The sequence below is a fragment of the Lepisosteus oculatus genome, chromosome 16 (assembly GCF_040954835.1).
Source record: "Lepisosteus oculatus isolate fLepOcu1 chromosome 16, fLepOcu1.hap2, whole genome shotgun sequence".
NCBI lineage: Eukaryota > Metazoa > Chordata > Actinopteri > Semionotiformes > Lepisosteidae > Lepisosteus > Lepisosteus oculatus.
Window position 1 is genome coordinate 12,260,864 of NC_090711.1, and position 133,507 is coordinate 12,394,370.

The window sequence follows — 133,507 nt, forward strand, 5'->3', positions numbered from 1 at the left end:
AAATGAGAAGTGACTCAGAGGAGCCTGATTTATGGAAATCGGGTCGCCAGAATGCATTTTCTTATTGAACAAAGAGTCCACATGAAGGCATTACAGTAAAAAGAGCTTATGCAACATTGAATTGTGCAAAGACGTTATTTTCTCGGTATAGATTACAGTCCCTCGCTCAGTTCTCGTTCTCCCACTGCTCTGCTGACACTCTCGACCAGCTCTCTGCTGACTCAGAGAAAGAGCCGAGCAGATGAATGCATTTCCATGCAGCTGTCTTCCTGCAAGGTGTCGAAAGACAGATATAAAAGATTTTTTGTTGTTGTACAAAGAGAAAGAAAATCAACCCCCCTCCCCAGCACACACCACTTCTGTTTTTAAATGTTTTTAGAAAGGATCTGCAATCATTTTTAGGATGACTGAGCCAGTGAGATTGAGTGTTATTAGCATAAATTATCTCACCCCTTGACTCTGAAAAGAACACATTAGCTTCTTTCTGCTTTCACACTTAATTACCCCACTTATTCTGTGCTTGCCTGTAGACAAAAAAAACACACACAGACACACACACAGGACAACAGGCAGACCGAAGCCAAATAGGGCATAAGTAATATATACAGTCCTAACTTGTATGCAAGATGGCAGTAGTGTAGTTACAGCTGTGTTATACCTTTAAATTAGGCTTATTAAAATGAGAAGAGGTTACATTTTTCTGGAAGAAAACCAGAAATTAGTCCCCATGCATACGTCTGAGAGTTTTATTTGTCAAAAGCATGAATGATGATTTGTTTTATCAGAGAAAATTATTTGTGGGTCTCTTTCTCCACAGCCTTAACCTGGTTTTCATGTTAATCTCATAATGGATCGCAAGAGAAACTCTTGATGGTGATGTCGTCGGTCTGGGTTGAGCCATGAGCACTTTTCGTGATTTTAGAAGGCTTCTGAATGGCTCTGTAACATTCCCTCTGGGTAGAAAATGATTTCAGATCCACATGATCTGCATGATTTTAAAGTTTAAATCTCAAAATTACATTGCTGTTATCCCAACATTATTTTTCCCTTAAGCTGAGGGGTTATTTTCCCCGTAATATTCAGTTTTGACTTATTTTACAGGAGGAGGATTCCTTAAAATCGTTTATGGTCGATGTTTGCTGCAGAGCTCGCGGTAGCGTATCTGGTGCTCACTGTTGCTGATTCTAAGGAACCATTTGTTGAATTGCAAAATAGAATTCCTAGCCCTGTTGGGCATTGTGCTGAAAACAGCTGTAAGAGACATGGTTCTTATTGATTTCAGAAAGGAGGAAAAGCATAAAGAATGATAAAATTACACAGGAAGAGCACATTATTGAACGTTTCTGACTTCGCTGCATTCAAAAGCTATCTAGCTTTTAAAAAATGTAACAGCAAAGGGTCCCGGAGTGACTCATCGGGTAAAAGCCTGTCTGGAGTGGAGGATAAACTACGCAGGATGGAAGTCACAGAACACCCAGCTCTGCATTCTTTATTTGCTCTTTGTGATATGCCGATATTTATTTTACCTTAGAAAATGCGATGCTCTATAAAAGGACAGGTATCATTTAAGCAGAAAGTATGAAGTATTTATTGAGGAATGAGGTTTGAGCCTGTCGTGACATGGCTTCTTGTACATAGTACCACTGTTAAAAGAAGAATAATACTGTAGATAAAAAACAATAGTGAAAGCACTGGGAATCCTGTCTCCAGTTTGACACATTTTTTTTAAGTGATACCTGTTGGTTTTGAACTGGAGAGAGCAATTTATACAGGAAACCCAAAGAGCAGCGCTTCACGAAACACTTTGCCGAGCAGGTGGCAGAAACAGCCCTTCCATGCCTGTCTGGAATAGGGCCATCTGAGAGAAATCCTATCATGTTCCTGCCCCTGACAGGCCCACAACCTGCCCAGCAGATTTTGGTACTCTCAGTGGGAAATGGGTGCAAATAACCGCTTCCTTTCCAAAGACAAAATGTACAAAAAGTACTGTATATAGTTTACTGTATGTACAAAACAATATGCCATGCACCATATCTTAATGAGAGGCGTGAAGTGGTCTGGGAAGTTCATATTGGAAGTAGATACAAGTTGGTGAGTCTTGCCAATTGTTCCAGCTTTATACGTTTGATAAGGTTGAGCACTTATAGTTAAAAAACTATATTCATACCTTTTGTAGTTAGAAATATGTATTCAGCCTAATATACTGGTAATGGGCAGAAATGTATCTTATGAATAGATTGTTTGTAATTGTTGTCAGCCACTGAGGGTGTCAGCTTTTGTTTTGTTTGGCCTGGAAATACAATATATAGCTAAGAGGGAAACGCAAGTCACATTGATGATTAATTCCACAGAGGGAAATCTCTGGTACGATCAAAATCGTTATTGTAAAGCTAAAGATAACATGTAAAAGTTGTGTAAAAAAGGGGTTTGTTCTTCTTGCAGCTGAAACAGCTTCACAAATCAAGTCAAGTATGAGATCTGTCAAGCCAGTGCCCAATCTCAATTACTCTGTTAGGTGCCTCAGTCACACTTTGCTTTTGGCCTGTAAGAGCTAATCAGCTTGTAGCAGATTCTGAATACAGATGATGGTATGTAGTACCTGTGTTTCCCACTATAGGCTGGGGTGCTGGAGAGCACTTAATTATTAGCTGTTATCACATCTAAAAGCCTACTAGATAATGTGTAAGTTCAATTCAGACCCGCCCAAGGCTTCCAAAGTTCAACCCATTTCATTCTCTTGCCACAATTCCCTTAATTACACGTCTTTCACTTGCAGTGTGCAGATTCCAGAGAGATCCACCAGTGCTCAGCAGGGCAGCCTGAGACTGAATCAACGCAAAGAGCTCTTGAGTCTGCTGAGAAAGAGAAACGTGGGGACTAGCCACATGATCTTAATCCAATCACAGGACTTTACATTTTATTACAATGCCTTTGCATAGTCTGTAATTGGCTGCTCACATGCATCAAGTGCAACATAATTTGAGTAAGGACATGCTGAAAATTAATGTCCATATTCACTGTTATTTGTATTTTATTTGGTGCTTTAGATGAAGAGGGTTTTGAGCATGGTTCAGGGTTTCAAAGAACCGAGCACCAGCTATCATCCCCAGATGCTTCTTAAAAACAGCGTCTGGAAGCTAAAAGCTGGAAGGATTTTGAAAGACTGTGAAGGGAAGACATTCTCTCAAGGCAGAGAGAGAGAGGTGAATTATGAATGTCTATAATGGATTTGAGGAGATAAAATTGAAGCAGAGTTTCTCGTGCAGTTCTGCAGGCCACACGTCGCGGAAGCCTCTCATGCTGACAGACGCTTTTCTAAGGCGTCACCTGGGAACTGAATACCTGGAAGGGTCTAAAAAAAGAGAAGGAATATTCGGCTGCTGTTGACTTGCAACACATTCAGCCCCCTTTTTAAAAAAAAATCCCACCACATCCGAAACACTAAAACTTTGATCTGACTTAAACCGATTGCAGGGGTGGCTTTTCTGATTTAAAACCCTCAGATCGCATTACGGTCCCGTGAAATTTGGCTTTTCGAGATCTGACAGCCGTCATGGGAGGCCAGTCTTCAAGGGAAGTGTTTATTTGTGCTGGGCTAGGGCCACAGGTCTACTGTGCAGCTCAATTATAGAGAAATTGTTTATAGGCGATCAATCAGATTTGCGAGGAGTTCAGTGAATGGTGTCAGACTGTGGCGCTAATTCAGGAGGAGAGAGTGAAGGGAAGAGAGGAGGGGTAGTGGGGGGTGGGGGTAACAGACCAGCATTAGTGCTGATGAGATAGATCTGGGCGATGTTTTTCTATATTCATATTTCAGTGACTCTAAAGCTGCACAGCTGTCTGGGCTCATTGACCTTTCCTTCTCCGACGTGCCTGTTGGTGTTCATGATTGCTGCTCGGTCTTGGGTTTCGTGATGGGGACTGCGGTTTAAAACAGCCTCTGGTTGGGGGCACTGAGGTTTGAAGCATTGAAAATAGACTAGTTCACGTGGGCAAAATGTGATCTTTTTTAATAGATCATTTTTATTGCAGGAGGATATCTGTAAAAGCTATCCCTCTATAGAGGGATTTCCAATTTAAACTTACCACTGCACTAATTCATAGCAGTTAAATCTGTAACGAACTCTAAAATAATATGAGTGTATCTGCTTGTCAGTATGTCCATTGGCAGCCCTGTCAAAACAGATCCAATGTGTAAAAATGTTGATTTTACAGACTCTGGGAGACAGTATCTTTGTGTTTCTTGGGCTATATGGTCCCTTAAGACCCTCAGGTTCCTAGAAACTTGAGTGTAAACCCCTTAATTAGTTTTTTAAGTATCCTCCTACTTGATATATTTAGTATTGTAACAGTTCTATGAAATACATAAACATTAATGTAGTTAAATATTGTCAGCGGAGGAATTACTCTCAGAATTCCATGATAGAAAGGTTCTTCAGATTTCGTAGCAACAGGTAATTCAAATCTTTTTTATGGAGTTCATACCTTTGTATCCTGCCCTGTAGCACAGAACGTATTGCACTGGACCACCTTTAGCAAACTCAACATTTCTCTCTGTGCCTGTTTGTTTTGTCTTAAATTCACACCACCAATGTTCCTCCATATACTACCCTCAGTTTCAGGGCAAGACCATGGAAATCCTGATACTGTACGTACTTTCACAGGTCCTTTATAAATAAAAACTAAATCAAAGAAGTCATGAAGAAACCAAATACAACTAAATATTTTGATATTGTTTCACAAATGTCCAGTTAGTCAGCACAGCTTCGTTCGATTGCTCAGCCTGATAGCTGAAATAATCACAAATTCTCACCAAATTCCAATCAATTCGGTTTGACCAACAGTCACTGCTATAACCACTGACATAGAGCACAGTGCCTCATTCTTCTTCAAAGTGACTGGATATGGGAAACATATTGTTTTGGTTTTCAAAAGGACTATTTTTGTCAATGCATTTCTGCACAAAGCAAGTGTTTTTTTAAATTTCTGTCCTGAAAATATAGATGCCTCAGTTACCAAAATAATTTTGTTGACACTTATTTAGTTAGATAACAGATAGTGACCGGGCTACACGATTCTCATTTTTCAGTTTGGGGGTTGTTTATTGGGGCAGGAGAGCCTAACCTGTTTGAGTCGCTCCATGTCTGCCCTGTGAATTGGACTGGATAGATCCTGAGGTGTTACTTCTTGCTGATTATAATGTTTCCTATGTTGTGTCGAAAAGCTCGGTTACAAATCTCAAATATCCGTTTTTCAAGCAAGCTCACGAATGCGGAAGGAAATCTTTTTTTTTAATGAAAAATAAATGAGAAATGATTCAGGGAGCCAGGGAGAAGGACTGCTAAGAGGTGCACGTGCCATGCTGTTAATAAGGCCATCTGTAATTACAGAATGTAGTGTTTTCAAAGCCGAACAGGAGCCATTAGAGTGTCAAGGAAGAGCTGCTTTCTTCCCAGGGTTTGCCTACCACCGCTGGGCTGGGAAAGTAAGAAAAAACAACTCTCAGGAGCCATGGGTTTTTTGCTCAGACACTTAATTTATGCAATTTAACAAGTTTTGATAATTGCCTCGCTGTAATCTACATACCATTTTGAAGTGTAAATGAGCACAGACAATAAAGGGAAAAATCTGGTTGCTTTGGACCCTGCTACCCAATTATTTGAGAAGTTCTATTCTTCCTTTCCACATACTAAAGAGTGTGTAAGACTACTGAAGGAGTGTGTTTTCTTATGACAGCCTGTGCAAGGTTGGTCTATTTCTGGGGGTGTCCTGTACTTAATACTACAGAACCTGGGACCTCAGGAGCCCATAAACTCAAGATGCAGTGTTTTTGCAGTGTCAAAATTAGCTGTTTTTTTAATTTATGACAATAATAAATTCCTAACAGGAAGGAAATAGAAATAGTATACAAAATTGTGGTTTATAATACATTTATGAGGGACATACAAAAGCATTTGGCAGTTTTGTGCCCGATATTTTTTGCACGATATGTTCCAGTATCTGATTTTATACAGATAATGTTTTTTTACCTATAAAATTACATTTAAGGGCTTTGGGTGCAAGCAAACGTCTATGTTTATTATAGTGTTTTGTCAGGGAAACATTGTAATTAAGTCAAATTCAGAGATTATTGATCAGATCAGTGCCCTTCCAAAAAACGTCTGGTAAAACTCGGTCATTGGTAATATTTTTTTCCCTTCTTGTGCACAAGAGTCCCCTTAGTCTCCTTTCCTTTGTGTGACTGTTTTGCCCTGTGTGTGAAAGGCAGCACCTTTGAATATGAGCCTGTCTTTCTTGAAATGGAAATCAGAAATCTTATCAGGTTACTCCGCGACTCAAGCCCAGGAGCTGGGGGATTTGAACCTAGGATCAGGAGGCCTTATCTCTTCCTATCAGCCCAGACGGCCAGCCAGTAAGCACTGTAAATACACCAGATAGCGACTTGCAAGCCATCTGCAGCTGAGATACAGTGATACTATTAAAGCTGCCACAGTTTTGCCAAGCTGTGAATGACACCGATGCCCCCCTGACATGGAAGGTTAGACCATCACAGGCCTCATGGGACTGGGGGGAGAGTCTCCATGGCGACACCTTCTAGGTGGCTGTTGCGGTTACCAGATGCCTAAGCTGCAGAACATGGGGGACAAATTGGAAAAGAGTGGGATTGGTGAGGTGGAGAATTGTTGGAGGCAGAAAGGTTGAATTGGCAGATGCGGATGGAGAATGTGGTTTGAATTTGGATTTCATTTAAAAATGATAAAAAAAATAGATATAGTTTTTCTTGAGCATTTGCAGTTCTGCTGTTTATGATCTGGATTTAATGTGTCACAAAAAGCACTCCTGAGACAAAAACCAACCCCTTGTGATAACATTTCTTTAAAATGACCTTCTGGGCCTCCCATTTTAAGGGTGACATGAAGCAAAGCCCTTCAAGGAGTAGTTAAAGGAATGCAATAAAATTACTGTCATGAACGGATTAATTTCAGAGCTAACCACTAGTTGATCTTAACAAATGTTAAAGTCTACGAAGAAATAAAATATTTAACACGTGAAATTCCAAACATTCTTGCCAAACTCAATTTGTATTGAAAATGTGCTGCAATGATAACGAGAATGACAATTTATCAAAGCAGAAAGCAGAGGTCCATGTAGCCAGAACAAAATACTGTTAAGGACCCTTATACAAATGCTAGAAACTGGCAAAAGCGCAAAATCAATAGCAACAGTCTTATCTGAGAATCCCTGAAACGATATTAACTCAAGACAGTATTTATACTTCTCTTAGTGCGTCTTATATAAAACTTTTCTTTCTCTAAGGGAGATACTGTATGGTACCATTATAATATCTTCTATAGAGTCTCCGGTGTTTTGGATAGTGAGAACTGGACTAGAAGGTGTTAATGAAGCTGAAATATGTGCTGGGATCCCTTCCATAGTAAGCTGTTTTCGAGCGACTGTGCGGTCTGTCAGTGAACAACGCAGCCTTGCTTACAAGCGAGTCACTTACACGCCAAGTACTGTACATTTGTTGAAAATAGAAAACTCGGACTCTTCAGAGCACATTAGTGTTGCAGCTGTAACGGATCAGATTGTGGGGCGAGAGGTTCTTTTTCTCATTAAATATGTTCAAATCCGGCGATAAGTAAAATAACGTAGTCATTTTGTGTCGAGCAGGACCTACGTTTTTGGTTTATTCTTTTTTCTTTTTATTTCAAGTTTTATTGTTGCTTTCTACATTTGTCCTGTAGCGATATTAATAACAGTCACCACAGGTGTTTCTTTATTCTCACAGTCACAGCGTTCTTTACTCGATATATATATACACAGTATGATGTGCTGAATATAATTTGAGAATGATGGAGACGTTATTTTCTCTTTTGACTCACAATGCGGTCTTTATAGAAGAATCCGCATGCAACCAGTGTGTTTCGAAACTGGTACATTATTTCAGTTAGTCAGCTTTGGACACTGTCAAACAATTCATTTCAAAGGCTTGTTTTGCATATGAAAACAAAGAGACAGTGCTCTCACACTTAAAAGGAATTAGTTATCAGCCAGATGCTTAAATTATCCCATTAAATGAAGGCTCTATATTTGGAAAACAAGAAGAGAAAAAGGCTGTTGTGACCCTTTGAGGCAACAACCTGCAAATCACTGGCTCTCAACCAAAAAAATCTTCATTTCAGAATCTAAAATAAATCCTGATTTCTTGAGTGTGAATAGTTAGAATGTGTAGATGAAAGAAAGAACTCACAGGTGGGTCCTAAGTAAGATGAAATATAGTTTAAAATTCTGAAAAGCTTTTACATACTTCCATTAAATATTTAACTTATGAATATTTAAATATTCAAAATAAGGACTATTCAGTGTAATGACAAAACAACAGAAGTATAATATATTTTATATATGATTTAATAATATCAAGCAACAAAAGCATGCAGTGCTAAGTACTTTAAAAAGCTACATGTTTGCAGGCGGAGGTGGCAGGGATACTTAGTATTATTTGGTCAGTTTTTAGTCAGTTTATTTAGTCACCACATCTCCCAATTTAGGGTCAAAGGGGAGTCAGAGCCCATCCCGGTAAGCAACAGGTGCAAGCAGGTTACACCCTAAATGGGATGTCAGTCCATTCTAGGACAGACACAAAGACACCAACAGGTACACACTCAAACCTCAGTCCAATTTTTCAGAAAGCCAATTAGCCTACAGTACCAGAAACTAGAGCGCTCGGAGTAATCCCACACAAACACAAGGGGAACATACAAACTCGACACAGATAGCACCCCAGGTCCGGAATTGAACTGAATGCTGACCGCTGTACTGTACCTCCGCGCGTGAAAAACAAATTGTTTTGTTAACTTGTTTACGGTCAGAACATCCCTCTGAGATGCAGATGTTGTGGGCTCAGTGTGAAGCTCAGACACTTTACGATATTCTAAAGCATTAATAAGCATTGTAAGACTCGGGGGTGTTTAAGTGCCTCAGATATGTTAGTTGTGTTTTGTCCGAGGTGACTAATGTCTGCTTTCAGTATATATGGGTTATAATCTCTGGAAGTCCATAAACACTGTAATTCATTGGCTTGGAACAGAGTAGCCCTCTAGTTTGTGGTTCCTGAATATCCCAGTACAGTATACTGTATTTACAGTAATACATGGAAAAAACACTCATTTAAATTAATGGCTTCATTCTTTGGCAACTGATCAAAAGGCCACTTAATGGCTAGAAAATGAAGTATTTTGGGTAAATGAGTCTACTTTGATAATCACCTTTTGACTTTCTTTCCAAATGAAACTACTGAGCAGATTTCTTTTACTGTATATTATATACTGTATGTGTGTATCTAGGTGTACGCATACATTTTGCATCCTGTAACTCAACTAAGGTTATTAGTTATATATCGATAAACTAAGTTTAGTTGTCATTGTCACTGGCTCTAGGCTTATTGAAAACTGATTCTTCTCCCTCTTCCAAGTGATAGAATAGTTGACTGTTCTAGGGAATTAATTAGCAGAGGTTCCAATGCAGTCTGCTATTGTGTATAGCCATCCTCGTCAGCAGATGTGTCTGTCATTTTATTTTATTCTGTTATTTTACACATTTAAGGACAAAATTCTGCTCAGAATCATGCCTAGCCACTTTTTTGTTTGTCTAGCCACAGCTTTTGCATTCTGTATCCGGCATCTGAGACACCTAGGTCATGCTAATAGTATCTCTGCTGTCTCATTTTTTTCCCCAAATATTTTGTGCTGAAATGTAAAGTGTACTTCAGGAAAATCAGACTTGAACACACAGACTTTATAAAGGCTTTATAAAACAAATGTTGTTTGCTTTATAACGAAAAATGTTAAAACCAAAATCAGGCCACAATTGTGACCATGATGAAACAGGTGTGATATTCATTAGGGTGAGCTGTATTTGACATTTAATCTTACAATGCGGTGAGCAATCCCAAACCTTTTCCCTGTTTGGCAGCTTGACATCTTTCATCAATGCAGTTTCACTGTTTAGCATCTACACACCAATATCAAGCCAGTCAGCTGTGGGAGTGATTCTTAGCATTAAACACAAAAATGCACCCCTTTAAATCTGCAGGCAGAAGGGGTTGTCCCTGGCAGATTGAAACAGTGATGGAGATAGCAGAGAGAGGTTAAAAGGAATAGCTCAACTCAATTTCAGTGGCAGATGGGAACAAAGCATCAGAGAGCTGGGGTCAGATATATTAAAGGCTTTGCACTAAAATTTAATTCTAACCTTTCTTTTTTTGGGACCAGGGGGGTGGGGGGCTTGGATTAAACCTGTTGCTGTTAAAAACCAGCAACAAGCAGGATTTCCCTCGGCATACTCACACATACCACTGTTGTGCAGCACGCAGAAAAATGTTTCTTCCCAGAGAATTTCTAAAACCTTCTCCATTGCATTGCATTTCAAGGTAACCTATAATGCTCCTGCTGTATATATATATAATATATATATGAACAAGTAATAGGTTTATTCCATGCTGAAAAAAAAAGAAAGAGAACACAACGTTTTGGCCGTGGAGCCTTCTTCAGGTGTTCTCTTTCTTCTCTTTTCAGCATGGAATAAACCTTTACTTGTTCCTTTGCAGCCTACGCATGCTGACGCAGCTACCCACCTGAACTAATATATATATATATGCATGCAAACTTGCTTGCCAGTGTTGTTTAATATATTCACAAAACTGGCTTCACAAATCCTTAATTCTATTTCAAAATCTGTTTAGACTTGTCCCGACGTGGACTGACTGGAGCATTTTTTGGGGGGAAAATAGTGCATTTCTAAAAATGTCTTCCAGTTAAGGAATATATTTTCATAAAAATCCTTAGGTTGGACCTCCACATTTACCTAAAATGTTAGGAATTTGACCGATTTTACTGCTTTTCACAGATCTGGCACTTAAATAATGAGCAACAGTAATGACAAAATTGTGACCTAATGTTCCAATTTATGACAAAGCATATTCAACTCTTTTACATGTCGTTTTTCAGGTAATATCTTTTTTTTAAGATCTTGGCAGTTTTCCCCCGAATTCTAACAATAATGCAGTTGTTGAGTGAGAAATCCTATTTAGAGAAAAATAGCTCTGTCATTAATTTAACTAATCCTGCTAAGCACCAATGGAGATTAATTAACAGCGCAGGTATGATTGTTGTTGACGTAATGGTCAGGGCCTGTGGCTACAGGAGGCCTCTGCTGGAGATTCCCAGGGGCACTAGGACCAGAACTGGCTTTTCTTAGAGTGCAAGACCCCAGCTCAGAGTAATAGCTCTCACCTTTCTCTTCTCTCCCTTTGTCATCGATTTTGTTCTGGACTTCCGAGCTCTGCAGTTTATTGGGAGTACTGTAAAGAAAAGAATGCAACAAGCACAAAGGCACAGAGATGAGTCGGTCTTTAATGGGCATAAACCTGTAGATATACAAGCAATATATTGGTTTTGATTTACAGATTGCAGGACTAATAATTGGTTATTGCATCCAATGGGAGCCTGCCTATTATACATGAACAGGCATCACAATTTAATTTTCATTGGAGTCCCCACATACAGTATATATACAAGTTGTTAACAATGCTAGATTAAGCATTATTTGCGTTTGAAAATATGTAAGAAAATATTAGCTCTGTGACCAAAGACGTAGATTGTCAACCTGCCTTCAGCTAACCTGAAAAAAAATCACAATTGCCTGAATAACCGCAGTTTCTCCCACTGACACACAAGTGCTGCTTTAATATCAATTGAGTCTTAATCTAAATGGTTAATTTAATTACAACCATTGTGCATCTGACACACAACAGTCTGCACCGCATAGTAAGGCAGTGAAACGCTTTCTGTGTCTGTAGGAGGGGAAGAGGGGCTCTATCTGTGAAATACCACATCGGTGTAAATTGTGTGTTAGCGGTTTGGGGTTCAGAAGCGAGCGGGGAGAGATGGAGAGGCGCAGGAGTTTCCAAAGGCTGTCTGGATACAGGACAACATAAACTGCGCTACTTCATTGGGAGACAATGGAAGACAAGATCCCTTAATGTAGCTTCATCCACGTGCCTCCATTGTCTGCCTTCTGCCTTTTTTTTTCTTTCCCAGTGCTTTCAGTGAGGGGGGCTGGCTTGGCCGTATTCTCTCTCGCTCCCCCTCTGTGTCTGTGTTGTGTGGATGCACAGACGGTTCAGTAGTAATTTGATGTGTGTCCCAGGGGACATTTGATGGATTAAAGCTAAGCAGCTCCATTTCTAGGCACCACCTGATCTCAGTGCTTGTGCCCCATATAAAGGCAGCTTGATTGCTGATCTCAGCTAGTCTGACAGTCTCTCTCTCCTCTCTCTCTTTCTCTCTCTCCCTCTCTCTCTTTCTCCCCATCCCTCTTGCCTGCTGCATCACAGGAGCTGTCCAGTGCTGAACTAGATCTATATTTTTTTAACCGAGGGAGTCACAGGACAAAGAATTGGCATCAACTTTTCTTTTTTTGTCTCCCTTGAATTTTGGGGGGTGTTTTTTTTTTTAAGTTGCACGAGGATTACCACTGGCTGCTTGCTTTGTTTGTTTGTTTTTTTCTTTTCTTTCTTTTTTTTTGTTTTTCCTCCTGTGTTGTTGTTGCTGTTGGGGTTTTTTTTTTCCTGGGGGTTTGCCTGTCTCCTGTTGAAACATGCCACGGTCCTTCCTGGTGAAGAAAATAAAGCTCGATGATTTCTCTTCCTCGGCTGTCGCTGCTTCCCACCACCACCAACACCATCATCTAGACGACACTTACACTTTCGCACGCTCTATCACGGACTCCGTGGCCAGCTTGGGGGTCCGGATTAGTGAAAATGGTGAGTGTGGCTTGAAATCCTTTTAAAGAGACTCTCTCTCGAGGTCTGGTTGGAATCTGCATGCAGGCTTTGACCTCACTCTGCGTTGCTGTTGTCTCCCTTGATCGCTTGTGCATGTCCGTGCAGTTATTTGTTCTGGGCGACGAGTCCATGTGCAGATTACACAGCTGCTTTTATCACAAAAAACGGCATGTGTTAATTATGCAGTTAAAACTCGAAACCGCTTCTGAAGACATTTGTTTTTATACAGTGTGGGGGCTGGTGTCACAGCATCCTAGATGATTCCTGCCCTTGTTCCGAGACTTTTTTTTTGAATGTTGCATTTGGTGATGCTCCTACACAATTCAGGTCAGATAGAAACATTCGCCTTGCACAAATGCTACACGGCAGTGCTTGGATTCAGAAAGTCTTTTAGTTTGTTTTTTTTTTGCCTGTGCATCTTTGGCTTTTTGCTCGAGTCTTTCCATGGGAAATTCCAGCACTTGGAGGTTTTGGTGTGTGTGTGTGTGTTTAAGTGGGGGTATTGCATGATGGACTGGGATGTTAAATTTGTCCTTAGCTGTTACTGCCCTTGAGTACTGTAGCTATTCTCCCTCACACACATCCTCCCCCCCCATGCCCCCCGTTCTCTCTGTCCTTCCGGGTGTTTGAAATGCACTGGGGGTAGAATTTCATCAATACAAGCCCTTTGAGTCATACGAGACCTGGGCTTGCGTTGATACGCAGCACAACTGAGGATGAAGGAGAGGCAAAAAAAAAAAATCATAAAAAAATGCTTATGGCAGCACCACAGGGGTCATGTGACGCTGCACGTACCGTAAACACGAGGAAATGGCACATAGCTTCACACAGGATTACAGCGGGGGAAGAGAGCAACAATCCCAATGTGCCGCAGTTTTGTGACAATTTTAGAGAAACGGGACAAGACAGATTAAAAAAAAAATGCTTGTATCCCCATTTCATCCAGGCTGTTCGATTTAAGAAACAATTTTCAGAGGGACCGTGCTCTGTTGTGCAATTGTCCTTCAAACCTTAGAGACTCTCCCCTGTTCAACCATTTTGTCCACAGATTTGGGATGCCAGCTGTCTGTTTGCTCTTTGTTTTGTTTTTTTAGCATAAGCCAAAATCCAGACATTGCAATACAGCGCAGCCTTGAAAATCCTGAAGATAACCTGTTATACAACCTCACTAAAGCAGCATTCTCAACAAATGACTGCTGTAGATTGATAGAGCTAGCACAAATGTAGTTTTGTTACTTAATTTTTTGTGTGATGGGGGGGGCTGTTAGGGGATTTATTTGCATGCCGATTTAATCTCTGGTATGGCACTTAAAACAACTAGCAGCTGAAAGAACAAACAGCCAATCAAAAAAGTGCATCTCATCAGATTCAGTCTTTTGTGTTCTGTAAGAGACCAATGGTGGAAGATAACAGAAATCCCCAAAGCAAGCTGTTTTTACAAGGGCAGAACATCGCACTGAAGTTAAAGTGATGCTTGATGCATTTGCTGCCTAGGCAAAAACAGTCCAATATAGTAAAATATTTATGGAACTTGATGTCAAAAATGGACTGCAAAAAAGATATAAAGATCAGTTTGCATGCCACAGATAATTGTAGGATTTTTGGATGTTAGCCTTTCTCCTTTTCTATTGTTCTGTGTAAGCCACCTTAAGCATGTGAGGCTGTTTGCAGATAAAACATGACAGACCATTTTCTCAAATTTCTGTTTTTGTGTAATAAACGCTATCCAAAACATCTAGTATCTATTAAGGTCAAATTGGGGATATCCAGTATTAAAATGAGCTCAGTGGATCTTCTATGTTAATAAAATAATGCGCAGAAAGTGCTTTTGTTTTTTTACAAAACACGTGCAAGGAGGAGTAACCCGAGAGCTTGAAGAAGGACAGAAAATGTGACGGCAGTTTAGGATGTGTTCTTTGGAGAGATCAAGGCTGAGTTCCATCTATTGCTCTGGGAAGGAGAGCAGCACATCAGCGTTATTGCTGAATAAGTCAAAATTCTGAGCCGAGACTAAACCTTTATTGCCAGTGAAAAGTCTCAGCGATAATAAATGAGGAAGTTTAATCAAAATGAAGAGCTTTCTTATTTTACATAAAAAGAACAGCATTTAATATCGCAGCATGAGCTTAAGGGACAGCAACAATAGACAGCAACAATAGGTTCTTTTGTCTGACCTTGTAGGGTATTGATTGACACTTGTTACTCCAACACACATTAAGTGAACACTTGAAATGGAATAAGACTAAAGAAAGAAGCTGGAATTGTGTACAAGAGAAGAACAAACATTCTGAAATAAACTGTATACTGTATATAGTTAAATTCTTCAGTGCAGAAGATGAGATCTGTATTCTCTATAATGAATTTGGACATTTTCGGAATTCAGTTTCAGTTAAACTGTAGGTCTTATTCAATCTATTTACATGTCAGGTTCTTTGTTGCTTGTGGTATTTATACCATAATTAATGATAATTAATTATAATAATTATGTTTAATAATAACCTATGCACACAAAGTATTTTAATTCATCATGTTTTGTGGTGGAATACTTTGAATGGAAGTGCATTTTAAACAAAGAGTGGAGTAACAAATATCAGATATTTCTGAAATGTTAAAGCTATTATAAATTAGAAGCAGCATGTAACAATGTATTTAGAACTTGGTGGTCCCACATTTCTGTAAGAAATAAATCAAATGTACGCAGTATTTAATCGTGGTAATTACCTTGGACGTTTGTGATGGGTGACAATTGCTTAAATGTTTAGAAACTTAAAGCACAAAAAGGGAGGGCGATGCTTTGAAACACTAATATTTTCTTTTATTTTCATAAAACTGCTAAAGACAGCAGATGGCAAAAGACATTAAGGTGGAGAGAGAAGGCTATAGTGTGTCAAACTTGCATGTAGGCCTAGGATCACAATGAGAGCAGAAGAGAATAAATACTTCAGTCATCATGTGGCCGGAAGGCGCCTTTTAACTTTCAATCTCTCTGCATCAGAGTGTGAAATAAAGTGTAAAAGCTGGGTCTGTTAGACTGGCAAAACAATAGAGAAATTGGCATGTTGAGAATGTTCTTACTTACAAGTACTTCTAACAACACAATTAATTGTCTTTCTGCGACCTGCTGGTGATGCTGTCCTTCTCAGTCAACAATATTGCAATACTGGATTGGGTCTTTCTCTTTCTCTCTCCTTTTTCCAGCTTGTTTCTTTCTTAATGTCCTTATCATGCTTGTTGATATAGAGTGATGCCAAATTTACATTTATATTCCATTCCTTCCTGACTGGCTCTCTAGTTTGCTGCCTCCTTTTCTCTCCAGTGGGGAACAGTAACACTGTTTCACAGCCCATGAGCTATTGATCAGTACAAAACTTTGAATTTCATTAAAAATCAGTCAATATTTAATTTCCACTGCTTGCTGTGCCCAGCATTTTGCAATGCCTTCTTTTCCACAGCCCCTAAAGATTTCCCAATTAACTGCACTGTATGTCATGAAATGTAATCTGTGTTTTTTGTTGTTTTTCTTTACTTAAAAATGTAAAAACTGAAATTAATTGGGGGAAATACATTTTTCAAACACAGGGGGAATATCTCTCACTATAGATATTTATAGTGGTACAGTATAAACATTTGAGAAAATGGAAATAAAGAAACAATAAATCTCATTTAGTATTGTATACCAGTTATAAACTGGTCTTTTGGTCTTTATTAATTCTTTCCAAAAAAACTATATATATAATTCACTAAACTTTCTATTTAATATTTATTTTATATTTTATATTTAATAAAAATGAGTGAACAGTACAATCTGAACTGAGATTTTAGGTTACAGAAGTCTATATCCCACTATACTTTCAATTAATTTATTAAAATGCACTAGAGTACACTGAGTGCCATTTTGTCCACACATCAACACATACGTAATTCTTCTGAATTCTTGAGCACACTGACATATAGATTGTAACATCTGTAGCTTAAATGATTTTTCCCTATTTCTTAGTGTTTAGCTGGGAGCATTGCAAGACTTTAAATGTTACGTTTTTTCTTAATATGTCAAGCAAGATAACACTGGTGTTAAGGGCAATGTTTGGATTTGATTTCTGTGTAGAAAAAAAGCAGTTGCCACATTAACAAACGAATGAAAAGAGGTGTTTACTGCTATTTCAAAAAGTGAAGGTCACAGATTTCCAGCTTGATGAAATTTGCTGCGTTTAGGATAATCACACCTGTAAATCGCTGAACCGAAAGAGGAATATGGCATTAATTAATTATCTTATCTTATGCACAGCAAAAACAGAGAGCTTGATCAGTCTCGCACAGCCCTGAAGCACTTTTATGCAGTATGTTTTGCAGCCCTGGCAGTCCGCTTAGCCAAAATCAAAGAGTTTGAAAAAAGGTATAGATATAGTTCAATATGAGAAACCGGTAAGCTCCTGGCAGATGGAAAATGGATGACCTATTATCATTAAAGAAGAATTTAATGATTAATAATGAGAAGCTTTTCATGTACAACCCTTCCATCAAGTCCACTTGTATTATATTCTGGATTGTGGGTCTGAAAGCACTTTCATTTACAGCACAATCCATGCTTACAAATCCATGCCATACAAAGTTACTTAAAGGAAGCACGTTATTTGAAGCATTCTTTATTTCCAGTCATGAATTTAAAAATGTATTGCCATACTATGACAGCTTGACCTTCCTGTGGATGGCTAGTCAGTTCAACTGATTCTTTGAGACAGGCTTTATATCTGAGACACTTGCACTGGAGCAGAAGCAATGCCTCACTTACACAAAACTTTGACTTCAAGTGTAACAAACTTCAACTTCATCAGTTACGCATTGAATGACTTGGTCTGGCATCAGATCTCAATTTTCCATGAATGTTGATCTTAAGCCACCAGTGCACTCTGGCTGAAGTTACAGAATCCATACAATGACTTTTGCTAAGGACTGTATATTAACGTGTTTGGACACTTTGTCAGAAGCAAACTGTGCAAATGGTTTATTCTCTGAAGATCCCACACTATACATCTTTAGGTTCAATTGAGTTTATTTTAGAGAAGTGCTCAGTTAAGCAAAATAATATTGTCCTATCAGTCCCAAAAATTAGTTTGGTGCCCTCATTAGTGGTCCTTAATATTATTAAGGGCTTCCAGTGAAACAGTAAGCCATTAGAGGAATACTTACTCTACACTGATGTGCTTGTCCCATCTGAAAGCTATTTCTCTTCATATAATGAATTTGTTATACACATAGTCAATATTAAAATTAGAAAACTACAAACTTAAAAAAGACTCATTGAAGTTTTATTAAAAACTTGATTTGGAGAAATGCAATGCTGTATATGCAGTAGCTTTTACACCTCTTTGGACAGGGTGCTCATTGATCATTCTCACAATTCAATTCTTTAGAATATATTGCAATAAGAAGCATAGCAGGACCTAAGGTATTAACAGATATTGCATACCACTTCCATCACAGACCATCATTAGGAAGAAACAGTCTCAGTCTCAAATATGCTAATATAATAACTAAATCCAATCTTTGTAGCAATACAAAAACCAACCACATACAGTAAAAACAAGCAACAAGCATTCAATTCAACAAGCAGACACTCTATGATATATATTATTATACACCCCTTTTTGAGTAAAATGTTTTCGGGGTGCTTGACAATAAATAAATAAAGCAGGACTTGACAATAAATAAGAAACATATGATCATGACATAATAATAACAAAATTAGAGGGCAGAAGCATTTTTATAGAAGGCATACAATAGCAAAGCTTTGTCTGCTCTGAACATGCCTGATCTTATATAGCCAGATCCTGAAACCTTACAGCCTGATCTTTTCAAGCAAGCTGACAACTGGTCAATCCTGTAATGGAAGACCTTATAAGAAAACAAGGACACAAGTGGTATTGGTGGACCAGTAGGTGGCACTCTTTCCTCCAGACCAAGCTTGCCCAAAACAGTTCTTAGTGTAATTACTTTCTTGGTATGTGTCCATTAAAGATCCCATCCCTTTCAGTGAGGCATGTGGTCCCTACGATCCTAAATAAATTTCATCTGAGCTTGCACAAGGAGGGTTATCGAAAAATTCCCCCTTGGTTCAATTTGGTGAAGCAATTTCTCATTCCTCCACCTGGCTTCAGCACATCACCCGTTGGGTGGGATATTTCAGTAGCGGGTGAAATGGGCTCCTTTCTATATGTAAAACACTTTGGGATCCTTTGGGAGATGTAAATGCAGGGATTAATCGCGATAATATCTGAACGGGAATCTGCACCCTGCTACAGATAGTGCAAAGCAGATTATCACTCTGAGGATGATGCTCTCCACCTGTTTCAAATAATTTAACATGCAGAAAAGATGCTAGTTACAGAAGAATTGTGGCCTCATGCTGAGAAAATCTAATAAGCTATGGAGAAAGAAATCTATCTAATAGTACACTTAGGAGCTACCAGCGTGATCTGATAATTCGAGACATTTTGTTGTTCAGCACAGATGTAGTTTATCTAATAGAAGGAAAGTTGTTTTTTTTAAAATAAGAGATGGACTGTAATCCATGACTTTTGAAGTCAGAGATGCCTACATGATTGTGTTATTGGCAAGGAGAGTAACAGGTCATAAAAATGCTCAATGACGGATGCTCAACGCGATGTCAGTGAAGAGTTGGAAAAATGTATTCTGTTTCAATGTTAGCCCCTATCTGCCTTGCTATAGAGGTAATTCTTTCTTTGCGTCCAAACCTTTGTGCTGGTGAATATCTGTCTCTCCAGTCTGCCCCAGGTTCAAAGAGGAGAACCCGCCGCGATGCCGAATGAGCTGTTTTTCTCCGCCCATTAACGGGGGCTGTCCTGTTCTTGTTCCCAACCCCACAGGCTACATCCAGGACTACATCACGCCAGCGGTGTACAAGACGGAGAAGAAGATGGGGCTCAAGCTGGCCTCGGCCGTGTCGGAGCCCCTGTACACCCAGGTGAGCAGCGGAGGAGAAGAGTACTCGGACCACGACATGGAGCACCCGGACAGCCCCCAGTCCGGCATGACGGCCAGCGGCTTCTTCAGCGGGGAGGCGGAGGCCCTGACGGAGGGCTACACCATGGATGCCTTCTTCATCTCGGACGGGCGCTCCAAGAGGAAGGGCGACGGCGAGGGTCAGGGCGCGACAGGGCCGGGTCTCGGCGGCGGCGGCGGCGGTGGTGGCGGCGGCGGCGGCGGAGGGGGCGGCGGCGGAGGAGGGGGCCACCCCCCGCGCCACACCTGCAACGAGTGCGGCAAGACCTATGCCACCTCCTCCAACCTGAGCCGGCACAAGCAGACCCACCGCAGCCTGGACAGCAAGATGGCGCGCAAGTGCCCCACCTGCGAGAAGGTCTACGTCTCCATGCCCGCCCTGGCCATGCACATCCTCACCCACGACCTCAAGCACAAGTGCGACGTGTGCGGCAAGGCCTTCAGCCGGCCCTGGCTGCTCCAGGGCCACATGCGCTCCCACACGGGGGAGAAGCCCTTCGCCTGCGCCCACTGTGGCAAGGCCTTCGCCGACCGGTCCAACCTGCGGGCCCACATGCAAACCCACTCTGCCTTCAAGCACTACAAATGCAAGCGCTGCAATAAAACCTTTGCCCTCAAGTCCTACCTGAACAAGCACTACGAGTCGGCCTGCTTCAAAGGCTCCCAAGAGGATGACTCCGGCTCGGAGAACTGACGGGAGGGGTGGGACCGAACCCCCTACCCCCAATCCCTCCCCTCCCCCCTCCGTTTGTTTTTAGAAAGCAATATTTTCACTGAGATTATTTCAAGAACAACTAGTAATAACTACAAAGACAAAAATGTGTATGCTGGATTTTTCGGAAACAGTTGCTACACGCGCACACACACAGACTCTTGAACACTTACACACCTATTACTTACGAGGCCTGGCATGTGGATTTTTATTGATAATAATACGAATTATAGTAATACTTATAATAGTAATAATATTCCTATTCCTAATATTTTATAGCAAAGGCTGTGGGGAAGAAAAAAAAACAGAAAAAATGAACAAAAAAAGGTGACTGCAACTCTTTTTTTTCTTTTATAGGAACAAAAAAAATGACCTCTTGTATTTTTATGCTGCTTTTTTTTTTCTTTTTGCTAAGGATGCGATTCTTTTGCAACAGCCAACAAGAACTTTTTATGAACCGCGAAAAAGACTACGAATTGAACAATGACCGTATTTGCAAAAAAAAAGAAGAAAAACGAAGAAAAAAAATGCCATTTTAGGTTGAAAACTTTGTGTGTCACAGTTGAGTATTTAATTCAATGACGATTACTTTTTTTTTTCTTTATGCCAGTATCATCATTATTTCTCAGTATTATTTACTGTGCCAATCATTCCCAAAATTGTTTGTTGGATGCAGAACAGCTTTGTAACTGTGGGTACAGATTTGTCTGGGTTTCATTTCTCGGTCTTCCAACCCAAAACCAGGGATTGTTTAAGGAGGTGAATCAAAACATGCTCTTTTCCTCACATATTCCAAATTTTATTTGCAAAGCATATTTCTAAAGGAAGGGCATCACTGAGTTGCTGCCTACATTTTCTTCAATTCATGAATGAAATGTTGCTGTTGTCTGGCCTTTATATAATCAGAAAAACAAACAAAAGATAGCCTGCTATGTGCAAAGCACTTTCCTCAGATTTAGGGCTACAGTAGCCTCGTTCTCTTCTGCAGTTTGTAAATGTGCACATGGAGAATGAACCATACTCAGCATCTATAAGCTACCCCACCTGCTGAGACTTGATGTATTTGAAACACTCTTTGGGGATTTAATTCCTTTAAAAAAGGCATTGGTGATAGCAAATTATTAGACCCTTTGTGAATGCAGCCTGATAATAGGGGCAGAAATGTAATCGTTAGAATTCTGTCCCTTTATGGTTGCTTCAGATATTCACATTTCTGCTTGCTGCTGTTCCTCTGCAAGATGTCAAGCTATGGTTTTTCTTTCATTTATTCAAGCCCCTTTGTCTGGTTAAGTGTCCTCGCTAAATTATAAGACTCTGGGAAAAGGTCCTAGGGACCTCTTTGTCATAATACGTGAAAAGGGATGTTTTGTGACGAGACCATGAGTGTGAATACTGTAGATATTCCCACAAAGGAAGAAAAATAGCTTTCTGAAAAAACAGTAGGGAGCTAATTTAAAAATAAAGATTTACTCGAAGTCTATTTTAACCATAAATTTAGATATGATGCGAATCGGTACTTGAGAGGGTGTGAAGATCCAAGGGGCTGAATGATCTTAAATCTGTATAAAATACAGATAAAAAGAACATTCTTTAAGCAACTCGTGAGTTTACCTGAATAGGGCTTCGACTTTTCTGTAATAGTACGCCATAGTGAATTTGCACTGTTAGTTTGCAGTGACGTCCTGTTACTATGCATTGACTGAGCTTTGCAAGAGGCATTTTGCTACCTTTTCCAACTCGGCGTTGCGCAGGAAAACCGTATGTTGCGCTGTTGGTCGGCTGTTCCAATCAATCGAGCCCACCTGAGGGGCAATGCTAAAGTAATGCACACGTTTCGGCAGCAACCAGTTGGCTGCCTTTGTTCAGATGTTCGGTGAAATCTTCTACTGAAGAGAGCAGATTTAACTGCCTGAAGGCTTAAGAGACTGTCTCGATTTGTGATCCTTCCTGTTGCAACGCCTGCGACGGATTCGTTCATTTTCTTTGAAGCAGTCAACAGCTGTAGATTAATGAAGGAGGTGCTTGTATCGAAGTCTTGCAAGGCAGGAGGTTGACAGAATTGCATATCGAGGCTCCCTGCTGTTCAGAAAGACACAGCTTACAGAGTTTCCGTAAGTGACTAAATGAACGTATGGCTCTTAGCAGGATACGGCGAAGCAATAGCATTTGGGGCATAGCCAACTTCTATGACCCTTTTTAGCAAATAAACCAGGTGCATGATACACAGCTTCTACATAAATGAGACCCTCATTGCTCTTCCTTCGGCTGCGTTTGTTAATTCGAACCGGCTTTTCTCTGTGGTTCCGAGGGTGTCTGCCACAGCACACAATGAGCAATCCAAGTTCATAAAAACCGGAGCGATCCACTACAATTACCTCAAACAACAAAGGATTTGTAAACCCTCAGTTACAAAGGACTTGTGTTTTTATTTTATTTTTGTTGCCAAAAGCGCTTGTCACTTTGAATGAACGGCATCTTCTTTATGTAGCATTTTTGTGACTCTAGCTATTTATTGATGGGTTATTTATTTATTTAATTATTTATTAATGTGTTAATAACATGTATTGCCATTGAACAAAATGACCTTGTAAGATGCTGCTGACCTACAAAGAAATTGTTTATATGCATGAGAAACTGTAGACAGCCCTTAGGGCTGCTTTCTTAAAGAGGAACAATGTATAATATTTGAAGTATTTAAAACGAAAAAGCAATTGTTTTCATGGGCAATAATCTCTTTACAATTACGCAGATCTATTTTCACAAATGTCCTTAATGTTTTCAGGCATTTTCTCCATCTGGAAAATAATAAGAGAGTGAAAAAAAATAAAAACAAAATCCTCCATTTTGTTGAACAGCCTTGTCTTAATTCCCCCAGTAGGTATGTTAAACTTCAGTAACTGACCACACCAATCATTTCCTCGCGTTTCTTTACAGCTTTTACAGTAATGTTATGGGCAATAATGACCCCTGCTAGCCACTGAGATTAATCCCTTCGAGGACAACTCTGTAAGCTCAACACTATCACAGTATGTACGGCTATTTACTACCAGTGTAGTATCCCATTATGGCTGATTAATTGCATTCGTTGTAGTTCTTTTTATTGTTGTTTGGGTCTCGGAAAACTCGGCAACCGATTTCCATTTAAATAACTCTTGGAAAAAAAAAGCTCTGAAATGCTGAATTTCTGGAGTGAAAAATTGCCACTAAAGACTGCCCCTGTAATCATTTCCCTGCAGGTTTTCCTTCATAAACCGATCTGCAATGCAATATCCCTGGTGGTCACTTGTACATGCTGAGAGAGACTTTTTACTGACAGGCTATTAAGCCTCAGAAACAATAATCAAAGCGCTTTACAAGCAATGGTAGCGATTTATGAGGCCAGTCTCTCAGAGGATTAAGCAGCAAATAATGAGAATTATACAAAAATGTTAAAGCATGTAAAAAAAAAACAACCTCTGAAGCACCCAGTGGTGCATACCTGTGTAAAAAAAAACTTCTGGAGAATTAAAAATTCATACGAACCTGTAGCGTTGGAATTACCAAAGACCTGGGCGGCTGCAGCCACCATTTTACACCTTTAAACAAAACCCTTTATGCAAAATAGAGTATCGTTAAATTCTAGATGATAGGAGCATTTAAGTAGGAGTTTATTAGGTATATTTAAATTTCCAGTGTGAAGGAGAAAGGCGTTAGCGCTCGTTCGCACCGAGACAGAGTGCGGGCTGAGAGTTACTGACTCTCAGAGTGACCAGCACGTATCTGTAGAGTCAGTGTTTTAGATACTGTATGCATATAAATGACACAATGCGAATAATGGCTTTGTATTCGCATAATAGCTGACAGTTAGTAGGATCCTTCAATTTTCTTCCCATCTATATTTAACTCCAGCAATCATTAACGTGATCTCAGCGTGTTGATGAGATACTGGTGCCCGATTCTGCAGTCCAAAATCCTCCAGACTCGGATTAGCGGCTCCCAAATGCTTTTGTGAGTCTCTTTTATTAAAACACCTGTCTCATTTTAATATAGTTAATCAGTGCAGATTTGATCCCTCTGGGAGAAAATGCCAGTAATCTCAAAGAATGCAGTTTGTGTTTTTCAGAAGAAGATACTTATTCGAGCCTTTTGTTAAACGTCTTGCCTAAGACACAAAGCCATAATTTAATCAGCAAAGAAATCTGTATTTTTATAACTAGTTACTCCAGTGTGAGTAGTGTGTATGTATATTTCCCACAAGAAATGTAGTATTCACGTCACCTTTTCACAAAAACGCCCCTAAAAGAAACTGCAGAGTTTATCTGAAATGTTTTGCTCTAGTAATTCTTTTCTGTTTAATATTACCTGGGACTTTCAGGGGAATCTATTTTTAAAGTCCATGTTAAAAATGATACTAGATACACTTTCTTATTACTTTCCTTTGGCACAGTTTGGAACTTTAAATGATGTGATTCCTGTCTCAATGTACATGACAAGTCTCAAACTTGGATTGCACAAAAGGAGGATATGCAGAAAAGCAAAATCTAATTGTACTCCATAAATACAGGATTTATCCAGTTAAATGATAAAAAAAGAAAGCCAGATTGTTCCTCTTTAAATTTGTAAATATATATATATCACAGCAATAATTTGAAAATGCATGTACAACTTTGTTGAGTTTCGTTTTTCAGTACAGATAAATACAGGTACCAGTTGCAGTCTGGATGACAATAATAACAATCAGGGACAAGTCTTGTATTAATTATAGCATCTGTAGCTTTCGACAGTCCACATTAGCAGTATGTCTCTCAGTGTTTCCTGGGAGCTTCGTACATCTTTGTGGGTTTTTTTTTTCTATTTTGTTTTTGTGCCCAGCAAGACTGTGCAATGAAAGTGCCAAAAATAAGATTTCCATAACAAAAGCACTCAACATATGGTAGGCTGCTTAAGACCTTCCATATGGTTTTCAAGCTATAGATCGAGATTACACCCTCTCTCAGTCCTGTCTGTCATCCTCGCTCTGTTTTGGTGAAAGTGTGAAGAAACTTAAGCCATGATCGCAGACGGTGTTCTTTCTATTTTATTTTCTGTTCATCTACTCTTATTACTATTAACAATAATAATGATGAGAATAAAACCAATAGCACAAGCAAACTGTGGTTAAATGTGCTGTCTGTTCAGTGCTAGGAAGTGCTTTGTCGCTATGAATGAGATTTCTCTGTATTTTAGAATTGCATGTCTCTAATGTTTAAGATTTGATGACACTGAGTTTCATATTTCATAAAAATAAATTGGAACTAGGATTCGGATTATTCCAGGTACAATCAGTTCTTGCTCAAGGCTTTTTAAGTGCTTGTTACTGATATTGAGAGATATAGATCAAATTCTGTAAGTAAGCAATCTAAAATGTTTGTCATTTGGGCTGCAGTTTTATAATGTGTCATTGTACAGTATCACAACTGTGTGCCTGTAATCTGCGTTAGTAAACTGCATGCATTTGTAGAATGTGCGATTAGATAATGATGAATTGCACAAGTCAACACGTCTTCCTTTTCACAGGTTTGAGAAAGAAAGCCGATTATTATATTTTCTTAGCAAGCAGAATTTTAATTGCAGTCCGCTTGAATCAAAAAAGAGTCTGAAAGTACACTTTAAAAAAACAAATCACAAATAACCCACACATTTAGAATAAGCACAAGCAGTCGGGAGGATAATTTGTGTGTTTCGGTGTAGAAATTGGTGCTCTTTTGAATTCACACGGCCACACGTCCGTTTGAGCATTGCAGGAATCAGGGAGCTGGTATGTCTTCAGCGCAGAGAAAAGTTCCACTGAAGCTTAATTGGCTGTTAATTGATTTGTTTCAGGGGCACACGGATGTTCAAAGGAAGATGATCATAGCAGGAATAAATGTGGAGGGCTTGCAGCACTTGTTTCTATTGTACAGTGTGTTATTCTTTATTGCCACTGGTTAAAGAGAGTATTTCCTGCCACATCTTTGCTGGCATGAGGATAGAACTGTATCTGAGAACTAGAGGACAGGTGGTTTTGTTAAGAACACCAGAAAATTACAGCCAAGAGGAGACCATTTAATTTATATATACAGTATATAGCTCGTCTGGGTGCTAGAATTTAATTAGTCTGAAGCTGTGTCTTTAAAGAAGCCACACAACAGTGGCTGGGTAGGTTGTCCCAGACTCTAATAACGCTCTGTGTGAAGAAATGCCTCCTCTTCACAGTTTTACGTACTGTACACTTCCTCTCAGTTTTTGCCTGTTTCTCCTGGTTCACTTTTGATTCTGTGGATTTTAAATATTTGAATCAGATCCTTTTTTTGGACTTCTCTAGTCAGGACTATAAAGGTTCAATCCTTTTTAGCCTGCCAACATAAGAAACCTAATTTAACCTGGCACTATGCTGTATCTCATATGGACTGGACAAGGAGTCTTTGACCAGGACTATTTAAACAGAAGCTACTTTCAACAGATTCCAGGGTAGGAAATAAGTTTGTTTGTAATATGTTTACCAAACCTGCACACGATATTCTGAATCATGTTATCCCTACGAATACAAAGGGTATCATCACATTTTCTCTGTTCCAAATGTAGAAAAGTTCCCAATGTGTACATGCCAAATTAAAAGGGCCATACATTACATGGAGTAATGTAGACACAGTAGATAGAGCCATAGCATCTGCTAGCTGTGTTTAGTGTATCATGTAGAGCCTGATGTAGATGCTTCACCAGAAAGCTGATATGTTCACCTTGACTGCAGAACTGTGTTTGGGAGTGCTTATTTTAATACAGCAGGTGGAAAAGTTACATATTGGACCCATTGTTTGTGCACTATACACACTTAATTTAGAAGTCGGAGAAATATTTCCATTGTACCCAAGTACTGTAGTTCCACGGTTAAATGTCTTTAATCATAATATAGGATAGACTTTATAGTTTTGAGGTTCTGGGCACCAGCTCTTTGTGGGTTTCCTCCAGGTCAACGAATGGATGACATTATCAGTCCTAAACCGAGCCCCTTGAATTGCAAGCTTGCAGTGTGATCAGTAAGAGCTGCGTCAGTGCTCTCTCTAATGCTTAAGCAGCACTGTTGGCGTTGTAGGACTCACTGCTGAGGACACTTGTATGCTGTCTCTATCCTTCCTGTGCCAGAAGAAGTCATGTAGCAATGTGCAAAGGTGAAGAAGGGGCCATTCCTTATTGGCAAAAATCAAATGGTAAAAAAACAAGCAACAGTTTTTCTTTTCAACAGGAAGTCTTGTGGTTTTCCACGAAGTGCTTTTACAAATTACATCAGCAGTAGTTTTTCACCTTAGGTGAGGTGAAACTCTACAAGAGGTTTTAAGAGAAATTTACACTTGCTGGGAATTTTCTGCCTGGATTTCAAAGCACCAGATCTCATACTGACAGGGGCAGAGTCAGCAGATTATGATTGGAAGTGAAACTTCTGGTGTTAATTAGGCTTTCTTCAGTCACCAGCTGAGGCTGTAGGATCTACGCTGAGAAAGGCTACTTTTTCTCATTGCGGAACGAAAAAACTCTTTTTGCATTGCCTGCCATTCACTGAGCTACACTTTGGGGAAGATACTTGTTAATTATGATGGTTCTGCAATGCACTGGCCAGTTAAAGACATGAAAGGGTAGAAAACTGTATAACCCATTGGCAAATGTCCCCTGGAGATTTTATTTACTACTTGTGTTACAGCTCTAACAATCTCATTAAGGGTGACATGTAGCAGGCAGGACACGGCTGACTATAGCAGTGATCCCCGAATGGCGCTGTTTGCCAGAAAGATATATAAAACTTGGCTTGGGTCTTCCTGTCTGCATGTTGGCAGGACGACAGTGTGTCAGAAATGCTAAGATCTTTGTGAGGCAACCCACCACTACGGCAAGGAGTCAGGGCTGGGGGCAAGAGCTCTAAAAGACAAAGAGCAAAGGATTGTGAACCACAACCACAGAAGAAGCTGTGGGGGCCTGTGATGCTGTTTATGTCTGACATTTCATTGTGTGCCACAGGTGTGCTTGGTCTTGGACTTTAGATTTCCAAATGTGAACCAGTTTGTAGGTGCTCAAACATTCATACGTGGAGTCACGTGTGTGAAAGGCCTGTAGTCAAACTAGCAGGGAGGTCCTCGCTGTAAACACAAGCATTTTGTTAACTGGTATAGCCTACATAGGATTCACATTTAAATTGTCCTCCCAATGTGTTTAATGTGCATACTAATGCAATGTAATTAACAGAGTCCATTTGATAAATCCAATCAGGGCATGATGGTACAAGGGGACAACAGCTGTTATTATTATTTTTTAAATCATTGGGAATCGCAGCTATAATACCTTAAAACTACAAATAAACCAAAACTTAAAAGCAGCTCAGGAATGATTCTCTGAAAGAGCTGAATGAAATAATTCAGTGGGACTATAGAGCCTCTTGATTGTGTTTTCGAAAACAAATTCCATTCGTACCACAAGAAAAGAAAGGTGCAGCAGATGAAAAACGAACACTCCTATGATAGGGTATCACGATTTTGCTTAACAAACCCGAACCTCATTGCTGAGCTCGAAGTCCTAGAGCAATCCCCTCTTTGTCTGTGAAAATTAACTTTGCCCAAATAAAAGATAACGTCTCGAACATTAAAAGACCTGAAGCACATTTGAGCTAATGAGATGTGTGAGGCGTCTTTGAAGCTGTGCATTGTGATGTTTCGGAGTGCCTCGCTGATAACTGCACAATATCCTCCGAACAAAGACTTGTACCATGGTAATGGCTTTTTAATTAATAATCATCGTCAGAATTGTGCTAAAAAATAATACAACCAACACCAATAAAAAAGACAAAGCGTAGCATTATTTTCTTCTGGGAGAGACAGTGTAAGTAAGATGCACAGTATAGCAGCTGAAGCATCTGTTCAGATGCTATTAAGAGCATCCTGATCATTCAATTTTAATGGAACATTGATTTTGTGCTGGAGATTGACATAATTCAGCAGTTTTGATTTACCAAATAAAAAAAGAAGACAGAATGAGAAAGAAAAAGCAAGAAACACCATAAAAATGCAGAAAATAGCAGAACTAGATAGGATTATTATTCTCAGTGGTGCTTAAATTAGTTTCCAGGGAATATTTAAGACGGGGCTTAAATTCAATTGTCCTTTCGCGTCTTTCGAAATGAAATGAATGATTTGCAATAAACGGCACTGGTGATCTTGTGTTTTAGGTTTTGAAAATAATTGAATGTTAATGAGAAAGCAGTAATGCGTCACATGCATTCACTATGGATATCAATTATTGCAAAGAATTTGCTAGTTAAGCATGTAACACATATGGGGTTCAATAAAAGAAGTGTAATTACATATCTGCAACATATTGATTTTTCACATTTCATTATCAAATATTATATGGGTAAAAGTGGAATTTTTGTACAGCACAAACAAGGTATCATGATTAGAATACTGAAATAAAAAAAAACTCTTACTATGAGGCAGACCGTTCTTCTTATTAAAAACACAGTGTGTTCGATGCAGTAGGTAACTCACCTACAGTGGGACATCAGGCCCTAAGGCATAAATATTAAACAGCTGCCTTGTGAGAAACCCTGTACATGCACACTAGTTTCTGTTAGCTTTATTTATTTCTGTGCACAGAATGTGCTGTAAATCCCAGTTTTGCAAATTGAGGTTTTCTCAAAAGTTACAATTGAGCATTCTGGTGCTCGGAGTCACATGCTAAGACAGAAAGCAAGTAACACTATTTTTCTTTCCTGTTTGTCTTGTATTTGATTTCAAATCAATGAAGAATGTTGTGATCGAACTGCTGTTAGAACTTCTTTGCTCCAGATTTCTAGTGGTTTTCTGCTTTGGATTTTGGCATTTTTGGTCACATTGAATTAAGACAGAGAAGAGATGTTTTGGGGCAGCTCCGTGGTACAGTTGAAAATGCTATTTTTATTTTCTCCCTGTGTTCATACAGTACAGTATGTGTGTTCTCTGGGTGCACTGGTTTCCTCCCACAGTCCCAAGACAAGCTGGCAGGTTAATTGGCTTTCAGAACATTGGCCCTGATGTGAGTGTGGGCGTGCCTGTGTCTGTCTGCCCTGCAATGGACTGGTGTCCCATCCAGGGTGTACCCTGCCTTGCACCTATTGCTTTCTGGGATAGGCTCGGGCTCCCCTGAGACCCTGAATTGGATGAATCAGTTAAGAAATGGATGGATGGATGCACTGCAGCATTAAATTGAATGCTGAACATCCACAGAACCATTCGATCACAAGAGGACCTCCAGCAACAAAAGCCTGCTAGGAGGTAGTAACAAGCAGCCCTTCAGTGGTGGTAGAAAGGATTATGTCCCTGTGACTGAAATAGCCTGTGAAACCAGGGCTTGTTCTGTGGAATGGAGCTGTTCTGTGTCTTATTCATCTTGTAAAACTTGGTATAAAATTTTGATGTAAAAAACTGTATATCTTGAATGCCTCGGTCACAAGTCGCCGTGATAGTTGCAGCTCATTGTATTTTCACATTGATGTATGATTGAAAAGCCTGCAGGGGAAATTCTCACACGGCAGCCTAGTTATTCATCTGTTTCACTGGTCGGCTGTAAAACCCTCTATTGATTTTTTTTTTTCCTCTCTGCTAGCTCAAGTCTGTTAACAATCTTGGCTTCTGAGAGGTATCTGACTTGCTGTCTCCTTATGTACTTGGCCAAACGTAAATACAGGCTGGACTCTACATGCCCAGGAGGCTGAGCCTTCAAGAGGATTTACAGTGCAGTTTTATTATCGAGGCCCTAAGATTTAGAATGTCACACAGTTTAGAATTCCAGAAGCAAGTCTGTTAAATCCAGGATGATTTTGTGACATAGTTTTAGTATATTATGGGATTATTTTTAGGGCTGCATGGAGCACTAATTCAGCTTAATTGTACTACAAAGGAGCAAGTAATGGTTAATTCCATGCTGAAAAGAGAAGTAAAGAAACGCAGCATTTTGGCTGTGAGACCTTTTTCAGGTGATGTGTTTATTTTCTTCTCTTTTCAGCCTGGAATAAACCTGTACTTGTTCCTTTGCAGCCTACGCATGCTGACACAACTCCCTACTTGAACTACTTCATTTCACTACTACATTATTTCACATGATGCCACATAAACACATGATGTGCTAAATGACTACATTCTAGTTTTAGTTGCTGTACCTATTAAGAATTTTCATCTTCCTTGATTCCTTCCTTGATTTTCACCTTCCTTGCACCCGTTTTTACTTGACAGAAAAATATGAAAGAGAAGAATAAGAACAAACGAAAGCAGAACATTTGCCACAGTGTCCTCATTTGGTTGCAAGCTGTTTATCGGTACATCGTTGTGGGAGGAAACCGGAGTAACCAGGAGAAGCCTGCACCAATACGGAGAGAACATACAAAATTACAATAATAAAGTTTATTTTAGATTGCATATTTAAAGGAAACTTGCAGTGCCTTACTATAAACTAAAGCACATTCAATTAATTAAAATTGAAGAAAGGAACAAAACGAAGTGGGAATACACAATAAACCAGAATCAGCCAAGCCAAGATCACAAGATGTATATATAGTGATTGATACTAGGGAGCCAAGCCCAAAACAGCATAAGGATAAGGATCTCAAAATAAACTCAAAACCTGACAGGAAGCTAATGCAAGGGCTCCAGGACAGGAGTGATATGATCACTTGTGCATTACCTAGTTAGGACTTTAGCTGCCAAGTTATGAACATACTTTAACTTGATACACATAGAGAGACCAAGATCGAGAGATATAGGGCACCACATTAATTAATCATTTTTTTCAGCTATACAGACATACTGTAGGCAGTGTAAGACACAGAGGGGCAACATTTCTCATATTGAAAAAAAAATATTTTTTGCATGATTTAGAACATAATGTTCAAAGGTTAGGCTAGGATCAAAGGCCATCCCCAAAGTCTTCAGAATGGATCAAAACTCAAGCACACTGTCATGGGTTAGAAAGACTACAGCATTGGGTTTACATCAATTTACATTGATGTCACCCAGAGAGTGCAGCAACGCTTAAAGTGATCCTTGTGGTTCTCCAAGGAACACATCCATCCACTTATCAATTATTTCCCTTTAATAAAGACACTTCTGTATCTGGTTAATTTAGCTAAAGATGCCCCATTGAAAGCTCTGGTTGGGATCTCAAGCAGCTCAATTGAAAAGTGAGCACTGCAGAATGCAGGCTGGGCCTTACTGTTCAGTTATCACTAGACTGGGTCTGTAATTGAGATTTTCTACGCAGCACTGCAGAACTGCCCAAGCAGAACCAGGCTGGTAGATTAATTGTGGCTTGAGTATTGCTACCTGCCATGCACATACTGCCAGCATCCAGTCATCTAGTTGTCTCAGTAGAGCTGCGTGCTTATGATGTAGAGATAACCGCTGTGCCTTGCCTTCATCACTCATGTGCTAATTATAGAAGCAATTAGACGGTTATTGGAACTGAAGATGATCATAAATATCATCTCTAAATGTTGGAGGGGTTTAGGAGTGGGACAAAACATTTAAAACTGCAAATCAATAAATGTAAAGAGAAACAAATGGTAAAGATGAAAATCACTTTTCTCCACTTCATTCGGTTGCTGTCACATTTCCTCCAGCAAAGAGCTGGGATCATGTTTTTTTTTCTCTTTTTTTAAATCACATGCCTCATCACTATCCCAGGGAAAATAGGCAGGGGAAAAGCAGGGTGTGAATGGAAAAGCAACAAGACTCAAATAGCTGCCTTTAACACAACAGAGATCAAAACCAGGAAGACTCTGACAACGCTGTATAAAAGCTGGGGAAAACTCTGAGGCACAGACACACAAGTATCATCTAGGTCATGAGTCTGCAGTAAGCTCTGACTCTGTGATTGGAGTGCGTGTGAAACTAAGTAAGAATCTCCTTTCTTATTTGATTTTATACCTGTTTTTCTTCAAGGAGATTAGCTTTATAAATACAGTGGCTGACAGGTAAGATTAACTACTATACATGCACATACAAGATGAAAAAAAACCCTGAAAAAGATGACAAACACATTCAGGTATTTGAATAAGCTTTGCTTGCCTGTCTGTTGTAGTGACAAATCCACCGTGAGACAGTTCTTCAAAGTCAATACCTGTGAATATGTGTCAGTTCTTCCTTTTAGACACTGTTCCCTAACCTTTTTTCATATCTGACTCACAGAAGTGTACTCTCGAGCACCTTTTTGAAAGGCTTTAGTATTTTAATAACTTCACTGGTCTTTTGTACTCTTTGTGGAGTGAAGATTGTATCAATGATGCCTGTTTTATCTGTTTGCCTGACTCGTGAGTTGCTTTCTTCAGATTCTTAAAAGAGAAGAGTTTCCTCCTTTTTAAGGATGTATAAGACAGCTCAAGTGAAAGTGTTTCATTGTATTTATACAGCTCTTTTCGTCACAACAGATCCCAAAGCACCTTACACCGAGAAGAGAGCCCATTTCATCCATCACTGAGAGACAGCACCAGTATACAGTATATGAATTAAGGGAGAAGTTTAGGGAGGCTGAAGTTGTCTAGGCCCAGGGACAGTTTTAGTCAAGACACCAGGGATAAAACTCCTACTCATTTGAACAGTGCCTTTAGCTTTTTATGGACCAAGTAGTCAGGACAGCTTACTGCCTCATCTGAAGTGTCATTAGTCATCCTAGTGGGGCATCAGGAATGCTGGTGCTTGAAATGTGTTCTTTACTAAGTAAAGCAGTACAAACAAGCCTGACCCAGATCTGCTCAGACAACAGGATCTGATGTCATTCAACACTTGAGATGCAAATTGGTGCTTTCTAGAGTCCCTGGGGCTGTTTTACAAAGTTGATCTACTGTATGGTTTACTAATGACACCACAAATAACCAAGGAAAAACAGAACCTGCAAGCAAAAGTATATGTACGCATAATACTAACATAGGAACAAGTAATAAGTTTATTCCATGATGAAAAAAAGAAGAGAGAAAACACGTTTCGGCCGCGGAGCCTTCTTCAGGTGTCATAATAGTTCATAAGAACAAGTAATAGGTTTATTCCATGCTGAAAAAAAGAAGAAAGAGAACACAACGTTTCGGCCGTGGAGCCTTCTTCAGGTGTGAGAGAGATAGGGCAGTAGGCAAAGGTAAAGTAGCGGGAGAACAAAGGTTGAGAGGGAGGAGGAGTGAGAGGCGGGAGCAGGGGACAGAAAGAGAGGCCAATCACCTCCTCTCACTCCTCCTCCCTCTCAACCTTTGTTCTCCCGCTACTTTACCTTTGCCTACTGCCCTGTCTCTCTCACACCTGAAGAAGGCTCCACGGCCGAAACGTTGTGTTCTCTTTCTTCTTTTTTTCAGCATGGAATAAACCTATTACTTGTTCCTTTGCAGCCTACGCATGCTGACGCAGCTCCCCACCTGAACTACTACCATAATAGTTCATAATATTAACATGGTCTCTATGGGCGCTTATGCTTCTGTGTGTGATTGAAACAAGAAACCAAAAAGGTACTAGAAGCTACAGGAAAGTTGCTGTTGGAGTGAGGCAGAGGGTTATCATCCATCATGCAAACAACTAAAGAAAACAGTTTCTTTTGACAACAAATGGTATTCGATTGGAGTAATTCTTAAATAGAAGCCTGTAGAGTTCCTATGTTATCATTTTTGTTCTTGTTTTCAACAATTTAAGGTGGCACTGTAAAGTGTGAGGGGTGCGATTTCCTCTGCGGATTTCAGTTTCCTGTTTTGCCATTTAAATGAACTTAAAAATTGCCTAATCGTTTCTTACCATCAACGCTTTGTCTTAATTCTCAATCACCTTGTGTGCCTTAAAATTTAACCCTTACATATCTGAGCTCGCTTTTCAACTCATTGCTGTTAAGCTTCCCTTTAGTTCGAAAATTGAGTCTCGATAAACGAAATAATGAGGTATTTAAATTATCCATAGATTTATAGTATTTTTATAGTTCAGGGGCTTACAGAGAGGAAAGCGCAACTGAAGCTTGTGTATTACACTCTTGAGTGCACTGCCCTCTATCGGCCAAAATAAGTAATAAGGGTCGAAGCGATGGTGAGAACGTCGGACTAGCAAGTTTCTCAACACCTCACTCTGGTTTGTAATTAACGGCATTAAAAAAGATTTCTTATTTTTCACCAAGACCTTACCTCGTAAAACTCTAAGTGTGAAATTAATTGATTAGCTAGCAATGGGTATGCCTGGGGCAATTTAATCTACATTAACTAGAAATGTCAGAGTAAATTTCTGTAACACAATCCCGTTTGGGAAATCAGATTGAACTGAAGAACAAAAGCCCTGTTCTCTGAAAAGTATACATTTTCACTCGTGGTATTTGGCCCAGTTACGGTTTTAATGCCGAGTCTTAATCTAAACAGTTATAGTGGTCAGTTTGATCTACTTTCTCAAATCTGATGTTTAAGAAGCAAGTTTTTGTCTAATATCCTTATATAGCTAAATATTTCGTCTTAAAACTATTGTTAACCTCATGTAATACAAGACTATATTGTTTCAATTAAATCTAAGTGACTCTGTATACAGTGCTAATAATACCGACTATCTAAACAACTGGTCACCTTGCAACCTGAACTTTGACATAATAGGTAAGAAAACCCATTTGTATTTTTTACTGTATAGGTAGTGAGTGGGAAATTAGAAATAGACTTTAAAACTGTGACTGTAGTTTATTCCAACTTTATTTATTTTTTTATTTCTTGGGTTTTAATTAACTTAATTTATAAAATTTCAAAGACATGTCAGAATAATATTGCAACAGTTTCGGTCCCTGGGACTGAAATTTCATTTCAAGTTGTATTCTTATGTGAGTAGTAATCTGATGCTGAGGTATTTGTTGTCTTAATGCCCTGTTTTATTGCTCTGTTACTGTGTCTTCCGCAGTTGTAATTAAATTGCGCTGCATCGGGGGGCGATTGTGTCCAGATAGCGCAGCCTTCTTTACAGAGAAATAAGCTGTCGCCGTGTGCCATTTTCCTCTGCTCCTGTAGGGACACACGCAAGCCATTCTTGGGTGGTGTCAGTGAGGTGTGTACTGTAGGTTGTATGTTAGCCTCTGTTGCAGGAGTATGCTACCGCCGTCATTGATGTATTTGCCTTCCTTTGCCGGTTAATTAAAGTGGGATGCACTGGACTGCTTAAACCAAAACGAAGCGGAACCCACCCAAGCGATAAATTCGGTTACCATGCGGTTCCTTCTACAATTTCTCAAGGAAAAAAGTGTTTAGAATTCACTGCGTTTGTGAGGCTCTGACTGGGATATGGTTAATTGCAGGAGTGCTGCAATTTTGCGAGTGGAGAAAACTCAGCGGAATTGGAGACAGTTTGAAAATGCTTTCCATCCAGCAAGCGTGTTGAACACCTGCATCCGACACGTCTCTCGGCCTGTGCTTGAATTCAGCAGCCTCTAGATCCATATTTTCTTTCCTTGAATGAGTTTTTCATTCTCTGAGTGGTATTTAGATTGATGACAGAAATGGAACGCATTTTCTGCACAGTAACTGTGCCTCCAAGCCGAATCCGTCATTGGCGATCAGTTCATTTTAATGTGCATTGTTAGTGCACAAGTTAACCAAAACGTTAACCCCTATTAACTGCGGGTTTTCACTGCTTTGTCATGGCAAAATCCTGCCGATTGAGTGTGAAAGACATACAGTATGAAAGCAATTTCTGTAATAATCCCTGCCTCTTATCTCTAGATGGGATTCCAGGTTACTGTTTTTTTTCATTTCTTCAAGAAGAAGCCGAGGTAAAAAAATTACGCTGAACGAAAAATTAATCCTTTCTAGATCTAGCTTTGCCTCCTCAAAACACTGGAGCCCCGAGCCCAGTTCCTGGGGTTCCATCTGTGTGGAACCCGTTTATTCTCCACATGGTCATGTGGGCGTACTCCAGGTGCTCTCGTTTCCTCCCAGTCTGAAGATACAGTAGTAGGTTCATTGGCTTCTGGAAAAAGTGACCCTGGTGTGGGTGTGTTTGTGTCTGTGTGCACCCTGTAAGGGATTGATGTCCTTTCCAGCGTGTACTCTGCTCCTGTTGCTGGCTGGGTAGTCTCTGCGACCAGTATTGCATAAGGAGGTTAGAAAATGGATGGATTGATGACATTCTCTTCTGTGGGTTCTTCCAGGATGCTTTTATGACCTATCAATGGTGCAATGCACTGGGCAAATAGAGAAGAGACAAAAATCATAAATCTCTCTCCTACACTTTCCACCTAAAAAAACAAACTGAGCAGAACCTATTTTTTCCCCATTTCATTATCACCTTCTGGAGCTTGGTCTGGCTCTGCCTATGTACGTATGTGTCACTTTAAAAACTGAGATTTTTTTTTCTAGTGTGTAGAACTTTCACCATTCAAAAACAGTTTATTAAAAAAAAAATCTCATTAAAGCCCTTCAATTCTTCCCAGGTTTAATCAAGCGAGTCTGCCAAGCTCTTTAGCTCACTGTTCTTGATGTTTGTGTTGTTTATGCAGAACCCATCTGTTTTCCAACACAGACTTCTGGCAGAAGGTCTTTCTCGGCCTTCTGCTTCAGTCTTTGATGTTGCTGTCAGAAGCAGATACTTGCTCTTTTAAACACAATCTTGACTTTTTATTAACATTCAAATGAGCGCATCCAAAGTCCAGAAAATAGCATGAGGGCTGCTAAAAGTTACCCCCACCTTGGCTGCCAAACTTCTCCCAAGGTTAAGACAAGAAAGCAAGCACTCCAGTATGTGTCTTTGTCTTGAGCTCAGCAGCTATATGAAGTGTGTCATTTGATGAGATGACTGGTCATGAGCGAGGTTTTCCCAGAAAAGTTTACGGCGTTAATAACAGTTAAACTCATTTTAGTGCTGGTGGAAGTTGGAAACACATTATGGACAAGAATGGGTTGACAGTAGGTGTGATGGAAGGCCTTCTTCAGTTTAAGAGTTCATGCATAGTTGTGTTGAGGACGAAGAATGGGGAAAGGGTGTTTAATTTATCCTCACTGAAAAAAATACAATACCTTCAATACCTCAATAAATCACTTCATGCTTTATATATGTCGCAATAGTTATCATATATAGTATATTTAGTTTCGGCATTGCTCATTTTGTTTCCTTTCCAGAAATGGCTAATTCATCCATAAGCTGCAGAATCCAATGTTTTATTCTTAAATCAATTGTAGGCTAAAATATACGTTTTTAGTGATTTTCTTACTGGGTCTCAATCAGTAATACAAATGTGTGAAAGTACACCCCTGAGGTGTTGAAGCTAATGAGCCATTTTGGAACACAAAAATAAGAACAATCACCCTTTGCAGGGCTTGCAAATGATGAATAAGTGGGATGATATTAAGACAGGCACTGCAGTAATTTGTAAAATATGCCCTGCAAAGTTACTGTCTTGTTTTCCTTCATCCTTCCATTTTCTAGCTGCTTCATTCAACTCAGAGTTGTGGGAGAGCTGGTCACGGGTGCAAACCAGGGTACACCCTGGATGGGATGTCAGGATGTATGGAAATGTAAATCCAAAATATCTGGACACAGTTCAGGTATCCCTTAAGCAGGGAAATCAACAATAATAAGGGTGTAAATTGAATGTAAGTGTGTATATGAAGTGGATTTAATTGTATAACCCCTTAAATGTGTTGAAACATTGGTAATACTCGTCAAATGAATTAGGGGGAGTTTTTGAAAAGCAGTAGAAGTCCATCCATCCAACTGCTTCTTTCAGTTCTGAGCTGCTGAGGAGCCAGAGCCTATCCCAGCCAGCAACGGGCGCAAGGCAGGGTACACCCTGGGCAGGACGCCAGTCCAAGACAGGAAACATGCACTCTCTCCCTCCAGGGCCAATTTTCCCAGAAGCCACATAACCTACCAGTACATCTTTGAACTGTGGGAGAAAAGGCGAGGGAGTGCTGGAAGGGACTGTGGGCCCTGTACAGAGACTAAAGAAGAAATCCCTGTTCACTGAGCTCCTGTGAAGGACTGGAACGACCACTGTATCAGAGCCGGGATAATTAAAAGGCGTGAACAACAGCCAGTGGTAGGACTTGAAGGGGCTCTTTCATTGTGCAAATCTAGCCCCAACATCTACCTACTCTTATTGATTGATAAAGGACAATCACTTTTTCTTAGAACAATAGTAATAAGAGTAGAGACAGCATGACCGTGCTTGAGTGTGTACTTATTGTGAGATGTTTATTCTTAAAGTTTAGTGTGATAGAAAAAAAAACTGTGGGAGAAAAGCAGAATCTAGGGAGAACATATAAGCTCCACACAGATAGCACCCCAGGACTGGAATTGAACCTAGGGCCCTAGCACTGCAAGGCAGCAGTGCTAACCACTGTATGACCATGCAGCCTTGGCAGTGCATGTATTTCTCTTTTTTACTGATTGACCTCATCAATCATTTAACCCCTCTACAGTGCTCCTGGCTCTCTACCTTCAACAGCAAAGGTAAGACAACATCCTCTTGTTGAGAAACCAGAAAATGACTCAATTAATGCCCTTTTCAAAGCATACTAATTCTGAAAATTATAAAAACTTCTCCCAAATCTCTCCAAATGGCTTGAAGTTACCTGGTGAGCAATGACAACAGTAAAAAAAAAAGAAGCCTGACGTGTTTCAGTTTGAAATGAGTTTGTTATTTTGGGGGTTGAGGTGTGTGTAAGCAATATTAAAAATAATTGCCGCAATACGGTCAGAGGAGGCCAATGGTGATAAATTGCCTTCTGACGGCAAGATTTCAGAAATAGATTCAGCTGTATAATGAGCTCTAACAGCTTGTCCTGGTGTCATTAATAAAGATGCAAGGAATTTTAAATACCTTTATCTCAAACTGCAGTAAGGAGTGTAAGTTTCTCTGTCTAAAGAATTATCACTTGAAAAGCTTGCTGTTATGTCAAGCAGGGAAATAAAAATAGCCTATTCTGTTATTGGATGCAATGCATGTGATTATTTTAAACTCAGGATAATGCCAGAGCAACTAAATAATGCAGTCTGTTTTTCTCTGTTTTATTACATAACAATAGCTGGGAGCTTAATTAATGCCTCTTTGGTACAGTTAATATTTTAACATATACGTTAGGAGCGTTTTACCCTTAAATTGTTTAATAACTATACAGTGTTATTTTCATTTTAAACTGACTCCAAGGAAGTTACTGGTTGTTTTTAACTAATTGTAAGCAAGCATGCCAAAAGTAGAAATATTCTTATTAAAATCCTTCTGCTGTTCGTTTCCCTGTGTAATGCCCACAGGGGTTTCTCATCTGCAGTTTCTTATGTGATATATGACACGATCATCACAATCTAATTTCTGAAATTCATGCAGGTTTCAAAATATAATTTTATTGACTTAAGAAACACTTGTTAGTTTAGGTACTTTACAGACTAGAGATACCTGGGACTGGAGTGTGCCCATTTTCCTGTTGCAGTAAGTGTGTCATGAAAACAAGATACCGCTTTGAAGGGACACAAACCCACAGGAGGTTAAGACCTCAGGACTGCTTGTACCCTTTTCTACATTGATCATGTTTTTATATAGAAAAAATCAGAGTAAAATACCTCACCTAAAGATGAAACACCACAAACCTCTTGTGATGGATCAGAACCATAATACAGTGTTGAGAAACTCAAGTTTTTTCGCCACCACCAGTGTGCAGCCCCACATGGATGTTGCAACCGCAGCCATAGTGCACCAGTACACTCACCACATATTAGCTCTCAGTGGGGAGGAGAACAGAGTGATGAAACCAGTTCATAGATGGGGATTATTAGGAGGCCATTATTGGCAAAGGCCAGTGGGAATTTTGGCCAGGAAATTGGAATTAACACCCTTACTCTTTTCAAGAAACGCTCTGGGATTTTTAATGATCACAGAGAGTTGGGACCCCGGTGTTTTACTGTACGTCTCAATCAATGGACAACACTGTTTTTATGGTATAGTGTCCCCCTCACTATACTGGGGCATAAGGATCCACACAGACCACAGGGTGAGCGCCCCCTAGTGGTCCCACTAACACCTCTTCCAGCTGCAGCCTTAGTTTTCCCAGGAGGGTTTCCATCGAGATACTGGCCAGGCTCACACCTGCTGAGCTTCAATGGGCTGCCAGTTGTCAGTTGCAGTGTGATACAGCTGGGCAGATGACTGAAAAGTTGGACATTTTGGCTACAATGAGAAATGTTTTGTGTGGTGGAAATCAAACACTGCCTTTCCACAGAAAAGCCTCATCTCGACTCTCAGCCATGGTGATTCAGAGGTCGCTTTGCTGCCTTACCACCCAGACAGCTTATCGTCATTGACAATGCCATCCGTGAATGTGGAGTTGGATCAGTATATTTGGGCAGAAAATGCCAGGCTGAAGCTGATCCCAAAATGGGTCAAGCAGTAAGACAATAATATAAATAAGGAACAAGTAAAGGTTTATTCCAGGCTGGAAAAAGAAGAAAAGAAACACAACGTTTCGGCTAAACTTTGTGTTTTTTTTTCACTTGTTCCTTAGCAGCCTCTGATGCTGACATACCTGTAGCTCCCTACTTGAATGATAGAAATATACAAGCAGATTTTACAACAGAATGGGGGAAGCAAGAGAAGACATTTTAAATTTGATTGATTTGATGTCTGGACATAAACCCCACTGAAACATTCCGGAAGGACCTGAAGCAAGCTTTTCTTGCAAAGGAATGCCTCCATGAAGGAGTTCCGTTAGGATGAATGGGTTAAAATGAATAAAAGCCAAAGCGAGAGACTGATAAGCAGTTACAGAAAAGTCTAGCTGAAGTCATTGCTGCTTTAGGAGGTGCCACCAGTTACTGAATGACAGAAATCATACTCGTTCACACAATGATATTTCCTCTTATCATTAATATTTGGGTAACTAAACAGTTCAAATATATTCCACATCTTTGTGTTACTTGTTTTATGAAGACTTGCGTGATGGTTTAAGTCCATTTTAAGTAAAAAATAGATGAGAATATGAACCAACATATTCTCTCCTCAGACTCCTTTGTAGACAGCCCTGACGTTGTCAGAACATTGGGTGCTGTATTCCAAACACTTAGGTTCTATAGGTGTTTGGAATTTGGGGCCCATTGTCTTTAATTACTATATGAAAAGTAAGGCTCATCGGCAGATTAATTTTATTTAAATGTTTATTTAATGCCTGACATCTTTGTTAGACCTTTTCATTTGCTTTCTTTTGCTTCCTTTCAGGCATCTGACGTTCTCCAGGAGCTCAAAGTGCCATATGGAATTTATAGTACATTTTCTCCATCTGTTAGCAGAAAGTCACTCCTTTCTGTTGAGTGTTGTGGCATAATTGTAAATTAAACTTTGTATTTGAAGAGTCTGTGTAACAGAGGTCTAAGTAATAACCTCTTGCCCAACTCCTTCAGCTGTGACTAAGTTTTCTGTAAGGCTTGAAAACTGAATGATTGGGCTTGTCTGTGGAGCAGCTCAGCTGATCTTGATTCTTCCTCTACTGTACAGGACGAAGTTACAAAACCAAGTCATAAACAACTGGCAGTTCCTGAGTGTAAAATAGAAAACAATTGCCTAATGAATTTTTTAACAGAGCATCAGTATTTAATTCTGTATAGTAGTTATTCATTCAAGGGTTTGTAACAATTTCAAAATATAAATGTCCACACAATGCAGAAATTGTTTTGGGAAAGGTCAGCAGCTACTAACTTACCTATAGCTGAGAAAGCACCTGTTTGACCAATTTAAACTGAAAAAGCACCTGATTGGGCAACTTAAATTGATAAAGCACCTTATTGGCCAATGTAGACTGCAAAAGCATTTGATTGGCCAACATAAACTGAGAAAGCATGTCATTGGCCAGCTGTAGCTGGAAAAGAACCTGATTGGTCAAATCCATCTGAAGACCCGAGTAAGATGTGCTGTAGCAAAATGTATTAGTAACTTCAATTGAGGAGGACCTAATTCTGCTATTCTATTCCACCGAATATCTTCTCAAATTATCAAATGAGATTTTGCCAAGCATTCTTTCATCTCTGTTCCTAAAACCATCCTTTCACTAAAGCTACTGAAATTCTGGTCTGAATTTTTCCATAAATGTACACTGTACATGAGCTGGCTTGGGATGAAGCTGCAGTCTTTTGGTACTCATACTAGGTAAGTTATGGCCTGCTTGTTAAATAAAAGTGTGCTCCTCTCCTCTCTCACACACAGTAGACCATATCGACCGTTTGAAGGGATACAGCTGCTTGAATCAATAATGGACAGGAAGGTTAAGATGTATCATTTATCACATGGCTTCTTAGTCCTTAAGTAATGAGGCAAAAACTTCACCCAGGAGGTAGATATAAGCTCTAAAGCTAGCAGAGTTCATTACAGTGTCAGCTCGTTTCCAATTTTTGTATTGTTGCCTTGAGAGGTTATTGGAGCTCTTGGCTAATGGGTTCAACAGTGCTGTAGCATTTTGAGTGGGCACTGCCTGAACAACATTAGTCATGACTACCATGTGTCAGAACAGTGCCTGTTCACAAAAAAAAGAGACTAGGCTGCACAGAATAAAACAGCAATGTCCTTAAATATATGATGTGTTTCTCAATATACACTTGCTGATAAAGGTATTATCATATTCAGTGGAACACTGGTAAGCATTGCTGCCTCACAGCACTGGTGCTCTAAGTTCACAACCTGGGGTACTATATGTGTGGAATTTGTATGTTCTCCCCATGTTTGGGTGGGTTTCCTCTGAGTGTCCCTGTTTCTTCTCACCATCAATTAAATACTGGTAGGTTCATTGGCTTCTGGGAAAACTGTCCCTGCTGGGAGTGTGTAAATGTTTGTGTCTGTCTGCACTGTGCTGTCCAGGGTGTATTCTGGGTTGCACCTGTTGTTTACCAGCACACGACCCAGCTCCCCTGTCACCCTGTAATGAATTAAGTGGTTAGAAGATGGAAGGATGAAACCGGTGTAATTGTTTAAGAAAACCATCCATTTTCAGGAAATTTCTTATTCGCGGACAGTGTCCAATAACCAGGACCCTGTCCTAGAAGCACAAGGCCCATGTAGAGACTAGACCCTGGATAGCACACCACTCCACTGCAGTGGCACTTCAGAGAAACAACAGAATAACGCTGAGCCTGCCTTTAAAATGACTGATGCAAGAATCAATCCACTAAAAAGGTAGAGGAACATTAAGGTTCCTAGGGATGAGTAAATATTGAGATTCTGCAGGAAGCATTAGTCCTGGCTTGCCTTTGGATGGAGGCAGGTGACTGGAACCCCCACATGATATCCACACTAATATAGAGAGAATGTGCAAACTTTGAATGTACCCCAGTCCAGACTCAAAGTCATGCCCCCAGAAGCTATGAGGTAGCAGCTCTGTTCACTATGCCACTGTGCCCGCACGTTTAAGAAATGTTGCTTACTAAACTGGGCCATTTTGTATCACTTAAATAGTTTTCAAGTTCAATTAATCCTAGTCAGTGGTTATGCATATTCCACGTAGGTCAGAAAAGGGGAAATCATGCAACCCGATATGAAATGTATATATCTTACGCATATGAGTCAGCATTCAGTCTACAGCCTACTCAGGTACAGCAGTGTCAAAAGCAAAGTCAAAGGGTAAATTCTGACTCATTGGCTTCACATTGCATTTCAATATTCAGTGATGTTTACCTGAGTCACACTGTAATGAAGTTGCTGGTGTGAGTCCAGGGTGGGATCTGAAATAAGGCAGTCATGGTCTCAGAACCCTCACCACGATGATGCCTAAAGAGCTGGCATCCCTGACGAGGCAGCAGGTATATTGTGTAAGACACATTCATTTCATTCTTCTTCAGACAGATGAAGCTCCGCGTTGAAATGCCTGGGTGAACAGTGAAGATCTGCTCTTCACTGTATGTAGGAGCCATAAGCACACAGCTGTTCTGGGAATATTTCCACTGAAATGAGGGGGATTCAGTTCTTCAGGTGCAATTTGCAATTTGAAGCTCTTGGTGTGAGTCCAATGAAAGGAAACTGATCCCAAGTTATCAAGATCTCAGAACATAGACACAGCTGCTATTGCTGAAAGAGCTCATTTGAGAAAAACACTCATTCTTCAAAGCTGTATGTGCATAACTAAAGAAGCATTCATTAAACTGACACAAAACCCATGTTTAGCATGGTACATATATGAGACGCAAGCATTATTTTATGGGTCTAATGCTTTTAGCCAAAGCAATTTACAGAAGTTGCAATTACTTATTTTCCTTTTTACATGCTTATTTAGGTGCCCACAACCCTTTAAACAGGAGGCTAGGGCCCTAACCACTAATCCATACAGTGCAGATTAAGGTGCAACAGGAGACTGGCAATACAATAATGCTGAGCCTGCCTTTAATGACTGATTCAAAGCTCATTACACTGAAAAAGTACGGGAACACTAAGGTTCCAAGGGATGAGCAAACATTGAAATGATTCTGCAAGAAGCATCAGTGCTGATTAAATCAATACTTCAACCCATAATCCGATTGTGCGTTCCAACTCCAGGACTGGAAGGTGTCTCCCAGAATCTTGTGGAAAATGGAAACCTGTGATCAAGTGGAGAAAGTGGCTTCGGTGATTGATAATTGTCTTGGGAGTTTATTTCAATCCCAGTATTGGTTGCAAGGCACTTACCAGTTTTTATACCATGTAGTATAATGCCAGATTTCGCATACACCATATGTTATTGACAGGGAGACATCTGGGATCTACAAAACAAGAAAGGAAACATGACCTGTGAAATTTTCCTTACTTTAATGCTTCCTTAATGTAATTTAGCATTTTAAATTATCCCCCTGCTAAGATTTGATTTTTCCAATGAAGGGTAAAAGCGTGTAGTAATTTATTTTGGGTCACTGTCCCAGGCTAGCTGCAGCATTGATTTAAGATGTGCAAAGTGCCTCATTAGGACTCAGCGTTGTCCATGGAGAAAACAAACAGTTTTTACTCTTCTTAGGAGTGTATTCCTGTTAAGATCTGGTGTCTTTGATGCCAAGATGAGTTAATTGTTACCTGATTCTAACAGTAGACCCAGACTTTCTCTCGTTTCTATGGCAACATTCTCATTCCTTTGAATTCCTTCTAAATATAGGACATACTGCTAAGAAATTCCTTTGAAGGAAAAAAAAATAACCCTCTTTACCACCCCCTTTTCCCCTAAAAAAGTCCCTATAAAAGAACCTCATCGCCTGCTGGTTCATTAGGCTTTTCTTTTTTTCCTGTTTTTTCAACAGCATTTCTAATTACTGAATTTTAATGAGAAAAGCAATGTACCCAGCCTATGAAATGTAAATAGCCCTCATCAGAATTCTTGTTCTTAAGACTGTTGACTGGAGATGTGTTGAATCGCATTGACTTACTTTGCAAAGGTTCTGTCCAGGGTTAGGCTTCTCCACACAATTTATAGTTTTGATTAAGGAAAATGTGAAATGCTCTAAAAAGTGATGCTGAGCCTTCATATTTATTCTCTTGTTTTGCACTGCACATAATCTGATTGTAAGAAAATTCACAGTAAACACTTTTTTATTGAAACAACTTTTAGTAAACTTTCTTGAAACATTAAGATGCAGTAGATGTAAATACAGTGGGTGTTGAATAAGATGAGATCTAAATTGAATATAGATAACTCTGTTCTGCCCAGGGAAATGACAGCAGAACATACACACTCTGTAATGGTTTGGATTTTAAAAGGCATCCAAATAGAATCTAACCAAAAGAAAATACATTCATTCAATTCCTATTAGTGCAGTGACTCAGAATAGTGCAGTGACTCATAACTGGTGGGTTGTGACTTTACCTTGATTGAAGTACTTTATCCCCAGTTGCTCCAGTTCACCCAACTATTCGAACAGGGAATAGAATTTCTGAGGGTAATTCCTGCAATTGAGGAGGAGATTCACATGCTCTCCTGGAACCCACTGTTGCCTTGTAGCTCTTGGGTCCAGAGTTTGATTTCAGGGTTTTGCTCGTTCTGTGTAGAGTCTGTATGTCCCCCTGTGTTTGTTTGGGTAATTTGTGGGTGCTCCTGTTTGCTTCGACCTCCGTAAGTCATGCTGGCTAGTTAAGTAGTGTCTGTAAACATACTACTTTGTCCCTGTGTTCATTAGTGAGCAAGTGTGGGGTAAGTTATCTCTAGGGTGTATGCGTTGTGCCATAAGTTTCTAGTCGAAGATCCATATTTCAAAGTTAGTTTTAAATTACCTGCCCCTTGAATGTAATACATGGAACAGAAGTATTTTGCAGTATCAAGCTTGCCGCCTAAAGACGGTCCATACAGTCAGGACTAGGAAATGTTATATCAGGATAACAATCGTGTGTTAACATCCAGGTCACATCACTGTGATTCAGCAGGGTTTAACAGATTGTTGCAACAGCCGAGGGGTAAGATTGAACACAACATCGCCACCTGGTGCATGTGTGTTAAGGTTGGCCATTTCCGGTTTGAAAAGTAACGTAGGTTTTATAACTACCTTATTATTCTAAAACTCATGAATCATTGTGACTAAGCATTTCTGCGCCAGCCTGAGAAATGTGCACTCAGGTGTTGCGCAATATCTTCCTTCATTTTCTTCAGCGCAAACTGCCTATGAATATCTAATGTACACTTTAAAATTACAATACTTAAAAACGGAGGTGAAATAACTCTTCAAGAGCAACATACAGAACTTAGCTGAAATCAGTCACTTAGCTAGAACAGTCACCCAATACCGGACCGTAATATATTTCAAGTTATGGGTCAAATGGAATATTCCACCGTTTACTACTGTACTATGATTTTTATCACTTTAAATAATAGACATTCGGATAAAACATACACTAGGTGTGTGAATTACACAGAATAAATACACTTTCTGTTTAGGCTCCAATACTTCCAATACGGTCATTTTGAGGATAAAACTTGGCAACAACTCCTCCAGCGAATGGTTCCGTCCTGTTGCGTTGTGAAGTGAACACTTCCTTGTTTTCGGAACCGCACTGACTCTGTCAAACCGAGATGTTCGCAGTTGTTACAAGGATAAGATGTAACATAGCGGAGTTTAACAGAAACATTTTATTTTCTACAAAAGTATTGATTGCTGAACAGGGACGAATGGATAGCGAGAGGAATGAAAACAAGTCGATACACTCGGACAGCATTGAAGAAGTCCATAACGTGCCCATGAAGGTTATTATCCGACCCATTCCGCCGGTTCTGGATGAGGAGAAAGTGCAGAGTCTGATGCATAAGATAAAGGTAGTGTCATTTCGTTTTACAGTATCAGCGGGTAGCATCTAAATGCAATGTTGAATTAAAAGTTCTGAAATGATTTATGTTAAGACATTACCTTTGTTTGACAGTACAAAGTTGGTGATTTGTAAAAAAAAAAACTTTTAGAGTACTTAAAATTACTCCCCACTTTCAAAACTAAGAGGAGGCGGATCATTTTGCCCGTGTGCAAATTGCACGTCTCTTGCATTTACTACGCAGAGCGCAGTTTACCCACATGGAAGACAAGGGGCGGAATCTGCCGATGTAATACAGTACGTTGACTTACATGCAAATGGTGCTCACGATGAAAATATAGATGACTATGTTTTAGTTCTGTTTTGATAACGCAGTGGCAGATGACAGTGGTTTTCTATCACTTTCACCGTTTGTCTCCTGCACATTCTCCTTTTTAAATAGATTTTTGACAGTGAATGAACAATTGTCGCTCCGTCTTTCTGTATATGATGTTGTAGGAACCTAAGACGGTGCACTGCGTCCCTCCGATTGATGTGCTGTGGATTAAGGGCCGAAGAGGAGGCGACTACTTCTATTCATTCGGGGGCTGCCATAGGTTTGCAGCCTATCAGCGATTAAACATGGAGACTATACCGGCGAAAATTGTCAAATCAACCATTACAGACTTACGTACTTACTTAGGGGCCTCGACCCCTGATCTGCAGTGATCCTAGGACCTGCTACAGACTGGGCTGAGCTTCGTTTCAGTCTTACTGTATATCTACAGTACATAAAGTGGGAGAATGAGCTGCACAGGTTAATTCCACTCCATCTTCAATTAATCCACTTGGACACAGGTAATACAGACAGAATTACCAGACCGCGTGGACGTACCGAACACAGAAGATTCTCCAAAAATCAGAGGGACTCTATTCCAGTCAGGTGTGCCGTCATGCTGTGAAGCACTGGCAAGCCAGCCTAATGAATCTAAATCTTGGTTTTAGCGTTTCCTAATCTCAGGACTGTGTATTTCAGCACAGGGCATGGTAGGAAATAGATGTGTAGAGTAAAATGTATGCACCACCACTTCCAAAATAAACAGGGACAATGGGACATGCAGTGGAAGATCTCTACAAGATATGTCTTTTGATTTATGGGACTTGAGCACACTAATAAGAGAAGGATCTGAGTGGTGAAATGGAAACGGTGTATTTTTGAACGGCAGCCATGCATTCTGTGTGCTAATTTGCTGGCTGAATGTCAGAGAAGCATCGTGTGGAAACAGCTGCACAGAACAGGAAAGAGACAACAAAAGAGGCCAGGAACCTCTCTGATTGAGGTCAGAGGCACAGAGCACTAGCCGCCCGCTGGTGCTGCTGCTCAACACGTCAGATTCTATATTTATTGTCACCCCTTTATTTAAGGAAGACCCGTAGTATTGTTTGCTAGCATGGGACTTTGGAATTCCGTGCAAGGCTATGTTTAGATCACATCCAGGTATTGGTTTGGGGCCGAAGCCTGTATTAAAACGACAGGCTTCCATTAATTAAGAAGCACAAGATCTTCTTTGGGTTTCCTTTCGTTTGTTTTTTTCCCCATGCGTGTCACGGTATACTGTAACTGCAGAATTATTATTATTAATTAAATGTACTGCAATCAGAAAGTGCAAAAAAGCTGACATTAAACCTCTGTGCAGGGAAACGTTTTCAAGTTTTACTGAATGTGCATGATAAGGGGCAGCCCACAGTACTCTGCAGTTAAAGGAACACACAATGTTGAATGTGTGATGAGGTCGCCACAAACTGATTTTTGCCATGCCATGCCATTCATATGAATTCATCTTTTGACTTTTACCTTTGAACAGTATTAAACTGGGGGTTGCCAAAGAAAATTGCAGCTGCCAAAGGAATATTTTAGTGGACAGGACAATGTTGTATTGATTTCTCTCAGTCATTGTAGTGATTAAAAGTGATTAAATACTAAGTGCTGAAGTGTTAACTAATAAATGCAGAGAATATACTGACCAGCAGATGGAGGTGTTGAGCTGTTTATTTGTAGTGTTGATAAAATATTGCACCTGTGGATTTCACATCTGTAGTGGTTTTAATATATCTTTTTTATTAGCTCTAGAACCTCTAAAGAGTGCTCTGATCTTTTTTAGTCACGATACCCTTTGCTTTTTCTGATGAAATTGTTGAGCATTGGGAAAGTCATGAAATTGTGTGTATATTATCTGTTTATAAAAATAGATAATCTGCACACAATTTGAACTAAATATTACCATTTTATCTGTTAAACCTAGTTACAAGTAACTTACTGTATTTTAATTTTCAATTTTAAGAAGGATTTCTGTTGCCAAATTTCTGGAATGTTATTATTGATACTGAATGTTTTTAACCTTTAAAACGTGTTCTTACACGTGGGTAAGATCAAATAAGTAATGATTCTGACTTTTATGATTGAGTCAAAATTGGGTGTTTTAAGGTAAGTGTTTGAATGAGTTATATTTGCTTAATATTTGGTAAAGAACATTTTCATGCAGAAAAAGTCACCACCTTTGCGTGCTGTATCATATTCCATTCATGATCATATTCTGTGAGATTGTCCTTTTTTGTGAAACTGTGAATTTCAAATGGGTGGCACAGCAGTTAGCATTGCTGCCTTATGACACTGGGGCTCCAGGCTCAATTCCGGACCTGGGGTAATGTCAGCGTGCAGTTTGCATGTGCTCCCCATGTCTGTGTGGGTTTCCTCTGGGTACTCTGGTTTGGAGAGTCCACATACTAGTGGGTTAATTGGTTTCTGAGAAAACTGGCCCTGGTTTGAGTGTGTCCTGCAGCCTGCAATGTTCTGGTGTCCCATTCAAGGTGTAGCCTGCCTTACGCCCATTGCTAGCTGGGATAGTTAAGACTTTTAAGACGTCGGCTTAATTTGTGCTAGTGTTCACCTTAGACACCATAGATTGAATTTTGGGCCTCTAATAATTTATTTGTCCCTTGCCCTCAACCCTGTAATGGATGAAGCAGTTAAAAAAATGGGTGGATGAATTTCTTTTTACGTTACATGTGGCCTGAGCCATTGGGATGTACGGAACAGGTATGTGACAAATGTTCTCAATGACAAGGATCATACATTAGACATTACCCAGTTCAGAAGGATTACACAGTTATACTCCGTAAAACAGAATACGAGCACCATATCACCATCAAAGACACTTCTTGGTTTGTTGTCAGAATGGAACCTAGCATATCTAGGGTAAAATGCATACCTGGAATAGCCTATAATAACCTTTGTTAAGCAATCTAATTGAGTGACATGGACATACTGTAATTGTGGTAAAAAGAATGAGGTAATATACTGATCAATGTGGTGGACATATGGGAATCTATTAAATATGACTAAGCTCTATTTGGAAGAAGGCACAGCTAACATTTAAATTAGTCAAACTTTTTTTTTTTTAGTCTAATTCATTTTTTTCAGAATCTCTTGGATCAAAGTATTAGAAAAATAAGGGATGCTGGCATGCCAAATAAAATACACCAGATTAACAACAGCCCTGGGACCAAAGGGTCTCTCGTGTTGTTTCTCCTGTTGTCATACCACATAGAGCAGATTTGGAGGGCTTCTGATGATCAAAACAGCTTCATTAAGGATACAGTCCGGGCCATTTGGTGGGATTTCATCAAATCGAACACTGCGCTGCCTTTTTTTTATTTTTGTTATTGTTTGCGGTCAGGAATTTTCTTTGGTGTGAGACGGTAACCTCCAAAAACCAAGTCGTGGTGCCGCTAATGAGTATCGCAGTGATGTGCAGGAACGTTTCGCCCAGAGTCTTCCTGCAGAGGGCTGCGGCTTGGGGAGCACGGCCCCTCGGCTTCCTCCGATCCCACTCGATCCCCAGCCGTTCCCCGGCAGGCAGGGGACAGGATGTGCGCAGGGTCAGGTGTCATGAGAACGGAGTGCTTCCATTTTCCAGGCTGGACTGAACCCGCCTGGCCACAGGGCCCCCCAACGCCATCCCAGTGGGAAGAGCAAACTCTATTTTTAAGACTCCTAGAGCGTGGTTGCTCCTGCTGTCCCTGTTACAGCGTCCAGTCTGCAAAGAGTCTGTAAAAGGATGACTCCAGTTAACCCTCCTGACCCCTTTCTGAGTCGGCCTCATACTTAGATTAAAGGACACAGAGAAATGCTCTGATTTCAAGGTGGAACCAATCAGTCTTTCAAAAATGAGGAGTGAACCTTTCTCAGATCTAGCATGTTACTTGTGAATTTGGAATGTGGGTGAATGAATTTTAATTGAAGTGTAGCTTAGATGCATAATAGCCTGTCCGACACCCGTGTATAATTGTTTTACCCGTCTGGAGCACACTTTAAATAGATATACAGCCAAGTTTCTCAGGTGGAAGTTCTGCCTGAGGTACGTTTGTCCCTGCAACCTCCAAGATTGTGTGAGACGTGCTTGAAGTGACGTTTCTCTCTTTGCACATTTCAATGTTGTAGGGTTCCCTGCATGTATCTGTAGCTCTGGATAGGGATGTGCCAGTACTTTAGTCTTTTTGAGCTGTCGGTCGGCCTGGGTAGGATTATGGAGAGAGGGGCTCTCTCTGCAGTGAGATAAGCCCCTCAGCCTGTAGCCACAGTCCTGCAGTCCCTCAGTGACCCTGGAGGAAATGGAGGGGATTGAACAAGAGGAACCATTCCTTGGCTGAGAGGATTTCAATGGAGCGTCCCAGAAGACCTGTAAATTTCTCCAAAGAATCGTCGCGTGTGAGAAGATTTCCTGTTGCTACATGCCATCACAATAAACAACTTAAATAATATTTTTAAACAGGTATGTGCCGATTTGAACAGATGGACAGACTTTACCAGTTCTCTTCAGGCTCCCATATGCACGGAAGCTTATCATATACGTTATTTAAATGAATGGTCTTCTCGCTTAATTTTCTTTTAGTTCTGCGATTCCTGTTTTTCTCTCTTTAGCTGATTGGGAAAGATTGCATGCTCAGACTTTTAAGTACATGTGGAAAGGGAAGCAACTGCATATTAAATTCTCCACTCTGGCAGCGTAATATTCCTGAAGGGAGCTTAGCTCTACTAAATATTTGATTTTATTTCTACTTCTGAGTTTTATGAGCACCGTCTGTTTAGTTTAATCCTAGCATTCCTGTATGTTGACATCCGGATCATCTAGATCTTCTTTTGTCTCCATTTAAGACTTCATCTTAATTTGTGCTAGTGTGCACCTTAGACACCATAGATTGAATTTTGGGCCTATAATAATTACATGTGCCTTTCAGGGTGTATTCTGCCTTGTGCCCGTTGTTTCCTTGGATCTCCTGTTCTGCTGCAACCCTGTATTGGATAAAGCAGTTAGGAAATGAATGGATGAAATTAGGTACCTGATTACAGTTATGTGTTCAGTAAAAAGTTTTATGAAGTCTGAAGATATGTTTTTTATAACCAAATATTCTGTAAAGGGAGTCACCCTTTCTCTAACTGACTCTGGAGAAGTTCTAGTTGATGTATTTTAATGAGGATGGTCTTTGCTTGTAATAGGACTTGGTACCGTAGCTCAGTACTGGATTCCTGACTCTTTTTTTTTGTGGGTTTTTCGAGTTACATCTCCATTCTGCAATGCTTGCCTATAGTCCAGTGCAGAATCTGGTGGGTTTCAGGGGCGAAACAAAGAAATCCTTAGAGTTTTTCTGTTAGAGGCTTCGTACAAGACTTCAACAGTTGTCAGTGTTTGGAACCGGCATAGGAATACTACATACAGTAAGAAGACATTTCCTGGAACAGAATCTGTGACAAAATAAATTCTGCTTCCAAAAATCCCAATAATTGACTCACCCAGTTAACCTCACAGAGTGTACAATTTGGAACCAGGATTCTTCTTTGTAGACTACTCTAAGTACAGTATATTCCTTTCACCTAGTATTCTTTTTAAACAATAACTCCTCTTGCAAAAGAAATGGATCGAATCCGCTAATTTGACTGCCGCTAAAAATGCTGATGCTTGCTGAGAGCCTGTGATTTCCCTTTCTAATTATATGGAGCTCTCTAAATCTCAGGCCAATGGCACCAAGAGGGAGATGTGAGGGGCTTGGCGTAGTGCTGCTGACATGGTAAGATCTATATTTCACAACTTGGGGGGAGATTAAACTATCGGTGGGGGGGACTTGGAGTGGGGGCTGTTCAAATGAGGGGTTTTTTTTTGTTCCGAAATTTAAAATATATATATATATGGAAGTTCTTAACTGAATCTTGAGAGGGATGACGCCAACCAAGCCACTTTCCTCCCAGCTGTACTAAATCATCAGAATTTCCGATGTTATGACTCAGAGCTGTACATTTCATATTCCAGTCTCTCCTTGCTGTATGTCTTGTGCATCTCTCCTTCACCCGATCTCCATCTTTGCAGCTACGCCTTGGTTAACTCCTGACTTTTTACGAGGTTGACCTTGTCTCCTCCTCTTATGGCCTATAAATGTCTCTCTGTGCGCATCTGATAACAGGTCCATAAACCTGCTCAGATGTGTCTGATTCTTCTCTGTGGTCATTCCTCATGAGCATAAATTGTTAGACAAAAAAAAAGGTTGCCTGTTGTGAGGGGAAGACGCTATCCCTCTCTGGAAGTAACTGTATCCTCAAAGGGTTCTTGGCATGTGAGAGTCTATCTCGTTCTGCTCAGGGAGGGAGGGGTTCGCACCTGCTGCTTTCAGAGACTGATGCGAAGTGAGTGATCCAAGCCCCCCCAGCTCCAGCAGTGCTCAGCCAACTGTGCGCCACCACTTAAAGAGTCTCCGTCAAGCTGGCTAATAACACAGCCTGGGTTCCAGCTGACACGTCAGGGCTCAGTCTGTGTTCTGAATAAGTACCTCTATTAGTGCAGTCACTCAGTAGACAACAAAACACATTTTACATACATGTGAAAACCTACTCCCTAATTTTTCTGTACCCCATATGCTATTTGAAACTCTTATGGTTTATGATTTGTTTGGGAGCGTACCACTTTCGCAAAAGATTCTTTCTAAAATCATGCTGTTTTTCTAGTAGGATCCCCTTGCTGTTTTTGTTTTACAGTAATGCTACCAAATTGACAGGTTTTCAAAGCCATATATTCAGAAACTGCAATACCCACCTTCACCCAGTGGCCCCTCTACAGAGCAGATCGGATGAAGAGGTGAGACATTACGTTACCAACTCCGGAAGGAAATATAGGGATTGATTATAGGAAAATTGGGCAAACCCAAAGTGGAATTTAGCCAGGACCCTGGGGTTAAACACATTCTTTTTTTAAAAGTGCCATGGGATCTTTAACAAGCATGTTATCGGGACCTTGACTTATTATGTCACCAGAAGGACAGCATCTCCTGTAGAATATTGTGCTCTGTCAACATTTTAGAACATCGATTTGGAGATTCTGGAATGTCGCTGGTTGACCAACAATCGTGACAGCAGCCACTTTGTCATCCATTCCAGTCCTGACCTTTGCTTAGCTGAGTTTCTGAAACCTTACAATGACCGATTGTGCAATGCTGGCTATGCTGTTTGTATAAATTGTGCAGAAAAGGACATGGTAAAAATGCGACCTATTAGACATCCGTTGAATTTATCTAATTTTTATGGCTTATGAGGTAAATAAGGAGTTGTGTTCTTGCTTTTTAAAACTCCCGATGAGCATGTAAGAAAGCATGCACTGTGTGGGGGAGGCAAACAAAACTGTAAAACCTTTTATTTTATGGAGATATTTCCCCTGTCACCCTTTCTTTTTAAAGAAAACTTTAAAAAAAATAACATTCTCTGCAAATGTAAACCTAGTTAAAATTGTAAAGTGCAGCTGCCTTTGGAAGTCTATGAGGGCTCTATGTAGGTGTGAGAAAAATGTCCTCTCTGTATTGTTTTGTACAGAATATAATGAAAGTATGAAACTATCCAGCCTCAGACACGCTGCACTCTTTTTCCTTGGTGAGCATCAACTGAGGCAGGGTAACAGCAGCCAAGCTTGTGAAATTCCACAAAAACGGCACAATGAGAATTTTGTCAAGGGTTTTCCCTCCAGAAATCCAAGAACAAAACCTGCCTGTTTCAGGAGAGCGAACGAGACCCTCTCCAGCCTCGACACGCAAGGTGGGCTTCTTTCTCCATCCTGTTAGTGCAGTTATGTTTACCCCTCGTCTCTGCAACACAGTCCAGCCCATCCGCAGACCTGAAAAAAAGGGCCTTCACGAAGCCAGCCTTCACTGCTACACAGCAGGCTTTGATTGCCCTTGATCCTTATTATTCCTCGGGGTCGGCCTCAATAAAATTATGAAAAGTGACCTCCGGTGAAGCTGCTCGCTCATTCGTTCCACCCGGGGAAGGATTACTTGAGAGCTCCTTGGCGGGGAGTTTGTCAGCGCTGAAGCCTGCCGCGTTAATCTAGCGTGTCTCTGAGGGTCTCTGCCCGGAATCTGAGCAGACTGCCCGCCGCAACAGGCGTGTAATGCATCCCAGACGAGTCCACTCTGACCTCGCTGGGAAATCTTCTCCACAGCGACCGCGAGATAGGCTCGCGGCCGCTTCTGCATGTCAGTGTGCCTCAGGAGAAGTGTGAAACCTATCGGGGCTGCTTGGTGGATTCTGACTGTATCTTTATTGTGAGCTGAGGTTCTGGAACCCTCACTCTCTTTGCTGCTGAGCTCTGGACTGTCATTAATTAGTACAAATGATAATAGAAGTAATAGTACAAAAGTCTCATTCTAACTGAACTGCCTTTACATGTTGGGCATGTTTGCTTTGCTCTGTTGTGTTTGTTGTGAACTGAGCTCCGGTAATAGCAAAGACACAAGAGAATTCATAGCCAGTGGAAAAAATTTGCTGTGCCTTTAAGTGGAAGCCGATTTACTGGGATAATTCAAAATCTACTGTGGTGCCACCATAGTTTATTGAAAAATGGTTGGCTGTTGTATTTTTCTGCATTGAATGTAGGTTGTGGCCAACTTGTTTTCCAGCTTATCTCTGACGCTCCACACTCATGTTCTACAAGTATTTAAATAAATAGAGTAATTCAGATCTGCTCCTGTTAACTGTATAGTGAACTCAGTAAGGTTTGTTCTTTGCCCATTCTGACATTAGGACAGTGTCTGGCACGTTGTGGGGGTTTCAGCTGTCCCTGAAGGTTTTCAGTGTTGTGGTACTTGGAGAGTTGCTTCTCAGAAGTGGCAGACCTGTTAACTGTCTACATTGTATGCTTCTGTATGGTGCAGAAGGCATTAATACAGAATGTTCTGAAAGCTGACTGGGCAATGTTTTCCATTTTTTAATATTATACAGTATATTCATTTATTGTATTTATGTAACTGTGCATCTTGCCTTGCGCCTGTTACTTGCAGACTAGGCTCTGGCTTCTCCAGGACTCTGTATTGGATAAAGCAGTTGGAAAATGGACAGATGGATGGGTAGGTATGTTATGTACTAGCAGCCCTGCTATATAGCAGATCAAGTGTGGAAATTGCTCCAACCTTTGAAATAATGGGGGAAATTTAGGGAAGTCCAGGTTGTGCAAGCTCACAGTAGATTTTAGTCCGGACTTCTGGTTTTACAAAAATCCTTATTTACCAAAAGTATTTTCACTAAGGATAAAATGGATTCATTAAGGAGATATCTCCAAGCACAGGACTGACCAGGCCCAGCTTTGCTTCTGAGATCTTTTGAAGTCAGACAAAAAAAGTGGTAAGCTTCTCTTTGGGGAAGGCCAGATTTGATTGCTTCATAAAACGTCAAGAATCCAAACGTCATACTGTATGTTAGCTGTGATTTACCACTAGGTAAATTATTCGGGTATTATTTAGCAAGCAGCTGAACTTCTACTCAGCACTTAGAAAAGCAATGTAGATATCTTTGTCTGAATGTTCTTGTTCACGGCAATATCCATCCATTCTCAGTTTATTTATCCTGGTGAGTTGAGATTTAATCCTGGCCGCATTTTAAAATCTCCCCTATTCCATCGTCTCGATTCTGGGCACACTCTGTGGGTGGAGGCGTTCTTACAGTCATGCGCAGGCTTGCCTGTCAAGTCCATTTGTTCAACAGTGCACTGCTTCTAAATGCACCGCAGGTTGCTCTCATTCGGTGTTGTCATTATACAGTTAAGGTATGGAGCACTGCTCTGCCCTTGCAGGTCAATCGTGGTGCTAATCACACACCTGACAGACAGTGTCTTTGGTATAAGAAACTGGGGGTTGGGGGGGATTGAGGGGGGCAGGAGGCTTGGGAGCTGTCAAGCTCATCAGTCACAGATATTTACTGACAGGTCCACCTGTCTTCTTCAGTCATCTGCCCTGAGATTCTAATTAATCCCATACCCATTCTCTCCCTTGTAAAAATATTGTGGAATCCTTTTAAGTAGTTCTCCCGTTATTCTTATTTATTAAGTAAATATACAGTACTTCATAGGAATCTTCTCCCTTTGCATTACAATATACTTGCCCCCAGAAATTCCTCACTATTTTCTGATTTTCATCTCTCCCTATCTCCAAGATTGTTTTAGTAATTTTATGTATTACTGGCATAAAACTCAGCTCTCCTTAGATGCAGGTTGGGGCTAACTTATTTTGCATCCTGTCTCTGACTCTGCATAATTACTGTATGTTCTAATCTTTCTGCTAAAAAACAAAGGAATATTTTTAGTCATTCCTCATGAAATCCAAGTGTGTTGCAGTGTTTTAAGTACAATTAACACATCATGTTTTTAGATGTATTCCTTTCTGTGCTTTTTAATAGACTGTGCGCTGTGCAGTCTTGAACAAAGTTGGAAATATTAAGCATAAAGTTTTATAGGATTTTTATTGTAGGACATAAATGATGAAATACAGATGGGAAATGGAAACATTGTTTCAAGTGTTTCCCTGCAGGATTGCTTTTATTCATCTTTGAACAGTTTCCAGTCTGCAGCATATGTTATTTCCTCACCAATACTTTTGCATTTCTGGCTTTTATTACGATCCTCATCAGAAGCTGTTTCGAGAACTGAAAGAATGATTTCACTCCTGTTTTCACAGCATTTCTGCAAGTGCCAAAAATGGCTTTCATTCATAAGAATGTTCTCATTTCGACTCTTCGTGGGCCCACCAGTGACAACAGGGATATCAATGGTAATGGCCATCAGGAAGAAATGACTCAGTCAATTTTTTTTCTCCCTCCAGTTTGAGTGCAGCTGGGCAGTGCTTGGGCGAGTGGCTGGAAGGGTCCCCATGTGGGAATACAAAGCAAACCTCACAAAGTCAACAAGAGCCCTTGCGCTAGATCACAGAACTGCTTCTCCTCCACCCCCCATCGCTGTGCACTGTCAGCGTTAGAAAAATATTGTCGCGGGCCTCAGATCTCCTTGTCACATCATTCCACTCCACTGGTTTTATTGGCGAACACTCGAGCACTGTGTAAGCTCTTTTGTAGTGGGATCTTTCTCAATGAGCTTTTTCGGTAGTTTAAAGGAACCATCTGCACTTTCCTGTATCTCCACTACTTACTAAACAGCGTAGAGTAGCGTCTGCCATGTTATCCCGCACTTCAGCAGTTGAAAATAGCTGCTCTAAATGCTGATGGGCTCGAGATGTTTGTAGCCCAGGGGAAGACAAATCGTGGTGCACAAAGATGCAAAGCCAGTTGGTGATGACGGGATCGTGGTTGTAACATTATAATACGTCCCCTCTTCCCCTCTTCTTCAGATTTTTCACACACTGCTTGTTTTCTCTCAGCTTCAGGTGAAGCTCTCATAATTTCTTGTGCGCTTCCTCGAAATCACAATTGAGACGCCTTTTGAAAAAGTAATGTGAACCGGTAATGGAATATTTAGTTTTAATGGGAAATGATAATCTGTGAGTGAACAACAGAAAGTCACACAGAGAATGTATAACAGGATATGAAACCAGCTGGATGTGAAATAACAGGAAGGCACTTTGTACAGCATAATATACTATATAGATTTCTCATGACACTTCATGAGTGATGATCATACCCATTCTGATTATGAAGCTGAAAATAGCAGATACAAATGTGCTCATCTTTAATTCTGCACATGGATTTTGAAACCACGAAACGTGTAGTCTCTAGCATTGCCAACATTACCAACACAGAGATATCAACATCTGTATTTTTCTGATGAAAAAAACAAAGGAATCCCTTTATTAATTCACGGCGAACTCCGTGCAAGAGGGCTGCAGTGTTTTACAGTAAGTAAAAAAAACTTTTAGATAGTGTGCTGTGTAGTATTGAAGCAAGGTGGAAATGTGATTTAATATTTCTACTGATTAATTCATTTTTAAGCTGAACAAGTTTAAACACTTTTCTAACACTGAGCCATTGGTGTTGTCTTGAAATATCTCTTTATTACCTCTCACAAACAGAAACAGTTAAACAAACTGCAGAGGAATTAGCCAGTGGCCCCCTGCTTTAAGGAATACAATATCTTCTTGTGTTTTAAATCATTCCACCAGTTCATTTGAATTTCTCAAGACGTTTTACAAATTTAGCGCTGTCCCAGATAATCTGTGGGCCCAGGTGTCAAGTGTAATTGTGCTGTAAATGTGCTGAAAAACAGGAGCCCGTTTTGGGAGGCTTGGATTGGTAATAACAGCTCTTCAGCAAATGTCTGTTCTGCCCATTATAACTTCTGTCTCAGGGTAGTCCGGTCAGGGCAGTGGAGCTCCGGTGTTTTATAATGGAGTAGAAGTTGTCGGTGGGTCAGTATTGTTAGTGCAGCTGAAGTGAAAAGCAGGGTTTGATGTGTCGGGCTGTGTTTGTCAAACATGCCCTCGGTTGACACGGCCGTTTCAAGTCATGGGGTCTGGAAGCCATTTGCCCCCTTTGGTTGTTTTCTCAAACACTGACGCAGGGAGCCAGCAGCCTGAGCTTCGCTCCCAAACATCTGCTCGGCGTTTATTTACTTAACACTTAACTATCTCCCTGCTCACAAACAAACCAAGTCAACACACAGGCAGGCCAATTGGCTACTGAAAAAGAATTTTTCATAATAAATCTTTTTTTTTTAGTTTTAGTCCTTGGGCAATAGAATATTTCAAAATGTTGTTTTTTTTTTTATCTGAAAGACTTCGCAGTGCTTTGTGAGTGCTTAACATTGGTGGGAAGAGGAGGGGAGTTGTACAGTACCTAGGAGACCATGAGCACAATGTGTGGGTTTTTCATTTCTGCTATGTGCTTTTTAAGAGCAGTTTTTCCTAATCTTTTGTTTTAATGGCAAACGGCAGGAAACAGATTCCTGAATTTGGCTTTCTGCCTTGTGGTGTCAAACCCTGCACATTTTGTTTGTATGCCTCAAAGTGGTTTTTCCTTGCCACTCTGTCAAAGAGGAGGTATCTGACTCATGTAGTCTGATGTCTTGCAATTACAGTTGCCTCTTGCCCAGTAAGTCTGTTAAAGCCAATTCCTGCAATCCTTCAAGGAAAGGCCAGTTGAGATCTCTGGATCAGAAAGCTACAAGGAAAAAGAAGGGGAAAGGCCAGATAAGCAGAACCTTAGATTGTTTAGGATACAGAAACTGCTCACATACAGTTCAGGTTGAGCCGTATGATCCAGACTGTGACTGTGACTGAATGGGATGCCAGTCCACTGCAGGGCACTGACTGCCACACAGGTCTGTAGTCGAACCCAGGGCCCCAGCACTGCAAGGCAGTCCTGCTAACCACAGTGCCACCATGCAGACCATGAAGAATAAAAAAGGTCTTGAAATTGCTGAGCTCCAGGTTACAATACAGTTTTTAACAGGTTTTCAAACGGCAGTTGAGGGTTTTAAAACAAGATGGAGTGACCACCCTTGGGGAAATATGTTCATTTCCAAAATGGACACTTTCGCTACAGTGGTTAAAGTAAATATATGGATATAAGGACGAAACTTCAGAAGCAGTCATCAACCTTTGATTTTTCTGGCTTTGATCTTTTAGTCGTGGTGATTGTGCTTTTCTAGATGTCCTCAATTGCCTTTTATGGGCAATTTTATAGGGAATCAGGAGGAAAGGTGTCAGATGAGGAAAACAGTGATGCCGCGGTGAGGTTTGGACTCTGTCTTTATAAAATAGAAATGCGGTAAGTTACTGTACAACGCCATAGCTAAATATAAGAAGTGTGACATGTCTTACAGTGGGTTTTTTGATTGCCGCATTGTAGATTTTATTTTCTATCAAATATCTGTTGCTTTTTTACACGAAATGTTCAGTTGGCTCTGTCTTCTGTTTCCCAAGTGTGTGTGTCAGGTTATAGAAGATTTGAAATGTGCTTAGTAAATCAGAATGTACTCCCATTTCGTCTTCTGAAATGTAACCTGCCAGGGTCTGTAGCCCTCCTGATTCAGGCAGTAGTCATCGGTAACTCATGTGTGACTAATGCAAGGAGCCCCTTACCCTGAGAACTCAGCACTTACTTCACTTTACCTCCTCCCCAAAGAAACACAGTCCCATCACAGCATTCCAGAGGGTTAACTCTTGTAGGAGCCACCTACCACAATTGCTCACAGGCATGTGGAGTTTTGGTCACAGGTGGAGTAATGAGAGGAAAAATATTCTTGTATTTACTGAAGCGGTACCGTATGTTTCAATGACCGCATGCTTGTGGTTTTTTTTCATTTTTTGTGAATGACCTGTTCCCAGTTCGCTCTTCTGATGAGTAGCTAAGATTTGTCAGTTTTCACCAGAGGGGGCAATGCTCAAGCCAGCATTTGTTTCTAAGACCGTACTTCAAAAAGTCCTGCAATGAATTTTGTGTTCTTTAATGTCACAACACCTTAGATGAAATTGAACTGTAACTTTGTTCTTTATGTATTAAGCTATTGCAACAATTAGAATTTTTCTGCTGTTTCTTTCCTTAATGCTTTCCTATTATTTTTCTCTGCTGTGACTGTGATTCATCACAATGGGCTGATAATACCAAGGTATATAGTTAGAGGGTAGTCGCATTAACTTCTGTGCTTCTTCTTCTTTCATTGTGGTAAACCAAGGTTTTATTTGATGCTACAAAAGAACATGGTACAACCTTAGGGTAAACAAAGTAAATTAGTGTAAAATATATATGATAAATGTCCATTATTGACCACAGAGATTTATCAGGTGAGCTTTCATGAGCCATTTCTCAGAAGCAAATTTTCAATTTAAAATTTCTGTGTCCATGTTTATGCCATTTGAGGTCTTGATGGAGCTGTCCAGCCAGGCTGTGGAGCACGACAGTGGGTTTCTTCAAGAAATGGCTGGGTAAGATTCTGGGGGCCGGTTAGCCACTAGTCATCAACCTAGCAAGAATGGCCAGGTGATGTCCTCTTACTTCTACCCCTGTTTGTATTTCTATGTCTGGACCAGTTCCCATCCTTTCCTGACTAATCAGATCCAACTCGAATAGAATTGTCTCATCCTGTAGGAGTATGTGACCATCAGGAATGAGTAACTCTGTTTACACATCAGTGATGAGGACTATGAGCTGGAAGCGGAGACAGCTGTAATGAAGATCCCAGCTGCCTTCTGCCAAGGTGCATATTAGTGAGTCTTTTTGACCTCTATATTAAAAAATAAGGTGGACCATTTTTTCCGCTTTTAATGTGGCATTTTATATTTTACATTAGTTAACCCTTCCTGGGGCTTTTCCTACTTCACTGCTTCCCAGGAAGACAGCTAGTGAGCTCTAAACCGCAGAGGTTTTCACTGACTAGTGCTTTGATCTTCTTGACAAGGACATTTTTTCCAGGCCTTTTTTTTTTGCCTGTGTTGCTTTCGTTTTGTTTCTCGATTGGGCCCAGAGATGGACCCCTGAGAAACTGCCGATCGATCAGCATACTCTGATCAACGAGCTTCCGGCAACCCGGCGAGCTTTTGTCACCGTTCTCCAGGAAAGCCGAACCTATCCAGTTCATTCTGTGTGTTTTGTTCGTTCTCTGGTTTGTGACAGTCGTGCCAAGGAATGAGAAGGAGAAGTCAACCCACAGGAAATGATGGACCGCGAGCAAGGTGTTGAGGCCATGATGTGATGCCTGCCACCATTAGTCGTGCACTTGCACAAGGTTAGGAACAAACGCAGGCACAGAGCTGTGGAAGGACTTGTAAAAAGCTGGTTGCTCTCCTGGACTAAATTTCTAGCACGTTGAGGGCAGCATTTTACAGCCCAGCTTTTTACAGGTTTTTAATGATGGGAGGGATCTCCCAGGGCCCCAGAGTGCTTTTAAACCCACTTCAGACATAGAACTCCAGGAGAGCCCATTTGTAAAATCAAGAGGTTTGCTTTTTTTTTTACTGGCCTAGATTTTACTACTTTTATGAAATGGGGGGGAAAAAATGTGACTTGTGTTTGATGTAGAAAGAGTTCAGTTTTAACGTGCGGAGAACTGCTGCCTCCCTGTTGAAAGTGATTTACGGAAAGTTCATTTTAGCTGGCACTGAGGAAATATGGAAATAATCTCTTGAGAGTTTTAGAATAGGGCTTATCTTTATAAGGCAGAATAAGTTAACAGTTGTAAAAAAGTACTGTGACCCTGCTTGGCTACTTCCACTTGTGATTAACTGTGTGTTATTAAAAAGGTGGAATTTTTCTCATGATGATAGTTCCAGTGTGCGTAAAATTCATTCTTGCTGTTTCATTGTTTTTCATTAGTTTATGAAGTGTCTTTGCAGCCTTTATTAATGGTTCCCATGCACAGAGGTACAAATATGTACCGTGACTGTCTTCACAGGAATGCGACATTACCATGTGTATTAAGTGCTTGCTGGAGACATAAACTGATCGTATTTTTATAAGATGGTGGATTAGAGTGCCACAGGTTTATGACTTGGTTTTCCCTGGAGGTTAAGTTTGTTGCTGGTTGCTTTTGAGCCAAGGGCAATACAGAGACAACCAGCCAATGGCTTTGCATTTAGGTCTGCTGAAATTTATGTCAATGTAATGCCTGTAGCACAGCTGTCTATACTAAATATTTTTCCTTTTATGCCCTGGAAAGATCCATGTCTACTCATAGCATGCTCGAAGTCCTCTCAAGCAACAGTGGGGAAGCAGTAGTGAAAACCCATTCCTCATTCCTAAAAGTGTCATTTTAATGTCTGTGCTCTGTCTCTATTGCATTTTCAAACAAGTGTTTTTCATGCATTTGCAAAATCATTCAGTTTTCTCACCATGCCTTCCTCATCCGGCTATTAACGATTGTTGCATGGGCATCCTGCATTATATTTCTGCTTGCTCCGTTTTGTGTTTAGTGTTGTGTCAGGACTGCCTCTCTAAAGTGGGATCTTCACAGAGATTGGGGTTCCCTGACATTTCACTCCATCGCTAGCCGCCACCGAAATTAGAAGGTGCTTTCCTTAGCTGAGCAGAAGGGATTTAGGCTGTCAGCGCTAAGGTTGTCCGTATGGATGTGGCAGGGAGAGAGCTGGCCTCTGTCGGCGTGAGACCCTGGCCACTTGGGCATCCAGTGTCGCTGCAGAGTGATGGATGAGGGGCAGCGCTATGGAGGGGGGTGCCTGTGTATACAGGTGGGACAGATGGGAGTCACCTAACCTAAAGTTCCCACTTCAGTTAGAGGTGGACTTAAATCACTGAGTAAGACGAGCTGACCACTTTCCTTGCTTTGTACTCTTTGGGGATCATTAGAGCTGTGCTACTGCTTACAAAGGGCTGAATTACAACACTAAAACTGTAACGTGCCCTGTATCGGAAAGGCAGGAAATGCATGACCTGTCATCTTACCATTTTGTGTAACTTTGACAGATGTACAAACCAGCTGGGGACAAGAAACCTACAATAATAACATCATGTCTTTTCAAGATCTTTACTCCAGTAAAGTGGCTACTGCAGTATGACAGCAAATCAGTTGTAATACCTACAGAATTGAATTCACATGGTATCAGGTGCAATGGCAAAATACGGTAATGGCCACAGCCCACTTAGCAAAATGAGGTCCAGACTCTTCGATCTGCTGTTGGAAAAATAGTCAGTTTCAGTGAAAGTTGTTCATTGAAAGGCAAGGCTCAGTTTGTAGAAAACCAAAGAATAACTGTAATGCTCTACTTTTCAAACTTTTCCTAGGAAGCCAACTGTTTGAATGGAATGTTGATTAATATGTTTCAAGTTTAAGAGGAAGGTTTTTATGTTCTGGGGTCTATTGTTACAATCTTGCAGAATCTTGAGGAAGTCCATATTAATTTTTGTAGCTATTTTATTTCCTATAGCCCAGCAATTTTATTTCCTGTAACAAGCACATTCGTGTAAGTCTTTCATTGTTATGTTAATTTCAAAAACATGGAAGACAGGACAGAAGAATTATTGTAATAATCTTTGTCGTTTTATTGTTTTTGGAACACAAAACAACTGTTAATAATCCAAGGACAGGGAGCAGCCGATGATTTATCTTCAGTCAAAAATACTTTCTGCGTCTTTAAACTATATTGGGGAAAAAAAACATCTTCTGCATTTAACACAATTTTTTTATAGTTTTTCTGTGGGGTTACCGTGAGTTTGATATTTGACCTGTATCTTGTAAACTGTTCCCGTTGTGGATAGATTACAGTGTCAAAGGTGTCTGAAATTTCAGATCTGAAAGAGATCTTGACGGATCTCCAGGGCACCTACAGCAATGACCCTGTCTGACAAGCCACTGCTGACAGCTGGCCCATGAACTTTGATGATAACAATGCACGCAGAGAATAGAGCTGGAAACAGGAGTTTGACCTCCCAGAGGGTCACGATAAAGCTGAGCTTCATTGGCGAAGACTCCAGTTTTGCTCTTTCCAACTGAAGCAGCGATAATCAGAGAGCGTCATGTGTGTACTGCGCAAATTGACAGGCGAAACTCTTGACAGCAAGATGCGCTGTTGCCAACACAAACTGAGAGAGGTCAGAGGACATATCAGATACTCCGAAAGGGGAAAGGGTTTGATCAAAATGCAAACATTCCTTTGCCATTACGCTCAGTCTTAATCATCCTGTGTTTGTCATAACAGAGATTCAATCATTACTGAAAACACAGCAGAAATGTGGTGTAATCTCGTTACCTTTTGATACTTACTTTAGAGGAGGAACATCATTAGTTTTTGTGGTCTACATTGGAGTATGACTAATTTAATTGTCTAAATGCTTTTCATTATAATTTGAGATTTAGTTCTAGTTTAAACTACTAATCTATTATCTTTAAAAATCCTAATAAAATTACCAAACTCTAAATTAATGTCCCAGAACTAAATCATGTGCTTCTATTTTAATTGCATGTGCTTAAGATTTATTACACCAAACGCCCCAAAATGCTGCAGTTAAAGTATATATGTTTTAAGATACTAAGTACTTAGCTTCTATCACCACAGCTTTGTTTTTAAAAGAAACTCGTGTGCACTGGCCACAATGTCCTGGTATTTCACACAGCCCAGAATTTAAAATGTACTCCTCGTACAGTATAAATAAAAAATAGTGTATTCCATTGTTTACACTAAAAATCTCAAAGGCATCATGCAGTGTGCTTAAAAATAATAGTTTATGTATTCAAAAATAATGAGAAACATTTTAGAGTCATGGTAGCATAAAAAATGAAAAATAAAAATACAGCCTTAGTTGCTGGAAGTAGATTAAAATAGTTTGGAATTGGTAGCATTGGTTAACTACCAGATCCTGTGTCAGGAGAACATGAGTGATTATATTTGTGGTCTCATTTACAGTAGATCCTTATTTTGGGTTTCAATTGCTAGGTCCTGCCTTGTTTTACACTTCCACACTAAAAAAGCTGATCCTTTGGTGACAGGGCCTACTGCTGTCTTGCTCCTAATCTGCGGAATGCTTAGGGATCTGAGAAATAATGACTCCATCATCATTACCATCGAAACATCATTACTAAGGAGCAATGACTCTACCATCAGTCGGTGAGATTCACACCATCCGCTGTCGCAATGAAGCCTCATCCATCATTCTTGATCCCAACCATCCTGGCCACAAACTGCCCCCCCCCCCCTGCGCTCTGGCAAAGCTGTACAGACCGCTAGGCTCAAGAACAGTGTCTATCCAACTGCAGTGTGCATCCTTAACAGCTAACTGCAATGCCTCAGGCTCAATACACATCTGCACTATGCTTACTTTTTGCATGGTCTACCATATTTTATTCTCACTACTACATACTGTATGCATGTCCTTTATTGGTCCTGTTGTTATTATTTATTATGTTTGTAATGTACTGTCTACAGTGTGTGGTGTTGTCTGTAGTACTGCGTATGTCCTCAGAGATCAGTGCGATTAAGGATGACAAAGTACATGTACTGTACATATGGCACTAAACTCCTCTGCTCTCTACTACTCTCCCGTCCTTAGAGAAATACACAGACTTCACACCTGCAGCTGGCCGTGCACGTCGCCTTCTGCCAAGCGCTCAGTTTGTGCCACTGAAGAAAAACAAACCTCAGCGGTAGGGGGGCGGGGTGGGGGTGGGGCAATAAGACCATAAACCTGTCCCAGAGCCCTCAGCGTGACATCCACACACTCAGTCTGCAACACTGCACTCCTTAGACACTACACTGCAGCGCTGTGGCACTGCGACACCGCTACACTGCAGCGCTGTGGCACTGCTACACTGCTACACTGCTACACTGCTACTCTGTGGCACTGTGGCACTGCGACACCGGTACACCGCTACACTGCAGCGCTGTGGCACTGCTACACTGCTACACTGCTACACTGCGGCACTGCGGCACTGCGACACCGCTACACTGCAGCACTGTGGCACTGTGACACCGCTACACTGCAGCACTGTGGCACTGCGACACCGCTACACTGCAGCACTGTGGCACTGCGACACCGCTACACTGCAGCACTGTGGCACTGCGACACCGCTGCACTGCAGCACTGTGGCACTGCGACACCGCTACACTGCAGCACTGTGGCACTGCGACACCGCTACACTGCAGCACTGTGGCACTGCGACACCGCTACACTGCAGCACTGTGGCACTGCGACACCGCTGCACTGCAGCACTGTGGCACTGCGACACCGCTGCACTGCGGCACTGCGGCACTGCGACACCGCTGCACTGCGGCACTGCTACACTGCTACACTGCAGCACTGCAGCACTGCGGCACTGCAAAACCGCTACACTGCAGCACTGCTACACTGCAGCGCTGTGGCACTGTGACACCGTGACACTGCGGCACTGTGGCACTGCTGCACTGCACCAATGTGGCACTGTGGCACTGTGGCACTGCGGCACTGTGGCACTGCGACACTGCTACACTGTGACACTGTGACACTGTGACACTGCTACACTGCGGCACTGTGGCACTGTGACACTGCTACACTGCACCACTGTGGCACTGTGACACTGCTACACTGCAGCACTGTGGCACTGCTACACTGCACCCACAGCCTTCAGGGCGATGCAGTCTCTATCAGCAGTCGTGCTGTGGTATCTCACCCAGGTGATATTGTATTCATCTGATCTCCAGTGTGCACACTGTAGTAAGATTTCAGTATTTCAGATGTGCCGGAGTGCACTGGCTTTCTTGACAACATTGTTTAAAGTTATCCTTTGTAGGAGCAAGGCTTGGGTTAGTCTGGGCTAGCAGTCAAGGGCAATCGGTAGCAGAGTTTTGTTAAGAGACTGCGTTTCAAGCAAATATCTGCATGAATGTGAAGTTTATTTTGGAAGAAAAGTAGAGTTTACTCATAACAGCAGGGTTGTGGTAATCAACGTACAGTTTTATGGATGTTTTTTTAAAATCAGAGTAGGTCTACATAAGGGAAGGAAAAAATGGTAACAATGTGTTCTACAAAACACAGTCTATTGTGAGAGTAATTAGCCATGAATGACGTCTCCCCTGCTAGGTCATTTAGGTTCAGTTTTCGTGACTGGGAATTTTTCATTATATTACAAAACACAGCTTGCTTCTGCACATTATAAAATGTAATTAACCTACTGGGATTGTATTCGCTCTCTGGCACGAAACCCGACGGTTTCAGTTTGTTTAGAATCTAGCTCCTGCTAGGTACAGTACCAACGACTACAAGCTTAATACTTGTACCTCACTTTGTGGCAGTGATGATTAGGAGGCGGTATTAAACTGGCAGGTTAAACTGTGGCAGGGATTTCAAGGAAAATGGCATGTTTTACATGTAGATACAGCATGCTTGTATTCCAAATATAATTAATCACGCATGATTTTACTGGCGAAAAACACCATTTTAACCTTGAGAGTAGATTTTCTCAGAAATATTTGTTGGGTTTCCCCGTTTTGCCAATAGAAGTTAAATTGTTATTCATTCGCCAACAGCAAAATATTTCATGATATGCATTTCGAAAAGAGAGCAACGGGGAAAAAAACTACTTTTTCCTGTGGAATGGTCATTTAGAAAGCGAACCTCTTCCCTGTAAATGCAGTTAGTCTGAATACGCAAATAATGGTTAAACTGTGCGTTTCGTTCGTTTCCCCTCCACTAATATATTTGCTTTTTGTATAACCCTCGCAATAACTGTTATTTTACACATCAAAAGTAAAACAATACATACAAACCTGAATTATCTTACAGAATACCATTTCTTATTATTCTAATACTAATGATTGACTTTTAATACAATTACCATATTTAAAAGACGTAGAATGTGTAACGTTTGTCCTGTATCATTAAAATATTGGCTAAAGCAAAAACACGATTAATCTAACTTATTTTTTTCTTTCAAAACCGTAGATTTCGTGCGGAATTAAACTGAAATACAGAGACCCAAATTAAATGTGTATAATACCGACACAAAGTGTTCTTCTACGTGAAATTACTTCACAAACGAACAGTTCCATTAAATTCTAATATACAACAATTCCTGCGTTCCTTTTAGTATTATTTACAGATAGAGTTATGCTTTTTTACGGCGAATATGCAGTAACTGTATACCTGTAAAATACAATTTATAATGGTAAACCATAGGTCTATTAAATATAATATCGTTTAAGAAATGAGTAGGTTAAAAAAAACATTCTCCTGTCGGTCCGCTTTATCAATGTATTACCAAAGCCAGATTTTAAAGTGTGGTGTTTGTATAAATAGTATTTAAAAATGCTTATTGCGTGCAAAAAAAAATCGAATTGATATTTTAAGAGAAATTAAACTACTATTATTCTCCTCGGCAGATATTCCCAGTCCCAGTCCAGTCCTGTACAACGCGTTATCCTGGGTTGCGAGACTGAAATGTGTAAAACATTTCAAATTCCTCTCATTAAGACTGCATAGGAAGCAACACAACAATAATTAACTACTGAAACAAAGTGAAATAATTCACCAGTGAACCAAGACCAGATCTTTAGTTCACTCATACAGAAATGGTGTCAACAGAAACAAGCATTCCGATTTTTTTAAACAAGAATAAAATATTAGCAATAATATAAATGTCAAGAATCAATGTTCCGCTAACAAATCTCAGAGAACGGATTTACTGTATATTGTAACTCCCCCTCTCGCTAGTGAGTTGATATTAAAACCCGTGCAGTGAAGACCCTTTGAAGCACTTGATATTATTGGCTTTTGATATTATTGTATTTCTAACGGATTTTAATTATACTGTAAACTTTTTGCTGACGACTGAAATAAGGCAGCTATTAATCCCCTTTCAATTGCAAATACAGATGTAATATTCCCGCCCCCCAAAACAATACAAAAGAGCAAGTGCAATTCACAAGGGTGCAACACGACCTTTTTGTTTTTAAATCTGCTCACTGATAAGGAAAATAGCAAGTGCTGTGATGGCTGTCGCTCTAAACCGCTTATCCTACTTTTTGTTCATCGATAAACAGCTCTGAATGACAATAATAACCAAATAAAGAGACTGTTGCATTAACAGCCATTTTTAATATTCGTGCAATAAATACACCCTTAAGGGGAAAATGGGTTTAGAGAGCTCTTGATACAGTTGGTGCAAGATGAAAGCCTGAGTCAGAGTTAAGTGTTTGATAGCTGGATATTCGGATGGGAGATTTTCTCTGTCCGATTGGATTTGCATGTCTGCTGCAACCCCTCCCCTTGCGGTATAAGACGTCCGCTGAGGCGCTCCGCCGGCCGCTGAGCCTGCAGAGCGCTGGACCGACCTGTCTTAAGGGGATATACCGGCGGTGGCTCGTAACTGTAGAGCTGGTCTCTCACCCACACAAAAAAATAATCTTTCGTTTAAAAAAGGGGAAAGAAAAGGTGTCAATCAAACATTTCCACTGACGTTTTCAAGAGGGGATTGTTTTGTTAGCCTGTGTTTTTTTTTTTCTCCTGCCTTTTCGTGCGCGCCTCCTGAAGAATCTGACATAAGGGGAAACAGCTTCTGGTCCGTTGGCGAAGACCCCGGCAGCTCTCTCGATGACGGCATTCGCCATGCTGCGGCCTATGGCAACTCATCTCCTCTACCCCGACCTCAGCATGATGTCGGAGGACGAGGAGAACCGCAGCGAGAGCGACGGCAGCTCCGACCAGAGCTACGGCTGCTGCGCCGGAGCCGACAAACGGCGGAGAATGTCCCGAAAGGCCGGGGTCGGCGGGGTGGTCGTGGTCAAGCAGCGACATGCGGCCAACGCCAGGGAGAGGGACCGAACCCAAAGCGTCAACACGGCGTTCACCGCGCTCCGGACCCTTATTCCCACCGAGCCGGTGGACAGAAAGCTGTCAAAGATAGAGACACTGCGCCTGGCCTCCAGCTACATCTCTCATCTGGCCAACGTGCTCTTGCTCGGAGACGGCTGCGAGGACAGCCAGCCCTGTCTCAGCGCGGTGTACGGCGCGCAGGGAGATGGAGAAGGAAGGCAGCCCCGGACCATCTGCACCTTCTGCCTCAGCAGCCAGAGAAAAGGGGTAAGCGTGGGTCCCTGCGTGTCCTTGCGTGTCCCTGTGAGTCTGTGGAGCCCCACCTGCGCGTTCACGTCAATGTGAGCGCAGCAGCATGTACCGACTGATCAATTTGACGCCATCGATGCCCATACCGCCATCCTTAACATTGCCTTCAACCGCGCGAACGGCAGGTGTTTCTTATAATCCCGGCAAAGGGATTTTGAGATCTTTAGCCCTACCGTGGGGAGGAAAGAACCTTTCGCTGATCATTCCTGGAAGCTTTCCAAGCAATATAACAAAAGTCTGTTTGTCATTAGTTGATTCACTGTCAGCGCGTACAGATAAACATAAGGAAAAATGTTACCCAGAGGATAGCATTTTTTTAAATATAGATGACTTCTTCTCAAACGGACTACTGCATTCAGTATCGCCTGCTAAATTTAAAGTAAATTAATATTACTACAATACATTACTTAATATTCTTGCATTCACCCGCGTCGTTACTATTCTTGTTTTAATCCAATACTAAACTATTTTACGACAAAATAACCCTGAACGGGAAATAAATCCGAACGTGGCATTAACCGGATTTTTTCTCTCCACATTGATTATCGCACCGGTTTCATTCATGTTATTTCTTCCTCTTCTTAACATAAGCGAAGACTGAAGTCAATACAGAAATAAAATTCCTTTCTGCGGATGTACAATGTTTGATATGCCGCAGGAATATTAATATATGCATTGTTTATTACATAGTATTTCCCTCTATCAGAAGTCTGTACCCCACCTTTTACTACAGGAAATGAAAAGCTAACCTTGTCACCTTTTTCATTTACAGTGTTCACTCAGTGTAAACGGAAGAATTGGCTACACTTAGCAAAACAGATACAAATACTGTCTAGATAAAGCAATATTTTTTTTAGTACCTGTTATAATATTGTCCCCCTAAGAGAGAGGATACAATATTCAGAACTAAGAACTGATAGGCAGCTGTTAACTTAAATGTTCTAAAACTTTAGGATTGCAAAATCTGCGCGATGTTATACATACTGTACCAGTGGAGTTTCTTAGGCTACACATCCTGCACAAGGGGCAGACATGCTTGGAGATGCTACAGTTTAGTGTTTTCATTTGATACCATTCTAATAGAATACGTTCACAGCGTTCATTTATTAGAACCAAGCTTTCTATCGTCGACGTCTTTCTGAAATCAGTTTGGCACTACAGGACTAATAAAACGCTACAGTTAAAATTACCTGTGGGCTGAAATATTGACCTACTGTAGGTTTAGCACTTTCACCGAACAAAATAAGCCTAAGAATTGTTTTATTAATTACCTTTGTCTCTCGAATGGCAGGTTAACGCAATGCACGCAGTTTCAATGCTTAATTTGGTCAGGAAAACGTCAGGCTAATTTAACAATACTGTACTAAATTTAAACGTATCTCCAGTGATTAATGTTCAAAGTTGGACTTGAAATCAATCAATAATCTTTGATACGTCATGCTTGTTTTTAACAATTACAGCGGCAAAATAAAAAAAAAAATTCCAGAAGTCAGAAGATTAGGATATTTATTTCAAACCTCTAGAGTCGTAAACTTTTAAAAAGAAATACATTTAAACAAACTATTTAAAAGAACTAAATTTATTTTATGATCATGCCAAAATTCCAAAATCAAAATATTTAAATTTGTATTTTCAGATGACAGCAGACAGTAAACTTTTAAATGACGTACCAGCATTAAGACGTTCTGCTGGAAATCATTTTAAAACATTACATTTTGTTTTGCAGTATTAGTTCATGTTCTTCAAAAAAATGCTACATGTTAAAACGCTTTTTGTTCTTGCGCTAAAATTGTTCCTTAGACAAAATAATATCTTATTTCTCTAACTGGGTGATCTCTCCATCCCTACATTTTCATATTCCAGTTTCCTGAGTACCTTGCGTCCAAGTCGGAGAGCTACAAAGAAATTATTTTTATATAAAGTTTATTGACAGGATAAACTTCTCGAAAATGTCGCATCACCTCAGTTTTTAAGGGGGCCGTGTTAAAATATTTTCATAGTGTTTGTTTATATAAAGTTAAACAAAATGTAACACAGGTTTCATAACCAAAGAAAGAAAAAAAAGAAAGATAAATAGGAAATCCAAACTTTCTCACATTTAAACTAAATAATTGTTAAAATTAAGCACTCTGGGTTCAGATGACGTTGGCAGCTCCTGGCTTTGTAAAATCTGCTCTTAGCCTTTAAACCTTGAAGCCGAAGAAAACGTCGTTGCTTCATATTTTATCTCTAGTGTTGTTATAGATCAGGTTGTCAAATGACAACACCACGGCCACCTACTGTAACTGTTTAGCAATAATACACCAACTGAAATCGCAGTCTATATTTCCCGTTATTACACGGCAGATCGCTTTTCTTTTGTTTTGCAGCATTGGTTACTGTTCTTCAAAAAATGCTAAATGTTAAAACGTTCTTCAAAAAGTGTTTAATGTTAAGGGGGCGCTGCGGTGGCTCAGTAGCTAAGCGCCTGTGGCTGGAAGGTTGCCGGTTCGTATGCAGCGGCCGGCTGAGAAATCCTACTCCGTTGGGCTCCTGAGCAAGGCCCTTAACCCCAGCTGCTCCAGGGGTGCTGTATAAATGACTGGCTCTGCACTCTGACCCCCAGCTTCTCTCCCTGTCTGTGTGTCTCATGGAGAGCAAGTTGGGGTATTCCAATTCCTAAAACGAGAAATTGTGTATGCCCAATGGAGAGATCTTACCTTATCTTCTTGCAATTCAAGAGCATTAGGGTTATATTAATATCCCTGTTGTCACTGGTTCATGCTTTCAGCCAACAGTAACACTCGCTCAGTCGGGCCCTTCTGTACCTCACCAGTTGTAACTGTCCCAGGGCACCTCAAGCCCTGGCTGTCTGACCCGCTGGTGGGCTTCTTTCTGACCTGAACCGCGGGCTCGTTGCAGGTGAAGGACAGCAGGGACTGTCTGAAGATGAGGGGTGTCGGCTCGCTGCGGATGGGACGGAGGTAGAGGGGGCCAGCAGACCCGCAGACCGTGCGGACACCGAAGTCAATGTCCTCAACTCAGGGAGTCTCCAGCTGGGCCGATCCCCAGGATAACATGCTGAAAACCAGGAGGCGCAGGGAAGAGCCATTGTGGAAAAGTGTATCATTCTGGGAAGAGAGAATATGGACCTATTTAAAAGTTGGGGATGTCCAGAACTGCACCAGCCTTGAGGGATCCAAGAGGCTCCAGTGACCTGTTTAAAGGCAGATTGCTGTTCACACTTTAATGCTGAGCATAAAGTAGTATGGCATGGCATGACCTTTTTTTATACGTGGTTCTTAATAGAGTTTTATGAATTTTGTTGTTTTTTTTATGTTTACTAGTGTGGGACAAAGTATGTATTCGCCTTTGAAATAAAATTTATTTTTTTCAAGCAGTGTTTTCAGGTGATTGTTTCTACACAGTTTTCTTCAGACCTTTTGGATTTGTGTATCCTTGAAGTGTCAGCCCAGGCACACGTTCTTTCGGTTGCAAAGGATGTTGGCCACAAAGCTCTGTAATGTGCTTGTCGTCGGTCGAGGCATCCACATAAGGACACTCCTGAAGTAGGAGAACAATGCCTTGGTACTGCTTTTAAAACTGAGTGGTTTTCCCCCATAGCCCTAAGTTATAGAATCCTGAAAAAGTATTCAACCCATGTTGGAAATACAAGTATAAGTCCCGGTCAGGTGCAGGTGATGTCTTAGCTGTTTATTTTGTTTTTTTTTTCAGGCAGTTGTTGAAACCTCCTAATCCGGAGGTTGGGGTTTTTATATGTTCAGCACTAGTGGCACAGCCTTGTGAAAATGTGGAAGAGTGTGCTCAGCAAGGGGAGGTCTGACCTAATGGGAGGAGAATCCAGCTGGGAATGTGGTCGGGTTAAATGGCCAAATTAATTGCCAATTTAACGTGACCATATGTACAGAGACTCGGGATTCACCTTAGGGGAGTTTGGGAGGAGTCTGGAATCCATAGAAATGGGCTTTGACACCAGCCGCCGCAGAGATGAAAAGGATTGGTTTGTAAAGTAAATACAAGATTACTGAGAGGACAAGAGTTTGCGTCAGAGGACACGATTTGTCTCAGAAGCAGGGGTCCCAGTCTTGTCCCAGAGATATGTAGCCCAGCAGGTTTTTAATTCTCTTTAACTGTGAAGATTTAGGGAAAAAAGACTAGGCTTAATGGATCCAAACTACAGAGAAACCCAATTAACAATGATGACTAGAGCTGGGAAACCCTTGTTTGGTAGATGTGTTTTTTTTTAAATAATTTTGTATATCAGGCTCAATCTTACAATGCTTAATTAGATTTACTGCGACAGTCTAAGGATGCTCCCCGTCACAGCTAGTCTCCCTAGTGCTTGTCCATTAGCAGAAGAACTGTCGACACAATGGGCTTTTAATCAAGATGCCAAGTTGCTTTATTTACAATAGCATTTTCCGGTAAGTTTACAGGAGCTCTGAAATGCAGGACAAACAAAAGCCTAGTTCTCTCTCTACTGCCTACACTAAAAGTATCTCAAGTCACTGGACTTTGGATGGCTCCTACACTTAACGGCCACATCCACAGGCTTTTTCTTTTAACGAACAGTCTCTCAGATCTTTTGCACAGTCTTGTGCTTGTCCCTCTCAGCCGTTCAGAAGGTCTCTGATAACAAAAAAGACACAATTGTCCCAGAAACATTATGTCTTGTCCCTCAGAGAGTTTGGTTTCTATGGAAACCTGCTCTCACTGAAAGACCTCATGTTAACAGGGATGTCAGAGCTGAGCCTACCACACCCTTCCACACATTGAGGAACACATTAAATATGGAACAGATGTGCCTCTTTTAAAATTAGATGGACGTATTGGCAGTCTAACGGCTTCCTAGGAGTTGTAGTTCTTCCCGCTGAAGCAAAAAGAGCTACAATTTCACATCCTGGCCTCAGGTGCTATTGTGAAAAACTGGAGGCATTTACTGAAATGCAAGCCATTTTTAAAATGCTGTTGTGTGTATTGGCAGAAAATGGTTCAAATTGGCTTAATTTTCCCTCCAATTTCTCATTCTCCAGATGTATGCTACTTCCAAAGCTTAAAACGAACTTAAACAATTCTTAAACAAGAATTTACTTTAAATCTTTTTTAAAGCAAGGAAATTGAAAGCCAAATCTTTTTTCCCAGAGGCAGTTTATTTTTTACTTTATTCTTTGTCTTGCAACAAAATAAATACATTTAACTTCAATTTTATTTTTGACACTGTGCTGAAACTATGCAGGTGAACACATTTACTTTAATCTTGTCTGATCTGAAAAGAGCTCAGTGCAAAATCAAAGGGTTTCAGTCTGCATTGGAGTGAACTGCAGATTGGTAGTTGGCAGAAGAAAAATTTTGTTTAGCCCTGTTGATGCTTTTTTAGGCATAAAATCCATCCCTTTTTTTCATCCCAGATGGCATGCCAATCCATCAGAGGGCAGACACAGTTATATTCACAACCAGGACCAAATTTCTCAGTAGCCAGTTAACCTACCATTATGTTTTTGGACAGCGAGAGAAAACTAGCGCACACTGTGGAAAAGCTATTACTTTTTATACAGTATTATTTATATAAGAAAATGTATAATCTATATTGTTATACTATATATTACTGTCTTGCTAACAACAATAATAATAATGATAACAAAGCTAACGGAATTATTACTCTTTGACTTTTGCATCTAAATCTCACTCTGACAGATATTATCTCCTCCCTGATGCAGTTGAGATAAATGAGAAGGAGGCCAGGACATTGATGATGATCTTACAACAGTCAAGTCTGAAGTGTTGTGGCTGGTATCTACAGTAGATGTGATTATTCAGAAAGGCATCCAAACCTGAGCTTCAGATGGTAGAAGAGGGTACTCAATCTGTCGAGGGAGATGCTCAATAAGTGAGGATAATTCTACTTTCTGGTCTTAAGGCTAAGGGGTGTATTGTGAGTATTCTCGGGCTTTTCTGTTCAAGTCTTTTCTTACATTCTTTCTTGCAATCAGTATCTCCTTCACAGTGCTTTGTGTAGCCAGAAGTTTGAGCTGCCAATGCTTTTCTGGGCTAGAAGGCAACAGAGGAAAAGTCATTCTGTTTCCTACTGTGGGATGGTTTCAGACAGCCGTCATTAAGACTGTGAGCTGAGATGGTGACAGTGATGATGACCTGTCTTGTCAAAAGTTAGCAATGCAAGAACAGGGGCATGTGTGTGTGTGTGCAGGTGGACAAGAATTCGACAAAAGGTCCGTATAATGACAATACCTCTTGAGCAAAGCACAGTCTAATGTCTTTTACATCTCAACCTGGTGATGTCTCTTTTAACAATGCAAAGTGCCCGACTATTTATATAGGGTCTACTTTCACCTTGTGTGCAGTTTCATTTTAGTGCCGTACTGTATAGAATTGTGAGTAAAAATAGAATGAGAGTCAATGGGAAGCCCTCATACAAACGTGTTTGTATGGGGTGGGGTGGGGGGGTATCCTTTAGGAAGACGCAGGAACTCCTTAAGGTTATGTGAGGAATGCACGCTTTTCTTCCATATAGGGCACCGAGCACAAGAAAGGGAAAAACAGGAAAGCCAAGGCGCTGCTGACACATCTCGTGGGCAGAGTGCGTGTCTCAGCCCTGGGATTGTTCTGTTCCAGATATTTCGAGATCAAAGGCTCCGAGTCACGGGACCCATGCCAGGAACCACAGAGGAATCGGTACCAGGAAGACCAGAGCACCACTGTGTCGTGACGGGACAGCTACTACGCCCGCCTTTGATTCCAATATAGTGCCTTTTATGAGCGAGACACTCCCAGGTACTTGGCAAGTCACGGAATAACAGGAACCTCTGATATCAAACGAAATGGCGAAAACATGGCACTGAATATGCGTCAGTGGGGGAAAAACAGATACTTAAGGACGCACGGCTGTAGGTGCTGGACTTCGAGTTGCTAGGCAGTCGTGACAATGGAAGCTGCAAATGCCCACTTTTTAAGAACAGCTACTCTCTGTGATCAGAAGAGATCCTCTTTTTATTTGGAGCAGCAACCGAGGCAACAGGGGAGGAGATGTTAAAGACATTTCATTGCCAGCAACTACTGCTGCACGCTGTATTGTTGTGCATTTGATAAATAAACTTTGATTTGATAAACTTTTGATTTGATGTGAGGGGGCATACGTAAGATTTAAGCAGCTCACCTTTGAATTTACTGGACCTTAACAGTTGATGCTACGTTACTATTGCTTTTACGCACTTCTGCCATGTACAATACCATGCAGGGTATTTTGCTGGATCAACCCATTTGCTCTTTTTTACTTCAACACGTCAATAGAACACAAGAAATCAGTTGTTAGACTTAAGGACCCTATTTTACTCAGGTGTTAACCTTAAAATGAATAATTCCCTGTAATGCAATCTACTGTGTGTGTGTTATTTGACCCACCAGTATTATCACGAGTATGGAGTATTGGGCATGCAGGGCAGTGTGACAGTTAAAGCTGCCACCTCACAGTTCCAGGGCACTGGCTCTGATTGCCTTGAGCACCTGTCTGTGTGGAGTTTGCATGTCCCACCCTTATTTGTGTGGGTTTTCAGTGTGTACTCCATTTCCCTCCCACCCTCCTAGAGACATGTAGTTAGATTTGATTGCCTACTTTAGATCACCATCATTCCCAAAGCTGTGCTCTGCCTTTGCAGGGGTAACTGTGAAGACTCTCGGGCTGCAGGATAGATCAGAGGCTTGACGTTCTGGTGAGGTCAGTTTGCTCTCAGCGAAAAAGAGCCCACAAGCACAGAACTCAAAGGCACCTTTTCAGGGCACCAGGTAAAAGCTATCAAAGGTATGTTGGATATGCACATTTTAATACAGATAATTTTTAAATATAGATCTCAATTACAGAAGTACCACTCTAAATCGCAGAGGATGTTTGTTGCTTAGAATATGGGAGAGAAGTGCCAAACGATCTACAGGACAGAACACATGCTCAGTGTAGGAAAAGCATATATTCCTGCTACATGATTTAGTTAGGCTTTCATGCACCTCCACTCTCAGACCTCCGAGAGAATGAACTGCATATCATCCATTAAATTGCACTTGAGATAACTCTTGAGGCAATGGCGATGTCCATCCCACGATAAGCTACAGAACCACAGCATATGCCCAGAAAGTTGTCTTTCTGCAGACAATCATCACTGAAACAACAAGACTCTCCTTGTCCTTCTCTTATCTTATATTTTGCCTGAAATTGTGAACTGAGGAAACGGGTCTGGTTTGAGCTGTCAAAATTGATGAGAGACTGGGAACTTGCTCTTTAAGTTTTTTTGCTTTCTGATGGATCTGGATATTTGTGGAACGCCAGGCTTTTGAGTTGGACACACTCTGCTTTTTTTGTGGGAAAAGAGGAATTTTAAAAATAAATGAACAAAGTGCTGGAGAGGGAGGAAGGTTAATAGAAATTTTCTGAGTCCCATGGGGAGTGAGCCCTTCTCAGTGTAAAAGCGTAATGGTGGTGAGAAGAAACTCTGTAGGAATTTTCTTTTCTTGCTGTTCCGCAGGTCTGGGACTTCAGCTAATGGTTGTCTGTCTGGGTGGCACACTGACTCTCCCTGCCTTTGGGACTTTCGATAATAGCTATGTCCAGTGGATGTAACCTTGGGAGCAGAAATACTACAGACTCCTTGTATAGGTCACGGAACGGCACAAGTTCATGGTGGCTCTGCATACTTCCCTGGAGGTTTGCAGTCTGCATCCCAAAGCCTCTATCTAATTGCATCATCTTCCTTTGGGATCAGCCCAGCACATCAATGCCAAAGAGGCGAGTATTGTAGGTCAGGACTGACTACGTCAACATAAGTTTTGACACTGAGCTTATGGGTTATTTCCAGCCCTGTGGAATGAATTCTCACCTGAACCTCTGTACAGCTTAAAAAAAAAAAAAAAGGTTGTTGGAACTGAAGGAAATCCAGCAGCATTGTTTTATATCTCCCTAATGAACTCGGTCATTTTGAGCAAGCTGTGGTTTGAATTCCCCTTGAAAGTTCTTTCAGAACTGCAATGCCAGCTGGACTGGCTGAATCAGTATCACTGCAGGTCAGAAACGGAAGAAATTTTCATCCTGTTGGTGAAAAGATAACACTCGTGTCTGCCTGTTTTTTTTTGCTGACAATTGTATGGAAAGCTCCACATGATGTGTCCTGAGTGGGTTCCACTCTCACTGAGTGCACAATGACGCTATATGAGATATTTAAATGTGATAGACAAGGCTGCAAGAAACCTGTGGGATGAAAAAAACATTCCTCTGGAAAGAGATGAATCGAGATCGTACAGACACACTGCTACAAACGATAATATACAGAGCTTTAATGAACATCTTTCATTCAAAAACTAGTCTATTTAAATATTGACTTCTTTATTAAATGAATTTTCAGAAAATGTATGGACTTGAATGCCCTTACAAGCAAACAAATGCTTGGCAGTGGCATTTGAAGGGTTAAGCAGGTAACATGAAAACAGCCCTGTGCCAATAATAAGGTGGCGATTCTCCCATCCGGAATTCATGGGGACAGAAAAGCAATGTGTTTACTTTGGAGAGGTCGGACCCTGGCGCTAGTGCCCTCTCATTAGTTTTTTTTTTCTCTTTCGTTGTTTCCTAAAGCCCTGCCAAGAAATTGTTTGTGAAGTCCGAGAAGCCGCAGAGAATGGGGTCGGCGGGTTTCTGGTGTCACTGCTGTGTTTTTGCGAATCTCACGGTGGCTTTATTGAAGTCTGGTATCGATTAGTCACAGCAAACATTACCCAGCACCCTGTGCCTGGTCCCGGCTGCAGCTGTTGGAATGTCAGAGGTGTAAATCACAGGACCGGAGAGGAGGAGGGGCAGGGCAGGAGAATACTGCCAGGCAGGGAAAGACGAGCTGAATCGGGCTTCTTCATTGTTTAACCAAGACAGAAGCCACTGGAAATGAGAGCATTATTGTTCAAATAAGATGCATTTCTGATCCACTCACGTTATCCAGCAATGGGTATTTTTAAGTAGTAGACAGAAGACTCTCTTAATGAATGTATACTGTTGTATGGCAAGGTAAAAAACAATAAAGTATAGTATATTGCAGTGCAGTCATGTTAAAAGCATGATCCATATGCTGGAAATTCCCTGCAAACTTGTTGAAGTACAGTATATGAAGAATCATGATATACTGTACAGCTGCAGCACACTGACTATTAACAGGAATTCATTTTTGCAAGATTAATATTTTTCTAAGAGTAATTATACATTTTTTGGACTGTATTCTTTGGATAAACCCTCAAATTAAACTGTAATGCCTAAAAACCAGAACAGAAATATAAATTAAATTTAGAATTAAGTTATGAGAGACAAGTGAAGAATTAGGGGGTCTAATCTGAGCTGGTGGAGGTGTACAAGTTAAATGCCAGAATTTTACTATCTGTTAGTAGATTGAGGTCCTGAGTCATCTTTTATAAATCAATTAGAATTTCTAAGAAAGGAGGTTAGACACTATTGCTTTTATAAAAAAAAGAGTACTAATTGTACATAGTAGGAAAAAAGGAAAAAAGTAATAGGCTTATTCCATGCTGAAAAGAGAAGAGAGAAAACACAAGATTTCGGCTCTGAAGCCTTCTTCAGCCTTCTTCTAATTTTACATAATTCCAAATCATTTTGTATCCCTGGAAAAGATAGCTCACAGCGTGCACTGCAGTAACTGGCACATTGAAATAGACAAGGAGTAGTAGTCCATAACATTGCTTCAGTTTCCATTTGGTAAAAATATGTTCAAAATCATTCAACAGTATAAGGAATGCAAACAAGGATGCATTTTGATTGTTCGTTAAGGTGCTGTCATCCCATGGGAAAAAAGACCTGTAATTCCAATACAATTCTGGGAGGCTGCTTAGTAGCACCGTATGAGCAAAGTTCATTAGGTTTCACAATAAATCAGCTTTACTTGGGCTCTCCTGTCGGAATCTAAACTCAACCTATGAATGAAACGCCAAGAGAGAGCAATTCAAGTATTGGCCGTTTACATCTCTTTAAAGCATGTCACAAGGGTATCGTTCTTCAACCTGTATATTCTCCCCAGATAGCCTTACTTAGAATTCCTCTCTGGTCACTGAAGTTGACCTCCTGAAACTGACTCTCAGCACCTGAAGGGCCTTTGTTAATAGTTCAGTTCATCATACTCAACATTTATTGTAAAAGTAGTTCAGGTGGGGGAGCTGCATCAGCATGCGTAGGCTGCAAAGGAACAGGTAACGGGTTTATTCCATGCTGAAAAGAGAAGAAAGGAAACACAATGTTTCGGCTGTGGCGCCTTCTTCAGGTGTCATTTATTGTGAAGTGCTTGCCTACTCAGATGGATACTAATGGCGGTCACAGCCCTGCTTGGCACTCTCTTCATGTGCCAAGCCCAATTTCTCTCTACTTCACAACGAAGAGCCAATAGGTTGCTCAGGTTTCCCCTAGATAATATAGGTTTAGCAGTTCCAGAGGTTCTGATGCTGCTGTGGCACTTGGATGTGCCAGGAGAAGTTAAACAGCAAAATGATGATCTGTTGTGGTGGAAGGATGCAAGATGCTAGTGAAAAACATGCAGTAACGAACTAAGTTTTTCAAACGTCCAACTGAAACTTCCATAAAATGTTTCGTGCCAGACATAGTGTTGGTTTTTTTGCAAGTGCTATTCAAATATTGCAAAATCCAAGAGGGAAAAAGAAGATGGAAGGTGTCTTCTGTTGTTTCGGCTTGTTTGAGGTTGCCTAGTTACCCAGGCCTCACATGGGCCTGTCCCTCAGTTGTACCTCGGAAATGAACTTATTTTGCAAGGGGTCCAGCCTTCCAGACATGTACATGTGCTGCTGTCTGGGCTAGCTTCAACTGTCGGCTGACGACCGGACTGGAAATCACTGAAAGATATATGGAAAGTCCATTATGCGCGTGTAAACAGTGCAGGCTGTATGCCTGTGTGGCTCTTCTCTTGCCTCTCCATGTGTTCTGTCAAGGCTGGCCTAATTAGGACTTGCTGGAACCCACTAAACAGGCTGAGGCCCCCTCTAATGGCTCCCAGAGGCTCCCTCCGGCAGGAAGATGTCACAGAGGCACAGGAAGGAAAAACATGCGCGGCCTACCCCACGGAGACACTCTCTGTGCGGCTAGTTTTGGGTCAGTGCCAGGCTTGACATCATCCGGCACTGGGACCCAGATGTAGAACTCCTAAATTTAATTCCTGAGCCGAGAAAAATGAGCATTCCAAACAGGTCCGGGGGAAAAGCAGCCCCTTGTGTGTGTGTGTGTTTTCTCTTCTAATTTTGTCCAGCAGCTGACACAGACAGGAGGAAGTGAAAGGAAACCCCTGGAAAAAAAAAAGTCAAGCGCCACAAAATAAATCTTCATAAACATCATACATGTCTGTAAGCTTTATTTTGGACTGGCGAGGATGTACCTGCTCAGGGGGCAGCCACACTGTTTTTATTATTGTTATTATTATTTTTTTACCTCGGAAACGAGCTTCTCTGTCTTCCCGGAGAGATTTCCAACAGGAAGACTTGCAGCAGGGGGTCCAGTGGAGCTGGAACACATTTCCATCGCCTCACAGACTGACACCTTCAAGTGAAAAATAGCCTGAATGTGTGCTCTCTCGTGTAAGAAAAAACTCAGTTGAAAAGCAGGGAACGTCTTTGGATAACAACAAGGGCAGTTCCATCAATGCGTTTGTCGTTTCAGGTCCATTCAAATTCCACACAGAGGATTTGAAATCTGATTTCTCCTTACCTCCTGCATGTATTTTGACTTTTTCTCTTGATCACATGACGTCATCAAAATGTGTTCTCGAACATGGCTGTGACTCTTCTTGCAATGGTGCTCTTGAGTGTCTTGAGTGTCCCAGTCCTATGGTCAGTGGCCGTCAGTAATGCCAATGAATAAGAACGAATATATAAAGAAGCACACGTGATACTTTTGTCCAAATTCTGGTTAGTTTTGGCTGTTTATTCCACAGAAGCTAGTTGCGATGTTTCAGGCTTCTGACCTCATTCTCAACCCTGTTAATTCCCTACACTCCACAGGAATGCAATCTGACTTCCACGAGTGTGAAATGTCGTAACACTCGGCCTTATTTTCCTGGTGCTGTGCGGCAAACGATTAAGTATCAAGCCTGGTTCTTTCCGATTTGTGCAAAAGTCATTTTTGAAGCAAGGAGCTTGACGTTCCAGTGTTTTTAGCTTCATATTTATCTACAAGAGAGGGGATCGTGAGCAATCAGAAAACGTCGGTAGAATTGCAATTTGCCTCTTGCTTGATTTGTGATTAGAATATAGGCAACAATTGTATACATGATGTGGCCCTTTTAGGGCTCACTAGGAGTAACCAAGTCAGAAAATATTCTGGAGCATAGGATTTAAAAGTCACTTCCACTGCTCTGGTTCATAACTACCTGGATCCCTCACTTTGAATGATGTATTTACAATAGGCTATTGCTTACTCACAGTGTTAAATAGTTATGGGGTGTCACTGCTCTATAGAGGAGAGCCACGGTCTCCTGGATGTGTAAAACGCTCTTTGTGTCCTTCAAAAATCCCTCCTGAAAGTGGGAAGGACTCGAAACGCTGCTTGTGTAAGGGAAGGAATTCCCAGGAAAGCTTGGAGAGAAGACCCTCAAAGGGAGGCTGGAAAGAGGAGAAAGACTGGCAAGAAACATGCCTGGGCAAAAGCCATCTCCTCTCCCCCTTGCCCTGTTGTTTCATTAAGTGGTACCCCGATGCCCCTGTGCATGACATGACCCCCAGAAAGCAATCGGTTACAACCAGGAGCTGTGCTAACGGACACTGAGTTGACATTATCTTGTTGTCACCAAATGACACTGATCATTTACTGTGTTGTCTGTTTTGCTGCAGCTGTCGAAACAGTTGAAGCTTGAGCAAGAGCAGTTTGAGCTTTCCACGTACTGTAACCCCTTAAAGACCAGAACCTCGACTTTTTAAAACGTTCGAGCTCCTGGGAGCTTCTTTTTCATAAAGATAAGGTCTCGGGGATTGTGAAGTGGTCCCACGAACATAGAAAACTCTGAGCAAGCTCCAGATTTTAAATGCACTGCAAAGCCACAAACTGGATGCCCTTGAATTGACCTTAAAATAATTTATTAATGAAAGTGACTCTTGTGAATAGTAATTGTATTATTTGCTCTTCCATGTTACATTGTATTACGTGGTGGTATTTTAAGTACTGTTTTATATCAAGAACAGTGGTATAGGAGGTATTTTCTTTGTTTTAACACAATTGTTTTACGAGAACATATCCTTAGTGTTGTTGATTTTTTTACGTGATCTGTAACCTGTTATGTGGTCCTGTCCGATAGTACTCTGTGGAATTTGCTGCTCAAAATGAATGCAAATAATACTAAATAAATCAGAGAGAGGGAGAAAACTGAGGAGAATGGGTTTTTTTGCAAACTGGAGGAAAGAAAATGATTCAAGGCTTGTCTGTGTGTGTGTATTACACAATCTGTGTGTGCAATGCTCAAGCGATTCCCCTGCACAGTTTAGGAAGTCTTTTCAGGATTTATTTTTTACTGGAATACTTAGTCATCATGACAAATGGCAGTTTCAGCAGCAGCAGCAGCAATGAAACAGTCCTGGCATATCCCCTTCCTGAATACAACAATCAGTCCTGACAGAGCTATAATGCTCAGGTTAACGCAGCACAGAGCACAGAGCAGCAGGCACACAGAGCAGACTGGCACCTCAGCCTGACGCTGACCTACAGTATATGCAGCTGTACAGAAAACTGTTTCATTGTATTTTGAATACTCTTTTGAAAATGGCAGGGCTCTAAACACAATTAATATGATCCTTAGTCATTTAATCTCCATCAAGCCAACAGAAAATCATCCTCGCTATACTCTAAGTTAAAAACCCTTTTGAGAGTCATTATTTGGTTTCAGGGTGGGCTATCCAGAGAGAGCGCAACAGTACCTTCTCCGTCTGTAAGAGTCCGAACTAGGTAACACCCAGCCGGATTGAACTTGTGCCCAAACCGCTGAGGAGCGAAGAAAATGAGTGAAAAGAAAAGGGTTCACCAGGAAAAAAAAAAAGAATGACTGAGAAGTGAAATGTCTTTACTGAGTTCTGAGGAGCGCTCTTGAATTCCCAGCAGCACGCAGGCTTCCAGACGGTTTTCGCCACAGCAGGCTCGCTAAAGAGCTTCTTGGAACAACTGTGTGCGCGGGGTAATATTTTAATAACATCCTCTCCACAGCTCTCGGCTGGAAATAAACACTATTGTGCCATATTTCAGACGGCCAGTGACAGGGGAGACGGCCCCTGCTCAGCTTGCACATGTCAGGAATATTAATGGCTATCAGACACGCACTCTGGCACTCTCAAAGAGAGAGGCTTGGATCCGCTGCATCCGATTTTTTTATGATCCCTTTTCCATGGAAGACAAACCTCTTCTGGCCACCAGACAAGGCAGGCGGGAGAACGGGGGTTCGGATGGGGGACAGAGGAGCGCTCACACACACACACATACACACAGGAGCCATTGTTTTTGCAAAAGGCCGAGGGGAAGCCGTCGGTTCCCTGAGAAGGAATAGCAGACAATGCAAGCCATCCTCGGCGAGCTGGACCGGCCCGCGGTCCTGGCTCGCGCCCTGCTCTGCGCCGGGGCTTCAGGAACCGGGCGGGGCGCGCAGGGAGAGGTGAAAAGCGGGTTAATTTCGAGATGATGTTTCCCTGCGCAAACAATAAAACAATGACACGGCCGGGGACTGCGTGCGCAAGCGGCCCTGCGGACTGGAAACGGCACTCGTTAAGGGAGCATCAATTCGGGCCTAATTAATGATTCGCTCGTTTAATAAGGGCTATTTACTTTCCACCTCGAGGAAAAGGGTGCCGGGGTCAGGGGGGAGCTCGCCTCCGAACAAGGCCTGAGAACGTTGAACACGCTCCCTCTACGTCCTTCTCACTCCGGCGCAACAAAATACACAGCACTCCCACACCGAATAGAATAATTGTGTCCTCTCAAGCCTTATAGCGGAAATAGGTTCCCGGGCCACTTCAATTATTACTCCTCCTCACCTATCACAGCATATCTGATGAGTGTCAAAAGTGCCAAGCCAAGAGCGGAGCCAGGAGCTGGTTGCGTAACACCTTACAAATGACATCAGAAGGCCTTGTCCCGTTACTACAGCGCTGGCTGAAGCGTAGGTCGTTGTTTTGCGCCTCAACCTTCACCTCCAGGGACCCTGAAGGAGAAAACTGAAGGGTGATCTCACTTTATTAAGTAAAAAACTACTGACCTGGCCTGAGGAACACTCAGGTGGGGAGGGTTGAAGCCCTCAGCTTAAGCACAAGAGCTCCTCGTTCTATTTCTTTGGGGTAATTTGCAGCCGCTTTTACCCAAACACATTAACAAATGTTCAGGCCGGGGGTGGTGGGGGTTACAGGTGCTCATCTACAAGCACTCCTGTTTTCCGTCTTATCCCAAGAAAAAGTGTGTCCTTTTTCTTCTCTTGTGTGAAAAAGACGATACCTGAAAAAAGCAATACTTTGTTTTTTTTTCTTTTTTCAAAGCCTTACAAGAACTGAGTGAATTCTAACAAATACACAATTTGAAAAGCAGGGGGAGGGGAGCTCAGAGGAAAAGCAACCTGATCAAAGAAACTGTGGAAAGAGCAAAGCCTGGAAACTGTTTGAAGGCAGTGTAAAGCCTATCCCTGGTACCAGTAGGTATCATTTGACTTGCTGTATGGGAAAATAATTCTTCAAGTCGCTAAACTGGATCTGAAGCCCACAGCAATGAACAGCAAATCATTAACAAGCAACATCTTTGAATAGCCTGGCGACAGATTTCAAAGTAGAGCACGATAATTCTTCAGATTACCCCATAATCTTAAATTTTGAAAACAAAGAATATTCCAAAATTAAGAAAAAGAAAATACATTAAATGTCATGTGGGAGTGTGAAAACAGTCTCTCTGGGGAATATTTGTCTGAGACTAAAGCACTAAGGCAAAGGGTCCTGCACCAATCACAGTTCACTGGGTTTTACAGGTCATGTTTAACTGTCTCTTAATGACAGCTTGTGAAAGATGCATTTTTGACTAATTTATCAGGTAATTTGTTCAGTGGACAGCTTTGAAACTCGGAGGTTGGCAGTTAAGAGTGTTTTAGTTTTAAAGGGTTTCAGAAGCTACAGTACGTACCTTACAGAACTGTTCTCCTAGTTGAGACATTGCTCCACATCTTTAGAAAGAGGTGATCAGAGGATGATCTATATAACCTGCTGCAGCACTGCTCTCCAGGGCCAGAGCTGGCCACCGTGCGATAGAGAAATACATTCCTCCAGAGCTTTCCTGTTTTCACTTTAAGGAAAGTTAAAAAGTTACCCGTTGTAAGTTGCTATGCAGATAAAAAAAAGCATCCCTGTGCTTGTGCACTGTCAGTTCCCAATGTATCCTTTTGACCTCTGAGGTTGCTGCTGGAAGGCGTGTTGGCAGACCAGTAGGTGGCGCCCATCCTTCGGACCCACAGTTTCCAAACCAGTGCTGCAGTATGGTGACCAGACACATGTGACCATAGGAGGTCTCTTCCTCCAGGTAAGATCCTAACTACATTCCATTCATTTAAAGATCATTAAAGCTCCCACAACACCATTCATAAAAATTGTGGTTAATTCTGGTGTTGAGGCTGACGTCCATTCTGGGTTTCCTTAATCATGAATAATAAACTAAGGATTTACTTAAATTTCTCACTTCTCCATCTGTCTGGCTTTGTAGTAGGATTGCCAGTGCAAAATCACTGCCAAGAATCTCCTAGGCGCAAGCTGCATTTTAGTGGTGGGTGAAGTTGGGTCCCTAATCCCCATGTATATGCAAAGATCCTATGAGATGAAAATATAAATATAAGGAATTATGATGCTACAGAGTCACTTAGAACAGGGTCACAGTCTCTGCTGTCTTGTTTATTTAGGTTTGTTAAATCAAGTGGGCTAAATGTTGAGATCTTGTGTGAAGGAAAGAGATCAAAATGATTTAATTTTGGGGAAAACTAAAGTATGTTGTAAGAACTTCCCGAACAATTTGCACCTCCTTCACCTTCTTTGCTAGTTTGTTATGGTAAAGGAAACAGGGATTATCATCAGCACTGCTTGAGGCAAAAAGTGCCAGGAAATATTTCTCTGTACCGGTCTCCAGAGTAGATTTTCAGTGGGACTCTCATCATATCGTAGTACAGTAATTTACCAATTTTTTCCATGCTAAAAAAGCCAATTCAGCACAGCAGAACTACTATCCAGCTTCGATTCAGCTTTCATGCATGTCATCATTCTCTGTACTTGTGTCTTACACAATTCTAGAGACCAGACTATCCACACTGCAGGGTTTGAGTCTTCTCTGGTGTGTGCTAGGTGTTGTGCTTTAACTAAAGGCTGGTTTTTCTTCTGCACTGATCTGTATTGGCTTCCCATCTCCACATCCGGGCCACCTGAAAATTCTTCTGGGGGGGGTTTCACCCCACATTAACTAGTTATTGATGACATCCGGGACAATACCGTAGATATAGCACAACAAAATCATCCACCAACGACACATATCACTGTGCATGCAGCAAATGCAATCCTAAAAGTAACAGGAAAACGGTATTAAACTACTCCTTCGGTCGTAATCACAGTCTGTGTCAGTGTTTAATAGTGTTTTCGATGGCACTCATCCCTGATGGGGCTGATAAGACTTCACTTTCACTGCAGCTGCGCACTGATTTTCACATGGGAAAATCTCCCAGCTGCAGGGCTCGGCACTGCTGGCATTGCATTTCAACACCAGGAGCAATCGCTGGGAGGATATCCTCAATCAAGGGCCCAGAGTGCACAATGAACAACCTCGCTGACAGAAACATGAAGTCCGCGCAGGACAAAAACATCTGGGCACGCTAACAACCTTTGGGATCTCCAGTACAGTGCAGTGCAGCAGAGCGGGCTCCTCTGCTGAGGACTCAAACTCAACATGAGGTCATTTTTAAGGGGGCTTAAGCTCTCTGTAGTTCGCGCAGATGGCGGTCAACCCCAGAAGTGTGAGATTCCAGCACCTTCTGCTCGGGCTGTATTGTCCCCTGGTGCTTGTGAATTTGGTGCTAATAAGGGAGCTATGGTGCAACACGTTCAAGCACAGCCCTGGTAAAAACCATGCAAGCTCCTCCTTAGCACTGTGCCGGAAATGTACAGAGAATATCTCACACTGTGTTATAGATCCACTGCAAAGATGACTTAAAGACGAGTTCCAGAAAATTCCTGTGCACCCCAAGTGGACAAACAGAAATCATTCTCATTTGATTCATTCTCAGACTTCCGATTGATTTCTTCTCCATAAACACACAGAGAGGCTCCAGTAATAAGCGTCTCATCTGAATTCGACTTGTGGCAATTGTATTGCTAAGCCCCACATTGGGAGCTACAGAAAACCGTTCAAAAGTAAACCAGCAACAGCAACTGTAGTACGAGAAATGCAGCCATTTAAGCATTGAACAAGAACCCAAAAAGGTTATAGGAGGACACTGAAAGGGTAGACGAGATGAAAGTTGGGAAATTAATGTGTTGATGCACTTGAATTAGTCCAGTTTTCTTTTGACACCTTTGCATTACTAAACGTAAATTAACAGGAACCATGAATGACAGCCATCCACTTCGAGGGCTGCCCTGATCAGCATAATGCACAAGTGCGGTATCCTACTTGCTTTGTGTCTGCTCTTCCTTCTCCCTTGGCCCCGGGGCTCCCTAACTTGTTTGTTGCTGGTTATGGAAGCATTGTGCAGCCCAGCTGGTCAGGCCAAAGGCCTCTTTCCCTTTCCATGTGCTCACCCCCCTATTAATAAACCCATCCGTCCACAGGGGAGACAGGAGGAGACAGTACAGTAGAGACAATGGCTCGGTCCATTTGCTGAAAAACAACAGGAAGACCCACGAGAAACTGCAGCCTCATCAGTTCTGCACCCCCACTCAAGCTCCTGGATGGTGTGTTGACTGTCTATAAGAGAAAGAAGCCCCATCATTGTCTGCAGTTATTAAACTGTTTCTGCACATAACTTAAAGCTCATTCTACTGGTCACTGCCCCATAAGACCATGGATCTATTTAAATGATTAAATCCTTCTAATATTTATATAATGACACGTTTAACTGTTGTACAGTTTCCTTGAAATGTGATATGTATTGGTATTTGTATGCATTGTAAGTAAAGCTCGGGTACATTCAATTACCCAAATCAAAATACCACAAATATACTGTACTTCATAAGTCTAGTCATGGTGAACAAATACAATGTAAGCAATCCAATCATACTCCTGATTAATCTCATTCCCAACCCCCCAGATATAATGTGTGGATCACGCCAGAATGGGATCGGCAAACGCACATTAAACATAAACACGTTTTTGCAAGATGATTAAGCTTAATTGAAATCTAAAGCAGATACAGTGGTCTGCTCCTTTCATCTCAGATATAAATACAACCTAAGGAAAGGGCATCCATACTGCATTGGTAAAATGAAATCTCCTGTTGTTGAAGAGCTGAAATCAATTAAAAAGCTCTTATTAGCAAATGATTTGTTTACCTATGCTGCACCACTCCATTAGATGAAGCAGCTGTGGATAATAGACTGATGGATGGATCGGTTCACTTATGAGTTCAAATCAGAAGAAATAAAAAACACAGATATCTTAAATACAATATTTGCCTTATATAATATTAATTTGAGATATTTTCTGTTTCATTTTTGTTTTTACTGAACTATTTATCAAATGAATTCTCCGATTGCTCAACTCTTTGATTTTATGCAGCCTTGATTTCATTTTTGTCTGCAGACAAGAGGAGTGTATGAATTACAGAACTGTGGAATGACCTAGTTATCCATAAAGGCAGAACCATGATAAGAAACAGGTGTTTAGGTTTTCTAGGGTACAGAGTTGTTTCTCTTGCAAAATGATGTTTAACAAGATGTATGAGACAGTTTTAGTGCCTAAACATTTACTTAAAACCAGAGGGGAAGTATCACAGGTGCCTTGTCATAAAAAAGATCAATGGTTTCCACCTTGAGGTACGCAGGGAATTAAAATCCCTCTGAAACATAGGCTGGGGTGATTAGTTCCGGATCTCTTGAAATGGCTTCCTTCTTTTTTGTGTCTGGCAAAATGATTAATCTCTTTCTAGACACACTGCATAGTTCAGGGATCTCCTACACTAGTCCAGGAAACTTAAAGGCTTCTTATCATTTTGTTCCTTCTTTCAATGGTTTAATCAAACTATTTATGGGTAAAACTGCATTAATTAGTCTATTACTATGAATAATAATTTATAGGGTTGATGCTTTTGTCAAAACAAAATACACCCATTTATAAAGCTGGGAATTTTACTGAAGCAGTCTGAATACAGTATCTTGCACAATGGCAGTTTTAAAACCACAACCTTCCAGTTACAAATCAAGACCCTTAACATCTTCTAGATCCTCATGATAGTTTAGCTCTTGTATAATGATAAACTGAAGGCCAGAAGGAGTGGAATGAGAACAGGTCTTGGGACCACTGGGCAATAATATTTTAAGCCCAAGCATTTGGGATTGTTTGTTCACATATGGTCAAAAATTGATTTGAATGCATCACCAGTGGAGGACTCATTGACCTATTGTGGGTTCTCAGTCTGGATCATATACAGAGGATGAGACATTTTTTAAGAAAGTGTGAGGGCTATTTGGTGATGCTCACAGTGTGGCCACACAGCTTGACCAGACTAATAATATGAGACACTATAATCAAATATGGAAACACCGATAACCCCTATGGAATTCTCAAAACTTCTCCCGTAAAATACAACAGGAGCATGGTAGCTTTTACCTGTAGAAAACAAATGCTTGGGGAAAAGTGTCTTGCTGCTGGAGTGATACACATAAATCAGTATTCATGCGCAACGGCGCCATCTCCTGCATGTATGGAGCAATGAACCGCAAAACTGATCTCCAATACACTCATGAATGGGCTGAAGATATAACATTTCAACCACATGGCTTCAATGTGTCCAGGATTTGTTGTAGCACAAGAGGCTGTTACAGGAAACAGCGCCGCACCCTTATAAACCTGTGGCTGGTAAGCTAGGAGAAAAGAATGTGGGATGTTTTTAAACAAAAAAAAAAGTTTTTTTTTCTGCAGCCCGAGAAACAGGAACATCCCACTTTTTAGCATTAGATTGTCTAGGGGCATTGCATTGACTGTTACAGTGAATGCAGTGAATGCAGTGTTACAGTTCTCCAGATCCCATCTGGTCTCATCAGATCTCAAAAGCTGAGCAAGGCTGAGCCTAGTTAGTATTGGGATGGGAGATTTCTAAGGACATCCAGGATACTGTTGTATGTGATATGTGTGGACCAAACCAATATACCAGGGCTGGCAGGAAGTGCTGTCCTTTGGATGAGACATTAATAGTCCATTAGCGACACTCTGGCACTATTCGTATGAGAAGGGGTGATAACCCTGATGTCCTGGTTAAATTCCATACTCAGCTTGCACAGCCTTAAATTCGTAAGGTCCCTTAAGTTCCTCCTTCATTCAAATGATGATTGATCTTTAGCTGATCAGCTATATTGCAAGACTGCTGGTGCTTAATGGCTGCGCTACACAGTAGTGAAGGAAGCGGGTTTCCTCCTAGATAAAAAAAATGCCTTCAGTTGAAAAGCCTACATAAATGCAAGGAGCTGTTGTTACTTTTGCCATCATCAATGAATGGAGTGTATCATTTAAAAAGTCAGCATGGTCTTTTCTGGAAACTTTCATACAGAAGATATCATTTTCATGACAGACTAACAGTTGTTTTAATTTCTAACAATAAAGATATTTTAGTACTCTACATCACTTGCTTGTGTAAATTTGAAGTAGAACTCTGTTCTACATATACTGAGAACCCTTGGGGCCAGCGTCCTTTTGATGGTAGAAATACATTTCAACTGGCTACTTATTAAGACAAAGTGATTTCTGAAAAAATACAGTTTAATTTGTCAGCCAAATAATGAGGTATTTAATTATGATCAGGTTTAGAACAAAAAAACAGGGGCCTGGCTTGTTTAGGTGTGTTTCTTCTGTTCCCAAGAGCTTCAGCATACAGGACTTTACGCAGCCTCTCTTGAATGTGTTTGCCGTTATTTCTGACTAAACAGATTCAACTCTGTATTGGATAAAGCGGTTAGAAACTGGATTGATGACGAACCCTCCCTCATTGGAGTGACACTGTATTAGACGCTCCCACAGTTAGTGTGGAGAAAAGCTGAAAGCAAAATTTTAAAATGTGATCAAAATCGAAAACTGAAATCAATTAACTTCAGATTTAAAAACGCATCTGGAACAAAAACGAAGAGGGCACAGGAGGTTCACCCGAAACACAATAGACCACTGGTCTATCCCAAACTTGCAACAAGTCACCAACTTTTAAATATCCATCGCCTGATGTTTGGCTAAGGGCTAAGGGCCTAGAGCTCCTAGTAGCTGCAGTGCAGCATTCGACACGAAAGAAGTCGATGATTTATGTATTATTGAATGTTTACAAGTGTTTTCTGGGCTGGAAGCTGTTTCATCTCCAGTGCGCACTGGGCGCTGTAGTACGGCCGCTCACTGCTCTCAGACTCGATGGTGTTGAGTCGATGCGTTTTTTCCTCCGCACTCGTTCTTCCATTTCCGCTTCCTGGCTGCCTCGCCGTGCTTCCTGTGGCTGCGAGAGTGTGGTCCGGCCATATTGTCTCTGATACAGCAGAAATATCATCTTTGGCGATTCCGGCGAGAGGGAGAGGACTCGCAGCCCCCGCTGGAGCGAAGTGCCGCGGAGAAATTAAAGCAGAGGTACAGACCTGTCGCTCGGGTCCGGGCTTGTCGAGATGCGGCTGGGGGCGCACCCGGTAGTGGCGGGGGAGAAGTAGTGACAAGCCCCACAATGACGGGTCTAGGAAAGGCACACCATTAAACCCAGCCTGCTCACACACCTCACCGATCCGGTATATGGATGGATGTCTCTGTGTGTAAGAGAGAAAAAAAATACATATAAAATTAACTCTTTCGCAACAGGACGGTCAGGAGCAGATAGGCTTCCCCTGAAATCGATAAAGATGGGGGTGAGATGAGTGCACGGGGGTATATAGCGCACTTCTGGGACAATTTCCGTCTGCAAAAAATAGTGCCTTAACCGAAGGTGTTATATGCCTACCAGAAGAATCAATATTTATGCTCCAGCTGGTTTATTGCCTGAATAAGCGCTGGAAAACGTTTGTAAAGGCGCTTTGTTCGGAATAAACGCTCAGTGTTAAATGCAGTCTCTAAATACAGAGCTTAAACACACGGCCGGCATTTAATTTATTTATTGTTAAAGCAAAAATCGATTTAACAATGCTTGTACTATCGCTCAGCTAAATCTATGATCTTGATCAAATATAATTCTGATCAAGGTATAATTGAAAATCTGTTGATTCTCTTAATTCATTGGTTAGGTTTATCATTTAAGCCTAAATTGTTTCTTTTTTTCTGTGAGACAAGGCTGAAATATTATCTAGATGTGGCCCGGCAAACTGTGACTCTTGTTTTTGCACTACCGCCTCGATTTTTTGCATCCTTTCTTCTTTAAAACTGAGCCTCAGTCGTCCTTATTTATGGCGATTCATTGTAGCGCTTGCATTCAGTGCTTCTCCGGACCCAAGCCAAGCAAACTGTTTTCTCCAAAGAAGGACAGCCAGACTTTGGTAACCATCTGTTCCTTTCTTTGGGCCCATGCAGTTTCCTTCCATTTCATTTTGTGCTTGTAGACCCCTTACTATTATATCTTTAAAAATAGAACCATCCATGCTTTTCAGATTCCCATTCAAAGAGCTTTATTGGCATGACCGATTAATTACAGGGTTGCCAAAGCAGATGCAATTAACTGAGCACTTTACAGGACAAACTTAGTGGACATTTTCATACAACACTTAAAACATTATGGTAAGACAGGGTCACTCTCTGTTCCTCAGGCTAGGAGATTGATCACGTTTCTCTTAGTTCGGCTGTACTAGTCCTAAATTTGTACCTGATCCTGGGCGTGGTTCTGTGCCATCTTTTATCCCTAAAATCCAAACACCTAGCTTTAAGTTGAACATCTTTAATGTGTCTTGTTGTTCTTTTAATAAGTCTGTGACAAAGATACTGATATTACTGGGTCCTGGCAATAGTGATCAATATTTTAACAACTAATTTCATAGAAGTGAATGTTACACAGTGCTTTGTTATTTGTGGTTCGAAGTTTATCAAACTGATTCACGCTAGGCAGCCTCACAGGTTAGCGAACGACAATGAGATGACAGGTATGACAGAGGTATCTCTGGAATCTGGTGAGAGAAATAGCTGCACTTTTCAAATTAATTTCACCTGGAGTCGCTGCTGTTTCGCGACCGGTTTTCAGTCAGATTAGGTATAGTTCAAGTAGGTGTTCACCTTTTCCTGTGGCTGTTCGTTGTGACGGCAGGAAATGGTTTCTGGTATTGCATTCCCATGTCATTCCTCACTTCCTGCAGGTAATCACCACCTGTCTGTGCCTTTAATGCCTTGTAGGGGTCAGGAACTGAAGAATTTCAATGTTTCATCAAGCTTGGGCGTCCATCATTCTCCCATCCTTGTACTATCAATCGTATGAGAAATCATATCTGTATCACTGAAGGAGAGGTCCCTTACAAAACTGCACAAGCTCCTAAGTGAAACAAGTCTTTATTTCTTGGAGTGATGATCCAAGATTGTGTGAGAAGAATTGTTTGGTACAATTTCGTTAAGGGAGAAAGTGACAAGATATAATTACCTGGAAATGTTTGTAATCTAATAGATATTGGAAGTATTTTTTTTTTGCAAAAGGACATTTCTACTGGGGGGCCGGCACATTGGTACAGTGGTGAGCATTGCTGCCTTGCAGTGCTAGGGCCCAGGTTTCAATTCCAGACCTGGTGCGCTATCTGTGTGGAGTTTGTATGTTCTCTCTGTCTTTGTATGCCTTTCCTTTCATAGTCCAAAAAACATACTGGGAAATTAACCCTAGGCGTGAGTGTCTGTGTGTGCCCTGCGATCGACGAGTGTCCCTTCCAGGGTGTATCCTGCCTTGCGCCTGTTGCTGGCCAGGATAGTCCTCCGTGACTCTGAATTGAAAGACGTGGTCAGGAAATGATTGATTTACAACTGCGTCACCGTGCCACCCATAACCACATATTCGTAATCAGAAACTAAAGCAAGTAACCCACAATCCTTCAGCTTTTGCTGTCTCTCTGCCAATTTACAGGACACGTGCAGCAGATGAGCAGTTTTGCACCATGTAACCCGACTGTACAAAGGCTGCTCTTTAGAACTGGCCACATTCTCCGCTTCTGTCATATAAGGGGTTGTTATAATGGCCCGCCTCCCCCACTGCATACTTTTCTTACCCGCAGGTCAGTGTTGGCACCCTCTCGCCTGAGCTGCAGAAGACGATCAGGGGGTTGTTGGGCATTGCAAACCTGGCTTTCGTGATTAACCCCTCTTTGCGGAGGTAAAAAATGAAGATGCCCTCTTCCGGTTTCACCTCATGGCGTCAGGAGCTGCCATTGAGTTTCAGCAGGTCCCAGTGATCCAGTGGACTGCTGTTGACGGGGATTTGATTCTGTTTGCCAGCTGGAGAATAAGAAGGCCCTTATTGGCCTGCAGAAAAGCAGATGGGAAAGCAGATACCTGGCATGTGATGAGTGAAGCATGCGATTGAGTAAAAACTTACTCCACAAATGAAGTGGGATGAAAATACCTGTCATTTCCTCCGAGTACATTAAAATTGGAAAATGGCTATAGGCATTTTTTAAATAAAATGTGAGCTGAACCACTGTGGATATTGATTTAGCCAGTACATTTATTAACTGTGTCCTGTAACTTGATTCCGTGTCTTTTTTTTTATTGAATACTGAATCAGAGGAAACTGCATTGGATTGTCTTGTGACATGCAGCTGACGGTCTTGAGACCTGTTGGCTGTTTGGTGGCATAACGTTGTGTTTGACATTCGTCTTGCTAAGTTTGTAAAGGTAAAGAAAAATGGGAAAGGGTGTGGAACAGGCATGTACTGCTTTAAAAGTGGGTCCTGGTTCTTACTGGCTGCAGTCTGGTTCTGTTTGCTCCTGGTCCCCAGCACCCAAGCTCCCGTCTCGCAGAAACACTGTAGACAGTGCGAGCTGATGTCAGTGCAGGTGTCTGTACATCTGCAAGGCCCAGCCTGCGGAGGAGTGGTTAGGGGCCCTGGACTGGACAGTTGCCGGTTCCGTTTGTGGGTGTAGGGAGCATCACTGATGTGCCCTTGAGCCACTGACCTCGTGCTGACTGGGTTGGTCAGATAAGTCGGTTGAGATAAAAGCACCAGCCAAATTAATAAAAATAGGTCTGTGATCGGATAAATCTACTGTAGGTTTCTTTGTCAAAGGGTTTTTTTTTCAGCAGGCATGAACGTATTTAAGCCTTCTCTGGTGTAGTGTAACTCTTTCCCCCAGGTCTAGCTTTTTAGAGTCTTGGAAAACGCGAACCGGTTTGCGGTCGGTGTTGAGCAAGGCTCCGTTGAGGGTCGCTGTGACATTGAGCAGCGTTCAATTTAATTAGAGCTGCTCTTTGCCTAACGAGGGCCAGACCCCACCGCCAGCAGCTCAGACTGATGACGGTGTGTTGAGGATCTCTCACACTCGGATGAGGAGCTTTTGAGGATTGGAGCAGATCTTAAAATTGTGTAAGCTTTAGGCTTTTGTCTCTTAATACAAGCTTTTCTTAGATTGCCATGAACTTTGTTTCATGTTACATGAAAAAGGTCTAAAAAAACGCCAGCTTAACATGAAACTGATGCAACACTGTGGTTTATCAACCTTGGTATCTGAAGAATTACTGATGAGATTTGCGTATTTTTGTCATGGGTGTGGTCTTAGCCGAGATCAGGGAGATGAAACTGACAAGCCTGGATTTTTCTAACCAGATTCCTGGCCCAGAGCTGTGTTAATCACCTTGTATTGTTGTTTTTAATTGTAAGCAAGAGGTTAAAATTCTAATGCAGTGACCTGTGAATTTAATCCTTAATGAGTAACTACTAACTTCTCATTTGGGAGCAAAGAATGAAATTAAGCTACTTAACCTTTTGGTAAATGACTGTGCTCTAGATTTTTTTGTTGCTTAGTTAGTTGTGCTGTTGTGGCATTTTGTCTAGTTGCTGTTTCACATATTCATATGCCCTGACCTAAGTGAATGATTTGTGACTCCACTTGGTTCGTATTAACTGCCTTTTGGGTGGTTATACATCAGTAGAGGCCAATTCTATCTAGTATAGTAGGAAACTTGTTTCCTATAGCAGCAACAGCAGCCATGTCACTCTGCAACTCACAACTGGGAGCCCACTGAAGCTAAGCTGGTGTGAGCCTTAGGGAAAAACTAAGGTTGCTGCTGGAAGAGGTGTTAGTGGGGCCAGCAGGGGGCGCTCACCCTAAGGTCCATGTGGGTCCTAATGCCCCAGTATAGTGATGGGGATGCTATACTGTAAAAAGACGCTGTCCTTCGAATGAGACGTAAAACCGAGGTCCTGACTCTCCGTGGTCGTTAAAAATCCCAGGGTGTTTCATGAAAAGAGTAGGGGTGTAACCCCGATGTCCTGGCCAAATTTCCCATTGGCCCTTACCAATCATGGCCTCCTAATAATCCCCATCTATGAACTGGCTCTGCTCTCCTCCCCACTGAGAGCTGGTGTGTGGAGAGTGTACTGGTGCACTATGGCTGCCGTCGCATCATCCAGGTGGGGCTGCACATTGGTGGTGGAGGGGATCCCCATTACCTGTAAAGCGCTTTGAGTGGAGTGACCTGAAAAGTGCTATATAAGTGTAAGCAATTATTAAATTATTATTATTAAACTGGCTCAGTTTATTCGGTCAGTCAGGCACATTGGAGAAATCTTGCTTTCTTATGTTTTGCTCATTCCGTGCAGCCACGTTTTCATGCTGTGATTGCACCGTACCCATAGAGGAAATAGGGGCTCTTCACAGCGACATTGTTTCTTGATATGCCTTTATGCATCACTTTGATACAACTCATTTATTTTTTAGAGGGGCATTACAGCAACACATTGGGGTTGATCCCATTTTAACTGGCAGCAAGGATTTCTTCTCTGGGCGGAAACACAAAGCAGTTTTCAGCTTCACGAAACCCTAGTTGTTTACTTTTACTTCTTTGGGTTTTTATAGCTTTCAAATTCCTCCTCAATGATGGAACACATACCGGAATAAACAGAACTGTCCAAGCCCATCTGCACTGTAGTCTGAAAGCGACACAGATACGTTATTTACAGCGTGACTGTTGGGTGGCTCAGCCCTTGCTCGTTTCTCATTCATTTCTGCCTAATTAGTAACAAAATTAATGATCAACTTGAATCAAAACGGAGAATTGATGGTTCAATTAAGTTAATTCAGAAGATTTTAAACAGGTATGGAGGCCGAGTCACTCAGATTGCAGGGATTAAAACGTTTAATTATGTACAGTACTAATTAGCAGGTGATCTGTGAAATTAAGTGCCTCAAAGGTGGTTAATCTTTCCACAGATTCATTGAAGCTTTATTAAGTACATTGCTATCGTTACTGAGCTTTTTGAAAATGTTGTTTTTGGAATACAGACTAAAAATTATGTTGGCTCGAATGATTTGGATAAATACCCTCTAGAGAGATTTGATAGCGGTAATGTTTTACAGCAAACCTTGGATCAAGGGTCTCCTGATTCTGCAAGTCTCCCGAAATCACATTTATATAGATATGTGACACTTGTAATATATGCATCCATTAAGAAAGGAATGTGTTCAGATAAGAGTGGAAAGGTATTCAGATTTTTATTCCAGATGACCTTGGGATTTAACAAGCGTCCTGGTTAATAGTAAACATATTGTCCACTAGCTGTAGAAATGGGTGGTTCATGTAAGAGAGGTGCAGACCGTGGTGCACTGGATAGCACTGGGATGCAAGTTCAATTCCGAACCTGGAGTGCTATCTGTGTGGAGTTTGCATGTTCTCCCTGTGTTTGCATGGGTTTCCTCCAGGTGCTCGGGTTTCCTTCCACAGTCCAAAGACATACTGGTAGGTGAATTGGCTTCTGGGAAAATTGCCTCTTGGCATGAGTGTGTGTTTTTGTGTCTGTTCTGCGATGGACTGGCGTCCTGTCCAGGGTGTATCCTGCCTTGTGCCTGTTGCTTGCTGGGATAGGCTCTAGCCCCCCTGTAACCCTGAATTGGATAAAGTTCTTAAAAAATGTATAGATGGCTTTAATGTAATGTTCACTTATAGAGCAGGCAGGGACCACCAACAGGCTCAGCCCAGCAGGTCACCTTTAAATCAACAGTCTCTAAAGATTTATCTATTCAGCATATGGTCTGAGGAATTAAAATTCTGGATTTTTAACAGTCATCACAAGTTCTGTATCTCGAACAGATGTTCGAACCCTGTTAGTCACCTGTTTTTAAAGATAGTCAGTACTGACAGTATTGACGTACTTAGATCTTGGTCCTAAACCCTCTCTAAAGTACATAAGGGTAGTTACAACTATACATATCTCCATTTTAAAACCTGGTTTGCAAGTCTGTGCTAAAATTGATTGTTTTTGAAGGACAAAGAAAGGGTTAAAAAGCATACAAGATAGAGTATTTAGCAAACAAGAAAACACAGGAGGTGATTGTTTTCATAATCTTAAGAATTTTAGGTGGAGTTAAGTGGAGTGCTCCAGCCTCTAAAAATCTGTAATTATTCTTCAGTGATGCAGTGGTTATTTTTTAGTCAGACTGTGTAATTAAACATTAACGAATACCTTAGCGGTGAATTAAGGGATAGTCTTCAATGCAGCTGCTTTTTATCATTGTGAGCACTTCTGTAAGTAGCAGATTATTTATAGTTGAGTTAGCTGAAGAGTACATTTTTTTGGTGAGCAGGGCATAACTGATTCGCCACAGGTGGCCTAAGTGGCAACGTCCCATAACCCAGGTTTCTGTTTCTGTTTTCTCTGCGCGTCTTTTCCAGCTGTACCAAAGAGCCGACCGCCCCGCCCCCTCCTCGGCCAGGCCCCGCCCACCCCTCCCGGCGTGCCACAGACGGACAGCGACCGAGCTGAGCTCCGCCCACTACGGCTCCGCCCCCGCGCCCCGCCTCCTCCGCCAAGCTGTCGGACATGTCGGGACCTGTACCGAGTAGGGCCAGAGTGTACACAGATGTCAACACACACCGGCCGCGCGAGTACTGGGACTACGAGTCCCATGTGGTGGAGTGGGGGTAAGTCAGCTATATCACCCTGCATCTCACAAGCTCAGCAGGTGTTAGACTCCTGCTGGGAAAGCTAAGGTTACGGCTGGAAGACGTGTTAGTGGGACCAGTAGGGGGCGCTCACCCTGTGGTCTGTATGGATCCTAATGCCCCATTATAGTGGCGGGGACACTCCTGCAAAAAAAAAGGTGCCGTCCTTTGGATGAGACATTAAACCGAGGTCCTGACGCTCTGTGATCATTAAAAATCCCAGGGCGGTTCTTGGAAAAAAGTAGGGGTGTTACGCTGGTGTCCTGGTCAAATTCCTCCCTGGCCTTGACCTGTCATGGTCTCCTAATAATCCCCATCTCTGAACATGTTTCATTACTCTGTTCTCCTCCCCACTGATAGTTTGGAACTCCTTGTTAATTCACTCCATTGGGAGTGTCTGTGCTGCACTGGTGACCTCAAGCTCACTGGGATAAGGTTCAGATAAAGGTAGCATTTTTATTGCTGTTTACAAATGCCAACATCTATAAAAAGTGATGTGTGTGTATTCGTCCTCAAACCTGATGATGATTCCTTAATGATGTGCACGTATTTCAAATAAATCTGTCACCTTGAGTTCATGCTCTGTCCTGTTTTTGGAAGTCCAAGCTGCTTACCAGAAATGGAGCAAGAGCTTCCTTTTTGGTCAGGAGAGTGAAAGTTATTACATTAGCAAAAGCAAAATCAGGTGCAGTTTGTTGGGCAAGTATGCCATCAGTGATTGACAGCAAACCAAAGAACCCGACTGAGCAGAAGTGAAATATGTGACGGTATTCTTTGAACTGTAAGGAAATGTAGAAGACGTTTTTCTTGTCCAACTTGTAATGCGTTACAAACCTGACAAACTTTTCAAGTTGCTTTTCAGTTTGAGTGTTTATGAACTCGATCAGATTTTATTTTCACCCGGAAGAAATGTTAACCGTTCTACCGAGCTAACAATGTCGCTGATGTCTGGTTTTGTTCTTGCAGTAACCAAGACGACTACCAGTTAGTACGGAAGTTAGGCAGAGGCAAATACAGCGAAGTCTTTGAAGCAATCAACATCACAAATAATGAAAAAGTAGTTGTGAAAATACTGAAGGTAAGATGGTGTCAAGCTCTGAATAATTGTATTGCTGTCCGTACTTTTGTACTTTGTGACTGACCTTTTGATGGGTGATTGAGCACAGGTTGGAGCCATTACAAGTTGTTTGGCATTTTTTTAAAGAACATAATGTCAAGACTTCTTTTAGGAAAGACAAATATTCCAGGTAAAATCAAACAACGTTCTCAAAGTTTTCCTCAAAGAATGTCGAGAAAAAAACAGCTTTGTGGACAATTCACTGAAGCATGCTCTTTTCCAGTTTCCAGGAACTATAAATAAATATTGAAGTAGCATTTTAGACTTTGCTTTAGCATCTGAGTGACCATCGGATTACTCACATTGTCTGGTAACTGATGGTATCAGTCTTTCACAACATTTGCTCTGCACGTTCACAAATGTAGGTAGAGCAAAATGTCTTATTACATGCCTGGCTTTTCTCTAGCATAAAACCTTGCAGATGTCTTGTATAACCTCGGTTGAAGCAGTGATCAGTGGTTTGCTGGATTTCTGTGGTTGTTTGCCATTATCTGCTTCAAATGGCCAGTGCATCACATGTGCTTTTATAGTCTGAGCTGTTAAAAACAACATTTTGAAAGGGATGTACTGTAATACCCCTGTTTCCTTAAACCTCTTTTGTCATCAGCTGACGACAGCAGTTGAGAGCTCCGGTGCGTGCTTTGGTCTTTAATCTGACAAATCCTGTCTCCGCAGCCAGTAAAGAAGAAGAAAATTAAGCGCGAGATTAAGATTCTGGAGAATCTGCGAGGAGGCCCCAATATAATCACTCTCCTAGACATCGTCAAAGACCCTGTGGTGAGTGACATAGGGGCAGGACAGTTATCTGTGGTTTTGGACGCAGCAATTAATGACAATTCACCATCCACACGATGAGAGTTATGCTGTTACAGCTGTACATGATTAGTAGGAAATGTGCATAACATAGCAAAATATCTGTTGTTTTGCCCTTCGTTGGGGCCCTGAAGTTTCCATTAAGACTAGTTGTCTCCAGCAAGGCTGGTGCTTTTTCTAGGCTTCTTTAAAACAACAGCACCTGAAGACATGAGAACAACTTGAATAGGTCCTGTTAAGATAGTAACATTATAGTTTAGCTTAAGTGTCAATTTGGAACCCGGAGATGCAGTGACTGTTCAGGACCGGGATTGAATACCCTTGATTTCAATCTCAAGGTGTGCTGTGAATTATGGAAAGATTATGCTTCCATTCAGATTTTGCAGTGAGATAGCACTAGCAGTGTAGCAGTAGTTGTAAAGCATTGGACTTTAGAGTTGCTCGAAATTATGTTCCATGGAGCGTTTAAACCTGTGTTCTCTACCCTTTGACATTTAAATTATGAAAGAGTGTTTTTTAAGACCCCTTAGCATTTATTTTTTTCACATGCTTTTTAAGATCATTAGTCATTTATTTGTAGTAACAATGTTGAGGTATGTGTAGCTTATCCCAATCTTTGGTCACAGTAACTGTAAGATGCTTAGAATTTTCAGGTCACACCCCTTAGTCTATTAAACTGTGAATTTTCAAATTTCTATAATTTATCATTTTAACAGGGTAGCTCCTAAAAGTCATGTAAAGGATTGTTTGCAATTGTATGCCTTTTTTAAGCATATCATTATAAAAATGGTTAATCCTGAACCTCTGATCTTGTATATTATGGATGTGTAAATTTTACCCATTTAGAATTTAAATAATGCTTTTTCTCTCTTAATTTTCTTCAGTCAAGGACACCTGCTTTGGTGTTTGAACATGTTAACAACACAGATTTCAAGGTAAATCTTTTATTCTTTACAATTCGGCAGCGTTCTGATTAGCCTTTAAGAGAAGGAAGGTTGTATTTCATGAAGTTGTATAGCAGCACTGTCAGCAGCCCCTTAAGAATTGTTACCAATGAGAGGAGTTCTGAGACCATTCAGCCCTGGTTAGTAGTTAACTGATTTTTCGAGATCTAATCCATCCGTTTCTTTAAAGAAAACAGGGTATCGGCTTCAACAGCGTGTCTAGGTGGCTTGTTCAAAGCTCCCTCAAACCTTTGGGTAAAGAAGTACATCCTATTCTCAGTTTTAAATACATTAATACTTTTTTAATTAACTTCCACTGTGTTTTAGGCAGTTCCAATGTGTTTCTATCATATCCTTTGAAAGTTAAGCGAAGCTCGTCTGTGTCGTCTCTCGTGAATACTCCTAGGGTTTTCGTTATGGTATGAACCTAGTTTTCCACACATGAATTTCTGACAGGGTCATTATGAAACTGCTAAACAAGCGGCCCTTTGCGCTAAGGGAGTTTGCCATGTCAAGTACAAGATCATGGTCCTCCCTGCCCTTGGGGTCTGTCAGTTTCGTTAAAGGTCTCTGGCTGTCAGAACCTCCCAGAAATTCCCATGACATGTTGCGCTGCGCGATTACACATTTTTTTAAAATAAACTTGAAGATTTCCAGCTCAATGAAGCGACTAAAACAACTGATGAATGTATCTCAGAGGAGGTGCAACACATTTTCCTGTAGATATAAAAAAGTGAAGAGAAGTTCATTAGCGTTTAATTCAAAGTCTCAGTATAAATCTGCTTGACTGAGCGGAAATGTGGCGTAGCACAGCTGCACTGGTTTCTATTTATTCATTAATTTCAGTCCCCAGAACATCGCATGAATCCCCTTTTAACTCGTAAAAACATTGCTTCTGGGTCAGTACAGTTTCAATATCTTTGTGTTTTAAAGGACTGAGTTATCCTTTCAGACTTTATCGCTACAGGGATATGAGCACTTTCCTGTTTACAGTGATTCTGCTAAGAGACCTGTGCATGCTGAAAGGACCAATAACCTGTTTTTATCTTTCTTTAAGAAAGAAGCATATCATGATGCACAGTTCCATTCATTGACTTGTGCGTACTGTATGAACCCTGTCAGCATTGCAGTGGGTTGAGTGCAGTGAAATAGAGTGGAAACAAATAGCTTAGTTCAAAATGAGGATCTGACATTTTAGCCCAGAGCGACCAAGATAGTTTGTTCCACTCTGCAAGTCAGAGTAGCTGAGCAGCATTTTCTGCTCTTGATTCTCAAATGGGCAGGAGATTTTGTCTTTTAATGTCAGCTTGGTATTTCATTTGAAACTCGATTGGTTAAAATATATCTTCATTTTCTCTTAAACGATAAAATGTTGTGATTGTCATTCTCAGATGCATTGCAGTTTTACCTATCCATGTATAATACATACCAATACGTCACAAAAGAAATCCAATATTTTCTCAGTTGCTGTAGAAAATGGAAAACACCTTTGGTCTTATCCAAAGTGAGAGTAACATGTTTCTTTTTTGTCAACCAACAGCAGTTGTATCAGACCTTAACGGACTACGACATAAGATTCTACATGTACGAGATCCTAAAGGTAGGTGTGGGATTGACTTCTTGGCAAGAGACCTCAAATTTAAGATTCATTTCTTCATGTTTTGTATGAACCGAAGCACAAAACAGCTTAGGGATTTTCAGCAGTGGTCTGGTCAGGGGTCAGAGCTGAAAGGCTGTGACCCAGTCCAGTTTTGAAGAACCACATCCCTGCAGGTTTTCTATTTGTCTCCAGTTGTTAAGGCTTGAAACTTAGGGGTGCCAGTTAGGAAATCTTTAGAATAGACTAGTTATTTGGTCACTTCTAAAACACTCATCTGCAAAAATGATTAGTTCACTAAGTATATGAACTCAGGAGTGGTCCTAGTACAGATCTCTGTGGCACTCCACTGATTACATAACCCCTTATATGTGATATTTTTTATGTCAACCAATACTATTAACACGCATTTCCCCGAATGCATACAGATTGTAATTTGAGAATTCCTCATAAAATTATAACCTTATAAAAAGACTTAAATATAAAAAGCACAATTGGAATGAGAATAAGAAGTCCAATGTAGCTCTTGAGGACCAGCCTAACAGAAGTCATTTAAAATCCCTTCTGATAAGTTAGGATGAACTATCTTTCCAACTATATTAATAGAGCCCCTGCTTGGCTATGCATCTTGGTGACCGTAAACGTGGTCATATTTGGTTGACACTTTTGTGCAAGGCAACTTCCATTTGTTTCCACTTCCATCTGTTGCTCCACCTGGGATCTGAACTCGGAGCCCTCACCGGTAATTCCCAGTGTCATTTCAACAGAGCGTCAATGTTCAGTTTCCAGTTCAGGTTGGAGTTTGGGAAAACTCGAGAATAGTTTTATCAGCAAATCAAAATACCTGTTGAATCTCACAGGAGTCCATCAAGTCAGGGTGATAATGACAATATACATGACAGTATCTCAGCAACAGATAGGATGTTGGTAGTGGTTTCTTTTGTTCCTGTAATTGTTCAAGTGCTCCCTGCTTTCACAGGCTCTGGATTATTGCCACAGCATGGGCATCATGCACAGGGATGTCAAACCCCACAATGTGATGATTGACCATGAGCACAGGAAGGTAACTCCGTCTCTTTCTTGTTTGATAATGTTTCATCCTTGGTGCAACTGCTCAGGAGTACTAGGCATTCAGGCGGGACGGAATATATTTTCTCCATTATTTCAGTTCTTGTAACTGTTGATTAGTCTTTCTTGGGGTTTGAGGAAGGAAATTCACGCCCCTTCCTCCTTACAGAACTCCTTCAGCTCTGTTACACCTGAGAGCTGCCTTGCACGGACAGCTCACCTGAGGTCTTGCCACAATATTGCAGTGGCTTTCAGCTCCAGACTTCTGTAAAACACTGTTAAAAACATGGAATGTCTTCTGCTGCAGCCATCCTTCTGTTGATCTGCTTGTATGTTTAGGGTCATTGTCTTGGTTGCCAGATCCACTTTTGGTTCAAGTCATGGATGGCTTGACGTTCTCCTCTAAACAAACTTTTTTAAGGTGTGTCTTCGTTTGCACCTTTGGGGGGGGGAATGGAGACAATAGATTTTGAGAACTTCATGTTAGTTGGTTTCTCAGTGTTGTTTTCACACTTCCATCACTGTGCTTCATGGGTGGGATGAGGTTCTTCTCTTCAAAAGCAGTGTTGGCTTTTCACTGATTATACCATTACTCTTTGAGGCCAAAGAACTGCACCTTTGACTTGTCTGTTCAGTAAGCATTGTTCCATAAGATCATCTATGTGCTCCTTTGAGAACTTCAGATGAGTAGCAGTGCTCTTTTTGCAGAGCAGGGGTTATCTCCTTCCATGAACTCCATTCTTGTTCAGTCGTTTTCTGATAGTTAAGTCAGGAACCGTCACATTGGCCAAGATTAGAGTAGCCTGCAATTCCTTGGATGTTACCCTGGGGTTCTTTCCTTGATTATTTCCAGTTTGCTCTTGGAGAGATTTTGGTAGGACATCTGCTCCTGAATAGAGTGACATTTCTCCATTTGTCTGACAGTAGATTGACGGAGCCCAAAACCCTTAGAAATTGTTTTGTAACCCTTTCAAGGCTGATGAGCATCAATAACTGTTTCTGAGGTCCCTAGAGATTTCCTTACATTGTGGCATGACTTGTTTTCACAAACCTGTATGGTGAAGACCAAACTTATGATGTTTCCGATCTTTATAAGGGCGGAACCTTCCAATCTCAGTTTAATAAACTTTGGGGTTCAAAAACGTCTTCTTGGCACCATCATTTTGCCCTATTAAATCACTCTGCACTTGGTTTGTAGCAGCCACAGTTCGTGGACAGTCTTTTATTTTTTTACCTTTAGTCTGCTGTTAAGTCCGGTTTTTCCTGTTAATGCCATCAAGAGAAAATTGGTGTTGTCGATAAAAGGCTTTCCTTGTGATTAGCTGCTGCGAATAAAACCTGAAATCCTGGTTATGTTCAGATTTCCTCTCCTGCCAAGTGCTTCAGATTCTCACATTCCTTCCCACACAGAGCTGATAAACCAGACAAGAGATTCCTGCAGCTGGTCTTCTGTCTTTTGAATGTGAATCACCCACAGTGTCTTTCTAACCCCTTTCGTAAAAAGCACCATCCAAACTATAATTGTTTCCTGCAGCTCAGATGCTGCACAAATAGTTTTACAGCTGTACCATGCACATGTGCTAAAATGTTTGTGTTCCCTAGTGTTTAGCACTGGGTCTCTGCTTCAAATCCAGCTGTTCATCTCTTTGAAAACGAGTGTAGTACCTTGAAAGCTTTTTTGGATGTTTATTGAATAGATCTGTGAAGGCAGTCTGATTGGTATGGATCTCTCCTGCCATCTTTCATTTTCAGCTTTTTATCGATGTCCTGATCATACCCTGTCAAAATATTTGACACCGACTGGCTGATATTCATTTGGTGTTTATCTGTGCATTTCTGCAGTTGAGGCTTATCGACTGGGGACTGGCTGAGTTCTACCACCCTGGGCAGGAGTACAATGTGAGGGTCGCCTCTCGCTACTTCAAAGGCCCGGAGCTCCTTGTAGACTATCAGGTGAGATGGACCGTGTTGTTGCTGTTAGAACAGGCTCAGATTTGCTTGGTTCTTCTGACTCGTAAATATAGCTGAGAAAAATACAGCTCTGATGTGATCCATGTTTCTGATGTTTGACATGAAGTACAGCTCAGGAAAACAACTGAACACTTTTCTTGGTGAAGGTCATCCATAGCTGCACATCTGCAATGTGATGGTTCATTGTGCTTTTCATGCCATGTTTTATGCCTGTTAAGCAATAAGAAAATGAAAAAATAACTTATTTACAGGCAAAACTTAAATCTTGTTAAAATGCAAATCTGGCACCTGCTTTCACCTAAGGAAAGAATGCAAAACAGTTCTGTTTTGACTTGAGGATTGAGATTTTTTTTATAGTGTTGCGGGTTTGTTAATAGACTTTCCTTGTTGTGCTGGAGGCATTCAACGAATAACCACTGTTTTAGCAAAAAAAACATTCCTGGTCTATTAACCAAGCCCACGTAGTGTTCGCCCTTTGGTCAAGGTGAATATTTTTATCTGGTGCAGATGTATGACTACAGTCTGGATATGTGGAGTCTGGGCTGCATGCTGGCGAGTATGATCTTCAGAAAGGAGCCCTTCTTCCATGGCCACGACAACTACGACCAGGTATGCTTGGAAGTGCCCCCACACACGGTTTCTTCCCCCCAGCAGTCCGCATCATAAACAGCTCAAATTAGCACCTGCACTTTAAGGTACTGCACTGTTTGCACTATGTCCTGGCTTGGCTGTATTATAACGTCTGTTGTCTTAAGTTTATTGTCCATGTCTGTTTGTCATTTGTGCCTATTTTTTTTTCCCTAATGTTACTGGGTACAGCTGAACGAGTAAGCATTCCAATACACTTGTTGTATATGACAAATAAAGAAATCTTGAATACAGGAGTGCAGTAACAGTCATGCTAACAAGACCCTGTGAAGGGGTATAGAGAGAGATCTAAAGCCACGTCCTGTTCCTTAGGAACTATCCATCCATCCATTTTCTGACCTCTGTATACAGTTCAGGGTCGCAGGGGAGCTAGAGACTATCCCAGGAGCCAGCAGACACAAGTCATTCACTGCAGGACCAGTTCCGTTGAAGCCAGTTTAGCCGACCAGTCTGCCTTTGGACTTTTGGCACAATTGCTTGATTTGTGAAGGGACGGGGAAGTACGTTTTTCAGTAATGATCCCTCTAGGACAGAACTGGAGCAGAGTAGTGTCTCATTTTGCCTGTTCGTGTCCCAGTCATTACCTTTACAGCTCTAAAACCGATTTCAGCAGCATTTGACGTCATCTGAGAAGAAAACGGGGAAAAATGACATTGAAGGAAGGTGGTGGGTGTTTTTTGTCCACCTACAAAAATGGTTTTGTTTTGTTTTTTCTCCACAGCTGGTGAGAATAGCTAAAGTCCTGGGGACTGAAGACCTCTACGATTACATTGACAAGTACAATATAGAACTGGAGCCTCGGTTCAATGACATTTTAGGAAGGTGGGTTTTTTTAATTGTCACAGTGAAAACACTGTGCAAAACCGTCTGTGTGTTTTGAAGCAGTGTGAAACCTAGAAAAATTCTTCTTTCCTTCCTGGAAATCTCATCTCCAGTCCCCGGGGACAGAAGAGTTTTCTGGTTCTGTTCTTCCTGAACAGAAACATTTAGCATATTAAATATTTAACTAATTTTAATATTGAAATATGTAACTGTGTGCCATCATTGAGAAGCCGGGCTATTTTGAATGGATTAAAAGCCTTCGGGGGTACTGGAAAACAAATTGGTCCTCCGTTTTATCATTTGAGTACATATGTAGCACTTCGTTAATTTTATTGTGTCCCAGATCTGAACGTGATGGTGAATCCGATGGTTTGTCTGTTGATACTGTCATTATGCCTCTCCAGCGTGACTTTATTTCTGCCTTGAACAGTGCTCTGTGCACACTCACCCTCCAAGTATAAACTACACATGTGAGATTCACCTTCCCTTCACTTACAGACTCTCTCATTTTTCTCTGTTGGCACGACACCTTCATTTTAATTGTTAATTGTTCAAACCCAAGCTCCAGATGAGTAGGAATTCTGAGTGAGAACATTCGGCCATTTTGGGGGATGGGGAGAGTTGCACTTAGCCTAGTTAGCCTTAAATTGAATGACCAGATCAAGAGCGTGCGAGTTCAGTTGGAATAAAAACTGTAGTGGCTATGGAATGCGGCGGACTGGACCTCGAGACCAGAGCTCTCCCTTTCATGTACGGTCTGCGGCCCGTGTAAGCTCACCTCTGCCTGAACTGTCTTGTCTCCCAGGCACTCTCGCAAGCGATGGGAGCGCTTCGTTCACAGCGAGAACCAGCATCTGGTCAGCCCTGAGGCCCTGGACTTCCTGGACAAGCTGCTGAGATACGACCACCAGGCGCGGCTGACGGCTCGCGAGGCGATGGAGCACCCTTACTTCTGTAAGCCAGCAGGCCTCTTCGCACAGCGCCCTCCCAGGGCCCGTGTGTCGAGACCTTGGGTATTCTGGTTTCCAGCCTTTTGGCAGCCTGGCTGCCCTTAAAGGTGTAATTACTCTGTCTTACTCTGTCTTATTTGCACGTTGTCAAAGCCGGGGTATTTTAGTTCTAGTATTGTTTGTGCCAGAAACTTGTGCAAAGCATTATAATAATAAGCAGTCTGCTCTGATTTTTATGGGGTTGTTCACGTTCTATTGTTTATGATAAAGTAATGGAAAGATGCCTCAGAATTTAGCTGGCAGCCATATCGGCCTGCAACTCGCAACTGGCAACCCACTGAAGCTCAGCAGGTGTGAGCCTGGTCAGTACCTGGGTGGGAGACCTCCTGGGAAAAACTAAGGTTGCTGCTGAAAGAGGTGTTAGTGGGGCCAGCAGGGGGCGCTCACCCTGCGGTATATGTGGGTCCTAATGCCCCAGTATAGTGACGGGGACACTTTACTGTAAACAGGCGCTGTCCTTCGGATGAGATGTAAAACCGAGGTCCTGACTCTCTGTGGTCATTAAAAATCCCAGGATGTTTTTCGAAAAGAGTAGGGGTGTAAATATTTCCCTTTGGCCCTTACCAGTCATGGCCTCCAAATAATCCCCATATCTGAACTGGTTTCATCACTCTGTTCTCCTCCCCACTGAGAGCTGGTGTGTGAGGAGTGTACTGGTGCACTATGGGTGCCATTGCATCATCCAGGTGGGGCTGCACACTTTTGGTGGAGGGAAGTCCCCATTACCTGTAAAGCACTTTGAGTGGAGAGTCCAGAAAAGCATTATATAAGTGTAAGCAATTATTAATTAATTTCAGAAAGTATATTTTAAGCCATCATGCAGAGTTATTGTTGGGCTGCATCATTTTGCGGTGTTCAAAAAGAATGTTTTTTCTGCCCATCTAAAAGCTTTTTTTAGACCTCTTTCATGCGTCCTCGTTGAGGACTCCCAGCTCATTGCTGTGAATATGTTGAGGGCTTTGTACATTTTAAAAGTGCTTATTTCTTGCTTTGGATCTTTCCAGTCTTGTTAGACCACTGTTTTCTGTGAATGTCCTGCCGTCTCCACAGAGCTATGTTTTTCTTTAGCAAATGCTGTCCTCTGCTGTCGAAATACAAATATTGCCTTTGACCTCTTCCTTTTTAAAGCAAAGCTTATATAAGGGCTTCAGGTTTAGCATATTGGCATATATATTGGCATTTCCATGAAGGAAAAGGCTTTATTAAAGGGAAAGCTATAGAGATTAAGTACAGCTTTCCTATCTCAGCATCAAGCGTGCGATAAATGTACATTTCATATTTCTTTCCTTGCTTTCTGGCTGGTGCTGGCCATTACAGGAAATACATAACTAGGCTTCTATTCCTCCAGACTCCAATAACAAGGAGACTGTGGCATGTCTAATCATTTGTTTCTGTCGGATTCATAGCCTGATCCCATGTCAGCCCAAGACAGACTTTAGTTCGTACTGCTGGGGTTTGCAGCAGACAGGTGTGGATTTCCGGTGAGTGCTGATGTGGGCTTCTCGTCTTTGCAGATCCTATTGTAAAAGACCAGTCTCGAATGGGAGGGTCAGCCAACATGCCCAGTGGCAACACACCTGTGAGCTCAGCCAACATGATGTCAGGTGAGAAGCACATCCTTTCCGGGCTCAAGGGCAGTGTGGTCAGACTGGCACTGGGTGCTGAGCAGGGGGCATGATCCATGCAGGCCAAGATGAAGCATAAGTCTCTTCTGTTGTCCCCTCTCTGGATGTGCAAGGAGTATCACCTGCATTTTTTTTCCTGTGTGTGAAGCTTTTAAAAAAATATAATATAATATTCATGTAAGATGGCACCCTTTTTCCAATTTAAAATAAGAAATGATCCAGGCACTTTCCAAGATATATCTTCCAGTAGCCCAACTTTAAAACCTTGTTGGTGATATGTCTGTTCAGAACCCTTGTTTTTTTTTTTGTCTTAAAATACATTGGATCTTTGAATCCAACTGGTGTGCCATAGTATAAGGAAATAGTAACATTGAAATCTCTAAATCATCGTATAGCTTTGTGACTTTTCGTAGGCAAGGCTCCGGGATAATCAGAGTTGGTTGCCTGGGCACTTAATGTTAAACCATTACTCTGACTGGTAAAGCACGTTGATTGTTGGTAGTTATCTGTACTTGTGTTCTGAGAACTGTATAAAGAACAACAGTTTTAATGTAGTGTATAATGCATCAAAGAATCCTTCTGGAAAACGTAATGTCAACATGAATGAAAAGTTAAGAAAATAATTGAAAATGTTGCATGCTGATGAAAACACTTGAATAGACAGGGCCTTCATTTCCAAAGAGGTAACAAAACCAGCTCGAATGCGAGTGTTTTGTATTGAGAAGACGGGAGATCTAAGAGCAATGCAGATGTGGTGATTACTGTGCTGATCAGACTTGGGTGGGAGATGTAACGCTCAAGAGTGTTACTGGAAATGGAGTGGGTGAACAGTATGGCTGGACTATTCCAAGTCTTAAAGCAGATTATGGAAACCTGACACTGTGCTGTTGTTCTTTCAAATAGATATGAAACCAAAGTCCTGCCTGCTCATGGGCGTGAAAGAATCCTGGGCACTGTGGCACAATAGAGTACTGGTCCTCTCCTTCATTAGCTTATTTCCTTCATGTTCATTCTGACTACCTAAATGCCCTCACTCAAGAATAGTTATCCCAGTCATTCCCTGCTTTTCCTTATATTGGGCATGTGTGGATCAGCACACTGTGTGCCTTTCCAGAGAGTATGGCAGATCAGTGGTGAGTTAAGGCAGTCTTCAGAATGAGTGACATTCAATAAATGCAACACACTATCATCGTTTCTTTTATTAACTGTTGCCTGCTACATGTATTTTCAGGGATTTCTGCGATGCCAACTTCCTCTCCCCTCGGTCCTCTGGCTGGCTCTCCGGTCATTTCTGCCACCAACACCTTGGGCACACCAGTGCCGGCTGCAGCTGGTGCCCAGCAGTGATGTCACTTCCCTTTGACCTCTGACCCCGGCTGGAGTGGCGGTTGCCTTCTGACCCCTTTTTAACTGGGTTGATTGCTGAAGAGGTCCAGGAATGCCACCTCTGAACGGTTTTGCTTGTGGATTTCTAAGTTCAATGAACCCAAACTAAGTAAATGGATGAATTTTCTTTTTTGTATATTTTTTTGTATGTCCTAGATATACAGATATTCCATGCGTTTGACAGTTGGTAATAAATCTTGTGTGTGTGTATATTTAAATAAATGCATATACACACAAGCACTCATACACCTGTGTGTGTATTTACAGGGCTAGCACAAAATAGAGTGATACATGCATGGACGTACAGCATTACCTTCAAATCCAGGTGCATTGTGACACAGATTACACACGACAAGTCAAAACATGCAAAAAAAATTAAACCATCAGGACCACAAGAGGCAGAGCAGCTTACCCTCGAAGTGCAATTGAAACGAAACCTCGTAGGGCCACCTGCAGTGCTTCACCACATACCAGTTCAAACCTAAACATGCTCATCCTGGAACAAAAAACTCTTTATCATCGCTCCTAGGAAGAGAAGGGACAGTATGACCCATGCAAAGATGAGCATCCGCCGCCCGCCATCTCAAAACACGCTGCTTTTATAAGTGGAGAGATCCGAGGCTCGTGTCTGAGAGAGTCCACTCCTTGACTGTTCTGCCCAAGCCCAGCACACAGTCTCACAGAGCCGGTCACCTCTGTGATATCTCAGTCTCGCTGACCACTCTCCTTAAACGACGTCCACATGGCCAGCAGGCATGTGGTGGCACGGACACCCACACCTCACCTTGGCCTTGTAAATCTGAACCACGATGAGTAATTTAACGACAGTACTATCTTGTCATCTGAAGCTTCTTCTAAGCCATCTTAAGCCAAGCCATCTGTCAGATCCTTTTGTGTTGCAAAGCACACCTCTTTACTCTGCTGCTCTCATCAGTCACTTAAATTCGCTCTAGTAGCATAACCAAAGCCAATACTGGATTACTTGGGAAAAACAAAGATGACCAAAATGCTTTTTTTTAAAACAAAAATAAAAACTGGTACTGTCTTTAAAATGCTTTAAACTTCCACTGTTAACGGTATGGACATCCTGTAGATAGTTTTAACTTTGAGAGAGGAGAAAAATAACAGCACAAGGGTTATTATTCGGAGTGCTTAAAAAAAAGTTTTCTGTCGCATCTGCTCTTAAAACCAGAAGAAAGTGTCTGGAATCCTCATAACAAAATGTTCCTAATAATCCTTACTGTTCTTCTGGCAGATGTGATATAGGGTGAAACGGTTCTAGATTTGTTTAGTTTGTATCAGGGTTTTTGTTTTTCACAAACTGTCACTTAATGCAATATTGAAGGACACGTCTAAGATGAACTTGAAGGGTTGAAATTTTTCTGCCTTTAGTGCCATTGATGCGAATCTTGTAAACAAATAGTCTTGTAAGCTTAGACTTGGCTGTAAATATGCATTTGCAACTTTTATTTTCCCCTTTTGAGATCTTGAAACATGCGAATCCTTAATAATACACTGCAGTTATGAAGATGTTTGAGCCCTTACCATTACTGTATATATATTTTTGTCCTCTTATGTGGAAGACCAGTATTTGAGACTATTTGTGTAAATAAACAGTTGTGTTTTATTTATCAAGGGTACATTGTAAGTAATTGTGTGTCATTTCAGGATATTTTGTTTATTTTTTTTCTTTTTAAATGTGATGCAATATAAATTATTTTACTTGGTTCTTGCAGAGGAGCAAACGCTACAGTTACAGCCTTGAGGAAAGGTATAATCAGCCTGTTGTTCTTGGTTCAGTCACTGGCTCCTGGTTCAGCTTTCATTAAAACCTGGAAATCCGGTGTTTGTAACTGTTGACACCATACTGCAGGTGTGTAATAGCAAAGAAGGTGGCTGGGGGACTGAATTGAATTCTTAGAGATCCAAGATCCAAAATGGGGAATTTCCCTGCCCCAGAGTTTAGATGTGACCGATTATCTCTGTATATTTGGAATTGGGAGGCTGAGAGAGCAAAGATGGTGACCTGAATGCAGGAGAGCCAGACAGGTCTCTAAATCTTTAACTTAGATGTGGTTACTACTTTTGCTTGTTGATTTAAGAGTTTGTGTATTAAGGTTTATAATGAATATAAGATAAGATCACTTCATTGGCCATATACAATTTCTTTCATTAGGAATTGGTCTTTTCGCATACCCCAGCTTGCTCTCCATGAGACACACAGACAGGGAGAGGAGCTTGGGGTCAGAGCGCAGGGTGAGCCATCTATATGGGGTTCCTGGAGCAGTTGGGGTTAAGGGCCTTGCTCAGGGGCCCAACCTTCCAGCCACAGGCGGAGATCCTTAGCCACAGAGCCACCACACTGTATGGCAATGTTAGTAAGAGGCTTTGTTCATTGCTATTAGTAAAACTATCAACTATTTCTAAAACTGTTAGTAAACCCTAGCAACATGCACTTGACTGGGTTCGATCTTCTCAACAATAACTGCCCTTGGAATTCTAGAACATTAAGAGGTTTTTAATATTAAATTTAATGTATTTTTTCAAATTACTCAATTGTTCCATGATTGAAGCCAGTTATGAAGGTTGGGCTGAATTAATTACTGTGAAGAATCCAGGTCTCACACCTTCAAAGGAAGATATAAATATTGAAAAGAAGGGAATTCGAAAACAGATACAGGAAAACAACAGTAAAATGAATTTAACAATGAAAAAGAATTCATTGGATTCACTGCGGTGTGCAAGCACTTCGGCATATCAACCACACTGTTCAACAGGATAAAAGAAGACTCACACTGAAGACCAAGTCCAACAAAAACATACCGCATAAGGAGCTGAACAAACACTGATTTCAAGGTCTTAAAATGTGTGTGACAAAAGTGACATTCAGTTTCATAAATGTAATATATTTTCACAAAAGCCACTTGTCCTAGGGAAAGCTTTTTCAGCTTTACAAATTGATCAATTACTTCAGGTTGAAAGTTTCAAATATCACATTCTGACATGCTCAGCAAGCGTAATAGCAACAGTGTTAGATACTTTCTCTGAGTTCTCCGAGTTGAGTTTCATTGCCTTGTATTATGCAGAGCTTTAGTTAGTGCTGGTGTTTTGAATTTCTAGCAGGAGGAAGAACTTGACCTGAATAATTAACAGAAATTCAGAATACTTCATACTGTTTGCTATTTTTGGACCACAGTCCAAAATACAAAGTCCAGTTTTTGCAGTGGCTGTATGGATCTAGGAAAGGACTTAGGTCAGTGTGCTGTGTCGGTTTCACAAAGGACATGAATAGAAAACAAACAATATTGTGCCCTAGGGAAAACCTTTTAAGGACACACAGCATTTCTGTATCTCTGAATACACCCTAAAATATTACACATTACATCTACATAATTCATAATAACATTGTCGTGTAGATAGCTGCGTCAGGAACAGATAAAGGTTTATTCCACTTTTCTTTTCCTTTCAGCATGGAATAAACCTTTACTTTTCCCATAACATAGTCATGACATATTGCACATACAGTTTGTTACAGCATGATCCGTTTGTACTGACACAATTGCATTTATCCTTCCCATTTATTTGTAGTAATTGCTTTCATAGATAAGGGAACAAATTAATATGTGTATCCCTAACATCTACGTTTGTGAGAAATTAAGAGTTTGCCAGAGGGAAGAAGCTGAAATTGAGAATTAAGAATATGAAAGGATCTAAAGAAACGGGTGATTTTTTTAATTATGATTTAACTGGACCGATAAATCGCCAAACCACCCTGTCGGACTAATGAAGCTCTCAGTTACACCCTGGCAAAAGAAGAGCATTATTTTCTCGCTCTTTCTCTGCAGATCCAGCAGATTGGGGAAGACTGCCGTCTTCTCTCAGAAGCCTCACTGGCGGACGTAGGTACGCAACTGCTCAAACCAACTGGGGTGAACAGACTAACGGCAGGTGTAGAGGTCACGGCACTGCAAGCTAGTCCAGTATTGCTGTTAACAGGGCAGGAAGGGCTTCATCTTATTTCCACTAGATGGCAAGCACACACTGCCTTTAAAAGAACCTGACAGCCGCCAGTGAGCTGAGCTTCAAATATTGCGCGTCGCCGCTGCTGGGTACTGGAAAGTAAGAAAGTTAGCTTAGGAAGCGAGGGGCGGAACACTCACTATTCTGCACAGCCCTCTTTTTGAAGGCGGCCCTCTGAACGCCATGCTTTTAAGTTGAGAGAGCAGAGAATCTGTTTCTGGAGCTTCTTGAATGGAGGAAACTTCGCCTTGGGGGTCTCTGGCATCTCAAGCCGGCTTTTCAGAGAGCCCCGAAGGCAGCTGAAGTTCGCGGCGTTTTGAAGGAAACCCGAACGTTTTCTGCTGCGTTGAGTTTTGCGCATTTTAGGAATTTTAAACGGAGGGGCAGCGGGGATGCGCTGGACATGCCCAGACATTCATTTAGGATGAGGGTGCGAGGGTGAGTGACGCCTTTCTCCAAGATCTTCAAACAGTCAGCACTAATGGCATGTAAAGTTGTTAGTTTTTTTAAAAAATTGGGAGTCATTAATCAGGCGAACGATTTTTTTTTAATTATGGGAACTTAGGTCCTTAAGGAATGAAGAGTGGGTTGATTCACGTTCCAAACGAATCCATCGCAGTTCACTTTTCCATTTTATCGATCTTTAGACACTAGAGAGGCTTGATTGCCCAGTCTTGGTATAATAATAATATTAATAATAATAATAATATCAACTACAACGTTTTACAGGTGATGGGGACTCCCCTCCACAAATAAAATACCTTTATTTGGAGGCCCACCTGACCTGTTGTCGGGAGTCCTGCGCTGCCGGTAGGGTTAGCTTTGGCAGACTGGTTTAAGGTGAGGGGCCAGCCGGAACAATCCACACTGCAGCCCCGTGACGTCGCTATTATTAATATTAATAATACCCGAGAGAACTCTGCCCGGACCCGGGACCACGGGACCCCGGGACCCCACCCCTGGAGCCGGGCCTGGGGTTCGCCTGGTGGCCGGGCTGGGCTATCCACGTATCTCGGCCGCGACCAGCCCGTGGAGCCTACGGGACTCCGGGGACCCGTAAATGTGGGCTCACCATCCGCAACACGAAGAAGGGGGGGCCGGCATAGTCGGCCCGGTTTCGTTTCGATAATGAGTTAATGTGGCCAGACACGGCATTGCAGTTAGACTGTGACGTGCGCAAAAGAGAAACAGATTTTGCAAAACATCCCAGCTCGTCCGTGAACGGAGGGTGCAGACCAAAGCGAACACCGAATTAAGTGCATAAACCGAACTATGAGGTTGCATTTAAGTAAGTAGATGTGAACGTGCTTATCGTGACATTATTTTGACACATGCACGAGTGTTGCCCCGTTTGTTTACGCCGCTGGTCTTTGCAGTGGGGGTGGGGTGTAGTCTGGGTGTAGAAACGAAACCAGTTTGAACCAGTATGAAAAGGGGTGCAAGTATAAATAACCTGGGAAAGGGGAGATTACAGTAAAGCACGCAGGAGCAGCAAGGATTTGAAATGCATCAACTTTCTGTGTGCTGCGAATGGTTTCAGCGATTGCAAACCGATTGCGTTGCCACATTTCAACGTAAACAACAGACTTCCTGAATTGAAACCGAAGTTTTTTTTTTTTCCATCGGTGACTGTTTTCCGTCTTTGCGCTACATGGTCCTGTCAGTTCATTTTTAAAGCCGATTATGTGGTTATTGTTGTGGGGAAAAGGAGACACATTGTCACGTAATAAGAATAAAGACTTTGATATTACAGTGTTTAATCAAGATTAGCTCACTTCCTCATGCAGTCTTCGGTTTATGGTGATCTGTTTACAACTGATTTAACTAAACTTACTGGCCACTTTTTGTAATCATAATTACAACTACAATATTTACGTTTTTATATATCACCGATGTTTCAATTCCCATAAAGATCATACTGTCGGTGCGTTTCGTTTGGTAACTGGAATAACTGCCCAGTTATGTATCGGTGAACAGCAGGACTGAAACGAGAGGCAAATTAAAAATTGAATGCTGCGTCATCTGCTGGAAAGAATCGTTAGGGCCCGTGCCTTAACTTTTAACGTGTTGTTAATTTTCACAAACATATCTGGGAATGTAATAAGTGTAACTCGTGGACATTTGGCAAAAATGCGATTAGCATCATTTTTTTAAATTGCAAATCATGACCTACATCGTGTTAAAATATAGTTTTTCAATTGAATATTCCCACAGCGTCCTATCTGACATGGGTAGTTTACGTGTGTGCAGACCATGATGGGTTAAGTCACTTACCATGCACTGCCCAGGTGGAGCCGGGAGTACCTTACAGAAAAGTGAGCTGGTACAAGGTATGGCATTTTTACACTTTCGGCTGAAAAGGATGAAAAACTAACACCGTTACACAATTGTCATCCCAAAGAATCCTGAAGTGTTTCACATATATAAGAGGGTTCCCCATTCATCTGTCACTGAATAGCAGAACAGCCAGCAACTCCATTATATTGTAGATCTCTTAGAAACGTGGGAGGTCAGACTGTGCACACCCTGAGTGGAATATAACCAGATCCGGGAGTTAACATCCCCAGTGTCATAGGTTGATCGTCATCAATTGAGAAGTAAGGACCTTGGTTTAACATCCTCTTAGAAAAGTGTCCCTGGTCACCATATTGGGGTGTTAGTCTGGAAATGCTCCAGAATGAAGAGCGCCACCTACTGGTCTACCCGCAGTACTAGCAGTCAGGGGCTCTGGACTCTTAACTGGAAGGGTGTGGGTTCAAAGCTAGGGTGGGACATGGCTGTCGGACCATAAGCAAGATAGGTCTTACGAGTTACTGTGCACAGTTCGCTTTTATTGTGGTTTGAAATGATGATCCTTTTCGAACCCCGAAATCTACAAATAGCCTTGCAGTTCCCCTTTAAAAAAAGAGCGGGCTTGTTCTGTTCCTGTCCTGGGCACGTACAGGTCGAAGAAGAAGGGCTCGTCGGCTTGGTTTTGAAGAACCTGGAAACTGGGAGGTCGTACCTCTACGGCTCGGCCAACCACAGCTACGCGATTGGGGAAGACCTCGCGCTCCTCCTGCCCGTCTCGGCAGCGGGGGACTGTGGGAGCTATCGCTGCACGTTGTGGCCCCCCCTGGGCCACCAGATTCAAGATGGCCTCTCCACGTTCCATACCGTGGGTGAGTTCAGGAGGGCTCAATTGCCCATTGTGGAAATGTTCAGGTTCAACAGCCCCACAATCGGAGACGCCAAGTTAGAGTATTGACAAAAAATATATAGAAACAGGATAGTTCCTGGCATATCCTCATTAGACCGGATTCACCAGAGAAGGTGATGGTCCTATATATAACAACATTTCCTGGACACCTGGTGATAAAACGGTTCTTCTGCATGGTCCCTTCTGGTAGCCAAACGTCATCACTCCAACCTGTTTTCTTAATATAATTGTCAGAATATCTATCCTCAATCCAACGTGGGGGAGATGGAGTCTACCCTGTCAAGCAATGGGTGCAAGGCAGGATACACCCCGGATGGGACACTAATCCATCCCAGGGCACACGCAGACACAGAAACGCGCACGCTCACATGAGAGCCAGTTTTCACAGGAACCAATTAAGGAAATCGGAGAACCTGGCGGAAACCCATGCAAGCATGGTAGGAGCATGCAGACTCCACACAGATAGCACCTCAGGAATTGAACCCAGAGCCCCAGTGCTGCGAGACCGCAGTGCTAACCACTGAGCCACATTGCTGCTCAGTTGTCTGAATAGACCCACTCATTTAAACACTACAGTGATACTACACAGATCCACAATTGGATACAATGTTGTAGAAAACTCGCCGTCATCGGCTCTCTTTCTGTATTTATGCTTTTTAGGCTGCCCCAAACCAAGGATAACCCCACAGAAGCCAGACAGAATAAGCCATTCCTCTGGGTGGGATCAGAGGGTCTTGACCATGATGGTGGGCGTCACAGGAGCAGTATGCTTGTGCGTTTTTGTGATGGTGGCTGTAGTGGCTGCCAGCCTCTGGAGACGCACACAGGGACGTGCGTACAACAAACTGCAGGTGGAAACGCTGGGCTGAGAGTCCCAGAAACAGCAGACGCGTCAACCGTTCGGTTGACTAAAACGCAAGAACTCCTCGATGTTCAAGATGAGACTCTGGAGGTAAATCGGGATAAACACCTTGATTCAAAATGTTTAGTACGCTTTTGGTTTCCTAAATGGAGTTGTAAAAGTGTTCCTCAAGATTGTGAGCTTCCTAAAGGTCTGTGTTGTAGTTTGCGCTCTTTGTCCCTCTTCAGTGAGTTTTCTTTCATGCATCAGTACAGTCTTTTTGGGTGTTGTATATTTATATGCTGGCAAATTAAAGCCTATTTTTTGAAAGGTCAGATTGTAAGTATAGCTTAAGGACACAATGCATACTGTCCTTACAATATGCATTATTCCCTTAAATTTTACTTGCAATTAAAGCTCTCAAAAAATAGCTTTTAATTTGTCATGCATTATTGTAAACTAATAGTTACTGCTGAATTGGTTTGATTCAATCATAAATAATAAATATTTGGACTTTTTTACTGAATTTTCTGAATTTGTATGACAAAAGGATGTGAATGCCATTTCAGTTTAAATGATTTTTGTTTCATACCAACATAATTTCACAGATTGTTTTGTTTTTGTTGTTATTCTCACTCTAGAACATTGCAATACTCATTCGGTGAGCAAACTCCAAACAGCCTTGAGTCATGTGAAGAAGCCTGAAACTTTAATAATAATAATAATAATAATAATAATAATAATAATAATAATACACTTACATCGCGCTTTTCTGGACACTCCACTCAAAGCGCTTTTCAGGTAATGGGGATCCCCTCCACCACCACCAGTGTGCAGCCCCAGGTTGATGATGCAACGGCAGCCAAAGTGCTCCAGTACTCTCCACACACCAGCTCTCAGTGGGGAGGAGAACAGAGGGATGAAGCCAGTTCATAGATGGGGATTATTAGGAGGCCATGATTGGTAAAGGCCCGGGGAGAAACGCCCTGGGGATTTTAATGAACACGGAAAGTCAGGACCTCGGCAGATTCCTTGAAAGGCTTCTCGGGCTGTGCGGTAGGTCCTCGTTGCGGGAACGAAAGAGTGAGGCGATAAAACGCCGGTAAAAATGGGACTACTGCACCGAGGCGTCCAGTCGCTATGGACGTAATGGAAGTCGGGCATCCGTTATTCTACTTAAATTTTCACATGGGGGTTGCGTCTCAAATTTCAGCGAGGTGTGAATATTTCAAACATTCAACGTTTTAATCTGGGTATTGTATGTCGCGGTTGTTAATAATGGGTAGGAATGTTTTCACCAACGTTACTGATTAAAACAGAACGTGGATATCTAGTTGCTTTTAAATGGATGAGTGTAGAATATCAAGCATTCTCTTTAAATGATTACAATGACCAAACTTCGGGAGGAGCTTGGGAAAGTGTAACTGCAATAACAGGCGCTGGAATTTAAAGTGATCAATTGACGAGGTTTTGCATATAGATGCTGAAAGTGTCAAGTTTCGTTTTTAACATAAGACCATCAAATCGGTCCTAAATCTCGACGTTTAAGTTGGTAATTATTCTTTTATATTGCATTACTTTCAAAGTGACAGTAAGTAGATCTGTAGTCTCAATTTTAACCACACCCTAATTCAGTAGGTTGAGCAGGGCCAGTACATCATAAGCAGTGATTTTCACGTTCGGCTACTGGACGATCATTTATCAGTAAATCGGAGTTTCAGCGCCCGTGCTAGACGATGTAATGATGAAAATAATAACTTGGCTAAAGTTGTGTTCTCTACACATTCGACTCCTTCATGCTCGTCTTGTCTCTTTCACTTTCGTTTACTAAATCTTACAGTTGCACCTTTGACAAAATACCATCAGATTTAAGAAAACATTAGGGTATCGAGGTCAGACGTAGAGATCGTTTTTGAAAATGGGTATTAGCTGCTTTTTCCACTTTCATAAGTTTAATTACATTAATATGCATCTTAAAATGTGTGGCGTGTTATTCTGTAACACGAAACCGAAGGGAATTTGAAGTTGCGAGATAATGGCTCAGACCTTATTTCCCGGAAATGGTTGAAAACGTTGTCACCCGGAACTGTGGAATTTAAAAATATATTTAAAACCTGTAAATTATCATGTTTGTAGAACTCAACGCAACAGTCTTAAACATACACGTTAAGGATGTATAAGTAAAATGGACAAAAATTAAACCGTAGGCGGTAGGAGTAAGCTCCTATGTGATTATGCAAAGTTTTGCGGTCGGGTTCTGTTCCGGGTCCTGTTCACCGGCTTGTGTCCGAGGTCCGGTCCATAAGGAGTCTGCCCCAGCCGCAATGAAACCCGGTGAGACATTTCTGTTACTGGCGTGAGCGACAAGACCGGCTTGCGAAATCGTGTGCTGTTCACCTAACTTGTATGTCAGAATTGGGAGGAAATGGAAAATGACACCTTAAAATGCTTACGTCAAAAACAACACATTGAAATGCATATATATAAAAAAGAAGAGTTTCAAATGGAAGCACTTTAATAGAAGTAGTTTTTCCACTTATTTATTTGCTTTTGAGACGAAGGCAGGGACAGCGGACCAAATAAGCTTTTAACACAGACAGCGCAAAGCGAAAGTAAAATTATTCAAGGAGCTACAGTAGCACTCAACCCTATCTGCTGGCGAGAAACAAAAATGTAGCTTGAAATGTCTGTAGTCGCGCCTCCAGAACCAATTATTAAATTATATTCTTTTGTTTTTGTTATTAGAATTTGGGGATGGTATTTCAGTCGTAATCGTTCAGTTGAACTGTTACAGGTTTGACATCCCGTGTTTATTTACTGTTAGAAAATTAGGGTAGTGGTTGCTTCCAGTTGATGAAGAATTTTTATGATTGTAAAATACATTAAATAATAAACAAAGACTACACAGAAGTTGCTCCTCTAAAGTACAAGTGAGGTTTTTTATATGCCGTATTAAAAGCTTTGCCATTCCTTGAGAGAAAAGCCCTGCGCAATATTACTAATAATACTGCAGGAGATTAATCGATGTATTTATAAAGTTAACAGTCGTGTTACAACAGCAGTTGAGAACTGCACCGTGGAACAATACAATTTAGTAGTGTCCCAAATGGAGGGATATTTATTTCCATCAATATCCACCAGAGGGCGATAAATGTTTTTACTGGGTGTGTCCTCTGGCTGTTCATGAGTCTTCTGTTCTTATATTTATCTGTCCATCCGTTTTCTAACCCCTTGTTCTGATTCAGGGCCGTGGGGCAGGCGGAGCCTATCCCAGCAGGCAACAGGTGCAAGGCAGGGGTACATTCTAGATGGGACGCCAGTGCGTTGCAAGGCACACACAGACACACTCACACCAGGAAAAAACATAAACCCTAAGGATTGAATCCGGGGCCCCACCACTGCAAGGCAGCAATGGTAACCACCCCACCACACAGAAACAAAACCAAAAGAAAACTCTGGTCTAGAATATCTGCTTATCTGGATGGCTGAGCCGCAGGCAGGTTTGCTGGGTGTGGTAGTGTTAAGAGGGAAAGCTGAGAATATCATTTATTCATTTGAATATTTCTCCTTGTAGTCCTGTGCACGCTGAGCCACCTGATCGTCTGCTGGAATATAGTCGTCGTCGCCCTAGGACTGCACTGTCCGCAGAGAGGGAGACTGCTCTGCACAGCTCGGCCTCAGAAAGGAGTGCACTATCGCAGGGTTAGCTGGTACAGGGTAGGTACTTCACTTCGAAGGTCCTGGGTTCTCTCCCTTTCTACCCACCCAGGCTGACAGAAAATCTTTGGAAGAGATACATCATGTGAAATGAAGAGGTTCCTCATCTTCAATGGGAAATGTATTAGAATTTAAGCTTGAAGTGTACTAGTGATGTATCAGCTTGGTTAGTGGAGGGTTAAAGGAAATGGAAGAGGTATCTATGTAAATATTTCTCAGTTAGGTGACAGGAAGCACTAAGGACGTTTGTGAGAGGAGGCTGACCCGGCATCCGTGACAGAGCAGACAGTTAGACAGTCTTGTGCAGATTCAGTTTTATTGAGCTCAGTTAGCACAGCAGCATGCTGGGTCTGCCCCACAGAACAGACAAACTGCAAGGGTTTCCCAGCTCTGAGAGACAAAACGTACTACCGTACTTCACACTTTAACGTGACAGGAGTTGACTTAATTTTCCTCCTTTAACACTTGCAGCAGGGCGTTTGTTGTTGTAGCCGTTTGCTGTATTTTGAGATGACCCAAGTTAACAGATCTCGGCAATCATTCGAATGCCTTCTACAGTATGGTTCAGTACTAATATTGTAGTGCTGGAGATATGCGGTATAGATATAGGAGTTAAAACTACATATATCTTACTTGTGGGTTGTAGGTCTACCAGAGTGGAAAACTGGGTAGAATCTGTGAATTACTGCTTTGGTTGCAGATGGATTCTGATAGATAGGAGTTTGTGGCAGCTTCACAGTGATTGTTTCTGGGCTGCGAGCCTGTTCAGAGATCACTAGGCTGTTTTCTGTAAATGGGGGTGAGCTGTTGGTCCTGGAAACTTTGCTAGCAGGTCTTGTCCCCGTGGGTTGCTTTGTGAGTCATAGTTTGCTAAATTAATTGTTTGCAGAAACGTTGTCGATGCAGAAGAGCATTCATTCAATCCTTGTGTTCTGCACTTCCTATTCTACCCTTTCATGTTACACTATCTAAAAGCATTGGAGGCCAACCATCATATCACAAACGTCATACAGTACTCATCAAGCAATACTCAGAGGGGCCAAATGACTTTTTGTCCTCTCTTATTACAATATAGAAGATGAAATACATATTTGCTATGAGTATAAAAGAGTTTCACAAATGCAAAGAGGCCAAGGTTCTCATCAGAAGCTCACCAGAATTAGGAAAGACTCCCTGTAATTAAAGAGAGCATTGAGTAACTGTACAGGCATAAAATAACCTACAAATGAGAGGAGGCCATCTGGTTAGTCCAACAGGTATGGCTGAACCTTTTGTGGTCTTCAACATCACAGCTGGACAGCTAGAACCAGACTTTCACAACCCTAAACACAATTCATTCTGCTCCCAGTTCTGAATGCATTTCCTCAGCCTTTCCACTTGTTGTCATTAGTTTGTGTTTCCCTGCTGTTTAAGCAGACATCCAGTGGTTTGAGTGTGTCAGATCCCTTAAGGATTTTGATCACCAATATTACAGAGCAGTAAAAGCACACACAATATTCCAAATGAGGTCTTGTTAGTGCGGTGCACCAATTTTAACACAGGATCCTTTCTTTTAAATTCGATTGATTTAAGTATCCTAAGATTGTATTTGCCTTTTTATTGCTTCTCTAGGGATGGAAATGTCTGCCAAAACATTTATGTCTATCTGTTAGGTAGTTTTTTTCCAGATCTGTGTTTCCCCTTTTGTATCTACAGTTTGTTTTTGCTACTTACATGTGTTAACCTTGAACTTTCCTGTATAAAATGTCATCTGCCTGCTGTTTTTCTAGTTTTGGATATTGTGAAAGTCTTTTTGAATCTGCTTTGCAGCTTTTGCAGTGTTTTCTAATCATCTTCTTATTTTGCTGCCACGTGCAATCTTGAGTGAGTTTACCGACCAGAATCTGTAGTATTCAAATAATTTAGGAAGAACAGGCAGCCAAATACAGATCCCTGTGGTACTTCACTGTTTACTCCATTCGGAGCATTCACTCCTTCTCCATTTCCAGAGACATGCATTACTTTCAATGCTTATCTTTTATAAGGACCTCAATCAAAGTCTTCTGAATATCTAAATAAAATCTGACATGCCTTGCATCCTTAACTGCTGTTGCCTTTTAAAAACAATCTGATGTTAAAGTTAAACAAGACTTCTTTAAATCCATGTTGTCTGTCCCTTAAACTACAGATGATGCTCTCAGTTTTATCCGAATGATCATTTCTGTAACCTTACACGAGTCAAAACAGGACTTGTTGCTCTTGATGACTTGGTTCATTTGTTTTTCTTTTCCTCGTGTTCTCCCAGGTATTGGGTGAAAACCAGTTGTCGGGTTTGGTCTTGAAAGACCTCCTCAGCAACTGGACAAGACCCTACATCCATGTAAACCGATCCTATGAGATTGATGCCGATTCCTCACTTGTCGTACCGCTGCCTAGAGCAGAGGATGAGGGTCTGTACCGCTGTGTGCTCTGGGCACCAGTGGGAGAGCAGATTCAGACAGGAGATGCGCTTGTATCTGTGCATGGTGAGTATTACACGCTGTGTAAATGAGGTTTTCCTTTACAATACTCTCCCAACCTGGAAATGCTTATTATTGATCAGTTCTGCTAAATGCTCTAACCCCTGGACAACACAGGGAGATTGAGGTTACCTGAATGCATTCATTTGACACTCCACCCTGAAAGCACTATTCACCTCTTAATATGTTGCTGGCTCCATGGTATTAGGACCAAATTCAGGAGAAATTAGTTATTAAAAAGAACAAACCATTAGAGTATTGTGGTTGATTTTCAGTTTTTGACCATTTCCTCATTGTTAAACCATAATATTTATAAAAGGCCATAATCTCTTACGTTTCCTCATTATTATACTATAAGATTTATTAAGGGCCACATCCAGGAAGGTGTTAAACAGCTCCCTATAGTCAGGAGTCGCGCAAGCTATTGGACTCATAGTTTATTAAACAGCACACTGGGAGGCTTACGGAACATAAGTGACTTGCTGGAAGCTAGTGATGTTTTTTTTCTTCTCTGTCACAGGCTGTACTCTGCACCAGTCTCCTGCAGTGGACATCCAGCGACGAGCAGCACTGAAGTTGCCGGACTCTGCTGATGCGGTTTCATGGTTGCTGCTGTTAGGTCTTCTAATTGCCATAACATTAGCGGTGAGAAGGAGAGAAAAAACGGATTCTCGCATAAAGTGTTAGAATTATAAATGCGTCAGTCCTGTGGGGTTAAAATTAAAATTGACTTGAAACATTGCTTTTCTCTGTTTTTGTTTTTCTTCGCCATTGATAAAGTACAGGACGTATCTTTCCCCTAAGGTTAGAATGTGCCGTTTCTAAGTTACCACCTCTTACGGGAAACTATGGGTAGTAAGAAGCTGTTTAAATGTCAGCAGAAATGTATGCCACTAAGTCCGTTTGCTGCACTCGGTCATATTTTCCTCCAACCTCAACAGAAAAGCCGTCCTCAGGAAGTTACCCTATTCTAAGAGCAAGATAATCAACAAGAGGGACAGTATGTGGGCAGTTATAGGCAACCGCAGATGGCAATTTTGTATAGGTTTTAGGAAATGTCGGAAAACAAAATCTAAGAACGCAAGACACAGCGCGACAGAGTTGCCCCCTCTCGATGCGGAAATGTTGGACTTGCTCTCCTGAATGATTAATTCTCCAGCTCAGTAAGACGCTGCGCAAAGAGAAGAGCCGGGATTCGGGAATGATGCGAGTCTCATTTGCAGCGGGGTGCGACCACTGCGCTCCAGTCCAAATAACAGGACAAGACAAAT

The 133,507-nt window shown here is 41.4% G+C and overlaps 4 protein-coding genes across 7 annotated transcripts; all 4 read left to right on the forward strand.

The window, feature by feature from the left end:
- Positions 1-12,211: 12,211 nt before the first annotated feature.
- Positions 12,212-25,864, forward strand: scrt2 (scratch family zinc finger 2). Its single transcript, XM_069179527.1, has 2 exons — positions 12,212-12,826; positions 19,732-25,864. Exons 1-2 carry the CDS (start codon positions 12,661-12,663, stop codon positions 20,559-20,561), a joined length of 996 nt encoding a protein of 331 aa, XP_069035628.1. The 5' UTR covers positions 12,212-12,660; the 3' UTR covers positions 20,562-25,864.
- A 22,326-nt stretch (positions 25,865-48,190) lies between these two features.
- Positions 48,191-50,806, forward strand: srxn1 (sulfiredoxin 1 homolog (S. cerevisiae)). Its single transcript, XM_015364563.2, has 2 exons — positions 48,191-48,807; positions 49,296-50,806. The coding sequence occupies exons 1-2, from the start codon at positions 48,568-48,570 to the stop codon at positions 49,503-49,505; spliced, it is 450 nt and encodes a 149-aa protein (XP_015220049.2). The 5' UTR covers positions 48,191-48,567; the 3' UTR covers positions 49,506-50,806.
- Positions 50,807-60,751: 9,945 nt separating this feature from the next.
- On the forward strand, positions 60,752-77,012 carry tcf15 (transcription factor 15). Of its 3 annotated transcripts, none has more exons than XM_015364558.2 (3): positions 60,752-60,989; positions 73,045-73,593; positions 76,537-77,012. In XM_015364558.2, the coding sequence occupies exons 2-3, from the start codon at positions 73,105-73,107 to the stop codon at positions 76,600-76,602; spliced, it is 555 nt and encodes a 184-aa protein (XP_015220044.1). In that variant the 5' UTR covers positions 60,752-60,989; positions 73,045-73,104; the 3' UTR covers positions 76,603-77,012. The 3 variants fall into 3 exon arrangements, with proteins under 3 accessions (XP_015220044.1, XP_015220043.1, XP_006639472.1); XM_015364557.2 differs by lacking the exon at positions 60,752-60,989 and adding an exon at positions 63,897-64,016; XM_006639409.3 differs by lacking the exon at positions 60,752-60,989 and having other exon boundaries at positions 71,480-73,593.
- Positions 77,013-97,315: 20,303 nt separating this feature from the next.
- On the forward strand, positions 97,316-119,592 carry csnk2a4 (casein kinase 2, alpha 4 polypeptide). Of its 2 annotated transcripts, XM_015364662.2 has the most exons (14): positions 97,316-97,483; positions 100,078-100,175; positions 104,691-104,939; positions 105,927-106,038; positions 106,753-106,854; positions 107,775-107,825; positions 109,375-109,434; positions 110,411-110,494; positions 112,342-112,452; positions 112,978-113,079; positions 113,840-113,940; positions 114,746-114,894; positions 116,465-116,554; positions 117,807-119,592. In XM_015364662.2, exons 3-14 carry the CDS (start codon positions 104,839-104,841, stop codon positions 117,920-117,922), a joined length of 1,179 nt encoding a protein of 392 aa, XP_015220148.1. In that variant the 5' UTR covers positions 97,316-97,483; positions 100,078-100,175; positions 104,691-104,838; the 3' UTR covers positions 117,923-119,592. The 2 variants fall into 2 exon arrangements, with proteins under 2 accessions (XP_015220148.1, XP_006639471.1); XM_006639408.3 differs by lacking the exon at positions 100,078-100,175.
- Positions 119,593-133,507: the final 13,915 nt, after the last annotated feature.

What these genes read in the sequence shown, in the direction of transcription:
- csnk2a4 (XM_015364662.2), top strand. Translation starts at nt 104,839, where the DNA reads ATGTCGGGACCTGTACCGAGTAGGGCCAGAGTGTACACAGATGTCAAC. An exon ending in ACATGTACGAGATCCTAAAG is followed by an intron (nt 109,435 to 110,410) that starts GTAGGTGTGGGA and finishes CTGCTTTCACAG; the next exon opens with GCTCTGGATTATTGCCACAG. An exon ending in TTGACCATGAGCACAGGAAG is followed by an intron (nt 110,495 to 112,341) that starts GTAACTCCGTCT and finishes GCATTTCTGCAG; the next exon opens with TTGAGGCTTATCGACTGGGG.
- srxn1 (XM_015364563.2), top strand. Translation starts at nt 48,568, where the DNA reads ATGTTCGCAGTTGTTACAAGGATAAGATGTAACATAGCGGAGTTTAAC. An exon ending in GTCTGATGCATAAGATAAAG is followed by an intron (nt 48,808 to 49,295) that starts GTAGTGTCATTT and finishes ATGATGTTGTAG; the next exon opens with GAACCTAAGACGGTGCACTG.
- scrt2 (XM_069179527.1), top strand. Translation starts at nt 12,661, where the DNA reads ATGCCACGGTCCTTCCTGGTGAAGAAAATAAAGCTCGATGATTTCTCT. An exon ending in GGTCCGGATTAGTGAAAATG is followed by an intron (nt 12,827 to 19,731) that starts GTGAGTGTGGCT and finishes CCAACCCCACAG; the next exon opens with GCTACATCCAGGACTACATC.
- tcf15 (XM_015364558.2), top strand. Translation starts at nt 73,105, where the DNA reads ATGACGGCATTCGCCATGCTGCGGCCTATGGCAACTCATCTCCTCTAC. An exon ending in TCAGCAGCCAGAGAAAAGGG is followed by an intron (nt 73,594 to 76,536) that starts GTAAGCGTGGGT and finishes GGCTCGTTGCAG; the next exon opens with GTGAAGGACAGCAGGGACTG.